The sequence below is a fragment of the Plutella xylostella genome, chromosome Z, assembly GCF_932276165.1.
Source record: "Plutella xylostella chromosome Z, ilPluXylo3.1, whole genome shotgun sequence".
Classification (NCBI taxonomy): domain Eukaryota; kingdom Metazoa; phylum Arthropoda; class Insecta; order Lepidoptera; family Plutellidae; genus Plutella; species Plutella xylostella.
In genome coordinates, this window is record NC_064012.1 from 11257049 (window position 1) to 11357988 (window position 100940).

General features: G+C 38.1%; 4 protein-coding genes across 11 annotated transcripts; 3 read left to right on the plus strand and 1 right to left on the minus strand.

Moving 5' to 3' along the window:
• Nucleotides 1–832: 832 nt before the first annotated feature.
• LOC105381604 (polypeptide N-acetylgalactosaminyltransferase 35A) lies at nucleotides 833–12657 on the minus strand. The gene is made up of 11 exons (XM_038122281.2): nucleotides 12251–12657; nucleotides 10547–10819; nucleotides 10196–10331; nucleotides 9676–10102; nucleotides 9186–9423; nucleotides 8104–8249; nucleotides 7514–7666; nucleotides 6940–7157; nucleotides 6266–6395; nucleotides 3128–3262; nucleotides 833–2433 (listed from the first exon to the last, which is right to left on the minus strand). The coding sequence occupies exons 1-11, from the start codon at nucleotides 12345–12347 to the stop codon at nucleotides 2302–2304; spliced, it is 2085 nt and encodes a 694-aa protein (XP_037978209.2). The 5' UTR covers nucleotides 12348–12657; the 3' UTR covers nucleotides 833–2301.
• Nucleotides 12658–16005: 3348 nt separating this feature from the next.
• On the plus strand, nucleotides 16006–27290 carry LOC105381602 (probable medium-chain specific acyl-CoA dehydrogenase, mitochondrial). Of its 5 annotated transcripts, none has more exons than XM_011551374.3 (10): nucleotides 16006–16160; nucleotides 16898–16994; nucleotides 17325–17492; nucleotides 18329–18429; nucleotides 23432–23512; nucleotides 23880–24010; nucleotides 24489–24597; nucleotides 25282–25422; nucleotides 25690–25879; nucleotides 26436–27290. In XM_011551374.3, exons 1-10 carry the CDS (start codon nucleotides 16143–16145, stop codon nucleotides 26666–26668), a joined length of 1269 nt encoding a protein of 422 aa, XP_011549676.3. In that variant the 5' UTR covers nucleotides 16006–16142; the 3' UTR covers nucleotides 26669–27290. The 5 variants fall into 5 exon arrangements, with proteins under 5 accessions (XP_011549676.3, XP_011549672.3, XP_011549674.3 ...); XM_011551370.3 differs by lacking the exon at nucleotides 18329–18429 and adding an exon at nucleotides 19032–19138; XM_011551372.3 differs by lacking the exon at nucleotides 18329–18429 and adding an exon at nucleotides 19639–19742.
• A 1931-nt stretch (nucleotides 27291–29221) lies between these two features.
• LOC105381630 (nuclear hormone receptor FTZ-F1) lies at nucleotides 29222–95335 on the plus strand. Of its 4 annotated transcripts, XM_038122297.2 has the most exons (8): nucleotides 29223–29610; nucleotides 72970–73263; nucleotides 81490–82112; nucleotides 85825–86083; nucleotides 86245–86345; nucleotides 86708–86850; nucleotides 88374–88433; nucleotides 90204–95335. In XM_038122297.2, the coding sequence occupies exons 1-8, from the start codon at nucleotides 29424–29426 to the stop codon at nucleotides 90259–90261; spliced, it is 1725 nt and encodes a 574-aa protein (XP_037978225.2). In that variant the 5' UTR covers nucleotides 29223–29423; the 3' UTR covers nucleotides 90262–95335. The 4 variants fall into 4 exon arrangements, with proteins under 4 accessions (XP_048488785.1, XP_037978225.2, XP_048488783.1 ...); XM_048632828.1 differs by lacking the exon at nucleotides 72970–73263 and having other exon boundaries at nucleotides 29222–29610; XM_048632826.1 differs by lacking the exon at nucleotides 29223–29610 and having other exon boundaries at nucleotides 72255–73263.
• An 883-nt stretch (nucleotides 95336–96218) lies between these two features.
• Nucleotides 96219–100595, plus strand: LOC125491296. Its single transcript, XM_048632889.1, has 3 exons — nucleotides 96219–96891; nucleotides 99964–100230; nucleotides 100531–100595. Exons 1-3 carry the CDS (start codon nucleotides 96219–96221, stop codon nucleotides 100593–100595), a joined length of 1005 nt encoding a protein of 334 aa, XP_048488846.1.
• The last annotated feature ends 345 nt before the right edge of the window (nucleotides 100596–100940 follow it).

Below are 100940 nucleotides of genomic sequence, written 5' to 3' on the forward strand. Positions count from 1 at the left end.
ACATTACTCGCCGCACATGCCACAATGTCCCAACATACTGAAACTCGGAGCCACGTGCTTCCTGTAAAAAATCCTATGACGGTCCTGGAAAGCTCCTCTTTGTAAAGCCTTACATAAGCTATAATCAAGTGCATTATTGTAATAGCAAAGTTTTTATCAACTGTTTTCTAAAAATATTAGAAATTGAGGGTAGAAAAATATATTTTTAATATTTTTTCCTGTATAAAATTAACATATGCTTTACTTAAAGCGGTCATTAATGTAAGTATCTAGCTCAAGCGCCACTAGTAGGACCGGAATATGTGATCAATCATCACCACGACTATTGAATCGGACCCTACTGCGTGGGATAAAAACCCCAAGCGCCGGAGCATTATGACCAGTGGCTGAGCTTTTAAAAGCAGTAAATAATAGCATTTTACTCACGGCTTATCAACTCAAACCTTCGTTGCGAAATCCTCAGCAATGGCTGCGTGCGCAGCAGCCGGCAGGCCGCGCGCCGCCTGGTCCGCATCACGCTACAGCTCCCGGCAGCGAGGACTCCGCAAATTCAATATTATATTTTTCCCCGTCGGAGCGAAGCCGACGAGAACCGTGGCTACATAGAGCCATTTTGCCGAAGTGTTCACTTCAAAAATCAAAAACCAACTGAGGCGCGCGGGCGACTCACTCTATTTATATAGGCACCCGCACCTTGCAAACTAAAGGTGGAGAGAAAAATTGAGTTTATTTAACTGTCACTGTGACCCTTATGATGCCGAACACGGAGAAAGTCGAAACGCCATATCTCACAATGTTTAACTAGGTTTCAGATAGGCTCAGACTACATAATAATGCATTTTTTATGGAGATTCTATATATAGTATAGTATAATTTCTCATTATTATTATTGTTATTCGATGTAGGTAGTTAGCCAACATATATAAACAATTAAAAATAACACTGAGATGAATAGAAAATGAGAAATTGATAATAACTTTAACAATATCTGGCACTGGCAGGTAATTTAAGCGATGCTCCCTTGCTCGTATATCATCGTATATCGTAAGCATCGCTTAAATTATATGAGCAAGGGAAAATTAAGTTAAATGAATATGAACTTATGCATCGGATTTTACATTATTTGGGAAGACTTGGGGTTAAAAACTGATATCCAAGTTGTAATTATTTAGGAATCATTGTTAAAATCTCTGTGTCCACACGCAACCTGGGATAGATCTAGGTATGTGCATTGTCCAGCAGAGTGGACAAACTGATTTAATTTTAAGTGTTACTATAATTTATGTTAAATCTTTATTACTTCGTTATTAAACTGTCTGATATGTGAAAAGTTTTCTTTAAATTAAATGTTTATATCTTGATTAGTTCAAACTTAATTATTGTTCATGATGTAAAATATAAAAGGGGCAGCACACATAATATGGATCTTGTAAAAACTCTTTCATAGACCTATAACGGCTTAGCTGCGTTATGCTTTCCTATACACCTACATAATATTTCTTACGTTAATATTTCCTAAATAATACGATAAAAATTTAGAATTTCCATTTAGATTGGTCGGTAACTGGTTAAAAATGGATTTTGAACTATCTTTTTTATATTTTGAATTTCGATTAAATTTCTTTTACAGTTACCGCCAGAGGTGCGAGGATATTTTTTTTCATCACCTGATATTATTACGAATTTTGTTTATAAAAGATATTCAAAAACTAATGTAAAAGAATTATTTATATTGTATGCAGTATAAATTGTACAAAATATCCAAAGGACTAGACGTAATATTCACAAAATATAATAAAATACGTGCCTGTTTCACCATACCAGCATAGAAGTTAACTGTGTGATAGAAATCAGGTCGTTACTTCCTATAGAATCATATTAGAGATTACAGTCATGACTTATTGACAACAGAAAATCTTTATACAGACATTGTGAAACACACCGTAAGACTGTTATAAAAACTGTAAACCTATAAAAGTTATAAAAAAATTTTATTATTATAACATTAATAACTTAATATTAAATTCGAGGGGGAAGGACGGCGACAACATTGTCTATTTATATGAGTATTGTTAACATTTTCAGGCTTAACTCACTTAGCAACATCTTAGTAACGCAACATAAAAATTACCAAACACTTTTGTTTCAAAACTCAATCACTAACTTAACAGTCTTGTATTTTCCCAACTGTGTTACAATAACAATCAAAACAGCGAAAAAGCACCATACGTTACACCATTTACACCTTAAAACATTTAAAAGGATGTTAAAGAGGAGGTTATCGTATAAGCTTACTGTCGTTTAGGTCCTGACGAAGTCCCATTGGTTGTTCGGTTGGTTGTCACAGATGACCATGAGAATGGGTTCAGAGCGGTACGCGCGTTCCACCCCGAGACACATGCCCGCTGCCGTGTTGTATATAGGACTGGCCGCCTGAAAATGTAATGGAAGTTTTACTTTAGTTGCTGTCTAGTTTGATTTAACCACACTCTGTACCCGTATCATGAAAATTCGAGCTAACGAATAGAATCGAATGCGAGTGCGACTATTGTCAACTTGACAGCACTTTCGAACACTTTTTACCTTTCGAATGAGTTTCGAAAAGAATGACCACAGAGTACATAATATTATTCTGACAATGACCTATGGAATGATAGCTGTCAAACTTTCGCAAATCTGTACACCGCAATACACCGCCATTTTGTTGTTGACAGGTTGACAGCATTTTCGAATAGACTATCGAATAGAATGTGCTCCGTTTTTTCCGGATCGCTCTACTGGTAGAAAAAAGTATTTTATTTTCTATATAGATATCGTTTCAAATTTTCCAAAGCCCTGGAATATTTTACTCCACCTCACTTCTTGGTTTACTAAACCATTTCTGCAACACCATATCCTAACTACACATAAACCATACCTGTAGTAACTGTTCATCACAACCCACCACATCCCCACTTCTGGGGCTCCGGTCTCCTTCCAATGAAAGAAGGGTTTTTAAGCCTAGTCCACCACGCGGGCCTAGTGCTAGTGGACCTCAACTCAAGCAAGGATTTGCTGAGAGAGTGGTCGAGATGTGTCTCTCTCAAGAGTTGTCGAGTACGTATTCAAGCCGACTGTAGCAACTCACCCCACTCTTATGCTTCCACTCCTGCGAGCCGCCCAGCTCGTGGCACTTCCCTAACAGCGGCGTCATCGTGTTGACTGCGTCCAGGCAGAGAGTGCGGCCCAGAACCAACTCGTCGCGACTCGTCTGGAACCATATCTGGAAGGAGAATAGCGACATTTAGAACAGTGTTTTATATAAGATGTCCCATGAGGGACCATAGGCATTACACACGTTTTTTATGGGTGTTGTTGAAAAGAATATAACTACAGTATATGTTCATCACAAAATTTTATATTTGTGAGATGAATTAAAGCATTTGACTGACTGAATGTTTTTGCAGTTTGTTACATTGCAAATGTGTTATATTTGAGTCTACAAATTCTAGAGCTCAGAAATTTATTTATTCTTACAATTGACGTGCTGGGATAGAGCAGTAATTTTGTTTGGAAACGATATAAAAATGATATGCTATCTTGGGGACATAAAAGACATTGCAAGCAGTATGTATATGTATAAAGTAGTGTTGCCACGAATAGTGAATTGGCCGAATACCGAATACCGAATATTCGGCGACGCTGCCGGCCGAAGCGCCGAATATTCGGCCGCCGAATATTCGGCGCTACAACCTGTTTTTTTTTTTGTTCCTGGAACTGCTTTGAAGAAGTCGCTACACATTATATGAGAAATGCTAATTATTAGGAGGCAGAATGCTGTGACAAACGAGTTGAATTTTTATTTGATAATAGTTCGCCTAGATCGGATGGCCGATCCTTACAAGTGGTGGTCAGCAAACAAAAAACAATAAACTTTTGAAATTTGCAAAAACTTATCTTTCTTCACCTGGAAGTAGCGTTTATAGTGAGAGGTTATTTTCTGAGGATGGTTACAATGAAAAGCGCAATCGTGGGCTACCAAAAAATGCTGAAATGCTCGTTTTTATCCAGCACAACTTACTACTGATTAATTTTAAGTAGGTACTAAAATGTTGTGATTTGGAAATAAATAGGTACACAATTTTGATTAAAATAACAAGTCATTTTTTACATGATTTACTATTCGGTATTCGGCCCGAATAGTACGCACTATTCGGCCGAATACCGAATACTGAAAAAACTGGCCGAATAGGCCGAATACCGAATAGTTGCCGAATATTCGTGGCATCTCTAGTATAAAGTAAACGCAGTATTTTTTATTCATTCATAATAATTCCATTGAAATTCGCAAAAAATAGACATTATATTATAGCAATCAATACAGAGGATATAAGCAAGCAAGCATTTCAGACCATAAGGATTACAATTGCCTTTTTTGTGAAATTCAAAGTTAAAACTACCATAGCAAAAGATTTAAACAATTCGCAATCTCTACAAGCTTTTCCCGCGAGCATCGCTTCGCCTTAAAAAGTATTAGCGTGGGAATGCCTCGATAAAAAGTACCCTATGTGTTAATCCAGGGTGTCAGATAACTTCCAAATATCGTTAAAATCGGTTTAGCCGTTTTCACGTGAAGAAGTAACTAACATACACACAGAACTTCCCTCACAAACTTTCGCATTTATTATATTTATATTAGTAGGATTACATGTTCTCATGCGCTTTGCTTTGACTTAAAAAGTTTTCCCGTGGGAATTTCGGGATAAAAAGTATCCTATATATGTATATAGACCGTATGTATACCAAATTTCATTCAAATCCGTTCATTAGTTTTGGTGTGAAAGAGTTGTTACTCTTTCACACCAAAACTAATGAACGGATAACTAATCAACAGACAGACATACACAGTTACTTTCGCATTTATAATATTAGTTAGGATTACACCCTATCCATCGTGTGGCTTTAATTTAACCATAGGCACTGTATGAGAAACGGCTGGTATAATTTTTACAGAGCGGAAAAAGCAAATATGCTTAGCAAATGAAAACTTCAGTTACAAAGGTGAAATGCAGAAATGACCATCATATCGAAGCATTTATTTATTTTATACTTATTTACTATCTTTCGCACGCCAGCTTCGCTTCGCCATTAAGGGTACTAAATAGCACTTATAAATGATTAGTAGTAACGGCGAGCTTCGCTTCGCATTAAAACGTTTTCCCGTGGGAATACCGGGATAAAAAGTAGCTTATGTGTTCAGCTGTTTTGACGTGAAGAAGTAACAAACATACACAATACACATATATACATACATACATACTCACAAACTTTCGCATTCATAATATTAGTAGGACAAGGCTTTTGAATCGGTTCGCTAGATTTAGAGTTTTGCACACAGATATTCATTTAAAATTGTACATGTAACAAAATATAAAGGCGTTCGCTTGGCAACTGATTTTACAAATACGAGTTAGGTACAGGCAGTGCAACGCTAGCTCTCGCATATTTGTTGAGATCTCCGCGCAATCAAATCACAGATATGGCTGGAAAGGAAGTAAGAAAACTAAAAAGTGAAACATAATGTACATAATGTAGCAGAGCGGTGGTAGCTCAGTCGGGTAAGCGCCCGCTTCTCACGCAAGAGATGCAGGTTCGAATCCCGGCGCTGACATGTACCAATGAGTTCTTTGAATTTAAGGACAATGTATACCATCGCTCTTACGGTGAAGGAAAACATCGTGAGGAAACCTGCATATCTAGATTTAGCACATCTAGATATGTGAACCCACCAATCCGTTTTAGTGTTATATATTTATGTGTATGTATATGTAGTATAAGTATATATAAATGTATTATTATATATTATTAGAATGTTAGGTATAGGTTTATATATTTTTTTTTTTATATATATGTAGGTATAATTATGGTAGATTTTGTGTAGGTTTTTTTTTGTGAGATTCATTGATTGATTTAGATTTTTGTTATTTTTTTTGCACTTCCCTACTTTCTGCTCCTGAACCTCCTGCAGGTTGACTGGTAGAGAATGCTCTTAGCATTAAGTCCACCTCATTGTACATCTACTTTTGTAAATTGTGCAATAAAAGTATAAATAAATAAATAAATAAATCCGCAGTGGACCAGCGTGGTGGGAAATGGTCCAAGCTTAGGAAGGCAGTTTAGACCTTGGGGATATGCACAAAGGTTCCATTCGAGAGAGCCAGGTGCAGGTACTGTCACCCCCAACACAGAATAGAATAGAATAGAATAGTACATAATGTAAAATCACCTGGTTCAAAGTCCGGATGCAGTTAGCCAGTATAAGTCCGCTGTTCTTGGTCTTGATGTCCTTAGCGCTCTGGATGCACAGGGAGGTCTTCTTCAGACGAATCTGGAACGAGTCTGTGTAGTTGCGCTTCCTGAAAATTCAGCACAAAGAATTATTATAATTCAAAAGATTAGTCAAGACACATGATAGCTGAAGACACGAAGGTGTGTCAGAAGACGTTGCTTTTCGCATTACATTGTTATCAGTCAGGAGCCGTATCATCGTTTTTGGAATAAGTATAATGACTTAGGGCATTCATCTAGTCTAGATCTAAAGGTTTTCTCACGATATTTTCTGGAATCGAGGGCGTGTGGTATTTTAATTGTACTTTAGATTCCTTAATTGATAAGAAATTCATTGGTACATGTCAGGATTGGAACTCAGTCTCTACAAAAAATTGAGAGGATAAGGTCTTATCTATTACTCCAAGAGGGCATCGTATGTAAACCAAGCCCTATACCCTATGGTTGACATAGGTTGAAGAAGAAGGTATTTATAAAATACAGGATGTTGCAAAAAGGGTATACTAAGCTGAAACCTACGTGTGCATCATGTTATATCTAAGCCTGAAACCTCCATAGATTCCCTTTTTGCAACATCCTGTATATCGTGATACGTATATCTACTGATCTTACCTAGAATGCCACGGCTGAAACTTATTCTTATCCGGGTCATTCAGAGCCGCCACCCGCTTGGACATGGCCTTGTCTTCACTCTTCTCCAACTCCGGGTAAACACTCTCTAGGAACCACTTGAAGGACTTGCATTGCAGACGCTTCCGTAACTCGCGCCTCTCAGTTAGGTCACCTAGGTCCACCTGGGCGGCTAGCGGGTTCTGCTGGATCACTTTTTGCTGTTGGAGTGGAGAAGTGGTGTGAATTTTGGTGTGAAGGTAAGTTGAGTAAGTTGGCGGCCATCTTGAATTTATGGACGAATGATGAAGGAGGATTCGAAGATTAGGCATAGCAAGCACCAATGGCGTAAGGCTATTTTGACACATTCCCCTCACGCCTTCAAGGGAACCTAAACAGTGTCTTCTGTATATTTATTAGTCAGTAATTTACGTAATTTATAGTGTATCTGTAACTTTGGAGCAGTGGATGATTACGGGCTGATGATAATGATGTCTGTGCCTGATTATGTTTTAAACTATGTGCGAAAAAATGAATGCCACCCGTGTGGCATAATCAATGATCATAAAGTACTTACCACATATTCATCCATCCATACGTGAGCCATTCGCATGGAGTTCTTCAGCATATAATCCTCCTTCTCTCCAAAGCCGTAAGGTCGACGTTTGCGGAACACGTGGCCGACCCGAGAACACGGAATCATTTCTAAGCTGCCTCCGCACATCCAGAGCTGGAATTTATTAAAACAATAGTTAAAAGTAACTATTATATGTAAAACTAATCCATGGTGTGTGTATCCATATCATCTACTATTAACTAAGTATATTTTTCATAGTCTGTTAACGGTCACAGACAAAGAAACAATATGATAATGGCGTATAGGCGCATAGTATCTCCCTTTAATTATAGAGTTGTCCATACTCCTTCCTACTCGTACTAATGTAATGGTCGCCATTTTTATTTGATAACAGTACGTTCAACGATATTTTCACATCTTTCATGTATGTAGAAGAAGGGAAATAAACAAAGATGACTCACAAACTACCCACTTTTACCGCACATTTGTAGTCACATGATAAGTCGCGGACTGTATCGCATTTTTTGAAAGTGTAATTTAAAAAAATAAAACCTATTAGGTTAAAACCAATATCCTAGTTTAATTCTCACCCTGAATGAGATCTCGAGGTTCTCTCCGCCCCACACGTCCATGTCGCGGTCGTACTTGCCGATGTGTTCGAAGTACTTGCGGTAGATCGCGAACAGACCGCCCGCCATTGTTGGAGACTTGATCGGTTTCACATAATCCTCATCCGCTGGAATAGGGATGGAAATGTTATTAGATAGTCTCGCTCTGCTTAATATTTATTGTGCCTGTAACTATACTTATTAATTTATGGACTTTTAGTCTGAAATAAATGATTTGAATTTGAATTAGCTTGTGACATGGATGGATGAGGAAGGGTAAAAGGATAGTAACGTAATATGTCCAACTAAATTTTTAATGCCTTGATTGGTGACCCAAGACCGCTCAAACTTTATTGTGTCGTAATTGATCGGTCGTTTACATTTTTAGGGTTCCGTAGCCAAAATGGCAAAAACGGAACCCTTATAGTTTCGTCATGTCCGTCTGTCCGTCTGTCCGTCTGTCACAGCCGATTTACTCGGAAACTATAAGTACTACAGTGATGAAATTTGATGGGAATATGTGTTGTATGAACCGCTACAAAAATATGACACTAAATAGTAAAAAAAAGAATTGGGGGTGGGGCCCCCCATACATGTAACTGAGGGATGAAATTTTTTTTTTCGATGTACATACCCGTGTGGGGTATCAATGGAAAGGTCTTTTAAAATGATATAAAGTTTTCTAAAAAACATTTTTCTTAAAGTGAACGGTTTTTGAGATATCAGCTCTCAAAGTCGTAAAAAGTATGTCCCCCCCCCTCTATTTTTATAACTACGGGGTATAAAATTCTAAAAAAAATAGAGGTGATGCATGCTAATTAACTCTTTCAACGATTTTTGGTTTGATCAAAGTATCTCTTATAGTTTTTGAGATAGGTTGATTTAACTGTAATTTTGATTTGCTGCTACGGAACCCTTTGTGCGCGAGCCCGACTCGCACTTGGCCAGTTTTTAAATAATAATGGGATCCCTTAAAAAATCTTAATTTCAGAGCAGAGGCTCATGTAATGGCCAGAAGATAATTAGATGATGATGAAAGAGTTCTAATAGTTATCTTAACTTACACACAATTGTCCCTTTCGGCAGATTATCCCACTTGAAGTGGAGGCCCCAGTTAAACCCGCCTCTGACCAATGGGCTGGCGGTGTACTCGAAAGTGTCAGCGTTGATCACGTCAATGATTGGTAGAACAGCTCTCGTGGAGTATTCCATGCTGCCGTCGACGCCTTCTGATAGGCGGGCGAGAAGTGGCCGCAGCCAATCAGCGTTCACCTCGATGTGGGAATCTAGGAACACCAGCACCTAGGATTGGGGAATAGTTGAAATTAAATATGATGTGCTTAGATAGAGAAGTAAGTGAGATATTATATTTTGAGTATTTATACTGTACTGATACTACTGATTAAAGGGACACAAAGTGTTATTACATGATTAACTATAACTTGTTTTTATTTTGTTATATAAATATCTATACACTTCTGTGAATAAACAAAACTTTTACTGGAGCAGAAGTGTGAACACATTTTAAGAATAAAAGTGTACATTCAAACTTACATCCCCCAGGCTGTTCTCAGCTCCAAACAGCCTCGCCCTAATAAGTCCCTCCCTCTTGCTAGTTCTGAACAGCTTCACATTAAACCCGTCTTGAGACAAATGCTGGGTTTTACCGGCATCCCTCGGCAATGCATTATCATCATTTATATAATCAACAATCCCTTCAAAATCAACATTATTTGTTTCAATCATCTCCTCGTACTGACGCATTTTCTGATTGATTCCATTGATAGCTTTTAAAACATTATCGTGAAGGTTGTCTAGATCGCTATAGTCATCAACAAGTATAATTTCCCTCAGGTACTGCAGTTCTGTTCGGTCGATGATTGAGTGGATTGACCGCATCAGCGTCTCAAAGTGCTCATTGTAAAAACAGATTATGATGGATGCTTTTGGTAATATCATTGGATATTTTTGAGCTGTACATCTGAAAAGAGACAGTGATGATGAGAAACTGGGCCTCCATAACAGCAATCCAAAAGATTAAATAGCCAAATAAACAAATCTAAATGTATCTTACAATTTATTTCTGGTATCAGGTAGATCTCTGTGGTTGCCAATCCTCTGAGATATAAGTGTGTTGAAGGCATGGTGGTTGTAGCCTATAGTTCTTATTTGGACATCTTCAGCATTCCTTATTATACCAAACTCTTTATCTACAAAAATCATTTTACTTCATTAATCTTTTTTTATTATGAGATTGTAAAAGCATAAGATGAGCATATGGAAAGCAATATTGACAGATATTTATAGCAGCAGATGCAGATATCGCATCTATGCAATATGTAGACACTTAATAATCAAGTCACCATCATGTCTTTCATCTATCTGCAATATGGCAGCACACTATTTAAATTTTACTTTCACTTACCCAGAGCAGGATCTGGACTAGGTTTCTTTATGCCAAGTACCCTTGCGAATTTCTCTTTCAGCATCATCTTCTTCTGATATTCCTCCCTGTTTCTTTGTACTTTCCAATTACTTCCATCAAATCTGTCAAGGCTGTTATGCCTGGGACCATCATCAAGAAGATCTTTGCCTTCTAAGAAAGCAATTGATTTGTCATTGTTCTTTATTTTGTCCTTTTCATCCGTGTTGATGTAGCGGTAATGAAGCCGGCCTTCAGTTGTGGGGGATGTTTGATCTACACAAGGAAACTTAAATTAATTCTTCTCCTTTATTATAACATGAAGGCACAGTGGTTACTAGTTAGTGACTGGCTCCTGTGCATTATCTTAAACATGTCAATCTTACAAACACAATACATCTTCAAAATACGGTGTAAACTCCATGTAACATCACTCGATTTAACAACAAACTCTCTAAAGCCGTCGAAATAAATTGGATTTGGTTGGTTTAGCTTGTCTCCCATACAATGATACACTCTACATAGCATTACACCCACTCTCAATAACGAGTTTTTTTGGTGCTTTATTATCCTAGCCTGCAATAAACTCGACTGTAGGCATCCCGCATACCGAACTTTCTAAGAAATAATCGTTCTAATGTTTACAAATTGGGATTGCTTGCACGTGTAGACTGATCTTGCTTGACCATGACTAATAAGTAGGGATTATGAATTGTCTATACGTTATCATATTCTTAGTTGCTCACAAACTTTCAAACTGTGAACATGGCTAGTAAAATAAAATCACTGTCTATTGACGAAAAAGTTTTACTGATACCCGGAATAGAAACGGGAGAGAAGATAAGTGATGTTGGCAAAAGCTTTGAATTTTTCTAATTCAGATTTTTGTTCTCTCCATTTAACAACAACTCTCTATAACGCCATAAAATGCACAGTCCCTTCAGTGTCGTTAAATAGAGTTTACACTAGGGCATGCAATACCGCAATACCGGTATTCGTAATACCGGTATTAGGAGCAAAATTCACGCTTTTTTCAATACCGGTATTGAAAGTTAATACCGGTATTGAAGTAATACCGGAATCAGACGTTTTTAGGCTATAATAAAGCGATTAAGATATAGTATTCCTATGTACTGTGAAAGCGCACTTGTTTCCAACCGTTTGATGCAGTTTTCGGCCGTTTGATATCTACTGTTGTCCATGCGTAAACGGACACTGGATGTAAAAAAAAAATTATTGTAAAATTTAAACTAATACTCAATTCTCGTAAAAATCTATTACAAAAAACTGAATTTCATTGCTTTTTCTCGTTTTATTTTGACCTATACGACCTTTAATCACAATATATGCCATTTATTACAAGGAACTCTAATACCGGTATTAATACCGGGATCCCGGTATTGAGTTGCAATACCGGAACTCAATACCGGTATTGAAAATAGTTCCGGTATTGCATGCCCTAGTTTACACTGTATAATGAATACTGGCAATAAAATAAAATGTGAAGTCTCATCCCATAAACAAATTTTATGCTAGTAGCACTGATACTGCTAGATACTAGCGACTAATTTACTATATTATTACATCCAATTAATTTGTGACTAATAAGTACTAATAACCTTCGTGCGCCAAGCAAATTAGAAAAATGGTTTCGACCATTTCAGTGGGATTGTATAATACACATTGATGATAGCAAAAAATACTTACTGGTACTATTGAGGAGCCAATACAAATACAATGAAACTGTCCATGTAGCAGATGCGAAAATTATACCCCACAGAAAGTTATTATTACGTTTTCCCATTTTTATTGTTATTTTTTGTTATTTTAATAAGTTATTTCCAAATGCTCTTGAGACATATTCACCCAGGTTCGAGATTGACCCATACAATATTGAAGATATTAGGAAAACTTTGCAAAAATTTACGATTCGAATGTAGAGCAATATCGAATATTTTGAATCAAGCTAGTATAGTGGCAGCCGAAGCTGGAGATTTGGGGATCGTGTAAATCTTGAAATGAAAAGTGATGAAAGTATTACAATCACAACACAATAAAATCAATTTTGTTTTAAAATTTCGATTTCGACGCGGCGCTGTTTGCGCTTTAGTGAAGTGACAGGACAGGAAGACTGACATTTGACATGACTACCACAGAATAAATGTTTAAAAGCGAACGCGCCATCAATGATTCTAATGTTTTGTTATTATTCCAAAGTATAATGAAGGGTACCATGAACACTGAGTAGCATGGAAGTAATAAGTTCATAATATAAATACATAGGTAGGTACATTGTAATGCAATTTGTACCTATATCCATTACTTCCATGCTGAGTAGTTATAATTAGTCTATGCACTGAGTTCAGTTCCTACCTACTATATTTTTATCCAGCACATGATATTTTTTCCCTAGCACGGCCGTACCGTACCTACCATCTTTTCATGAATGACAAAATATGCTAATTTCTTCTTCTAATATTATGCGCATATCAATAACAAAAAGATTCCCTCACCTTCATTACACGGTAATTATCATCAGAAGAAGGTGCTTGGTTTAAGAAAGGCTTTTACTTGAACATCATTCATAGCATTTTAGAACCAAGAAATACGTCTTCCGCGGGCGGGCGTGAAAAAAGCTATTTTCAGTCCTTTTTTCATAACTAAGTACTTATATAAGTACCTACTTTCGGAGTATGAGTGACGAAAAACATAAAACAAGCGTAGGTACTTAGTACTTACTTACTTATATTCAAATTTTTGGGTTTATCAGTTATATTATTAGTTATTAAGTAGGTACCTAGGAAGATTATAGTTAAGTACTTAAGTACTTTGTTAATAAAAAAATATTCACATTTGTGCATGGAAGTTTTGTGTTTTTTTTTTTTATATTCCTACAATGTAAATTTGTTGTACAGTGCCACAAACTTATCTGTTCCGGTGAGAGCTCATGTAAATGTCTAATATTTCTTAATTCTTTAAGATGTTAAGTTTTCCCGTAATGGTAATTTACCCTTGCGGTTTTAATAAACCCATTTAATCTATATCAATTTATAATTTATTAGTAAATAATGAGATATGGACCAATTTAGTGAACTGTCACCGGAACAGATAAGTTTGTCGCACTCTAATTTTATTGCACAAAAAAATTTAAGAGTCTTACAAGCGAGTCTTGTTACAATGAATCAATGAATTACTTACGGTTTACTTTGCAAATGACAAGAATAAAAGGATAAATCCCGAGATTCCCGAGCATAGACCTACATCCCGAGGGACTTCATGCAAGGTAGGTAGTTACTCAATTTTGTTAACTAGTAAGTAGTAGTTAACTATCTAGGTAGTTTGCGTTGAAGCGTCCGTAGTCGAGCTATATAGCTTTAGTGATCGGTGAAACTCAGCAACACATGGCACGGTCATCATCGGTTACCCATTCACCCGGATGGGTGGCGGCTCGGTGGCGAGTAACAATCCGATTTCAAGTGTTTTTTTTTTATGAGCGCTACCGTGTGATTTCGATGGCACGTTAAAGGAGCCGACACACTAGCGGACGCAGCTTACGGACGCGGCTATCAGCCTTGACTTAAGGTCTTGGCACATTATAAAGGTCTTCGCTCATTATAACAACTCACCGGCGACTCGACTCTATGCTAGACATTGATATTTAAGCCCTGTGTCATATGTTCAAGGTTTAATTTCAAAAAAATATTATAGAGTAGTGTACACTAAAGGTCAACCCCGACACGTTTGTCACGCAATGACCACACGCCGTCCACGCAACGACCGCACGTTGTCCACGCTACGAATATGCGTTTGCGACTGACGCGTGACGTCGTCTTCTTAATATCTGTTCAAACTATTGGACGTAAGTCGCGGACGTAACCTTGGGCTGACCCCTTCAGCTTTCAGACGTCTGAGAGCAATCTGGCACGAATTATCCCAAAAGACCGTGCACACTTATCAGTCGCCTAATGTGTCGGCGCCTTAACCCGTGGGTCCCGGACTCATTGGGTCCCGGTTGCTGTTTCAGTAGCAGTCGTCGCCGCCTAGTCGAGAGGCCTTCGATGTGTGTAGTTAGTCTGTGCCTTTGGGCATCTTGAAAACATCTGACAATGGGGTTGCCAAGGTCTACGACTTTATACTCAGCAAAAGTTGGCAAAAGCTTACTTGTGTTAGAATATACTAACCCAAACGAGGCCAGCGTGGTGGACTAAAACTCTTTCTTCATTGGAAGGAGACCAATGAGAGGAGAGGGACGTGATGAGATTGATGATGAAACCTCAAATAAAAAATATATTTTCCCTAAATATTTGGTTTGGTTTGAATAATAATATTATGCTAGCACCACAGGTTGGCTATTCGTATTTTTTATTGCATGTTTGCTGTATTTCCCATTGCCAAATACCAAAAAAAAATGTTAGGCAGATTCGGTAATGTTTTGCGAATATACTGACCACACATAGGAGTTTTGGGAAATACGCAAATACGAATAGCCAAGATATATACTGCCGATATCGCCAGAACCGCCGTCAACCGCCGTGCACCCTAGATTGCCTGTGCGGCAGGTGTGTGAGTAGGGCCCTTTACATTTTTGAAACATTTTTTGCAAGGATATAGTACCAAGCAAACAAGCAAATGACGGAATAATCTGTGGCAATGGTAAGGGCTCCCACACATAAACACGACACGATGTCGCATCGTGCCACGACGCGGCGTCGTTTCACGATACGACGTCGCGTCGCGGAAATTTACGACTACCATCGTAAAAAAACACGACATCGTAACGTAAAGTTCCGCGGCACGATGCCGTCGATACAACATTCATTCCCTAAAAATGGACCGCAGTAGACGCGTACTGCTTCTGCTGTTAATAAGAAGACGAAGAAAGAAAAGACAGATACTCAGAAGATACTGGATCCACCCATTTCTTTCAACAATGAATAATGGGAGTCACTTTTTAAAGAAGTACAATGCCTTGAAAATAGACCACAACAAGTTCGTGTATCGACACGTAACGACGTCGCGTCGTGAATTTACGCGACGCGACGTCGTATCGTGAAACGACGCCGCGTCGTGGCACGATGCGACATCGTGTCGTGTTTATGTGTGGGAGCCCTAATGGCAGTGCGGTGGCAAACTTAGATTAATAATATACCTACATTGATAAATCTGCGATACTAAAATAATGGAATGTCAGTGTAAATAAAAACGCGTCTCGACAAAATACACCCCACTTCTACCAATGAGCTATTTAAAGCGTATTGAGAATTATAGTTCGCATAGAAGATTTGTGACTTTATTCGTTGGTGGTACAATGGTTGAATGGTTGAAATCAAAACGGTTTGACAGTATCACAGTAAACAGAATGTACACAGATTTTTGCTTTGTTTTTAGATGTGAAACACACACCATCTGGTTCCTATATTGTTAATCTATGGCAGACATAACACAGAGTAGGTACCTGCCAACAACACAAGAGACACACAGAGTAGTTGATTCAGTTGTTTGTCATTGATCAACGGAAGGGGGTTATCGACACTACAAAGTCCAAAGTAGAGTGAAATTATTTTAAAATAAAACCCCGTGTGCTGTTGAAGACACGAAAATGAATCCTCTTACACAAGTGAGTTAGTTTTAATTATGCATATAGTTAAATTTTGCGGCTATTCTTTATTCCAGATTACTTTATAATTATTATTATGTTACTCGTTTGATAGGGCTTACGAAAAACGGACTTTGTACTTTCCTTTTTATACATTGCTTGTGAATTAATGTACATATAATGCACATTTTCTTAATATCTAATGAAGAAATTCCGCATAAGATGCAGATATAACTTTAGCACAAGTTTTCCAGAATTGACATTAACTTTTACTACCTACGGGAAAAGTAAAAAGTGTCCCAGAACTTGCTAGCAGGTTCATGGAAGATACTCTATTCTATTACACAATGTCACGAAATAAATAAATGTATTAAACATAATTTGGTTTGCCCAGATGAATTTGACTTAGCAAATAATGCTATAATGCTGAAGGTTCTATTTATATGTTGTTCATAATGTCCAAGCAAGGTGGTCCTGAAATTTCCCATTTCCCCTTATACACAATTTTTATTTAATAACCTTGAGCAGTATAAAATTAGCAAGAAGTGTAGAACTCATAACTCATATGCTCCATTCTGTCCTAGGAATAGGCTGCATAATCAGAATCAATCTATTCAATTAGTATTCAGTTCGAGTTATGACACAAATTAACATAAAATAACAACCACAGGACTCAAGTTTTTATTTAATAACCTTGAGCAGTATAAAATAAGCAGGAAGTGTAGAACTCATAACTCATATGCTCCATTCTGCTCCAGATTGCCCGTGCCTCGCGCCCTCTCTACAGGAAGCTGTCCACCTCGACTCCGGCTTCTGCTGCAGTGAAGCCTATCCTCACTACTGGGGTCAACTTTGGTATGTATTTTTAAGATTTATGCGCTTTTTGGACCCATTTTTACCTAATAATGATTATTATTTATACACTCCACCTGCCGTTCTAAGTCACTGGAACTTTTTCATTGCTTGTGAGTGCATTATTATTAGTATTATAAAACTTTTATGGAATGTTAAACAATACAGTCATGATTCTAGTACACAAAGGGACCCATCCGTGTTCCCAGTTATACCTTAATGTATGGCATTGAGCATAGTAGATTTTCATAAAATTCAAATCAATCATCCATAATCTCATTGCTCCTACATTTAAAATTGGAACTGGTAATTTTAATTTGTATTAATTTCCAGAACTGAGCGATGAGCAGCAAGCCCTTCAGGACTTGGCCCGCAAGTTCACGAAGGAGGAGATCATCCCGGTGGCGGCGCAGTACGACAAGACCGGCGAGTACCCCTGGCCCGTGGTCAAGAAGGCATGGAGCGTCGGCCTCATGAATGGTCACATCCCTGAACACTGCGGTAATGTATTCATTATTTATAAAGGTATAAAGTATAAATGAGAGAATCCTTAGATAGGGAAACCTCTTATTTTGGAATTCCTGAATGAATTTTAATATCACTGATTCTGAAACAGACTAGTATAATCTGTATAATGCATAGTCTAGAAAGTTATCTGTTTTTTTTTGTTGCAAGATACCTCTATTAATGAACACCAATTAACTAAATAGTTAAGTTCATTAATGACCTAAAACAAATTGAAAATGTGCCCCTTTATTTTTCTCTGCCATTCAAATGTATTTATGCCATCTATAAAATGGTAAATTAATTATCTATACTGTGTAAGGTTATGTTAAATTTTGAAGAATATTACTTTAACTTGATTTTTTTACCTAAATTTTTACTGTTTAACATAAAACATTGTATTGTACCTATAATAATATTGAGTCCAAAGTCCCTATGTCGTAAACAGATTAGATCAGCACAAACAAATTACTTATCTAAATTGCTACAATTTAGGGGATAATTTTCGTAATGTTGATCTTATCATGTGTAAAAAAACGATGGTAGTGTCTTATAAAAGTTACGTAACACATTGTATGTCACAATTATAGAATATAGATTTAGTTGTGTGATTTAGGAGATAACAAAAGCTAACTAGCGCTAATAAAAGACGTAGCTTATGTTCAAATGCGTTTTTCCTAAAACTGCAAGGTAACTTTGGGTCGTCATGCCAAAACCTATAGGTACTGGCCATAGAACAACGCGGACTCGGGTGTACCCTGGGTTGACAGAAGTTTAAGTTTTTTTTTTTCAATTTGGCTATTTAACTTTTATTATCCCAATGACGCTTCCAGGGGGGCTGGGCCTAGGCGTGTTAGAGTCCAGTCTCGTATCTGAAGAGATCGCTTTTGGCTGTTCAGGAATGATGGCGGCCATAATGATCACAGACGTGGCAGTAAGATAGATCTAGTTTAAATTTGAATGTGTTTTCTCGGTGCCGGCTGGGTTAAAGATCATAACAAACCTATTCCTCCAATAACTTAACCACAAGGCGAAAAATGTAAAAGTATTTTGGCATGCTCTGTTGATGGTTTCGCGTAGCTAGGCCTTGAAAATATGAAACCTTTCCTTTATTATTTTATCATTCATTACATAGTCAATACTCAATAAATTTGCGTTTCAATAGAAAATCTTTATGCCTTACATGTAGTAGTTGGTCATGACTTAGTTCCTAGGTCTCTATAATAAATATATATTTTTGGGTCAAAAAAGAAGAGAGTAGTTAAATAATTATTTCCTAAAAAGACTGATTACGTACGTGAGATAGAGTAGTGGAACCAAAAATGAAAGATTATAATTAGTAAAAAAACATGGAATATTATTAGCACGCGGGAAAGGTTAGTATACAATACAATAATTATCAATAAAGTGCATTTAATAGTTATACATAAATGTATTTAATTAACCTAAATTACGATTCAGTCCCGTAGTTAAAGTCCATACAAGATGAATTAATGCTTCGCCACTATGTGGTGCTGAATAATAAGTAATTTACAGGTGGTACTGGTGGTCTTGGAGTGTTTGAGGAATGTCTGGTGGGCGAGGCGATGGCATTCGGCTGCTCGGGCATTTCCACAGCTGTCAGTACAGCCACTAACTTAGCCGTGAGTGCAACCAGAATAGCTGAACTATGGTTCTACTTGTCTTTCTTGAAAGTCCATTGGCCTCTAAGTGCATTACTATGCATTTCCATAAGAAAACTTGTGATGTCGCTTTAGCCATCGCTCAAAGAGCTTACGCTTACATGTAAACATGCATAGTATTTATCAGACCTTGCTCAGTTCGTCTGAGGCTGTTTCATGATGAGCATTTAACATTAAAATTCATTAAGTAAACCGAAGAACAGTCATAGAAAAGTTAAACTTTCATTTATTGGTTCCTCTACAATAGATACTACTACCAAAATCATAAAATCCAATCCTTGATTAGTAAATCTTGAACAAAAATGTGACGATGACTGCAAATTTTACCTTAAAAAAAATCTAGACTAGTGGGTACTACTGGTCGGTAAATTAGTATCTTCAGTTATGTTAGTTTAGTAATTTAGTCGGAAGTTTAGTATTTTAGTCGGATTATTAGTAGTGAAGATCCCGGTAAATTCCAGGTGGAACCGGAGGGCTGGGTGTGTTTGAGGAATGTCTGATCGGGGAGGAAATGGCATTTGGGTGCTCTGGTATGGGCACCGCTATCGGAGGAAGCAACTTAGGCGTGAGTGCAAACGATACTGTCGGCTATGGATTTATTTATCAACGATATATTTGTCTATATATACGTGAAAAATATCGTTAGTAACTGCACCGTTTCCATGTTTGTGATGTTTCTTTGTGCACACAATATTTTCATGTATATGTTCGTACTTAGGCCTGCCTGAAAGTATTTTCGGTTACGTTAGTTAGGTTTAAGTAAATCAGTCGAAAGTTTAGCATTGTAGTCAGAAGTTCAGTATTTTAGTCGGACGTTTAGAATTTTAGTTGTAAGTTTAGAATTTAGTCGGCAATTTATCAGTTTAGTCGTAAATTAGTAGTGAAGAACCCGGTAAATTCCAGGTGGGACCGGGGGGCTGGGTGTGTTTGAGGAATGTCTGGTCGGAGAGGAAATGGCCTTTGGGTGCACCGGAATATGCACCGCCATCGGTGGAACCAACTTAGGCGTGAGTGCACTGGACTGTCGCAGTACTATGGATTTATTTATCTACGACAAAAAACTATCGTCGTGTGAAAAATATAGCTAATTACGTAATCACTGTCGTCATCATTGTGATGTCGCTTTGTGGACACAAACATTTTGTCTGAATGTACCAAAATTATAATTTCCGGAGGGTTGCCTGCAAGAGATCGCTCTTAGCGATGACGTTGACTATAATTGGGATTGATCTGAGTGTAATTCATAATTGATGCTGCGATTATGTGTTGTGTCGCTTTTATTGAGTTCTTATGTGTTAGGCCTACCGCGCACTAGGCAGCCAGTGACGATCAGTCAGTAGTAATGTGTTATTTTCTGTATCATCCGAGATGTGTGAAGCGAAGACTGCCTCTTCGCTTCACGCATCATCAATTTTCTTGTCTCTTTCTGGCTGAGCTCATTCATCTTGCTGACGAAGAACGGGCGAACGAGAGCTGTCGATGTCGTGCAATCGGCACGGCATTTAATCCAAAGACATTGAGTCGTGGCTCGCGCAGCAGCTCTTCGAACTCTTTTTGTCATATAGAGTAACCCCCAGGAGCGTTTTGTATTGGCTGCCTTGGTCGGGAGTTCGTGGCTGCCTAGTGCTCGGGAACTCTCACATGCACTTTACAAACTCGCTAGATAACCTCATAATGACTGATAAGAAGGTACACACCCTAGGTGTTCAACTAAGTTCATATTATTATCATACATACTGTTTCACATAAAACGAATATGCGTATACAAAGGAAAGTAGTAAGAAATTTTCCATTCAAGTACTTCTAGAAGGAACATGATACCTACATGTTCTTTAAGTATATTACCTACGTAATTGTATTAAAAATTGTAATGGATTTCATAGTGTTTAAACCGTGTTATGGAAATTCAATAGACGTATCTAATGTTAACTTACGTTTATGACAAATAAACATTTGTTCTATTTAAACGGTTTTTGTCGCTCGTCTCGCTTTCTTTCAAAAAGCTATGGGTATGCTAAATCAAATTACCATTTCGTTTTAAATAGTAATCTTGAATAAAACATAATAAGTCCGGAACGCGCATAAAAGCCGTAACGAATAGGTAATATAAGTTTACTATAGAAAGAAAATACAATTCCAAAAACCACCAACAAACTTTTGCGTCCTTGTAAAGTACTTGACGTCATATTTCGGCGTGATACCTACAAATTCAGGTTAACCTAGCCACTGTGATAGCCAAAGATACCAATATAATTATCATGTTAGATACGAATCAATCAAAAGCGTAACACCTACTGTATTAATTACCCATTATATGTATCCGTTATGTCGTCTTGTGGTCCCTTTACCTTACATTGCAACATTACAGGTGGCATGGAGATGGGCGTTTTTGATGCCTGCCTTGTCGCTGAAGAATTGGCTTACGGGTGTACTGGTATCATGACGGCTATGGAGGCTAGTGGGCTGGGAGTAAGTCGCACTCAGTACACAGGGGTCGATATAGAAAGCGAAAAACAAATGAACGAGAGCTGTCTTGTAATCGGAGAGAGAGTCCTGTGGGGTTACCACTACCAAACAAGCTAATTAACAATCCTTAAGCATCGCTGGCTCGTCAAATCTGACGTAACTTGTATGTATCTGACAGCGAGCGACGCTGCTTATGGATTGTTAACTGCTAATGTGGTACGGTACCTAGCTGGTTAGAACAGCGCTCCGATTAAAAAAAAACAAAATTGTGGACAGCTGGGTCTGCGACCGAGACTCTTTTATTTATTTTTTTATTGAATTATAGGTATGAATTAATACATAAAAAACACACTTATCTCGTTGTATTAATTAAACTAACTGATTGAAAGACAACTTTACTCTCGATCGTTCTATTTTCAATTTCTATAGTGACCCTTCAGGTTTGGTCGAATGATGGCGGTCATACTGGGTTAGCACTGTTGAGACCTGATGAAACTCAAATTTTTAGAGAATACAAATGGAACTGCATAATTATCTCGATTGAATAATGGAGTTACCGCACGTTGCTTATAGGGAATTACATCCTAAAGGCACCCATTTTAAATCTAAAAATACCAGAACGTAAAACTTTTTGTTCAAAATTTATTATTTATGCTTGCCTGCATTAATCTTATTTTCCACATTAAGAATTTTTACATTGCTAAAATTAAACCATGTTTCCATTGTGTGGCGATCAGTTGGCTGCCCTCATTTGACCGAACCAAAGGACTACTTGCAACAACATTATTCAAACCAAGCTTAAAAACATCTCTGTATTTGCCTCTTTCTAGACAGTTAAGGCCATTTCGAACTATACCCAAAATCATTCTTATTTAATGGCCGAACATAAATAATGTTGGTGCAATGAGACCTTTGTTTTTTCGGTCTTTTCCAAATTATTTAAAAGATTAATTTCGGTTCCTTGTAATAAGATCTTGTAAGGTGTAAATAAGTAGAACGTGTACAGAGTATTTGAATATTTTGTTTATTAATAATATGATAATGATTCTGAGGAAGTAATCCCAATGTTAGTAGTGATAAATTGCATGAAATTGATGCATTTTTGGAAAATCACAAATCAAGCGGCAGTAGTAATTAAAAGTACCTACATTTCATGGCTAGTATAATCGAACAAATTGCTTGTGTAAAACGCATTACCCCACCACCCCAATGTTCCTACATAAAATTGCATTGTGCATGTTACTTTGCCGTGTACATTGTTTTGTTTTAAATTTCACATTCATCAAGATATACATTTATACATACTTTCTATGACGTCCACTATACATACACATACATCATTAATTCTGTTTGTGTTTACTAACGTGTTTGTTGATTTTTGATTTATCATCGTGTTCTGACAAATAAATCCATAGTAGATATTTAGTTTTAGTTATTCTGGTACATTTGAGGTGGTTCAAGGTTTGTTTTTCTAAAACTCTTGTCCATCTCGAAGGTACTAATTCATTTAGTTAATTAGAATTATATTACATAAGTATATCCTTTGTTTTATAACAATAGCAGTCATAGTAGTTAGAACTCATTATCCTTATCAAATTTTACGTACCAACTTAGTATATTATAGTTCATTTTGATTTGATTTTTTCTAACCTGCTATATAGTATGTTTTCTTAAAATAATGAAAACCCCTTTGAAAGTAATAGTAAATAGATAGTTTTAATACTATATAACTTTATGTGGCACAAAACTACTTATTTCCAAACTACAGGGTGTTGTTTCATGTTTCAGCAAACCCCGGTCATTCTTGCTGGAACCAAGGAACAGCAGAAGAAATACTTGGGCAGGCTTATCGATGAGCCATTGGTTGCCGTGAGTATTTAGAGCTTGTATAAATTTGACACCTATCCACCTATAGTAAGCAGCGCCATCTATGTTTGATATTTTGGTATGGACTGGACTCCCATAAAACTGCCTTTGGAATCGGCATACAGTTGGACAGATACGGCATAGCCCTAAGTTGAGACATGCAATAAAATTACTACTAGATATACATATGCAGAAAAAAATGGATGCATCTTTTAGTCATTTTGAGAGCATAAATGGCCATATCGCGAATTTTAAAAAGTCGTACTTAGTACAAAAGTTGTTCAGCATGACCTGAAGTCCTGAATCACCCTCTTACGAACCTATACTACTTTTCAAACACCCTGTATAATACCCTACCACTGGTCCACAGGCCTACGGTGTGACTGAGCCGGGCGCAGGGTCCGATGTGGCTGGCATCAAGACCAGAGCCGAGAAGAAGGGAGACGAATGGATCCTCAACGGACAGAAGATGTGGATCACCAACGGTGGAGTCGCCAACTGGTATGTTTTATAGTGGCTATTGTAGGCGTATTACCAAATTGGACCGATGGTATTTATTGGCCTTTAGGGATTAGGGTACACACATACAATACATCATCATAATCGTGTCATAATCTATTGCTGCATGTATGCCTCGACTGATATGTTCATTGGTACCTAGAGATTTAAGTTCTCTGTTACAAAAGTGTTTGATGGCACACTTTGCTGACTTGTACCGTATTCTTTTTAAAATCCATGAATGCTGTTCAGAATAATTTTACAAAACATCGATAGTCTCCCCTAGTTCTCCTTTACCTACAAAGGTTTATTTATTTACCGTTACTGTATAGTTAATCTGACTAGCCAATCGCTAAATGAATCGACACGCTTAGTTGAAGAAGACCGCTATGTAGCTAGTTGTTACTATGTCTACCAGTGTTCTAGGTAGACTATTACGGGCTTATGATGATGATGACGACAGCTAATAACCCCTTCACAGGTACTTCGTGCTAGCTCGCACCAACCCCGACCCGAAGGCGCCGGCCAGCAAGGCCTTCACCGGCTTCATCGTCGAGCGCGAGTGGGCCGGAGTCACGCCCGGACGCAAGGTAACCCCAGTTTCATCATACTCGGTTAGATCATAACCAGGGATTAGTTGTTGACTTTTGACACTTCTGTTAAGAATTTAATATGAAGAACTAATCCCTTGTTATGATCTAATCCAGTTTAGAGAGCGGTGGTAGCTCAGTCGGGTAAGCGCCCGCTTCTCACGACAGAGATGCTGGTTCGATTCCCGGCGCTGACATGTACCAATGAGTTCTTTGAATTTAAATACAATGTATACCATCGCCCTTACAGTGAAGGAAAACAACGTAAGGAAACCTGCAAATCTAGATTTAGCAGTGGACCAGCGTGGTGGGAAATGGTCCAAGCTTAGGAAGGCAGTTTAGACCTTGGGGATATGCACAAAGGTTCCATTCGAGAGAGCCAGGTGCAGGTACCTACACCCCCACAGAATAGCCTCCACGAAATGGTCCAAGAATATAGGGAGTTCGTATTAGGCGGTTCCCGGATATGGTAGTGGTATCGTATCTAAATCAGGAATAGGTTCGCTTATCCCTTTTAGCAACAGTAATGGAAAACTGTAATTCAGTCATTTATTTTTTTGTTTTAAAATGATCATGAGAACTACTAATTAATCAGCATGATTCGTAGCTATTTGTGTTCAAATAAGAGCAAAAATAAACTGTCTATCATGTAAACTAATCTCCCTCTACTATCCACGATTCCAGGAGCAAAACATGGGCCAGCGTGCTTCAGACACTCGCGGGATCACCTTCGAGGATGTCCGCATTCCCAAGGAGAACGTGCTGATCGGTGAAGGAGCCGGCTTCAAGATCGCCATGGGAGCCTTCGACAAGACTAGGCCTCCGGTTAGTAGTGTTTAGTTTGTAAATTTTATGTAGCCTCTATAGTGTCCCACTAATGGGTAATAAATGACGGTGTTGAGTACACACATCCCATAAAATAGTAGTAGTTGCTTGCGAGCTCCACGTCGTCTTAAAATGTTTTGCCGCGGGAATTCCAGGATAGTGGCTATAGTATATAGCTATAGTGGTAATACTACCTAATTACGAGCAAAAATTCTGATATATGTGACTGTATTATTGTTATTACCAACCCCCTAACCTTCTTTACAGGTAGCAGCCGGCGCGACCGGCCTCGCCAACCGTTGCCTCTACGAAGCGTCCAAGTACGCGCTCGAACGCAAGACTTTCGGCGTGCCCATCGCCACGCACCAGGCCGTGGCGTTCATGCTGGCCGACATGGCCATGGGCGTGGAGACCTCGCGCATGGCGTGGCGCCAGGCCGCCTGGATGGTCGACCACGGTAGGCTACCCTTATTTGTAGGATATATAAAAAAGGCGGTGTTTTATACTTAGTTACTAATTAGTCAGCCGCACCTATAAATTCAATTGCTATTCTCCCATCCTGACGACAGGCCGCCTGGATGGTGGGCCATGATAAACCTTGGCTATTTTCTGCGCAACTAGTGTCGTCTTACGGCAAAAGAAGGAACTAAAATGAAAAAGGCCTATGGAGCAAAATTTATTTTGCAGCGTCTTGCGTACTTTGCGCGGTCTATAGCAGACTTGTTATGATTCTAAGATGATTTTTTGTGATAATGATCCATTTCTAAGAGAAGTGAGAGTGTTAGATTAAGTAACAATATGAAAATGGTCACCATTTCATTAATTAATTAAAGTAATAAAGCAGGCTTACGTATAGTATACGACGACATAGAGATAGAGCATAAATCCGGCCGTAATTTTCACAACATTATTATTTCTTATTTTTTTTCTTTTAAGACGTAGCGAGCTTCCTCACAACCGTACCTAAAAACCAGCAGCACCTAATTTCCTAACACCAAACTTTTCACCCACAGGTCGCAACAACACCATGATGGCATCAGTGGCCAAGTGCCACGCTTCAGAGGTCGCCAACCGCTCCGCTTCCGACGCCGTCCAAGTGTTTGGAGGCAACGGCTTCAACACCGATTACCCCGTGGAGAAACTGATGCGAGACGCCAAGATCTATCAGATCTACGAGGGAACCTCCCAGATCCAGAGACTCATCATTTCTAGGGAGCTCCTTAGGGAGGCTAAGAACAGCGCTTAAGGGCGGTTTAAGATCGGCGGAAGATTGAGGGCTTATGCTTGTGCTTGAGATTGATACAGTCGACTCCGTAAATGTATTTGTATAAGTACTGTTGGCTAAACCTAACTGTACAGTTATACACAGGGAATTTTTATAAACTTCATGACTGTACTATATTTCGACAATGACCTGTTTGAGCGTTCCAGACAGCGTTTTAAATTATGTTAATACTCATACGGTTCTACATAATACCTACATACAATCCAAGATACTTCAAGCATAAGAAATGTGTGTATTTGATTCGTAATCCTCAAAGCCCTCAACTTTCATGCACAATAAATGTACGTATGTAAGCATGTTCAAAAAGATTTCTTTAGATAAGCAAATATTATACCTATACACCCTTTTTATAATCAAGATACCTGTATTAAAAACTTAGATAAGATTAATTCAATTTTGAAAGCGCTTTACAATTTTACAAAGCTATACACATACAGTAACTCATTAAAATTATTGTATTTCATAAGAATATTGTAGTTTTTGAAAAATTTTTACCAATGGTGGTGTGGTTGTAATATGTATTGTTTATAACTATTTTATTTTATTGCCAAGTTAAATAAAAATTATATACTTCACTGAAAAACTTGTCTTATTTTCCCATGTATGAGCATGTATTAATTTATTTCAGGGACACTATAACGTCCCTCCAGCTATAATCCTCAAAAAATAAAACCTAATAAAATCGATTTTTGAAAATGCCAAAAAATTGTATCAAGGGTGCAGGACTAAGGCCACGTTCAAATGACAAGCGCTCAACGCGCGTTTTGATGACGCGCGTTTACAACTACATACATTTTATTCAGGCTGTACACATGCTAACGCGCGTCACGCGGATTAAAATGTATGTAGTTGTAAACGTGCGTCATCAAAACGCGCGTTGAGCGCTTGTCATCTGAACGTGGCCTAAAAGAGGATGGGCAAAAATATATGGGAGCTGGGACCACCCTCCAATAGCAATAAGACTAACATCGTTGGATAGGTCTTGTCAATAGGAATAACTTTTGCTTTGACAGCTTTGTTGTCACAGTTGTCTGTTCAGAGATATTTGACTTATAAGTTCCGATACTCGTCAGTTCATCTTACTGCTATTGGAGGCTGGACCACCCTCCAATAGCAGTAAGACTATGTCGTTGGATAGGTCTTGTCAATAGGAATAACTTTTGCTTTGAAAGCTTTGTTGTCACAGTTGTCCGTTCAGAGATATTTGACTTATAAGTTCCGATACTGAAACTAAGGGCCACTTGCACCAACATATCAAATCTAGATTTAGTGTTAAATCTCGATTTAGTGTAAAATTTTATATGGACTGACGTTTCTTAAATCGAGATTTGACATTAAATCTTGATTTAATATGTTTCTGCAAGTGGCACTAAAATGCAGTAAGTACTTTTCAGTAACTTTCTCTGTAAATCGAGGGTCACACTGGACATAAAATTACAGGCGTTGGCTTGTAAAGGGTGTATAATAGGTGTGGAAAGTATAATTCTGCAAGATGTCCATTTTTATTTGTAGAGTACGATTTTTTTAAATAGTGATTTGCATGAAAGTAATTGTTGTACGTAAGAACGTATTACTTTACTTCCATTGAGATTTGACATCGACAGTGGCGAAGGCGGGAGCTGTGTCAAAAGCATAATCACATAGTTGGCAGTTCCCAATATGACAAATAGATGTCACTAGTCTTCAGTTTGTAGTTTGTACTCTTGCTTTGTCCATAAAACGTTTTAATTTTTTAGAACTATTTCAATAAAAATATATTTTTGTATTGAATCACAATATATAAAGGTAAGTATAATTAAAATAGCTAGGTAGATATAATTATAAGACAGTTCCAAATAGTTCCAATACATGATACAAAAAAATAGCATCTACTGTACCTAAAATTCTTTCCACAATTCCACAAATACTGCCATCTATTAAAATTATATTGTAACTGATGAAATGGTACGCACGTATGTAGTAAAGCACGTTCAAATAACTAGATGGCGCTATTGATCACCGGATGTTCCGTGACATTTCAAGATCTTTTTATTCTAAATTTAAACATATTTAAGTTTATTCTCTATTTAAATTATTTATAAATAAAAACAAATAATTTATATCGTATTTGTTTCGTAGACAGCAGATCAAATCATGTGGAGTTAAAATTACCTTGCAATCGTACTCATAAAGATTGACCTAGATTGGGAGCCCTTGTGAAAGGATTGTGTAATAGAAACGGTCATTTGTTACACAACACAGTGTATTCATATGCAGACTTAGTAATTTTGCAACATTTACATGATTTTAAACCAGGTCATTATAATTTTATTAAAGTCAATATAGAACAAAAACATTTAATTCTTACCTCTAATGGCTTAATTTTGGCTGCCAATTAGCAATCTAAAAATATCTTATCAAATATTTTAGTAATTTAAGACTTTTTCATGAAATAGGTCATGACATACTTTTATTTAGAATTAGGTTAATTCCTTGCTGCCCTTTACCGACATAATTTCAATGTCAGTCATGAGTACGGTAGCTTCATTGAACCAGAGTTATGTCGGAATATCAAAGTACTAGTGAAGTGGCCTAGAGACCTACATTTTGATTTATAAGGAATACCGCTGAAAGTAGCGATTGTTGAATTACAATAACGAATATTATAAGGTGGTGAACTTATTGCGTATCTGACTGTGTTCTAATTGAAGCGCCTCGTTTGAACAATCGTGTAAAAATGCACGAGGAGGCCCCACTAATGAGTGTAGCGCACACGTTGGTCGCCTCCACAAGCGAGCCAAAGAGCGAAATGCGAGAGGAAATCACAACAGAATTTGCTATGAGCACCACCGGTCCCAAAATGACCAAGAGTGTCGAAATGGACCTTCAGGTCGCCTATGTAGACCCATCCACAGGCTCCACAGGTATGTGTAAACATAGCATGATTACCAATCATTTGTAATTACGTATTTATAGTTCTCCCAAATCTCATTCGTTTAGAGCGGATGTGTATGCTCTCCCTTGTTATTGCAGCAGAGATCTTAGGTTTTAAATTTAGCTCCTGTGCACTCTCTACATTCACAGTTGTGCAGCTCTATAACCCAGTGTTCCAACTACAGTAATAACATGGGGGAGAATATTCAAATTAGGACCTGTTGCTTACATCAGGTGCCATAATAGTTTCAAATTAGATTCTATTAACCTATAACTCCGAGGGACTGAGGCCTGTTTACTTATTAATGATTTCGTTGAATATCTTCATTTAAAATCGTTTATAGCGGACTGACACACTGATTGACAGTGTACGACTTTACGATGTTGTGCATAAAGCGTTGTTTGTGGCTAGTGGTGGCGTAGTGCCTACCTGCTTCTCGTTCTGGCGGCGACGGCGGCTCGGCACGATCTGGCAACGCCGCATATGCCGCATTGTTGTTTTTTTTTTCGCGCTAGCTGTAGTCAAGAGTGGCTCAGCTCAATTTTAAAGTTGTCTCTTAGTTTTTCTTCTGGTTCTGTTCAGAATGCTAGACACCAAGCAATGCAACTAGCAGGTGCCGTGCGGTGCAATGCAATTGGTTTTGTATTCACGCTGCAAGGCGGCTCACGTTTGATTTCATTTGGTGTCAATAGGGCATGTTGGCTCGGCTGTGCGGGCTGTAGCGACATACAATACAGCATAGTTCATTACAAGGTATGAAGTAACCGATTGACGTAAGAGGCACTGCTACCGTGGACTTTATGCGTTTCACGATCAGACATGAGTGCCGATGATGTTTCGCAGACTGCCTCGGCAATTGTGAGTCGGTGCAAATGTTAGTAATTCGGAAATAGGACGCGACTCTTGATTCCTCTAAGCTCGAACCTGGCCAATTAATTGATGAATCAGGATAGATAGATTAGTCACAATTGGAAATCATGAGAGAATCAGCAGCATCATAACCCTTGTTGCCAGAAATGTGAGAGTATACACTATTATAGTCCATAGTCTTTCGTGCAATTTAATTATGCCAAATTTTGTAGCCATGGAGGCTTAAAAATTAACAGAGAATGACATTTGACGATCCATGACAAATGTATAATGATGACAAGAGGTGTGTTATTGTTAAAATCTGTTACATACAATAGACATGTGCAGGCAAAACCGAAGAAAGAAGCTAATAAACTAAATGCCAGACTCAGGCGCAATAGACAAGAAACAGACCGAATCCTAGTAACAATAAATAAAATATCAAAGAATCGATTTCGATGTAAACCCCATTCCTGGCGGAGGAAGACGTACTAATTTTAATAATAAAAATCTGAGTCGGTGACAAATACTAGCTATAGCATAGCTTAGGGATTGTCACCGTACCGTCACGTGAGTCCGCGATGTTCTATGCCGTTCCGCAGATTTACTTATGTCTGACTCTCACTGTCCACACGGGGATTTTCCTTAAGCACATGGTACCATAAACAGATTCTAAACAGAAGACAGAATTCTCCCTTATAATCAAAACTTCTAATACCCTTGCATCATGCTCGAAACATAATAGTCGGTTAAAGAAACACCGATGTAAGAGACCATATATATTTCAATCCAACGTAAAAGTAAGTATCCGAAAATCATATTTAAAATACATCAGATGATAAAGGTAAAAGTGATAGGAGATAGAAGACTCGTACCACTTTTAGAAGAGCTTTTAATTTGGAGTAGGAGAGGCTTGAGGAGAAAGACTGTTGGAAACCACATACCAGGTGTTTTGGGAAAGTAAAGGATTATTAGATTTACATCATGAATAAAAGAGTTGGCTACATCATGTAGAAACTGTGATAAAACTATATTTATAATCTACAAAGGCAAAGAGCCTAACCATAATAATAGTAAAAAACTATTCAGTTCCCCAACGATATAAGTCATGTCGATATTGATGCTCAGACACGTCTTACAAAAAACCAGAAGACTCATTAGTGTAACATGACTATTCAATGCAAAATGGAATACATTCTCCACTTCATTCTACGTTCATCTATTTGGTTTCCGTATCGAGTATTGTTGGTTTTGGTACGTAGCATGAATCCACATACCCACGTCAAAATTCGAAATATTCTCGTTTCATTTCGGTGAATATGCGTCCAGGTCCAGATAATGCGCGGCATCAACATTAGGCATGCCCAGATTAACCAGTCAGGAAACAATTCTGCTGCGCTCTTTAGGAATTTCCACTAAATGTGCGACTACAGTACAGTACGACTCACTCTCATAACAACACAAACTCAAAAATACATACAGTATACATACATACATACACGCTCACGCCTGTCTCCCAGAGGGGTAGGCAGAGATTACGGATTTCCACTGGGCACGATTCTGACACACCTCTTATTTCCTCAAAACCAGGAAAGGACCTCTGTAAACTACATGAGCCAAGCTTTGAAAGCCAGGGAGGAGTCTTGTTAAAAAGATAGACGACAGATAGGAAAATTCTACGTACTTACTGAAAAAAATACTGTGGAGCGGTGGTAGCTCAGTTGTTGAATAATGAAAACATCGTGAGGAAACCTGCACATCTAGATGTGTGAACCCACCAAAAGCCAATTACTTACTCGCAGTGGACCAGCGTGGTGAGAAATGGTCCAAGCTTAGAAAGAGAGTTTACACCTTGGGGACATGAACAGATCCATTCGATAGATCCACGTGCGTACTTACACTCCTACAGAGAATAGAATATTTTGATTTCTGTACCCCAAGAAACAATTGACAACATTTCAAAATTTTATACAGTTGAAATTCGAAAACCATTTAGAGATATGGCTCTAATATTCACAAAAAAAATGTTTCCGATTTTTCTATTGATTTATTTCAGAGAAAAACATAAAAATCTAAATTATCATTCGTGACATCACGATGTGGCATAATAATTAAACGCGCTTTTACTTCAAAAACATGAACAAAAAAAAACATGTTATGTCACTTTGACAATGACAATGACAAACATCACTCAAATGTCTGTCACTTTTATGTGTCGTTGTCAATGACGGAAGTTCCTGATTGGTCCTTGCCACAAAATAAAGTTGAAGTTGAAGTTGATTGGTCCTTGTTCATGTCAAGTTTATGCATAGTTAATGTCATCCAACTTTTTTTTTTAGGTTAGGCAGGCAACGAAAATATTTTTATCCATAGCCTCGACGTGACGTCACTCATACTAAAAATATTTTGAACTTTGAAATTAAAAAAATATATTAAAACATAGAAATATTAAGAAATAAAAAAATACGGGTCATCTAAATTTGTGATATCTCGTCGAAAATAAAATAAAATCGGTGAGCATTTTATTTGAAATGTTGTCAATTGTATTGTTTGGGGTGTTATGAAATGTATATGTTTTGTTTCAAAATGAATAAAAGTTTGTTTTTTTATTTACAGTACACAATGGAATAGAATAACTTCAGCCTTTATGAAATTTTACTAAAATACCTCTACTTCGGTCTCATTACAAAGATAAACGGTAACACGTTCCCAGCAAAGATCTACCAATTATTTTAACTTGTAAAAGAAACTAAATAACAAATTTAAAAATAAATTACATGCTCTTGTTGTTGAGTCATTCCGAGCGGAATTGCCATTAGGATTAATAAGTGAGTATTAAATGTATTTAATCTATTCAAGAGCCCTACATACTCAATCTGGCTCAGAATACCCAGGACCTAACTAAATCTGTATAACATCTAAAATCAGGGATATCATTCATTTGGGAGTGCTACGCAAAGCTTCACAACACTGTAACACCGGTGTATTACCAGGCAGTAAAAGCCAGGTTTAGTGAGACTTCAACACGGTATGTTATAAATTTAAAATGAACCAGTTTAGACCATGGTGGCATAGCTCTAGAGACAGGCCGATTCCGAATATCCCATTCAAAAGAAACAGAGAAGACCTAGCTCGGTACCAAACGTGCGTGACCAGGTGAATAAGGAGCGTTTGACACCTTCTCATGTTTAGTTCATGCTTAGCAGATCCACTGCATACAGATGATAATATGAAAAAAACTCATATAATATGCAGGTCATGAATATTATCTACATAGATCTGATATTCATTGGTCGTCAAAAAAACGTTTACTACCATTCATTGTTATGCCATGTTATGTTACCGGTATTCTGAATATCTACCCAGTAGTTACCATTACGTATGTATTAGTAATTTCATTCATAAAGTGAGGTTAAGCACATCTCAATCTAGTGTAAAGATTTATAGTGCACCTGTAAGTGTATTTAATAGTAATCTCGAATGTAGAGCAAGGTCGGCGTGTTCGACTAATATTAAAATAGAGCAAATAACTTGAAACACGCACTTTAACTGGCTTTACCGAGTACTTGAGCTAAGAATTGCTGCTCAATACTTCATTGTTCAAAATTCATTTTGCAATCGACCTATTTTTTTCCTTTACCTACTTATTTTCTTTAGTCGTATCACTACAACTTTAAAGAGGTGGTAGGTTATCTTCTGTTTATTAGATCAGGTAGTGTTAGTGTAATAGTAAGTAGTCCCTGACATGCTGGTTTAATACCTACCTTGCCCTGTTTTTGTAAACCACTTTGTTGCCGTTTCTAGTAATCATGAAATGTTTAATTAATTGAACTTCCATCGAGTTAAATGCTGGCTATTACGAAGTGCTACAGTAGTCATGCAGCCAGAGGGTCCCTTTAAACTTTTATCAGTCTACGTTTCTGGGCTACTGCAACAGTCTTAATAAATATTAAAAGCGCTTCACCTTAGCCGGGTTATGCCGCCTCTATTAACTATCAATGACAGTTTCATAGCGATACTTGACTGCTTAGTAGCTTTCTGTGACATTAACTGCACGAGTTGAGGGAATCTTGGGTTAATTATCTGTAAATAACTACCTTGTTGGTTGTAAATGATGTGCCTTTGTACCTACAACACAATAAGTGTACGCTATCGGAGGACCTCGCATTTAACCCAGTAACCTAGTTAAGCGGAGTACCAAGCTATCGTTCATATCGCGTACGGTCGAATTGGTACATGCACACACACATGCTCACGCTCACCCACTCATGTAAACTTTAATACTGCACAAACATTTAAGAGCCTGTAGTTGTAGTATAGAGATAGATAAAATCAGATCTTGTATAATAGTAAATTCGGCTAAAGTATAATTTTTGGAGTTAAAGCTAGGTAGGTACACTGGTACATGCCATAATTTCGACATAGACATTAATTTTGTAGACAGTGGATAATGGAAAGTACTTATATCTACCAATCCAACTAAGTTACTTTTCACAGTGTACTCATTTAAAATTTACATTGGAAACTTCAACGTTCAGACTATAAGGGCGTCTTGCACAGCAAAGTTAAATAAAATTAAATCTAAGACCTCTTGCTCTGACAGTATAATGTCAGAGCAAGAGACAAACTATTTAATTTTATTTAACTCTGTTGTGCAAGACGCCCTAAGACAAAAATCTTGACGCTTGTTTCTACATTAAAAATCTTATGATAGTCACAGATTGATGACTCATATTTAACTTACCGCCGGCAGTTAACTATGATTGTTAACTATGACCAGTGGAAAACTACGTGAATAACCAACAAAATATCAAAAGTTACCAACTTGTATTGTAATTTTAATTCGCTTTAAGAATGTAACTAATCCTTATCTACATAAAAGCGTCAGAATCTCCCGAACTTTCTTTGTTTATATGGCCATAGTTTGGTCAAAACACGTCATAATGATCTAATATTGAATACCTGGTGGAGTGAAGGTACCTGAATTTATAGTGTGGCTATTAATCGTCCACTGCAGGCCGAGTACCGCCCATTCAGCTTGTTTTATTCAGCTGTAACTAGTTTCTAATAACCCTGTGTCCCTGTGCCACGTACTGGATAATTACTGCACCCCGATCAATGTTTGATGAATAAGTCAACGGGTGGAAAATGTATAAATCTGGGCTGTTAATTACAGTGCATTTTGTATACAGTTGTTTGTTTAAAAATTAATACAAGGACGCAATTTAAAACAGTTTTTCTATATTTTCGGCTCTCCAGTTAAACAGGCAGTTGGTGATTAAAGAAGTTTAGCCTCGCTTCGCTCGGCTTCTCTCTAGATCTCGGAATGATTCTGATGAAAAAGGATATATATGTCTATATATATATATATATATCCTTTTTTTTTGAAGAAAAGAACAGAAAGATTGTTCTTTCTGTATACTTTAATATTTTTGCAACATTCACTATCACTAACAATTAAATGATGAGATCAGAAAAAATATGCAGCAGGAATGGAAGTTCAGATTCTTTAAAGTCAGAACCTTAGAACCTGATATAACTCTACAAGTCTACGACTTGAAGCTTTACCACTAAGATATTATAGGCACCTACATAGTTAATTCTCCTTAGCTTTCATCCAGTTACGATTTCCTTCTCGAAGTTTCAAAGTTTTTCCAGCACCGCAAGGAAAACAGTCGCAATAAGATTCTTTTGTTATCTTTATTCGTTTGAGTTGAGACCGAGTGAACACAGTATGTTTTGGTTAACTAGTAGGTAGCTTTTAAATGGCTTCCCACAGTAATTGCGAGCTCTTGTACTCTTGTCCTTGTTATTTCGTAATGAGAGACCTCTGAATGCTGGTCCGGTTTTCTTGCGGTTTCATATTGCGCGTTGATTTTAAAAATGAGAAAAAGTTTTATAGTCCCTCTTTTTATAATAAATCAAAGATTAAGTAACAAACATACAGTATGTTTTTAAAAAAATGAGGCCTTTCTTATTTTATATATTTCCCTTTGAGTATTTATATGTACATTGCACATGCATTGAGGTTTTGTTTCCCAATGTCGTGATAAAGCACTGATATTTTGGTTAAAACACTGCCTTGAAAATAATTTGATTGGTCTCTTTATATACATAGATATAAACTTGTATAATACTGTCTAACAATATTATACTAAGGGCTGATTTTTCAATAGTCAGATTAGAGTTATCTTAGGAATAATTCCGATGCTGTCGCATCTGACTGTTTGTATAGACAGAGTCGGCAATAATTTTATTCGTCAGATAACATTTTATCTGACCACATCACGCATTTTACTTTTGCGCTAAGCACAAAAAACAGAGAACATTATGTGTTAAAGGTATAACAAGTCCCGTAATAAAATGCTATTGCGCCTGGCAGTCAATGTAAAGCAATCAAATAAAAGATTTGTATCGACAACTTCTTGATGGAGAAATTCGCAAATCGTTTGACAAACTTCATGCGCAGTACAGCAAGCAAATATAACCACTATTGGCTCGTGTACAGTGAGACAAACTTATCTGTTCCGGTGAGAGCGAACTAAATTGATCCATATCTCATTACTTACAAATGAATTGTATATTGTAAAAGATTAGATGGGTTTATTAACACCGCAAGTGCGATTAACAATACTAGCAAACTTAAAATCTTATAGAATTAAGAAATATTACACATGTATGTGAGCTGTCACCGGAACAGATAAGTTTGTGGCACTGTACACAATCGTGATGTCTTTCATTGCATGTAACATTGACTAGGCGTAGGCTCCCGTTCAAATTCACTTCAAATTAATGTTCCCTAAAAACTTCAAAAATACTTTTATTAAGACACACACAGAGACAGAACAAGGATTAAATAAAAGCCACACAAAGTACTGTTAGGTATTTCAAAACAAAAGTTTAAAATTTGTTACGTACCGTTTATATTTGGAAGGACTTTTTAAGTTTCTAGGAATGACAAAGTTTGAAATGAAAACTTTTTACGAAATGTGGTAATGGAGGTGGAGTAGGTATTGCGTAATTTGCGTAGTATTTTGTTTCAGAACTTATTCGCCCGCCAAGTTCCTCCTGAAAAAAATATAGGTACCTATATAAAATAAACTGCGGCGAAATCAGCGAAGTTGTAATTTATATTTTAAAGCTCTTTTGAAGTGAATTATTTGAGTGATTCAGTTTTAGAAACGCGACACTCTAAATTCAAATTATTTATTTGTTCTCCCCTTGATTTTGACATCAGATCAATATTTATAATATGCACGTGATCTAATAAAAAAGGGATTTTAACGACGCCGACGATTTAAATCATTGAAATAAGTACCTACTAATGATTAATTTTATCTATCCATGATGCAATTCATACAAATTCGAATTGATGTGTGAAAATCCCGAGCGTATAAGGCTGGGGGGGCGCACTAGGGGCCTAAGGATGTAGGTGGCTTTTTCTATGGATTATCAACGCTGGTCCGTGAAATTTATTTATTTATTTTATTTATTTCCAATACTTATATTATGAAATGTATGAAACTTACAGATCGGCGCTGATAACAAGCTTTATTTTTTGTGTACGAACTAAGGCCGCAGAAGCATCTAGTAACTGCAAAATGCTCATACTTTTTTTTAAATCTTCTAATAAGAGGCTGGATTGATTTTACAATATAAACTTTAGTAAACTCCTAGTTTATTTACAGTTTAAAGTATAATCTACTGAACAGAATAAAGAAACTAATATTTTTTATTGTGAGCGCGTTTTCCCACTCTCCTAGGCCAGTGATCACGTTACACCAAGGCCGTGGAGCCCCAAATTTTGGGTGCAACCGCAGCGCAGCCTGCGGGCCCAGCACGAACCACTCCGAGCGGTTAAGGCAGCGTCCGGTTTTGTGTATTCAAAACGACAGTTTGTGCCGTATCTGTGTCAAGGTGCAGATCGACTATTGCGCAAAACGTTTTTTTAATACCTCACTCGGTTGCGAGGTAATTAATTCGTTTTGGTGTGTCGTAACCGGCGAGCCGTTGCCGAATTCACGTTTTCGAGAAGCCGTTTTGTATGGCGATGTGGTGCTGTGGTACTGCCGCCCGCGCCGCAGCGCTGGGGTGGATGGTGCCATATGGTGCTCAGATTCCACTCTTTTGTATGTTGGTGGTGCGGCACGACTAGTAGACTAGACTGTTTTGTTGAAGGTATCGAAGCAAAAGATTAGTGACGCAAAAAATACAATTAGTACATTGCTGTAAAATTTAGATGCACTACCGTTCTTATTCCGTGCACTTTAAATAAAATGTTAATACAGGACATATTTACAACTTGGTATCTTCCATAACCAACAGAAAATTTCAAATTTGAAAATTCACGTACATTTTTACCCCCCTATACATTTTTACTAAGAAATACAATTCAATTTCAAATTTCTTTACTACACTTGCTTGCTGCGCTACCGTCCCCAGTGATATTAAATTCCATACAAGAATCCTGAGTACCTGAGTATTCCTAACAAAATCTTCGCTTGAAATACACTACAACAGTCTTGTCAAAGATACGGCCCGCCATCAGATAGCAATATCAGAGAAAGAAGAATGTATTGATTTTCAGAGAATTTTGACAGCTATCGATGGGTATACGGTATGTTTTTTTTATTAACCTGGCCCACCTACAGCTTTTCAAAATTGATTTTAGACCTCTGCACGAAGCAATAGGTAAATAAGTAGGTACCTACTTCCACTCCACAACGATCAAGTTTATAAATTTTAAACTTTATTTGATAAGGCCAGTTATTATTTTATTTAAGGCTTTATTTCTTTAATCACACTCGCAATACATATAATAATAGGCTTAGGTATTTCTTAACAGAGTGTGATAAAATTTATAAATGTTAATAATTTTAATTAAAACCATTGCACATAGTATTTTTGTGGAATTTTTTCGATATTTCCAGGTCATGGTCTTCTAACGCGATTCAAATCGACACCGAACCGCCCCAGCGACGCAGCCGCGCTGCTGGCTTTCACAAAGATACCAATTGGCAGAGTGTAGTTTAAAAATAAATGGTGACAAACAATGTCTCCTTAAGCTGTATGGCCCTGCTCTCGATCGCTCTCCGTAGATGGCACACCTCCAGAGTAGGTCGAGGAGAGCCACTACACCTTTGCTGTCATTAAGTCTCTGCCTTCGCGCTATACTGCGTCGACGTCTTCCATCGCTGCTCCGATCGCTCCACATCTCGCCAGCCTACCAACTACACCAGCACTGTAAATGGAAACTGCTACATTATCGCCAATTCCAACTGTTGCTTGCAGTTCCGAGGAACGCGATGTGTGGTCAACAGTGCACGTAGGTCTGTGTGTAGTACATACGAATAATGCAAGTCGTTTAGATGAATTCAACAACTACAGATCCGCTGGTTTAAATTTATTAAGAGGCTCTCAATCGCGCGTGTTTATTGGTTAATGCCGACACTTTGTTGCATGGGTATGTGATCAAACGTTCAGCACGACCTGTCATGTACCTGCGATGTTGTTAGTAGGGGGAATAAAAATATGCATATTATTATAATGTGTGTCACTAGAGGCACAGGATTAAAAATGAGGCCTTTGCTCAGTGGTGGGACACCACACCACAGGATACTTTAAAAAAACATGTATATCTACATATTTAAGAGTATTTGTCGAAGTGCTAAACGTTAAAATTTCATTATCTCTCCTTTTAATGCACTAACAGAACGATAAAGATTTAATTCGTGTTTTACTTTTGCAGTGCATTTATATTTGATTAGGTAGAGCTAAGCCAGCACAGACTAAAGTAGAAACAAAATGAGGTGTTTTCTGAGAAGCAAACATTGTAAAGATAACTGAACTGACCCAAATACAATAATTACTAATTCTTTGTCTGCTCACAATAGGCTTCATTTCATTACAAACTTTACTCAGTTGAAGTTCAGTATATGGTGGCAGGCAGATAAAACGCAATTTATTATTCGTTGATGCCATTTTGCCCAATTATTTTTTTTTATAGTTAACGTCCCGTATCCGATTCTATTACGTAGCGATGGCTTCTAGGATAGGTACCCATTATAAACCAATTATTTTCTCACCGGTTTATGATATCGGTCTATGTTTTTCGACTAAAAACTATTCAAAACAGTAGTATAAGTAGGTAGCGCTTATTGTTAAAAATAAGTACTATCTTTAAATGCCCCATTGTTTTATTTTAAATGCGTACTTTAAACAAATAATGCGCCTGAACAACTATACTGAGACAAAACCCATACGATGAAGAACACTAGCGGCGGCGATGGTAGGCGGCGCAATTATCAAATCAATTGAATTAATAAATAAGCATGCGAGAAATGCGCAAGCGCATGGCACATTGTAGCATTTTCTGCCGTCCTTCGTCGGCCCATTAGGCTGCCATAGTCGGCTCAGACTTGGCTGAAGAGCTGGCATTTTGTATGCGGAAGTTTGAGCTTCATGCTAATATGCATTATGTGCAATGCTCCTCGACTGCATTACGAAGTGAATGTCTAGATGGGTGGCCGATTTTGACACACAGATAGGTCGCCGTTTAAACACGAGACAAATTTGAACTGAGATGAAACTGAGGGACTACGCATACAGGCTATCTTAAAGATATTAGCATTTTAGTTGTAGCTACGAAGACTTTTGATGAAAAACGGATCGGATCGCATTCAAAACGGTCCATCCATTCTAGCGTACGCCCAACTACATCCGTTTATTAGTCGGGTTTAAAAAATGCATTTTACACTGCAAAGCTACAGTTACTGTTTGTGTCTTAACAAGAATCATAACATCACAATCGCCCCGCGTCCTCGCTGTGACGAGCATCATGTATGATTATGATTGCATCCTGCGGGTCCCTTTATACGGCCCAATCATCGCCTGTACTCACGCAATTTAAACGTACTATTTTAGCCGCACCCTAACACAAATACCTCCCTTTTAAAGCTGTCAATTTCCCCACTGTGCATCTATTTTATTACTCTGTGGTTGTAACGTCGGCACTTAACAGCCTTAGCGTCCACAATGGAGCTCGACCTTCGCCTACATAGGCGTCGAGTACTAGCCGGTGCTGCTAAGCGAATCTTTTTAAACAATTCCATCAGTATTGCTTGTAGATGTATAGACACAGGCATCCCACACCTTAATGATAAATTTCCTTTCGGATTTTCAACATACCTGCAATACCTGCATAGATTTTTAGGTCGTACGTTTTTTGATCAACAGTTTTAGTTTTATAGTTTTATTCACCAGGTATAATTCCGGTCGGGGCAAATATTGTTTTAGATAGGTAAATATTGTGGTAGATAGTCCAGGGTTGTTTATTCAATACGAATTATTTGATGATATCAAGCCTTCATATCGTAATACTTTTTAGGGTTCCGTAGCCAAAATGGCAAAAACGGAACCCTTATAGTTTCGTCATGTCCGTCTGTCCGTCTGTCCGTCTGTCCGTCTGTCACAGCCGATTTACTCGGAAACTATAAGTACTACAGTGATGAAATTTGATGGGAATATGTGTTGTATGAACCGCTACAAAAATATGACACTAAATAGTAAAAAAAAGAATTTGGGGTGGGGCCCCCCATACATGTAACTGAGGGATGAATTTTTTTTTTTCGATGTACATACCCGTGTGGGGTATCAATGGAAAGGTCTTTTAAAATGATATAAAGTTTTCTAAAAAACATTTTTCTTAAAGTGAACGGTTTTTGAGATATCAGCTCTCAAAGTCGTAAAAAGTATGTCCCCCCCCCTCTATTTTTATAACTACGGGGTATAAAATTCTAAAAAAAATAGAGGTGATGCATGCTAATTAACTCTTTCAACGATTTTTGGTTTGATCAAAGTATCTCTTATAGTTTTTGAGATAGGTTGATTTAACTGTAATTTTGATTTGCTGCTACGGAACCCTTTGTGCGCGAGCCCGACTCGCACTTGGCCGGTTTTTATTATTTAATCACGAAAAAGAGGGGTGTTTAAGTTTAACGTGTATGTGTAGGTACTGTAGCTCCCAAACTGCTGCACCAATTTTCGATTTGTTTTTTTGGGTCATAGGACTTCTAGGTAATGTTACCCCGAGTTCTTAGCCATATTATATCAAAATTGGCTTAGCCGTTCAAAAGTTTTGCGACTTGGTGTTGAATGTCTTTAACGTTAGGTAGGTATTAGGTAGGCTGTCACGGGCTGTGCTGTGCTGTAAGTTTATATTGGTTCAAGCATTTCGTCACCTTCATTTTTGTGTGGTACTAGTTAGTACGCCGTGCCACCCGCCCCACAGACGCAGCGCTGCCTCTTGAAAAATAACTTGTTTTTTTTTTCCATCTCTACGGTGCACGTGAATCTTATGAGATGTTCTACATTCTACCTAGGTTTAATCATGTAACGTAACAACACGACTCGCGCGCAAAGAAAAAGTTCCACCCAACAAATTTACTCAATAAAAAAAACATTTAATTTGAACACAATATTTGTTTCCGTTTTCAGTAGGTAATATTCTGATTAGCTGTTAAATGCTATACTTTAATATTGCAGGCGGGGTGTCGTTAAGCTAGTTTTATTCCGAGTAATTTGGTGCTATATCACTGAAACTTTTTCATTTCTTGGACGTAAGTGTGATTACATTATTTATGATATTGCCTGAAAAGTTACTTTTCCTGTTTTCCCTCTTGCAAGTCACTCCTGACAACCCCATCGAGAAAGAATTCAACTATCTACTTAGTTCTATATGTATAAATCTTCTCTACTTCGCAGCTGCTGGCAAACCTTGCAAATATTAAATTGCTCCATTTCCAAGTTAAATAGTTTAGTCAGACTGAGGCACTTATTTTCAAACTTTATTTATTATTTATTTCCTTTTCAGAGCACAATTTGACCGAGTTTCAGTCTCCATCCAGCTCCAATGTAGGGCATCCCCAAATTAGGGCAGATTCAATGATTTTACCAAGAGAGTTCTAACAACCGATGTTTTATTATGTAATGAACTAATGAGCCTAATGAGTACAGCTGAAAAACGAAACATCCATTTCAATAACATTAAATATTTATTACTAATTACCCAATTTAAAGAAAAAAATACCCGTAAAATAGGAGTAAAATACTCAAGTACTCCGAATGTAATAAAATAACATCCGATCCAGGTCACTTAATGAATTCACTTGCTCATTATACTTTACTGTTTATTTACTCAAAGTAAATACCTTCTATGTTGGAATGGAAACAGCTCTTTCTATATACTTACCTATACTTCTATACATGGAGTGACCTAGTTATAGCAGCTTCGTTATCCTCTGTCCCACTTACGGCTACACTTGACCTACATCATTTATATATAAACAACTTCTTATGTATTACATGCTCGTGTGCATATGTGCAGAAGTGTTCTCCGACCCGTTGCATGACTATTAAATGAATCAACAAGTAGGTTGAAAGTTCCAGAAAATGCATTAAATACACAGTAAGATCAACAGCAGTTCTTTTTTTATTGTCTTCCAAAAATTAAGTTCAATTAGCATAAAAAACCTTTCATCACAATCGCAATTCAAATGTTGTAGTTGCACCTATTTGTGCACTATTAATAGAAAAGTAGGGCATGGTATTTCACGTTGTAAATTCATACACACCGAACTTACTTCTGCTATCCGGCCGTATCTTGATAATTTGCCTGGAATTTCCTAACATCTCTAACCACAAATAGTAGATAAATGCAGTATCGCATTCGAAAGCAGTACAATCAGTGTGAAAAGTTTTTGCATCTGACCTTCTTGCGTTATGAGCGTGTAGGTACCGGCTGGGAGAGCCGGGGGTGGGAGTCGACGGGGTGAGGTGGGATGGGATGGGTTATTGCGTCCGCTCTGACCTATTTTCCTACTGATCTTGACCGTTCTTTACAGCGAGTGATGCTGTAGCTATAACACATAGTATTTTCTAGGTTCAGTTTAACCTGATCTAGTTTCCTGTGCAACGGTGCTAGAAACTACGTTTTAAAGTCTAAAATGACACCACACATTATTATTAGTTGTGTAAACACAGCGGCGGATATGAGCCGCGCGGGCTGTTTCATCATAGGTGGTTACTTATGCCAAGAATAGCTGTTTATATGACTTCACGGCTCGTTCTCAGTTGTTCACATCCCCTGACCCAGTTTCTAATGAACTTGGCCTATATTTGAGGCGGCCCCAGACACGGTGCATACTCGTAGCGTATAGGCATACCTCTCCACCTCTCCCTACTCTCTAGTTTATATGTACATCGTAGCATCGTAGCGTGCTTCAAAACCCATTGTTTATCTTTTCAGATTTGTACATTTCAGAATTATCTATTTCTTCATATTCATCTACCATCCTATATTGTTATGTACTTATACTATTTATTTCCAGCTATTTCTGCTGAAGTCGTTAGGTACCTACTGCTTGTGAAAACTATATTTTTATATAAGAAAAATCTACACAGGAAAGGTCGTTGGAGAAACAATAGTCATATTTAATTATTGAGATCGATTTTATTTAATTAAACTCTTCATTAAGCCACCTTGACACCGTTGGAGTGTTGAATTCGAAGGAAGCAGGGAAATGCTACCTGCATCACAATGGAAAACTTAGATAACGAGACAACCTTGCCGTTAGCAGAGTGCACTGGAACCTTGGTTTAAATGACTTGTTTGTGCGCAGGACAATTATCCACCAGCCTCTACTTACTACTCTCCCCCTGTAATACCTTCTAATGTTAAGGTTTCCAGCACAGGGTTTGTTTAATTACTTTAATTAAGCTAGTCAACATTAAATCTATACCTGCCTCTGTCTGTCCGTTCACTGTCAAAGCAAGACAGCAATACAATTATTGCCAACATTAGCTTAAATTCTTAAACTCAGCCTTACTAAATTTTCAACAAAAGTAAAAATGGTTCGTACGTATGTTGTTAATCAAAGAAATGGGCAACCAGCGATCAGACCGGTATAATAATTTCGCTTTTTCATAGATATTTACTACGTAGGTTCTATAAGTAATCTGTGAGTTAAACTTTATTTACAGTACGTAATGCTTATGCCATGCATACTCAATTTCAGCACCCAATTAGGAGTGTTAAAACTTTGAATTTTTTAACTTATGTTAGCTTATTGTTAAATTAAGTAGCTAACTATGTTTGTTACGCCTTACTAGACTATTTTATTCCATAACGTTTCGATTTTTAATCAAAGATAATAAAAATATTTTAATTTGCGTAAAATAGGTATGCCGTTCACATGAAATAGGAGACGACTTTGTATAAATATTTGCAGGCAAAGAAAATTGGAAACTCGGTACATATCTAATGACGGATACACTAGCCCTTTTTAAATAAATTCATACTATTGTTTTCGGTATCACCATTGAAATTAATGAGCACGTCATTTTCTTTATTTAGGTCAAAAACAATGTACGTGTTGCAATATACACACAATTTGCGATCATCTATCAATAGAACAAAATGAAAAAAAATTAGATTTGATTTACCTACTAGAAATTACATTTGTTATAAACCAAATAAGGAATTTGATCGATTTTTCGCGAAAATTTATGAGATATTACAATAACACGGATAATTCAATAATGGTGACAAATGCTTAATTTTATGTAGGCACAAGTTTACGTCGTTACACCTATCTTCAGTTTGAAAATTATCACCATTGTCGATTTATCTGAGTTTTCGCAGAATCCCTAGAAAGTTCGCGAAAATTCGAATTATAAAATCATCTTACGACACATTGGTTTAGATATTGCGTGGTAAGTAATCCCTGTCAAATATTGGTTAACAGTTGCAAACCGCCAGATAATCTATTATAGTAGGGACCACAACATTCAATACCTACATATAAATTTTCCACCGTCGTGCACCACGTATGCAAATGTTCACTCCCTTATTATTCTGTAGGTTGAGCTAAGTGACATTAAAGGTTACTGCTATTTGTTATGATTTTCTGCACCTCATCATGGACTTCAACCATGGAATTTCAAAGTAAATCAATAATAGTTTCCCTCCCTCATCTGCAAACTTAATCTATAAAAACTTTGATAATAGTGATAATACCTTGAGGCCCCCAAAAGAGCTTTAAATTTAGATTTACTTGGTAAAAAATAAACACACATGAAAAATCTTTACAAAAATTAGGTAAGTATATTAGGTATACTCGTCAATTAGGTACATTAGTAGAAACAATAAAATAATACAAAATTGACTTCTACGGTCAACTTAAGTGAACGGAACTATACTCATGTTGCTTTAATTTACCTCACTGCGTTTGGCTGCGTTTCACAGTCACAATACGTATCTCTTCCTCACACCTCACGTGACACATCTGAGGGTGATGTCTGCCGACGTCCTTATGAATATTTCAGCTTCCTTCAGTGTTTATTTATTATGTATGAGCGAGAAATTCTAAGAAATTATCATACCCCTTGAACTTGAACGCGAGCAAGGTGTGTGACATATTGTTGTGACAGGGTGGTCGGTGACATTCACAGTATTATGCATCATTATGCAGTAGAAAGACAATGTTTATGTAACAAATAAAGGATCTGATAAAATAAACGGCTCTGTAGACAATATGTAGTAAATTCAGGATTTACATTACTATCCACTGGAATTTATTAAAAACCAAATTATTTATTAAAATATATCAACAACATAATGTGATAATATTTTTTTTACTTATTTTTTTATTGCACAGTATACAATATTCCCATTGGACTACTGTAAGTGGGGCTATACCGTTGGTACCAACCTATGCGACTGTGGTACCGCCCCCCAGACTATGGAGCATTTACTCTCCTGTCCCCTGTGCCCTTCCACCTGCACACGGGAAGACTTACTCCAGGCCAACCAGAATGCTATAAAAGTTGCTTCTTTTTGGTCTGGACAAATATAAAAAATCGCATTTCACTGACACGAAAGAAGAAGAAGATTGGACTATCCCTATTATGCAGGGTTGGTCATTTAGGTGACTAAGTGCCAATTTCTCCATTCTCGGTTAGAGCATAACCAGCAGGTATTAGTGGTTGACTTTTGACACATCTGTCAATAATTTTATATGGAGATGACGTATAATTCATAATCAATCCATGGTCGGTTAGATAACCGACTATGGAGAAATTGGCACTAAGAAAAATGGTACAAATTATAACACATTCGAAACTGTTATGTTATACCTAGGTGCTTATAAGTATATATCGTTTCATTAATTAAAATTTCATTCATAGATTAACGATTGTTGTCACTAACACTAACAAAAATTAAGATTTTTTCTATTTAGCAAAAAAATTTTTTTTTACTCTAACGATAATTTTTTTTTAAATTCCATAATAACCATAACAACCCATTTTAAAAGACCATAATTTGACTTCTGTACGCCAAGTACGCGTTTAGCTATTTTTGTCTATGAAAGAAGTGTACCTACATTTGCTTCTGTAAAAAGCTCTGCCACTTCTTATTAGAGAAAATGAAAACTTTCATACTTTTATGCAGAATATGAAACCGATAATTTTTGACTCACATTGTTCACAAATATAAGGCTGTCTGTCCTCCAGAGCGAAGCGAGGAAGCGAGTAGGTTTGCAGGTAAAAATCCTCCTTTGAAACGGCATGGTATAAAAACTCCGTTCACACAATTTTATTGAACTTGGAGTAGTTCTCTGGTGGACAGGCAGCCTATCATCATCAGCCAATAATCATCCACTGCTGGACATAGGCCTCTCCCAAGGAGCGCCACAACACTCGGTCCTCGGCCTTCCTCATCCAACCACTACCCGCCACCCGCCTAAGGTCGTCAGTCCAGCGGGCAGGAGGGCGTCCCACGCTGCGTTTGTCTGGTCGTGGTCTCCACTCGAGAACTCGTCTACCCCAACGGTTATCGGTTCTTCGGCAGATATGACCAGCCCACTGCCACTTCAGCTTGCATATTTTGACAGGCAGCCTAAATGCAACGATATTTTAATACGAACTAGATTGAGTGTCAGTGCAAAAGAAACGTCTCGACCAATAACAACTCACTTCTACCACTGAGCTTTTATCCTAACTAATATTATAAATGCGAAAGTAACTGTGTCTGTCTGTCTGTCTGTTACTCTTTCACGCCAAAACTACTGAACAGATTTGAATGAAATTTTGGTGTATATGGTCTAGACCCTGAGAAACAACATAGGCTACTTTTTATCCCGGAAAACTTTCTAAGGCGAAGCGAAGCTCGCGGGAACAGCTAGTTATGACTAAGTTCGATTAGGGCTGATTTTTCAATAAGTAGTCAAATAAGTGTTATCTGAGGAATAAAATTGTTGCTGTCACATCTGAATGTTTGTATTAGACAATGGCAGCAAAAATTTCATTCTTCAGTTAACACTTATCTGACCATTAAAAAATCAGACCTTAGAAGATTCGTGACTTTACGTAAAATGAAAACGGTTTGACAGTACCTACTTAAACAAAACGCGGGCCGTCTTGTTCGAATGTGGTTGAGCTAAGCCTATATGCGCTACCCGCTATAACTTAATTTACGCTTATAAGAACCCACTGTATTGAGTTATAGACTGAAGGTTATAAGAACCCACTGTATTGAGTTATAGACTGAAGGTCGTGAGGAAGTACACTCAAGTCCCTGGAGATATTACACTTCATTTCGTTAATCTATGTCCTGGATGCCCTCCCCTAAGGAAACTTGGTAGAGTGATAAATTACACACTAGATTGATTTACGATGCGATTGGCCATCCTATTTACTCTCTAATAAGAAACACCTCAGGTCTATCAAGTTAGGGACAACTAGTTTAACTATACAATACATTACAACAAAATTTACTTTCAATATTGATGTCGATTCTGAAGGCAGAAATTGTAATTTTAACGCTGTCAAACTAAAAAAATTGCTAGCATAAAATGACATTTACGGAAACAATCATAGAGTCGAATTTCAAACAAAGAAATTAAGGTCTAAATTTAGAATTTCCGCCTTCAGAATCGACATCATTGTGATGCGAAATGATTTTCCTAATTAAAGAAACAGTAGGTTTTCACTGTCATGCAAGAAGAATAAGTACGAGTATTCCGTTCTAGAACGATTTTTAAAAAATCGTTCTCATGTAAACTCTGTCTAGATTGATATGAGAATAACTAGATATCGAATTATAATAATAACTCTTAATATTAAACTATTTTATTTTTCTTCCCTACCAAATAATGTGTTGTTATAGATTTAAAAAACGAGGGATTTCGTTGGTAATAAAAAAACTAAGTATAAGAATTTTATTATGGTCAATAATTTTCATCGTACGTTGCAAAGTTATGGACGTTTTTGAAATGGTTTTTTACATTATTAAGGATACTTTGGCTTCAATACCAGCTAAGCCAACTCATCATCGATGTAAATTCTTATTATTTTCAGCGATGTTTACCTTGGTTGTGTTAGTTGACTCCTGTTAGGTAACAAGTACATGGACATTGGAGAAACAATATATTGTACAACATTGCATTATTGCATCTTCATTAAAGCAGCTCCTCTAGCTACGGGCTTCAATCTTCAATACATTGTTGCCCACATATTGCTTTAATTGCAATCTTGTGACAATATTGCGGTCCAATATGTCACAGTTCCCGGCAGCCGATGTTCTTGATGGAACTGCCTTTATTGGATATTGAACGCAATATCTTCAACGTCTCTCCGATATTAATAAACCACATGCTAACGCCGCCGCCAAATGCAAACTGCATATCAATAGGTTATATTGCTTCAGAGTCAGTAAATGCTTGAATGAGTCGGCAACAAACGGAAGAAAGGATGACGGTGCGCGAGTGAAATTAGCTATTATCTCATAGAATGCAACAGTAGGCTAGGCAGAAACGACGCATCAGCGACCTCGACGGACCAAAAGTAGTACCACTGTCAGTAGGTAACTGTGTTAGTGTGTCAGTAGGGCGCGCGTCACCGCCGACCCTGCCCCCCCTCGTCTCCCCGCCCCCGCCACCCTCCCGGTACAAGGTCCCGGCAAAATGCAACGAGAAAGGACATCTACATTCTAGAACATACGATCCGTGTTTGTGTCCTCTCTAGGCGATGCTGCGTTTATTGGGTTAAGTGTTTAGTGTCCCTTTAAGTTGAGATGGGATTGTGCGTAGGATAAACTCGTAGAAGAAAATGGGTGAACCAAACCACTTTTCTTCTTAGTGCAAAAAAACTGCAATTCCGTCTTAAGTAAAAAAAAAGTTCTCATAACGACATCGTCATCATGATTTACTTATAATTTATGAAGAAATATTTTCTATATACATATAATACCTATACGGGAACACACCTCTATTTTTAACCCTCAAAATGTTCACACGTTCAATCTGAAGTCGAGATTTTACATGCTATTATGGAGTCAATGTTACTAATTAATTTCTTTATACACATTTTCATAATTTTCTTCAGCAAGATGAATCGAGAAGTCTTAATTGATTTATTTTCTTGTAGGTAACTGTGCCCATTTCCAAGTTTCCAACGGCCCTGGCCTGTTTATCAAAGGATGCTTGTTGCTTATTATTTTTTTTCAACTAATTGATGTTTTCCTTTGAGCCTTAAAATTACTGGACTTAGAACCAATTTTTCTTTTCAGTTAATATTATTATATCGCAGCCGTGTCAGTGAAAATCAGCTAATTACAGCGCTGTTTGGCAGTTAAATTCTGCTTTAATGTCGTTTGCATTTGTGAAACCGGCATATTAGAATCATCAATGTAATTCTTAATCTTATCTGACTGTTTTGTTTGTTCTACTCTGTAAACTCTCCGTGTAAGGTACTTAACTATATGCTGGATGTGATGTATCAACATTAGCCATCTCCCAAAATGATTTTTATGACGTACTTACCTATGTACGGTATGTTACCTATACTACCACGATGATTCTATGACAGGTAAATTAGCAACACTCGTAAAAAGGGGTAAAGTAAAAAAAAACATGAATAGTTTGATGAACATTTATTTATTCTTATTGTGAAAGAATAAATGAAACTCTCGGTAACACTAGACTATCAGCGTAGTTCGTATTTAAAAAATTCGGTTTTTCTAAATTTATTTAGTTTTACTAAAATTTCAACAATCGATACTAGGAGAGGTTAGCTTGAAACTTTCACTATTGGTTAGTCTTAGGAAGCCAAAAGTTTCAATTATACTGAGAACTAGGTTCGAATTATAATATACTAATACGAATTATAACTTGATTTTGTGGACAATTGATGTGAAATGGCTTCCACATGGATGTGTTTCACATAACAGCCTATTAAAGTAACTACCTACCTACGAGACCCTATTTAAATACGTACCTACCTACCTATAATAGGCACAGGGTCAGCACTCACGAGTAATGCGGGGCGAAACTTTTAACACTGCCATGTGCTTCATTATTCATAGTTTATACACCTATAGAAATACCTCATAAACTGTTTGTAACTAAAACTAACATGTGATTTCAGGCCATAAATTTCCGAGTCCGTACCTATTAGCTTTCCATGACCTAATAACTTGGGGCACATTTGCCAAACATACATACACAAATCTATGATCGTAGCTTATCAAGTAGCTTTATTTTACGGATCTAGAATGTACTTACTGAAACTTATTTTCTCCTTGCAAGTAATTTTATAAAAAAATATAATTTAAATAAGTGCTTGATTGAACTTCCGCCAGCCAGTGCGCTTCCCGACTTAGTTGACCCAATTTAGTTAAATAAACTGTCGATTCGTTTACAGTTATTTTCCAGATGGTTTTCTATGTTACCCTGTAAAAGACTTGCAATCTTGCTGTAGAGATACTCGGCGGTCGCCTACAAAACCTGTCGACAAATGAGTCTTGAAGAGTCGTGTCAATCGTGTCGAATATGGCGACGCGGGCGGGTTGCGTATGCGAGTATTTCTTTTCCATTTCGAAGGTTATGTCGGTTGTGCAATCGCAGCCGTCTCGTTGCGAGAAAACAACGTATTGTACCGACTTTTGTAGTGGGTATCATGCGTTATTTTATTATATTCCACAAATGGTTTCACAAAGACTGCAATTCTTAAGAGATTTTTGTAAACGATATGAATATTTTCTTGCTATTATGTTGGACCGGCTGTGGTTTGCCCTTTGGCGAAATTGAATTTCAATTTGTGTTGGTAAATAGGACGCTCAGGCTGTGCGTACCGTGCGTTGCGACACACAGGAGGGTCACTTTATGCTAAAGAAAAACGAACGAACGAGAGCTGTCGTACAATCGGCACGTTCAATACAACGAGGATAGAGCCGTGGCTCCGAAACTTAGTTTTTCATCATGTAGAGTAACCCCCCAAGCACACCGCGTCCCGCGTACCAATGAGTCGTTCTGGAACGACCACGTCACTCACCAATCTGGTATTTTCCACTTGCATAAGATCGCTTTTTTACCAACTTCTTCAGAAATCTCTTTCATTACCAATCGATGAGTAATCTAAAACGAAATAAATGCTAAATTTAATTGCACCTCACCTCACTGATGTTGCGCAAACCGTTTACTATCAATTTCTGCCGAAAACTGTTTTTTGGCAGCCTTGAACTAGTAGATGTAAATAAATAAATGTCTACAATTAAAGTGGCTGTATTGTATTAATTAAGTTAGAGTATATTGAGGCAGACACGTATTTGGTTGACCTTGTCATATTGGGCAACGCTTGCACAAACAAATTTCTGCTGCCTAATGGGTATACCTTCTCTGATATGTGTAGATGTAGGTAAATAAATAAAACTAATATTTTTGACTACAAATCCCTTTCCAATTCGGTGTAAAGATTTGACAAACTAGTCATCCCCTTTCCAGAATTTTCGGATAAGTTTAAAATAGGCAACATTGTCCGAACGGTTAATAAGTAAGTAGGCAGTTGAGAGCGCCGAGAAATCACATTTTCCGATGCGCAAGCGCCGCTGTTTCTACATATAACCTTGTGCCACATTAGCGCGTGTGCGCTTGTTTGTGCATTACACTCGTTAAAATATGGGTCTGTACTGTGCTGCACACTCATTGGTTCTTGTCTTTTTATTTTGACAGATCTCTCATTGGTACATGTCAGATTTTCATTTCGGGTGAACTCGCTTGCTCAATTCAAAGCATGCTTGTTAAACATCGTTTTTAGCCAACTCCTAATTTACTTATTATTTTAATATTAAGTCATGTCTAAAATCACATGGACTGTCGCTTTCCCACATAACCGCAAAAAGAATCATATTTTACTAGTAATTTTAAAGACAATACAGCTGCATACATAATGGCTACAATGGGAGGTACGTACCACGTTATGTTAGGTATTGCCCCCACCACCCCCCTCCACTTGCCTCCCAAAAACCTCGGCGTGCGCAGGCGCCTCCTCCGTATCGCTCCGAGTGTTTTGTAATACCACAAAAATCGTGGCAAGTGGGTCAAGGCATCACTTATTTACATATGAACGTGAGAAATGTATTCTCACTGCGCACAATGCCTAGGTATGTGTGTTTGTATGTGCGTCGGCTTACCTCTTGATTGGGAAATATTGGAGTATATTTTTAACCCCCGACGGAAAACTATAGTTTTCCCTATAGGGGTGTTATGTTATGTTGTAACATGGTGATTTAACTTGTCTGTGGTAGTGTAGCTCTCAAACGGTTAATCCGATTTTCGTTATTTATGTTCTGTTAGGGTGATAGATAATGTTACTCAGAGTGTTCTCAGCCATGCTTCATGAAAAACGATTTAGCCGTTTGAAGATTATTATTTAATAATTTATATTTATTAAGTAATAATAACTTGAATATAACCAAATTTATTATGATTTGAATTCTTCAATCAATATCTACATCTTTACTTGGTCTCCGAGATAAACATGAGTCTTGACTCTTGACACTCTTGTCAGACGGACAGCAAAATTAATAATCCAACTGTAGGTCTGTGTAATGCAATGAGTGTGATTTTTTTATTTTTTGAAGTACAGAACACAAAAAATTTAAGGAGTTATCCATAAAAATAAATAAAAGCTTTATTTATCAATCTCCGAAAACCCTACAAAAATAAACTATAACTGAAACCGGGAAAATAAACTTTGATTTTTTTTTAAACAAGGATATCAGACATTTTGAGAAAGCGCAACGAAATGGATGTTGCGAAACTAGAACGAGAAATAAATTCAGAAACCGTACATAGGTAGGTAGTTACGCTAATTTTGGTCCGAATACAAAAGATCTCGAGCTGTCTGTTTCATCGATGCCTACATTTAGTTTTGATGGATTTATGTTAATATCGCTCCAATATTGGTGTTTGAATACGCAAATTCGTTGACATGTCGTATGCAATTTCCATCCATTTGAGTTTTGATCGAGTTTCTTAACCAAAAATAAACATTACTCAATTTGTTCTGTTTGCATCAAAATTCTACTGATTAAATCGATGAAATAAGGTTAACTGGTAAGGATTGTTTTAAAATTATAAAGATCGCGTGAAAAAACAGCTTTAAGTCGTCGTGAATCATTAATATCGCAACGGAAAGTTTTTTGTTGCTTTGGAAAATGCTCAGACTAAAAGAAAATAATTCGTTATGTAAGTATAGGTACAGTCTACACGGTACAGGGTAGTTTTTTTACATTATTTATTTATTACTGGATGAATCATACCTAACATGTAAATTAGAAAATAACTATACTTATTCGAATACGGTTTTGTACTTACAATTAATACGGGTATTCTTATAGGATCACTTTGTTGTCCTCCCATATAACAAGACTCTTCATCAAGGGGAATTGTGCAGTTATCAAGTTGAATTTTAAACAATATAGTCAATAGTTAGCTTCTGTAAATTCAGTGATCGCAACTGATCATTGAAGTTAAGCAACACATGGCACGGGGGCTCATGGGATGGGTGACCAATATCAAAACTACCAAAAGTAGTAAAGTCGGAAGATATTTAAGAGTGTTATAGTAAGCCGAAAGTTGGTGACTCAGTGCGTCATCCTAACTAATATTATAAATGCGAAAGTAACTGCGTCTGTCTGTCTGTCTGTCTGTCTGTCTGTCTGTCTGTTACTCTTTCACGCCAAAACTACTGAACGGATTTGAATGAAATTTGGTATACATATGGTCTAGACCCTGAGAAAGAACCTAGGCTACTTTTTATCCCGGAATTCCCACGGGAAAACTTTTTAAGGCAAAGCGAAGCTCGCGGGAACAGCTATTCTAAATAACTAAAAACCGGCCAAGTGCGAGTCGGGCTCGCGCACAAAGGGTTCCGTAGCAGCAAATATAATAAACTTATTGAAATTACAGTTAAATCAACCTCAAAAACTATAAGAGATACTTTGATCAAACCAAAAATCGTTGAAAGAGTTAATTAGCATGCATCACCTCTATTTTTTTTAGAATTTTATACCCCGTAGTTATAAAAATAGAGGGGGGGGACATACTTTTTACGACTTTGAGAGCTGATATCTCAAAAACCGTTCACTTTAAGAAAAATGTTTTTTAGAAAACTTTATATCATTTTAAAAGACCTTTCCATTGATACCCCACACGAGTATGTACATCGAAAAAAAAAATTTCATCCCTCAGTTACATGTATGGGGGGCCCCACCCCCAATTCTTTTTTTTACTATTTAGTGTCATAATTTTGTAGCGGTTCATACAACACATATTCCCATCAAATTTCATCACTGTAGTACTTATAGTTTCCGAGTAAATCGGCTGTGACAGACGGACAGACGGACAGACGGACATGACGAAACTATAAGGGTTCCGTTTTTGCCATTTTGGCTACGGAACCCTAAAAAAGGAAAAAGTCTACCCCCAATAGTAAAAAAACCGGCCAAGTGCGAGTCGGGCTCGCGCACAAAGGGTTCCGTAGCAGCAAATATAATAAACTTATTATGTCAATTTATTTTTTGATCTATCTTATAAGGTTCAGCCATCGTTTTCAGTGTAAGCACAATAACTTAACCAAAATTACAGTTAAATCAACCTATCTCAAAAACTATAAGAGATACTTTGATCAAACCAAAAATCGTTGAAAGAGTTAATTAGCATGCATCACCTCTATTTTTTTTAGAATTTTATACCCCGTAGTTATAAAAATAGAGGGGGGGGGACATACTTTTTACGACTTTGAGAGCTGATATCTCAAAAACCGTTCACTTTAAGAAAAATGTTTTTTAAAAAACTTTATATCATTTTAAAAGACCTTTCCATTGATACCCCACACGGGTATGTACATCGAAAAAAAAAATTTCATCCCTCAGTTACATGTATGGGGGGCTCCACCCCCAATTCTTTTTTTTACTATTTAGTGTCATATTTTTGTAGCGGTTCATACAACACATATTCCCTTCAAATTTCATCACTGTAGTACTTATAGTTTCCGAGTAAATCGGCTGTGACAGACGGACAGACGGACAGACGGACATGACGAAACTATAAGGGTTCCGTTTTTGCCATTTTGGCTACGGAACCCTAAAAATCACGTAACCAACAATGATAAATTTTAATCTCTAGGTATACTACTGAAAGTTTCAAAAACTTATGTAGGTACCGAAGTGACAAGATGATTCCAGTCATAAAATCAACGGCGGCATAATTGGTATTGGTATTGCTCTTACCTCATAAATCCAATAATACACAATCTAAATATAAGTAGGTACTATAAAAAACAGCTCTAACAATAACAAAGGAAAATAGAAGTTTCTTAAGTCTGAGCCGCTTAAAATGTATCGTCTTCAACCCACCTACGCACTGGAAAGAATGGAAAATATATGAAATACTGCTTCTTATTCCTATTTTCTAAGAAAGAATACCTACAGATATTGCACATTATTTGTTCTCAAGATTTTCCAAACCTACGCAACGTCTGAGACAGGTCCTTTGCTTGCTATAGGATATTAGATGTAACGAGTTAAGTATGTACACTAATATAGTATAATACACTCACGGGCAATGAAATAGTTCCAGTGAGAAAAACATCTAATTATACGAAATATTAACGAAAAAAAAACTAACTTAATGGCGCCTTTTGCTATTTTTTTATACATTTAACGTTGCATCAGAATATTACCAGCTAAAAACGTACATATTTTCAAATATCCTATTAATTATTTTTTAAAAATTGGGTTCATTTCGAAAGTGGAACTGTTTCTTCGAACGTGAGTGTAATACAATTTCCTCGAAACATAAGAGACATCTTAGTCGATCATAATAATGTGTATAACTTTTTTTATACAGGGTGTTGTAAAAAGGGTATACTAAGCCGAGACCTACATGTGCAGCATGTTAGCTTACCCCGAAAATTAAATCAAAATTAGCGAAAAAAGATATTCATTCTACATAGTAAAAAGTCACGTTCAAGTGAAGTTGTCTTGCCCTTTCAAGACTTTTCTATCCGAAGACGCCTTTGGTTCTTAGCCCGGCGCTGAACCTGTTATATTCACATTTTAAAGGCTTTAACTGTCTATGTCTTAAGATATTGGTTTTTAACATACACATTAGTCGTATTACTTGTGCATTTTAACTTCTATCAGAAGGCACATATCCAGATATATTTTTATGGAGTATAATAAATTAAAGGACGCGTTTTCACGGGGTAGGCATAGCAGTTTCATTCTTGAATAAAAATTTTGCCAGTTGTTAGGGTGCTTACACAGAAAAACGGGTTCCCTGTATCTACCTGTATACCGGTAACCTGATTATGCGAAAGCGCTCATGACATTTAACAATCCGGGAAATGCTCCGTGAGTGAGCGCTTTCGCATAATCAGGTTACCGGTACAGGTAGATACAGGGAACCCGATTCTCTATGTAAGCACCCTTATTAAAGAATAGTATGTAAAACCTGTAGGCTTAGCGCGTGTAATGAAAGTACGTGTATGTAGATTGTAAACTGGCGTGGGTAACCCATTCTGAAGCGGTTGGTTTCCGCGTGCATGCAGTTGGCCTTGAGTCGCGGCAGGGCACCCGGCAGCACCCAACAAAAATATGTTTCACTAACGTGAACGCCATTTTAATAAAAAAAACGGCCAAGTCCGAATCCCATTCGCGCACGGAGGCGCAAGGATACCATTACCATTATCTATAGATTATTTTTGGTTGCCCAACATATCACTAATTTTATTTAGTTAACTTTATTGTTCATGTACTCGTATACAAACATTAATTATGAAAACAAAGTTAAAGGAGAGTGGCCATTTCTCTATGGCGCCACGACCACCATAGAGCAGCCATTGATGATGTGTAGCCCATGAATACAGTATATCCTGGTGTAAACTATATTATTATGAGGCATGGGTGCTGAAAGACCTAGCCTGTTTACTGTACTAGATAGCTATTTCCCTCAAAATAAGTATTTTTTTTAAAGTGGTTTAGATTTTCTTAAATATTTTTCCCTCATTTAGAACACCTTTATCTCTGAATAAAAATAGGCTTGGTTAGAGTCTGCAAAGCGCGTCAGATTTGGCCATTCTCATTTGCAGGTTTGTTACATAGCAGTTATTATTACGTATTTAATTTAAAGTAGGTACTTACAAACAAATCTTCACGGCTTCCCGATATAAACTGTCGCTACTGATGTATGGGCTAAAAAGAGTTTTTAATTCTTTTTGAAGTACGGGCCCCTAAAATCTAGGTACCTATATTAACACCTTCTAGCTTGTATAAGAGCTTTTTTGTGGATGGTAAGTTGTTTTTAAAATACATAAATAAGTTAATGAAGTTAACAGGCAAAATTTCAAGTATATAGGGTTGCTACATGAAAGATAGCAGTGCCCTCATTTAATTTCAGGACTTTATAGTTTCACTGTACTTATTCTTGAAATACTATACCTACCTAGTAGTTCTGAAGTAATAAGATTCCCACAACCAATCCCTGTGGTAATTTGAAAAGCTTAAATCAAGTCATTTTAGTCATAACTAGCTACTTAAGTTAACTCGTAGGTAATGTAATGTAACACGTTTTTCCTTAGAATCCAAGTATATCCACTATATAATTAAATATTTCTTCTAATAATTTTTGCATAAACGTTTCGTTTTAATTTCATGAGCTTTCATTTAACTCATTAGGGCGTGGAAATCTTGCTCGGTTGCATGTTTTAATCACATTTTTAAAAACATTTTCTATTGTTTTCGTAACATTGTTGCAAATTAATATCCCGCGTACATTATTTATAAATAACAAATGAAAATGGAAAACTATATGTAATTAAATTAAATGTGTCCAGCTTGACAATTACAGGACCCAAAAATTATACGTTGTCCAGCGATGAAATCTGTCGGTCCCTCCTTTGTCCCTGGACAGTAGTTTATTAATTTTCTTCTTCGATGCGCATCGTTTGTTATTGTGAGACCTTTTTGTAACACTAATTTAAGGAAATCGGTTTTCTGCAAACCCTCTTCTAAGAAACTACCCGTGTCGCTCAAAGGAAATTAAAAAATCTTTCCGCTAAAAATAATCAAAATTTGGCAAATAATAAAAATAATATTGTCTACTATCATTACGAGTACAAAATAATTGTCGTACATCTCCAATCACTGCCTACTTACGACTAGCGCTTTTTCTCTGGAATCAATGAGGATAATTGTACTTCCATCACAGCTTCCATGCGAAGCTGTCGGCCCTCAAGTAAATAGTTTCTTTAAACAAGTTAGTATCCAAGGGCACATGGTACATGGGTGTTCTAGATAGGGGATAAAATAGGTTACAGCACCTTTGGGACTTCACATTTCTAGGCCGTTCCAGTAGTGTATAATAACTAATAAACTAAGTTCTTGGGAGCCAGCCTTGGGGATTCCCATAAATACACAAAGACATGTTGAAAAGTTTCTAAACTTTCGAAACTTAATTTAACATCTAAGCTAAAATATTGCAGTCTTTTTTATTCAAACCTGCAAAATTCATAGTTCTTTATAAAACTTTTCCCTAGCTTAATTTATTTAGGTCACAGGTTTAGAGATTTAACATTTAGATCGGTCAGCACAGGAAATTGTGAAACTATAACTGCATTCATATTCATACAGAAAATTACGTGATACGAGTACCTAAATCAACAATGTAATAACATACGATGCATAGCGATAGCAAGAAAATTAGACAATTTGCCACTTGTATGTTGTTACATAGTTGAGGCGATAAAGCAACACCTAGGTAGCCCATCGAGGGTCGAAACTGACGTCAACAGGTCTGCTATACGCACCAAGTGGGTCAAGGAATATGCACCGATGTATTTGACCCGGGACTTTATCAAATTCCGATTGGACCGGACATTTTAGCAAAATTTAATTTCCCATTTTGGGTCGGCGCTGCAGCAGTGGCAGTGTTCATGTGAATTGGGTCAGTTAGTTTACTTGACGTGCTGGATTTTCACTTTAAAAATTTTCTTTATTTCGTTTTGATGCTAGGAAATTTAGGTACCACCTAAATTTAGATCTTGTAATTGCTTTGCAGAGCTTTGTAGATTTCCAAGCTCTATAAGCGCCACGCAACGCTATAGTTCAGAATATGAAGAATCATAGGCTTTCTTTGGACATCGCAGGTCTTGAAAAGAAAATAAGACAGATATTACAAGGAAATAGTTGGGAACGTGTGACAGAGGATGGCCTAACATTCCTAAATAAAGAGATGGCTAGGGAAAAGAAGCAAAGAATACCTGTATATAAGGGTACCGTGTCATGTCATATTAGTTAGGTAAGTATTATATTCTATGCAACATGTACTTATTTCCGTGTTAATTTGTTGCATCTAAGTGTATATTTATAACAACAAATTAAAACAATGTAGGTCATGGACTGAATGGCAATAATAAACAAACAATTAGGTCGCGGAAGATATTCAGGCCGAGGGCTGTATTCCCAACTGATAACGTCCAATCATATCCCTTATTTATTTTAAGATATGTACCTCGGTTCTTTGATGGATGGTTTTGTCTTTGACCAATGACATTTTGTTATATTTTCATGAGAATTTAGAGAAATGTAAATAGCTACCGCGTTACAGATATGTGAGGGTTTGAGGATAGGATTTTAATTAGAGGTGGTAGGTTTGGGTGTAACGATGTTAATGCCGGGTCCTCTCTTTTTTCTTTTGTCATTGGTTTGGGTAGGTGCAAATGAAGCTTTAGCAGAAAATCATCGTGAAGGTGTCACATTTATGTCAACGTATGAGATAATTTATACTATAATTATTATGTGCACGCGCTCCGCAGCATTTACTCTTGGGACAAGCTGTGCACTAAATATTTCATAGGTACTTTTGACGTTTGTCCACGTTACTTACATTACATTCATAGATGATTCGGCGTGACCAGTCACTATAATCACTATGTACCCTCTCCGCAACTCATTGTATAAATCTCTGAGTAAATAATGAAAGTCCTTCGATATTGTATTCTTTGTTAATATAAATCCTTGATAACATAAAGGAAAACTTAGAAGATACACATGATATTCTTTTAAAAACCCTCGGTCTCAAGGCTGAAAAACAATGCACCATCAGACGAGTGACAAGCGGATATCGGGTTCCCGATGCTGACCTATTAGCGCCATACTACAATCTGTTGTTCCCTACCTGAACCTTTCCTAAGAAAAGTCATGTTGAGAGTGTTGAGACATAGAACAAAAGACACACCCCTTTCTGCAAACACAATGCACAGTTTCAGGTTTCACGTAGCTTTAATGAAAAGGAAAACTTTTCACTTGGCTACTGTTTGTTTTTAGTCCGTGGAAAAAAAAAACTTATTTGACACGCCGACAACAACAAAAACTAAAAAAATATACAATAAAAAACAAAAAAAGGGTTGCTGTCTAGAGAGCGTCAACTTAGCATGTGCTGTGGACAATAAGGCCACAGCGCTGGTTTTTAGGTGGCCCTTAGGCTTGCATAAGCATACAGAGAAAATATTAATAGGCCTTCGATTTTACCTGCCTCTGCACCGTCGTGGCAACGATATAATTCAGGAACAGTTGACCCAACATGAAACATACATAGCATGATCTCAGTTCTCAGTCCACCTAGCTCATACCCTTTTCCGATGTAGGTCAATTGGGTATAACGAAATTATGAAAAAGTAGGGTTAATATATTATAAAGTATATTATTTCCTGAATGTGTACAATAGTTTATGATAATAATGGCTTGCGAATGCACTACTGACACTATGTTCCCACGAACGCTGTAATTTGGCAACCGTGCTATGAATTGTTTATGTGTGTGAATCCTACATATGGCATGGAGCTGCATGTTATAAATTTATAATAAACAAAAATACATACAACCCATGATGTTGAAAATAAACCGCGATGCATTATTTATTCAATTTAAGTTATCAAATCAATATACTTAATTGTTTTAACGTTCTATTCAGCAAGGAAGTTGAAGCAGCTAGTGTAGGTAACTACACTCACGGGCAATGAAAAAGTTCCACTCTCAAAATGCCGACATCAAACGACCCAATTTTTTCACAACATTTCATTTAACACGTTCTCTGCGTTCCGGGGACTTTACCGCCCCGTACGATGACCATCATTCGGCGCGGTAGTGAAAATGTAGTGTATATTGGCTGGTGCGGAGGTAGTATTTTTACGGTTTTTGGTTGTACGAATGAGATGACTAGATATTTGTGTTAAATTTAATCAGTTGATATAGTATTCACTCAGCGGGTATTATAAACCCCGTTTCGCACCAGGAAGCAAAAGTTATTGTCAAGTGCGTTACGGGGTCTATGAACCCCGTACACAGGATTACTTGCCCGTACGAGGTTCTGAGCTCGGTTGCGTAAGTGCGTTTATAAGTGCAAGACGGGATATCGATAAAAAATAAATGTATAAGTTTCTATGAAATCTTGAGAAAATCTATGAGCAGTCGGGAAGCTGATAATAAAATGAAAACACTGTGTCGTAAGTGCAACAAAGCATACTGTTTGAAGTGCTATAATTTAAAACATTAAACTAATATACTTACGTTATTCCTACATCCTATCTAAGTCACCTATTATGCCAATAAGATATGTTTTTGTGTGTTGATTAAAAATAAATATTTTCTAAAATTTGTCGATAGTTTTATTCCCACCACCATAATTTTATCGATAAATAAATGATCTGTGCGTAACAGGGCTCTAAGAACCTCGTTTCCAGTGCGTTACGGGGACAAAGGCATCCCGTACTTTAATTTTATTTATAAGTTGATAAGTTTTCCTCCTGTCAACGTACCTACTGGAAAAGCGTAATGTAGCAATTTTAATACTGTTGTCGTTGGTATAAAAAAAACAACAACAAAAGATTTTTGACAATTTTACAGGTGTTTGAAGTGAATCGGGTATGCAGGGCGTTTTTATCCCCGTAACGCACTGTAAATAATTTTATTACGGGCATGCTCGACCCCGTAACGCACCGTGGTTTAGATTGAGAGTTTGAGCTGCCGCAGTGAACGTGTTAAAATTTGAAAAAAATATTACTCTTTTTAGTTGGTAATATCCTGCTGATGCTCTGTTAAATGTACTCCAATGTTGCAGAAGACGACATTAAGCTAGCCTTTCCCGTTAAGTAATTTGGTGTTTTTCTCAGTGGAACCTTTTCATTGCCCGTGAGTGTATATTATTATTTTCATTATGAAAATCATGACGAAGACTTTTTATTATAAATGACATATTTTTTTAATTTTCCGTAGATATAATTCTGTAAGCTAGTCAATATCCTATCCTAACCGAGATGTGCTGTCGGAAACCCTTTCAAAGTTGCTTCTTCTAATAAGAATTGTAATGATTAAAAAAAAAACTGGGCAGGGCAGCATTGTTTGGCCCCTTCATTACAAGAAGATTCTAATATTGCCTATAACCCTGTCGCGATAAAAAATCGGATCCGGTAAAACTATATGCAGATATCCAGCCATAACAAAACAAAAATATAAAAATAATACCTACATGAGTGAAATGAATTTATATTTTTAACGTACAAATACAAAAGTAGGCAAAGAGGAGCTTCCACGATAAGTATACGAGCCTCTTTGTAACATCCTACGCGTGTATAGAAGTGGAAATCAAGATGGAAAAATAGAACATCTGAAATATTTCAAGTATGTATCTACTTAGAAACGATTGTTCGATTCTCCGTTTTACATGTAGGTAAAGATGGAACAGAAACAGTCAGTAAAATAATTTTGTTTTTGCAGCTAATAGGCAGTTATATTTTTTACAGCTGCAACAGCCTGTACTTCTGAAGAGCTCTTGTGTCACCACCTTTCTTTGATCCATATTCACGCGCACCCTGTGCGTAGAATTCTATATTTTTATATATAGGTATTATTAATATTAAATTCCATTTATTCCATGTCACAAAGAGCCTTCAATCGAGTCATTTAAAAAAACAGTAGGTTTTTTTACCTATATATTTTTTGTACCATTGCTTGTATTTATTAAATTGTCCTACATTTTACTGGCTATTAGATACAAGGCCTCCAGGTATAATAAACACCCTTTCAAAGAAAATAGAACGGAAAGTAATCACCATTACCTGGAAGCTCGAAGCTGTCAGTGAAGCAGGTGTCATTAGCACTATGGTGGATGGCATGGCTCCATTACTAGTGTGTATTAAATTACCTTTCCTCCATGACCTATTTTAGAAAGACGTTGTTGCAGCTCATAAAGTAACAATGTTTATCAGTTTTATCACACCTTGGACCGCAACAATACCGTAAAGTAGTAACTCCTGTGCTCAGGTACTTGGTTACTTTATTGGTTGACCGATGGTGAACGTTTTTAGTAATCGTAAATGGTTGTCCCTGTTCTTCTTTTTTTAATAGGTATGTACTTGCCAAGGCAAGCATAAATGCACATATCGACGGTCATTTTGGTTCATATAAGAATATTATTGTTAAAAATTACATAGGTATTGCTATTTCGTTTAGAGGTAAGTATGTACGTACAAAATAGTTTAGCTACGTATGTACTAATGGAGTTGAAACTGACTTTTTGGCATGAGTACTTAATACATGTTCAGTATAGAATGGGCTAGATAGGTCGACGATTCTGACGAGGCTTTCAAATCAGAGGAAGCGTCTGTTCAACTATAGTGATGAGATGAAGGATTATTACTATTAAAGTTAATTCTCTAAACAAACTTAATATCCAATCAGAAATTTAAATGATTTCTGCATTTCCAGCGCTGTGCAGAAATCTTTCATCAACTCCTGAAAACATTTTTCCAATAATTTATTTTACTTGTTGGTATAACACAATTTTCTCCACGGGTGGTGGTAAATATCCTGCAATATCTAGAAACGCAATTCCGAGTCGTTTATCAAAGGGCTTCTTCTTATTAAATGGCAATTGGCAACAGCCAACCTTCGGTGAACCTGCCACAACGGTATCAGCCCCCCTACTCTTGAAAGGCAATGTATTGCGTTTGGCTTGCGTTCTCAACATTAAAAAAAATCATAAATTCTCTTCAGAATCGATTTTACAAAAAGTAAAAATACATAAATGTTCATCTAGATAACGTCTTTTTTTAGAACCTAGCACTAAGAACCAAGTACCCAAAATATAGAATTTGTTTTAGATTTTGACCGAAAAAGCCTTTTTGCAAAGTAACTTCTAAATTGTAGGCATTACATTATTGTTTCTAGGTTCAATAAATCGGCATTACCTAGCTGATCATATTAGTATTTTTACTTTTTAGAAAAACGCCTCTGGAAAAAAGTTATGATTTATGTAATGTTGAGAACGCAAGCCAAACGCAATACATTGCCTTTCAAGAGTAGGGGTACATGACTGCTTTGAAAATGTCCTCGATTTGTTGGAAATTGCAGACATCCCGAAGAGAGGTTCCTTGAAAACTAGTCCTTTGAATTTCAAAGATGCTCTAATGATGTATTATGAAAACTTCTTGTAAACTACACGTGCATATTTCAAGGATATTCATCTCAAGGGAATAAAAATATAAGATACTGATAATGAAACTTTTTTCTTTGGTTTGTATTGGTTTTATCTTTTCATCATCAGCCCTCTATCAGCTACTGTTAGGTATATGTAAGCATTTTTTGTGTGCCTACGCCAATTTTTTGGCTATGTGCCGCCTTATCTACTGTTTTCCTGCAATCTTGCTGATATCATCTGGCTTTTCTAACCAGAGGGACTCAAAAATTTAAGGTAATTTTGCGGCATTTTAGATATTTACTTACTCATATATGTACTTATACGAATTAGGATTCCTACAGAAATCCATACAATGCCTTTACTTACCTACCTAGTCTTTAAATCAAACCTATTCAGCAACAAGGTTTGTTTACCAACAATTGTTAGTGACAGACACACGATTTCTTTGAACTTAACCGTGATAGCTAATGCTTATCAAGTACCAAGTACACCATAGGAAAAGGTCATGACATGTCCTCAAAAACATTATCTGCGTGACCTACTGACCCAATGCACTTGGCTTAGAAACCCCTCATTTTGCCGTACCTACCTAATACCCCAAATGTTGCCCTCCCCACCGCCACCGCCGCCGCCACTGCCGTCGTCTATACCCTCCCCTCCCCCCGCTACCTCAGCCCCTCTGCTTACCCCTATTCGCCCAGTCGAGCTAGCACTTTCAAGTCTTCGCAACCATGTCAACTTTTATTATCAGAATCTGTTTATCGTTAAATTCAAATTTTTCATTGTTCCCCAATCCCCACTGACCCATATTTTTTCTCATTGCATATCACCCGTCATGTATTCCATCACCGAAAATCACCATATTGGCGCCATAAAAAGAACTCGTTATTCATACAAAACGCACAGATATATGGGTTAAATGTATTCATTTATTTTGTTATTCTGATCAAAATTTATGTTATTCGTATTACAACAGGTCGATGTTTCCATCATGTCATGTTTCTTCATAGGAGTTGATACAAAAAGTTTGAGTTTACTGCCTTTTAACCCACTGTTTGCAATAGAATTGATTTCTGCATTTTTTTTTTAATTCCATTATTTTTATGCCACGTTGTTTTGTTGTAGCTACACTACCTACCTAGGACAAACAAGATTGTTAAGGTGTAGTTATTTTATGCTAATCGTCATCTAAATCTTGTCTTTCACAACCCCAAGTTATCGGAGTTAGCCTCATGAAACTCGGACCAATTTCGCTTATAATAATCTAAGAGCTCATTCACACGAAGACGAATCGTGATTTTTCACGAATCGTGTTTTTTCACGATTCGTTATTTTTTTTGACGGGAGCAATGCTTTTTATATACCCATGTTCACACGCTTCACGAATCGTGAAAAGAGACGTAGACGGATACGTCGGTCACTACGGTCATTAGAATGACCGAATTTTATACCGAATCGTCAAAGACGTATCCCATGTGAATGCGCCCTTAGAGCTCATTCACACGAAGACGAATCGTGATTTTTCACGAATCGTGTTTTTTCATGATTCGTTATTTTTTTTGACGGGAGCAATGCTTTTTATATACCCATGTTCACACGCTTCACGAATCGTGAAAAAAGACGTAGACGGATACGTCGGTCACTACGGTCATTAGAATGACGATTCGTTGAAAATCTATTTCTATTCGATAAAAATTCGTTGAAAAAACACGATTCCGTATTCAATGTGAACATCTATCCGTCAAGGCGAATCGTGTTTTATACCGAATCGTCAAAGACGTATCCCGTGTGATTGCGCCCTTAGGTGGATGCCTAATACGATTTTTTGTTTCCTGACGATCCCTATGCCTGTAAATGAGAATGGCCAAATCTGACCCGTTTTGCAGCCACTAACCAAACCTATTTTTATTCAATGATTAGGTGTTCTAAATGAAGGAAAAATAATAAAAAAAATCTAAACCACGTTTAAAAAAAAACTTAGTATGGGACTAGATCTAGTCAGCACCTATATCTTCGTTCTCCCATGCCTCATAATAATAAAATTTACAGCACTATATACTGTAGTCATGAGCTACACATCAGTGTTTCATCAATGGCTGCTCTGGCGGGTCATGGCGCCATATAGAAATGGCCATTCTCCTTTGCTTTTACAACTTCCACTTGAACAAATTTCTCCTAAATTTTGCCCAATTGTATGATAAAATTTTAATTATTGAGAACAACAGCCTCAGGTGTCTTACAAGATTAAATTTTATCAGTGATATTCCTCTTGGCAGGTGAATCTTATGTAACTGTCCTGGATCCTGTTTATAAATTTATTATTAAATATAAATTAACAGTGCAAAAAAATGCCCGATGTAACGTGTCCTATATATAATTTCAGCTAGCATGATTTCTAAAATAAGTACATCACAGGTGACCTGTATTTTGTACAGGGTGTTGCAAAAAGGAAGCCGCAGGGGGTGACTCGGAGGGTCATTCTGAACAACTTTTGATCTACGAGTTTTGGAAATTTGCAAAAAAAAATGTTCGTCCTCCATAGTAAAAAAGTCACGTGACTAACAAAGTTTCTATAGATTTTTTTATTTTTATTTTCATGAATTTTCAAAACTCGTAGAACAAAAGTTGTTCAGAATGACCCCCTGAGTCACCTCCTTTTGGCTTATCATGTCGGCAGTTACATACTTACATCGTACACTCGCGATTCTCGCGAGCAATGAAAAACTCTATAATTAGCTCCAAAATTTATTCTAAACGGAAAATATTGAAGTAAGTACATTTAACAGCGCATCAGAATAAGAATATTACCAACAAAAAACGTAAATATTGTGTTCTTTAAAATTTTATGTAAAAAAATCGTGTCGACATTTTGTTGGATGAACTTTTTCATTGTTCGAGAGTATACCATGTATGTAACTGGCCCCATTACATTGACTCGTCCCCCCCCTATTCTCAAAACCTCTGTACACAACATGATATGACCAGATCAATGAATAAATAATCAGCAGATAGTTATTATGGCCATCTAAACGCCACTTTATGAAATTAGTGATCATATCATGTGTAAAACACACACCAAAAATTTAGGCCCCTCAATTGTTCTTTTTCAAACCTATCCATTATGTCAGATAATTTAAAAAATAGTGTCATGAAAAAATATAAGTAATATTTTTTTTGTGTCTGAATATTTTTAGTTTTGCCAAAACGGCGATATACGGGCAGACAGACATGACGAACCTATAAAGATTCTTATTTTTGCCATCTGGCAAACGGACCCTTAAAAACCGACCCTAAAAACTTATAGAAGTACATACTGCAGTGTTATTTTTTAATCTCTTAGCGTTATGTATTTTAACTATTTTACTTATAATTGTTATTATTGTATTGTTTTATTATAATGTTCATCATCAGAAAAAAAATCGTCTACTGCTAGCGGCAGCTGCAGACAAACCGCATAATGTTAAAGCAAACAAAAACCAGTAAAATTTCAAATTGAAAACACAACCAAACCAAACCCCTAAACCATGATCATACGACACCAGCTGCAGCAGAATCCGCAGCACGCAACGCGCTAGATGTAACAGTGACATAGTAGACACATAATCAAACCGGTAACGTCTATTACGATTCATTACAAGCGCCCGCGTCACCTCGGTGGGAAAGTGTGACGTCAGCGGCGCACGCGCAAAGAAAGTCGTGCCCGCGCATGCAACTCTTGCTTTCATTTGAGGCCAACGCGTCTGCGCGATAGCGAAAACGGCATACTTATCAACTGTCGCTTTTAACCGGTATTCAGCCCGGCTGGAAAACCGATTGAGTCATAACGAGGTAACTTTGCGCAAGTTAACGAAAGTTTTATTTTTGGGTTATTTTTTAAGCCTACATGTTTTTTTGTTCGTATGAGACCCTGCGTTATATCGATTTATAGATGATTTAACGAAACATTTTGGTGTATCTTGCTGAAATATACCTCTTCCTCTATTTTATCGTCATATTTGGCATGTTGATGACTTACTTCTCTGCTTCGTTTTGGCGGCACTCTGATGTCGATTCTGAAGGAAAATTAAAAGTTAAATCACAACTTTTTCCAATAAACAAATACAGAGCTTAATTTTCATTTTTAAGAACCTCTTGGTTAGTTCGTTTTCCGAGTTGCCGACGTTCAGAGTTTAGACCCATGAGTCCCATGACCAACCCTCAATTTTTTACAGCCAGTTTAAATTTCTATACATGTATCGTTAACTGCCAGTAACTTTTATTTAAAAAACTGGTATAAAGTACATTTACGAAAATCATGAAGAATGATGTAGAAAATGTTAGTAACAAATGACATACGCACACAACAACAACAAAAAATCCAATGATTGATTAAATCTTTACAGGCCAGTGACCACTTCTTACAAATCCTGTAAATAGTAGATTTTTTGAGATTTTTTGACATACCTACACATGGAACTGCACTGGATAACAACTACTCATAAAATATACATACAAAATTGCAACAATTGACAGTATCAGTATTTTTACATTAAAAGCGAGTATTTTTTTATTGTTAGTCTGTCAGTCAAAAGAGTATTGTATGAGTTGCAAGGCTGTGACAGAATCACAATCGCTTGGTTTGGTCGTGACCCGTTGACTGATTTTAGTTTAATTCAGGTCAAGAACATTAATTCATTTTGATGTGAAACTTTGCATGAACCTGATGTAATTTTTTAAACTCGGTGACCAAATATAATTATTGTAGATTTATATTTTTTATCCTGAAAAGATCTTGGATGTTTATAAAAAATAAATTGTTGGTCTAAATATCAGAATTTTTTAAAATTAACACCCTTATTCTATATGTTTAGGGAGAACCTCTCTGTACAATCTGTACATGTCGATAGTTTGAAAAGTTGAAATTAGAATTTCTTCCACTGTGTTATTATAAAAAAAACCTTGTTAAATGGGGTGTTAATGAAAAAAAAAATTCGCAAATATGTAATATGTAAAGTCTTAGAAAAAAAGTTGTTTGTCGAATTGTGTCCCTATGATTAAGAGGGACACTTTTTTGAATCTGAGTTTAATATCTGGGCAGTGAAACTAGTGAGGGCCTTAAAAAGTTAAGTAAAACTTTTGAGTAAATACCACATTTCCCATCTGTGGTGATCGGACCTAGTATCACCTAGTATCAAGTCACCCCCTTTGATTCCTAAGTTAAATTGTAGAGCGATTGCTATCACCCCGCCGTTATCTGTGAAGTTGTAAAGAAATTATGATCATCTTTGATCCGCCGCCGACGCGACCCATTTCTTTCTGAGCTCCTAACGGGACTCCTTCAGAAACGGGTCATTTATGGTCGCTTTACGACATCCATTGGCTGGAGAAAGCGGGCTTTGTGCTGGCGGCAAGCTTTTTAAGTCCCTATTTTCTTCTTATTGTATGAGACCAGCTTGGCTTGCTCGGTCCAGCAATGCTCATTGTCTTTACCTTTTTATATTGAAATAACGAAATTGTAAATAATACAAGTCAGCGTTAACTTAGTCGTTAATTAAGGTGCAACCGTTGCCATTAAATCCTCTCGTTGGTATGAGGAGAAAAGTATGTCAGTAGCAGCATGGTAGAGACAGATGAGGGTACCGACGACGGCGGAGATGCAATGTCGCTCGGAGGCCGTGATCGTGTCCGGCGCGGCCGCGTGTTGAGCTAGGTCGGACCACGGACACAGGGCCTGCAGAGCTGCCATTGCGCACCGCTTACGTAAAGCAGCTCGCGAACGCATCGCAAACATAAACACCGCGCGGCGGCGGCGGCGCGGCAACCCTGCCCTGCTGCGGGGCACCGCGCGCATCTAGGTTAGTAGGCCGCCCCCCCGCGCCTCGCCCCCTCCCTCCGCGTGGTGGCGCAACCGCGCGAACGCGCACTAACATAGACCTGGATCGCGGGAAAGTGGGTCACCGATTCACTTTCACTTATTACATGGGCTCCTAATCGTTTTCCATTGTGCGCGCGGGCGGGGGCTCTCGGGCCGCGGCGGGGCGCATGCGGGAACCGCCGGCACGCGCGCCGCCGCCGCCGCCCGCCAGTCGATCGCAGAACGTCCACCGAGTGGTACGCGTGCTGCCGCCTCTCCCGTTTAACTCGATCGTACTACACCGCTAGCGCAAGGATCGCGGCAGTCTGTCAACACCACTCGTCGTACTCTCGCGTCCCCGCTGCACCCAGCAACCGCGAGACTTGGCGCCCGGCGCCTTTTCGACTATTCGCACAATATGTACTGGATCCACGTGCCTCCGCCGGTAGTGTTTGGACCTGTGCAGCCCGCCAGCAGCAGATAGTGTTGTGGTCTTTCCGCTAGTGAACTCGGTGACTGTGTTATAAAGTTTCGCGGCTTGTAGCCGCCGTAGGGTCAGTGTGAATCATTAGCCGCCTAGGGCGGCTTACTATGACGATGGATCAGCAAACTGGCCTCATGTCCCTCAACATGTCTCCCTTCGATCTGAGCCCCGGTCCCGAGGGCTCCGGCGCCGGTGCCTCGGGTGCTTCTCAACAATATGTCCCACAAGGAGCAGCTTACCAATGCGCTCCGGAACAACAGTCTTTCGGCTATGCCAATTTGGATGCATCATATCTGTTCCCGACAGGTACCGGTGCAGAACCTGGAGCATACATGCCTGCGACAGGCAACGTCTGTGACCAAACAGACACCAAGGATGTGATAGAAGAGCTTTGCCCGGTCTGCGGAGACAAAGTCAGCGGATACCACTACGGACTCCTCACATGCGAGTCCTGCAAAGGATTTTTCAAGCGTACAGTTCAGAACAAGAAGGTTTACACCTGCGTCGCTGAGAGAGCCTGCCACATTGACAAAACACAGCGGAAGCGATGCCCCTTCTGTCGCTTCCAGAAGTGCCTGGACGTCGGGATGAAGCTTGAAGGTTGGTGCATTTTTATTATATCTTAATTTTAAGTTATTTACGTTATATTTGGTCGAGTTGAGGGCGCGTATCGCCAGCACGCATGTAGGTCGAATGGCGAACGCGACCGAGTGTGTCCCAGATACGATTACGTCACCCGCCGCCAACAAACGCAGTTGAAATTGAAAGTTTGGGCAAGTCTGAAGCAGGTCCGACGGCGGCGGCGGCGGCGCGGGTTGCGACACCGCGCCTCCAGACCAAGACCTTTGCACATCATCATTACGTGTTCGGAGGATACAAGTCAACGAGCCAACAAAGTTCCGACATGATCATGATGTCAGAAATTTCAGTTTCAATGTTTTCAGGAGTCTAGGGGCAGTCTATCCTGGAATTTGCTAAACTTATCACTTATTACACTGTTACGCTAAGTTTTGTGTTTCTAGCTATACTTACTTACTTTTAAATACTTGAAAATTCTTTTCTCTTTCGACACAAACTTAAGGAACAATTCATAACATTTCTTAACTTCGCGTAATTGTCCAATTAGAAAAGTCCTCGACACTTTTTTGGCTACTTTGAAAAGTTACTTTGAACGAACTTTTAAAGGATTTGCTACCTCTGAAATGTTGCGATTGCGACCTATATTCTGAATGTACAATTACAACTTGATCAGCAGGATAGACCGGTTTTGTAAAATGTCGCTACAAGTCAATGAGCTTTCCTGTATCTTCCACTTCCATATGAATGAAATTTTTGCATTAAAAAGCTTACAGCGAAAAAAAAGTAACAAGAGATTATGGATTATTTTTTTATTATCAGAAATTCAGCCTTCTTAATAATACGCAAATGAGTATTTTAAGTCGACACGTTAATACAACTCCGTTTTTCACGTTTAATTATTTAACTAAGCTGAAAAAAAAACAATCAAGAACTTCAACATAATCATTACTTGTAAACTTAAATTAACATGGCTAATTAATGAAAAAAAATAAACGAAATACATTTTACTTTATTTTACTCATTTTAGATAAAAAGTAAAAAGCAGTGACGATGTTTTGAAAACAAAAGTCTACTGAAAAGGAAAATTATAGCTTTGTACGTTTTAATTGGTCGCCGTTAATTATTTCGTATACCCTTTGCGCATCCGTAAGCTTCTACAAATGAACTCGGGGTGGATTTTGTCAGTGATTGAGCATTAATTACTGGCCGTATCAGGGTGTGGTGGTGGTGTTTGAAAGAATTATGAATAATAATAATACGCTGATCTCCTTATTAATTTAATACCAGGCACTTCTGAAATCAAAATACAGAAAATATGTTTCTGGTTTTAATTGTAGGATTAAGAGAATGTGTGAGGATTGGATGAGGAAATCCGAGGATAGAGTATTGCAGCTGTGACGTTGCTTGGGCGGCCTACGTCCAGCATTAGACCACCATTGGCTGATGATGACAATGCCGCTTCGGAGGTGTATTTATTTGACGGCAACATTGTATATAGTACGAGTATGCGGGGCGGGGCTATAAGCGTTGATCGTTCTAAATTTAAATCGCGCGCGGCCGCAGAGCGCCCTGACCTACATGCGAGCGGCCGCGATGCGCATACGCAGGCGACGCGTGTGTGCGTGTGCGTGCGCATACCCGCGCCGCTGTGTGCGTGCACCACTCGCCATTCCGCGTTTCGCCAGATGCTGGGAGTTTGCAACATCTGCATACTCGTACAACCTACTTCCAGTAGCATATCCTGAGGTTTTAGCACCTAAATGCGGAAAAATATGCCGGTTTACCCGTTTATATCATGTTTGTATGATACAGGTGTAGCAGTAGCACAGACAAACTGAAAAGCTGTAGAAGGCTGTACATGTATAGTAAAGCTTCGTATACATAATTAAATTATGTTATCAGCGTTTGTCGCTCAGGCCGCCGCCGCCAGCGACACAATACGTAATGCTTTATTTACATTGAAAATTGTTTAACTGCGCCAAGTGGATGTGGATCTTTAAACGACAAATTATTTTTAAATTTAGCGTCGCCTATTTGAATCTAGTAAGGAAAAATGGGTTTAGATTTTACAACTCTTTTTAAGTTGTTCAGTAGTAGTAAGAATTTTCCTTCTACTAGGACTGGAAATAATTATAAGAATATTAACCTAACGCAGGCTCCTAAAATGATATTTAAATTATAATACGAAAGTTATTAAAAGGTAGATAAGATCTATCTGAATTTCACATTGACAGCCATCGCGATCCCGTAATAACTAATTTCTCAGAGTTGATCACCCACTGAATTAATAAAGCGTATTAATATTCATATTGCGTAGTCAATAGACGTTAATTGGCCGATGAATATCGTGTGGATGGAAAGAGATTAACTTCGATCGGCGCAGAAATACACAAACGTGAAATAGTTCATTTCTCCACTTCTGCAAGATCCTTGCATGATCAGCCTTGAGGATGGACTATTATAGGATGAAGATTAATTAGTCAAAGATTAAAGGCCTGACTAATTGTCCAAAATGTATGGTTACGTTACGATGGACGGTCAGGACATACGGATAGTTTCATTTCATAGCCAACAGGACCAAATCTTCAGGTCTCTTCAATTGTTAATTTAGGAATATCTATAAATGACCTTAACAGATATTTGCGAATAGCATCAGGATGACTACAATATAGACCTGAGGAAGAAAGACATGACGTCATTTACCTAATTAAATAAATAAAAAATCTTACTGAAGCTAAATTAACAGTTTTCAATTATTGTAAAGCCGAAACAATGGTTAAGTATAGAGGTATAAGTCATCGTCGGAATCCTGAACTTTTCGTTTACATTTGCGAGCGTGCCTCGAGCCGAACACTACGCAAAAAGAACGTGACGGAAAGCGTAAATAGCGCTGTATGATACGTCACCCGACACAATTCACACAAATGGTAGTTTGACCTGAATGTGGCTGCAGACTCGGTTGCGAGAGGCAGCGCCGACCTGCTTGGGCCTTGTGCAATGCCACCGCCATACACTCGGCAATACAAGTTGCCTGCCAAATGTTGCAGGAACATTTAAGGCCTCCGTTTGTTTGCCAACAGAAATTCCAAAAGTATTGAAAGTTTCGCACTTAGAAAGCTACTGCAGGAGAGAAAAATGTTATAGTGTATTTTTAACACAACTCAAAGAGGATATTGTGTAAATTTCATCTCACTATGCTAAGGCTTCTTTTACATAAAAATAGCAAATGCTGTGTATGAGTGGCTCATACACAGCTGAAGCCTAATGTATAAGAGCAGAGTATAAGTATAGATGTAGATAGTAGCGTGAGGACAATTTTCCAAGTTTGCGGCGCTCCTGAAGCGGAACCACGGTAATCATGCTTAGTTATTACCAAGCTATCTACAAAATTACTATGTGTTGCGTAACCAACCACACATTTAACATCGCAAGATGTCTCGCCTTGTTAACGCTCCAACAATTATATGTTGTAAATCACAGTAAACCGGCAAACCTTTGTGAACACATGGAAGTACCTAATGAGTTGCACTAAATCTGAAAATTAAATATTAGTGGTAAAGCGTGAAGCGGATGGTAAAGGCGGCTTGGAGTGGTATTTATGGCATTAGCGTGGCAGCGGCGAGCGGTTGCGAATCGACGCCGGTACAGTCGGCTCGGCGACGATCTCGTGCGTTTCGAAACAATTGCCAGTGCGCGGCGCTGCGCAACGGACAATGTTTCATAAGACGCGGCCGCAGCTGTCGCAATGGACTACCCAAATGTGACCCACACACGTATCGCGTTACGATCGCTCATACGCGACCTGAAGCCGAGATGATGACTCTCGCTTCTTGCTCGTTTAACCCAAATTCGTAATCCTTTCTTGCCACTTTTCCGGTGGTTTCTCTTCAGTTACGGCAAGTTTGTGAAATTGTCGGATACTTTTTGCTCTGGCTTAATGTTTTAAAATTTGAGTTTTTATAATGAATATAACTCGATACATCCGACAGTTGCATTTAAATAGTTCAGCAAAAGAACGGTGTTCATGACGCTCTCACAGTCACGATGCCGATGTTCCTAAATTGCGCACTATTGAATCTTGCACAAACAACTAAATTAGGATGTTCATGTTATATTGTTTGGAATTACACACAATAATAAAGGAAGTATTAAAATGAAATGTTTCAACTGCAGCTTTCTTTGAAACGAGTTTCATATCAAGTAGTCGAACAATGATTGTGTTGTTCAAAGGAACTACTTGAACTAGTCGTCCTAAATAAGGCTATTCAGTGAGTAGCATGTGTGTGAACATTACACGTGTCAAGAGTCAGAAGCCCGCAGTGGCCACAGTCCCATGCGGTGTTGGCCGCTCGTCGCCGGCTCATAATTATTGTTTTTACGTGCTCCGTTGACTACGGTGTGCACGCCAACTTACGTAACCTAACGCCATAGCCCCAGTGCCGCATACGGCATTACAATACAGCCTGTGTTCTCGGTCACACGTCAAACAAACCAATGAGCCGAACTCTGGTCTTCTGAACACGTGAACGCACTTTAGCAGTTGCTGGATTATGATGGATTCATGATTGCGTCTAGTCTAGTTATGAATACTCAACACTTGTATTTGGCCAAAAAGTTTACAGGTCTCACTCCTGCTTATTCATAATAGTCTAAATTTCCATAAAATTTTGATTACATTAAGTTAGCGAAGTTGCAAGCCATTGCGGAATGTTGACTTGTACTGTTGAGTCACGCGAAACTAACTTATAAGCGAACGGTTTCATACTGGGATTGATGAGCTGATTCCTATAGCTGATTGGAGGAGGTTTATGAAGTTCTAATTGGAAACACAGTTCGCTGGGTTTCAGCTTCAGTGTGAGTTTTCTCGACCGTATGGTTCATTAGTGGCTTCATAGGTAGAGTAGAGGTTCAGCGATGCAAGAGCGCAGGGGAGAGGCCGCGACAGATGTTATATCACAATAAAAACTCGCGCGCCAGCAGACTATTTCGGCGCACTGCCTTGACCTGAATTGAGTATTTCAACAGAGCGGCCTCGCAAACCGGGCCTTTCTATTTTTTAGGCATTACCTGTCATATCATTAGGTACTGCTAAAGTACTGAGAGCGAAACGCTACCAAAAAATATGTTGCTTATCACCCGCCCATCTTAATTTTGCCAGAATTGGGACACCCCTATTGAAACTTAATAAATTATGAATCAGCCTGGAAGCCGCAGCCGTCACAGACTCTGTTAGCGACGACAATCGTAGCAAAGGCAACTTGGATTCTAATAAGCATTAAAGTGTGTATGATTGTATATTGTATAGGTTGGTTAGATCTTGACACAGTTCGGTGGATCGTCGCGGGTGATGATTTATCTTGGTTGTGTAACTATTGAGTGGCTCCGTGCTAAGTAGCGCGCGATAGAGTGCGTGCGGTGTCGGGCACGCTCGGCGCGGCTCGTGGGACTTCGGCGCACTTCGGAGGGGGGGAGGGGGGCGCCGTCAGCCTTGACCAAGTTTCACCGGCTCGTCGGTACAAGGAGCGATCCCCACCCCACCTCTTCACGTCCTTTCAGTGCACACACACACACATTTTTATCTCGTTGAAGTAATTACTACACATAGCGGCTCCGCATCGAAAATTGGAGTTGTTGCGAGAGTTGGCATTGTTAAATTAGTTTACAGAACAGATTAGGTGAATTGTTAGGCAAGTTCGTTAGAATTGATAGATTTTCTATTAGAATCGGGTTGCGCGCGTCAGCGTGAGACTGCGCCGGGCATCCCCGTGACCTCCCGCGAGGATCGACCTTGACTCGTCTCTCGGAATTAGGTTACAGTCGCGACTAGTCTGAGGTAAACTCACATCACTCGCGTACATACTGAATTGTTTCCATCTATTTCTAGACGCTGCACGTTTTGTCACCTTAACGCGTGATTTTTATTTGTAAAAATGACCTTGACCTTGATCTGGTTTAGTTGTAGCAAACACGACTGACCTCGTTTTGCTGTATTATCGGCTGCTATCGCGTGTTCATTATAACAACATTAGATGCATTGGTCTTGTAACGATTGCAACGATGCAATAAATTCAATAAGCCCGAATCAAGATGGCATGAGTTCAAGACCGTAAAGCAACAAAAATTCACCGTCTGTGATCGTGAATCGAATGAAAATAAAATACTGCAATTTTTCTGATGACTGGGACTGTATCTCGGATACAACGAAACGGATTTCGCGTGTTAGTCAGTAGAAATCCCCTACTTATTATGATTTCCGGTTTGAAGGACCAACTTTTTATTCGCCAAACCACTGGGTACATTCACTAAAATAAAAATGCAAGAACGTTCGCAGTATTGTGGATAATTCGACAAAATGCTCGAACATGTTAACTGAGACTAAGCAACCGGTTTGAACACAAATGTGTGTCAAGGGGAGACTCTTTGAACCTTATTGACGTCATGTAGTCACATATGAAATCTTATAAGCGACAGTCTTCATTACACGAACTGAGTTGGCTATAAACAAATTAAATAAACAACCTGCTATCTCAAATAGTTTACCCAAATGCAAAGCAAATCATATTTATTCAGCAATAGTTTTTCAATCTTAAAAAGATGATAAATATGAGAATTCATAATCCGGACTCAGCACTATTGTCATATGTAAAATTCGCCTACTTATCATAACATAATAGAATTAATTGTTTTAAAATTACGAGAACATAAAAGATGTGTAAATTGTAGAATAAAGCCAAAGCTGACAAACAGCACACGACAGCGAGAAAGGCACTACACAGGCTTCTGACTATTTTTATGTTAGTAGGTTTTTCCCTCCATTCGAGAAACCTCACTAAGTTCGGATGGATAGAATTAATTTTGTTGGCGGGATTTTATTCTACTAAAGTTCTCAGCTAACAAGAACTGAAATCACACGACCACATTCGTAGAAGGAAATTTTTCCCAAAATATTAACTCAATCATGCATCCATAATTTTATCATTTATCAGTTAAAATTGAGTGATGCATTTCAATATGCAATGACGATCGCTGTCCGGAACACCAAACCAGTCTCAAAATTGTGTTCAATCACTTGGTAATGTTCGTGCCACACTGCAATACCTAGTACTTTATGGCGCTGCACACTGCAATGCTTAAATCCGTTACGCTTGCCGTCTCTCTTCAACCCTTCACTTAACCCTATAATGCTGTTCTTGTTATACAGAGGCGCATTAGCAAATGGGCACAATAAAAACTGGTTGTTATTTTTAACCCGTGGTGGGTAGGGCTTGCCGTCAGTGACTGGAAGACCCCTTCCGCTGTTCAGTTTTCGTAGACGGGTTCACAACGCTTTTGTCTATATTCATTTAATGAATTAAATTTGGCTTAGGCATGCTATTTCTGTTGAACTGGTGAATTGACCTTTCGAATCGCATGCGGATATAATTTGAGAAAGAAACTTGGAGTTACTGATTTTGCCGAATTGCCAGTAGTGGCAATTTGCCACTGCGCATGGAGAAATAAAGTTCTCACGATACGCCTCCATCCTGCAGCCCGCCAGTGCCAACATGAACAGACCCCAAACGCTCAGGTTTAAAGTCGACAATAGCGTGAAGTTCATATTACCGGTGAGTCCGGTGATGACGTGACGTTCCACCGGAGTGGTTTGCTGAGTGACACAGTGCGCACAGATTAGTCAACCACATCAGGATGTTTCAGTAGAACTTACGTTGCGAGTTAGGATTTTGCGCCTTTAAAGCGAACCAACTGCTGGATGGTAGAAATGCATCCGTCGATGACAAGTTAATAGCTTCCTAACCTAACACAGATAGGTTGAGATTTCACAAGCAATATTCTTCCGCCAGTGGCCTGCCGAGAATTCTCTTTGTAATAACAATTCGTTCTTATCGTAAGGAGTCAGTGCGTAGTACTTGGAAATTTGCCAAAAACATGAACACTGCTCGATTGGCCGCTTTATGGAACCAGTGTCCTGAATTCCAGGCTAACATGATAAAATATTGAATTGAGTGATTTAAATAAAGTTAATACTCGTAAATCGATTCCTCAGTTGACCCACATAACAGTAACATTAGGTGTACCTTAGTGCCAAAGTACTAAAATACCGACCGATTCCAGATACCGACCAAATATAACTTAAATGACTTTGTTACTACGAAGTTTCTTACATTTTTATCTTGATTTGCCTGGTTCAATTTGAGCCCAAGTTCCCCAATCATGATAGGTGATTCTAACGTGTGTTGCTTGTTTCAGCGGTGCGAGCCGACCGCATGCGAGGCGGCCGCAACAAGTTCGGGCCGATGTACAAGCGCGACCGCGCCCGCAAGCTGCAGATGATGCGGCAGCGGCAGATCGCCGTGCAGACCCTGCGCGGCACCCTCGGCGAGGGCGGGCTCGTGCTGGGCTTCGGCACCTCGCACTACGCCGCCGTGCCCGTCAAGCAGGAGATCCAGATCCCGCAGGTGTCCTCGCTGACCAGCTCGCCCGAGTCGTCGCCCGGGCCCGCGCTGCTCGCCCAGCAGCAGCCGCCGCAGCCGCCGCCGCCGCCCTCGCACGACAAGTGGGAGGCGCACTCGCCGCACTCCGCCTCGCCCGACGCCTTCGCCTTCGACGCGCCCGCCACCGCCGCCGCCACGCCCTCCAGCACCGCCGAGCCCACCAGCACCGAGACCCTGCGCGTGTCGCCCATGATCCGCGAGTTCGTGCAGACCATCGACGACCGCGAGTGGCAGAACTCGCTCTTCGGACTCTTGCAAAGCCAAACCTACAACCAGTGCGAGGTGGATCTCTTCGAGTTAATGTGCAAAGTGCTGGACCAAAATCTCTTCTCACAGGTCGATTGGGCGAGAAACACCGTGTTCTTTAAGTATTTAAAGGTGAATTTCCAGATAAGTATGAGATCCCATCCCGATCCTTGAACCCTTCCCCGGTGATCACCAATCTTCCGCTGATGCGAATGTAGCGCTGCGCTGCAAGCGAATGTACCTGGTTGTTTAGGTCATATTCAGTGCGAAGCGTACGCGAAGAAGTAATAGTGTCGAGGCGTCTGACGCAGCGGGTAGCACCGCGGCAATCGATACCCGCACCGCAAGTGGGTCAAGATCCCGCCACCACCATCGCCCACCAGTAAACACACTTCACGCGTAGAGGTACCACAGGATTCTAATGAATCTCAAGTAGTCCTATTGATGTTTAAATTACCCTTTGTGTTATTGTAGAATTCAAGATTATAATGCCAGGAACTTCTTTATTAGATTCCAGTTGTACACATTCAAGCAAATGCAGTTTTGTAGGACTCCGGGCTGGTTAATCGCTCAACCATCAGAGAGGATAATAGTCAGTGAAGGGTAGTGATCTAGCGCCGCCGTGGTCGTCGTACGCTTACGTAAGCCGGGTCACGTGGGCGGGCGACGTTGCCGCTCTGTGCACTCAGCGTATCCCGTTTCCGTAGACACTACACAGCCTTAGCCCCAAAAATTTTGGTTCCCGCTAAATCGTAATCTTGTTTATGTTTGTTTACTGGAGTATTATCGTCAGACATTGGCGACTTGTAGATAATGGCAACCGATTTAAAATGTAAGAACAACTTGATTTGGAACGTGAATTTATTGGTATTCTTAGGGAAATTGCGACTGGTGCTTATGACCACAGCTGATTAAACAAAACAGTTATAATCGTTATCGTGACACAATTCCACAATCCAGTTTTAATAACCTTATCACTACAATAGTACAATACCTAGAAGCTGTAACGAAAGATGATATAATAAATAAACGAGTAGTACGTCAGCAGCGGGGCGTCGTGTTGATGACCCTTGCTTTCTCCAGCAATCAGTATTTGATGTAATGGTTGGTGCGAGCGAGGCAGCAACAGTGCACTTTCGTCCGCACTTGACACAGTGCCCGTGGCCGACATAGCGCGAGAAAGCACTTTTTACCGGAGCGCGGTGCCCCCGCGAGCTCATCGCACGCCAGCCGAGTCATAGGATCGATGAATGTGCGCTAGCCACAGCACGTGCCCATCCTTACACGTGTGTGCCATTTCGAATCGATACCGTAAAATGCTGGCGAATCAAGTTTTTCTTGTTTCATTAAAACGTATTTCTTTCAAATACTATCTATTAAATTATGTTCAGAGACACAAAAAATGCATTTAAATAATTGAGGCATCCGACCTAACAAAATAGTCCGTCGCATCGCTGAATGTAGCGCGCGTGTGGAAGGTCTTTGCCGCGGTGAGGCCATCGCCTTTCTCTACTTTCTCTTACATAATACCGTTACCGGCTTGTTACATCAGTGGCGTAACTTCGCCGTGAACCTGAATAGTCGACTTTGAAACCTACTTTAACGACCTAGCTTTATTGCCGGCACAAATTGTTGTTACTTTAGTATGGTTTGGTCGCGTTTGCCGCAACGTCTTCCTAATGGAATGAGATGCTAGTCTGATTCTAACCAGTTGTGTTTTTGGCTGTTGTTTCTTTAGGAAGCTATTTCTTATGGGAATACTTTTGTGTTCAGACGGTAAATAGTTAGTGACCCAAATATGCAGACGCATAGACGCCGAGTTCGGGCACGATATAATACAAGCAACTGAATTCCTCCAGCTACATTGCCAAAAACTAGAGAAAGGGTTTGTCCGATGTCCATATATCATAAAGTCACAAGTTATAAGCATCGTCGTGTTGAATAACTTGACATTTCAGCTACGCTTACATCACGCCGCGGTGTAGAGTACCTATAGACACAACATTAATTTGTGAGTTTCAAAAGCAGTACCCAAGCGTTGCCTAAATTTAACGCTCTATATACTCGGAACGTATTCGGCGCTACTAATGGGACTAGTTTCTCGGAAAGGACATTGGGTTTTGATATTTAGATTGCTTGTTTGTATAGTTGAGCATAAGCGGTTGGCAAGTACTTAATTGAATTACGAAGAATTAGAGGCGTTCTTTTAGACTTGTTGTATTATGAGAGTGTTGTAGTGAAGTGCAGCAATAATAGGATCAGACGTAAGAAGCGCTAAGATTGGACACGTGCAGCGCAGCTCGCCCAGGGCAGCTATGTACTAGCCAATGTGAAACAGTGCTCGTTTCATAAATTGCTGAAGCTCAACTTTAGCTGGTTTTAGTACATTGTGTTTTGTTGTAATTTAACAATAACTTTTCAATGTAACCTTTCATGTTAGTACTAGGCACAACAATGTGACAAGCCCGTCCTGAAATGTCCTATGGCATATTATTTGCCAGCGAAGTTACAAAGTAGCCAGTTGATTTCCCTGACGTACAAATGAAATGAGTATTTGATCTGTAGCATTGTCTCCACTCAGTTAATTTGTTCAATATTCGAGGACCATGTTAGTACATTGTGCGACTCAATAAGAAGCAATCTACAAGAGTAATCGTAGTATCTAAAGTTTGGTCACGTAATTCGGACAAACGGCAATCCGTCGCGACTTTGACCCACTTCGCCGACGACTCGAGGCAAGATGGCGTCGCGAAGGGAATTCTACGCGGAGCCGTCGCCCAGAACGACTCAACTCGCCTCGTCAACATTCTATTGTGAGCCCTAATACTCGAGAACAACAACTCTTTTTAAACAAAAGCTGGGTCTAGATTTATTAGGGTTGATATTTCTCGAGCGTAACGCGCTGCTCCGGCCGCAGTGAATAGCCACTTCCTTCAAGGGAAATACGAGCGGAATATTCATATAACATCTTTCTTATTGCATTCATACTCGATCCACTTGTCTCCGGTTCGGATTTTAAAAGCGTACCATACGCATAATTTATACAGTCATGTCTTCGAAAGTTCATACAACGTGGCCACCCAATATGTTTTCAAATTATGATCTAACATCGATTGTTGAGATACGATCAGTATTCCGATTCCGTCGGCGCGATCTCGATTCTCAGAGTTGAGTAAGCGAACGGTGAAGCAACGGCTTCGAGCTCTAAAATTCAGTAAATAACATTTCGTAAAGTGCAAATTTAACGCGCCCGCGCGCCGCCCCGTGTTTTATAACGCAACTCAATAAAATGTAGGTCACAAACCGCAGAACGTTGTAGCTCCAACCACCTATCTGACAAGATAGCGAGTAGGTACGCGCCGACCGTATGTACCCGCCGCTTGTAGGTGCTTAAATTGATAACGGAAATTCAACATGCGACATGTTTTTTTAGTTAACTTCACGAAAACTAGATTACTGCGCAAAATATGAGACCAGACACTTGAAACCATCATTAGTAGCAGTTTGAATAGGAAAAACACAAGGTGGAAATAATGGTATTGGTTGGCCGTATCGACCGTTGCGTCACCAGCGTTTTGACACTATTACCTTTGACCCTTTCCAATCCTATTGCCGTCTTTAGCAAGTTTTTAATTAAAAAGGAGACGAGGCAGTTCTTACCCATTTAGTATTAATTTTACAATATGCTCGCGCCTACTTAATACCTTACTAACCTTACAACCACCATGCGTCCAGCTGCTACGCTGAAAACTGCTTCGTCTTTTATTGTTAAAGACGGCATCCTTCCTTTCCGAGTTCAACCTCGATGGACACATGTAGCAACGCGGATCTCGCTTGTTCTCAGGTTGATGATCAAATGAAGCTCCTGCAGCACTCGTGGTCTGACATGTTGGTTCTGGACCACCTTCACCAGCGCATGCACAACGGTCTGCCAGATGAGACCACGCTCCACAACGGACAGAAGTTCGACCTCCTGTGCCTAGGCCTCCTCGGCGTGCCCTCCCTGGCTGACCACTTCAACGAGCTGCAGAACAAACTCGCGGAGCTCAAGTTCGACGTCCCAGACTACATCTGCGTTAAGTTCTTGCTTCTGCTAAACCCAGGTTTGTATTCCAACCTCTCATTTTCCAAACTGCCCGAGCGAATGTTCTGTTTTTCTTTTTTTACTTTTTACTTTTAAGTGTGTTTTTTTACGGCTTTGTTGCAACTGTGTGGTGTGTTGTGGTGTACGCAGTGAGTGAAACGAAGAGTGGTGTGGTTTCAGACGTGCGGGGCATCGTGAACGTGAAGTGCGTCCGGGACGGCTACCAGACGGTGCAGGCGGCCCTGCTAGACTACACACTCACCTGCTACCCGACGATACAGGTAACTACTGTCACCAATTACTGACTAATTAACTCACAAAGTTATCGCCGTTGGGAGGCATGACTAAGCTCGATTAAAAGCCCTTCTCAGGACAAAGACATTGTTAGCTATTCTTCTACTATACTATACCCCCGGTACATCAGAATGAGGCACTTTTGGTAACTTCCCTTCTTAAAATCTTCTGACCATGACAAACACTACAATGGACTAGCATTTGTCACCCTGATAAAAAGACTAGTCAGACTAGTCAATCCCTGACTGCCCAGGGTGTGCCCAAGATTCATCAGTTGACACGTCACGCGTCTTCTTTCTTCCCCCCAAACTCTTCCAACACTAAATGACACACCACTGCCCCATTCCAGGACAAGTTCGGCAAGCTAGTGATGGTGGTGCCCGAGATCCACGCGCTGGCGTCGCGCGGGGAGGAGCACCTGTACCAGCGACACTGCGCGGGGCAGGCGCCCACGCAGACCCTGCTGATGGAGATGTTGCACGCCAAGCGCAAGTGAGTACCCGTATCCGTGAACGTGTTAATAGATGATCTGAGTAAACGTGGCGGTGAACGTGTTAAGTGGTGACCCCGACGGGATACGAAGGTTGAGAGGTGGAGTGGAGTGATGACGGTCCGTATAGGTGAATATGGAAAGTGGTGACTCCCAAAGGATTCGGGAGGTTGAAATTGGAGTGGAATGGTTGGCTGTTGGGGTGGGGTTATCTTGGTAGGAGATAAGGGTAAATTACAAAGGCTACCTTTGCTATCTGATGAGGTTGTTCGAAAAAATGAAAATTATGGATGCATACGACGATTAAATAGTTCAGGCAATCACAATTTGAAAAGTTTTATGTATTTTGGTTCATCTGTTTTTAAGGCTGACTGGATCAATGGTTAGCTAGAGAATTGTTATGATTTTCATAATATTCACACGATTTTTATATCAGTTTTAGTTAATCTGGATCTCTCAGCTGTCAAAATTCGAGTTGAGTATTTGATATAACTGAATTGTAGCATAGCATTTTTATGAGGAATGTTTTTAACAAATTATGTCTTTTTGGTCGCATGCTAAGTTGAAGGTGATTTTTTTCTTCTTCTACTTATGCTAGACCTTTTCTATCCAGAAAATTACCTACATTGAACTTTAACCTATTTATCTATAGGTAAATATCGAACTGGAGATTATTAAAATAAGTAAATAAATAAATTATGGCATACTTACATTCTAACATGTGTCAGAATTGAGCAAAGGCCTTTTTGAAATGTGTAGAAATGCAAATTGTCCGCATGTAGGAAAAACAATGTTACATGCGCCGACTATTATGCTAATTCACAATTTTTCTACGAATCAGAAAAGTCTCAAGTTTGCGCTTCGATATTTACTTTGAAAAAATCTTGGCTCTACTTCCTTTGTTTAAATTGGTAGACGATTATTATACTTCAGTTACTACACCCGTTTTCCAACTTTGTTCAAGTGAATGGTAGTATTATTATTAAGCGTTCTTTTTACTCTTTTGTGCATTTTATTACTATGCTATTATGTTAATATTATGTCTCGGAGTTTATCGGATAACCTTCTGTTGTTTCCCTCCCTGACACTGTGATTTCAGTCCAAAACTGCACCCTGTTTTATTATGTGGCCTTCTAAGAAAACGACATAAAGACTGCATAGGTTTACTGGTTTGCGAATCATAAAGATTGCAAAAGGTCGATTCAAATTGGTTAACAGTTCAAATAGGTCTTCCAAGCGAGGTAAATTTAAGTTTCCTTGAAAAGTACTTATAAAAGTCAGTTTACCTAGTTCATGGCATTTCCCCCCCACGACTAAGTGGTGGGATCTTTATCAGCTGTGCCTGTGACCGTGTCACACGACCAAGTTTTTTCAATTTAAGACTGAAAAGTTTCGAAGGACTTTTATAAACGGGGGCTGATTGATAGGTTTATTACTGAATTTCTTCGTCTATCGCTTACCACTTTACAAGTGACTGGAGCTGTAATGTGTAGCAGGAGAATTGCAACTGATTATTTCGTTTTAGGCCAACCGGTGGAGAAGTCGTCACCCGGGCACCTGAGCACACGTCCACACTTGACAGATTGTATGTTGCTATGAATATTATCAACTTAAATCATCCGCCATTTTGTTTTCATTCAAACGCCATTTCAAATATGCTTGATGGTGTTGCCAGCGTCAACTAATACATAGGTACATGCATATTTAATTAATTACATTTACCGTCTACCTACTATTGCATGTTTCTAGTAAATGAAACGTTTTATTACTTGCTAAGTGATTTTAAATGAACTTCGTATCATAAATATCAAAGTTTTTAGTGAGCATTTTAAAGTCCTAACAGTAACCTATATGTAAAGTGTCAAAATTATTCATTCGGTAAACTCTTTTGTGCTGAAGCGAAACCCATTTATTCTGACTCCTTCGACCCTGTTACATTCATAAATATTTTCTGAAAGTATAAATAATATTGACCGACATTCGGGGAAACTGATATACACTGGATTACGAAATAAACGGATGACAGATGAGGACAGAATCTCTTTAAAACAGCACTAGTGAAATGTTAATATTTTCTGGCAACTCCATTATCATATTTTCATTATAACACGCTCAATTACAGCTTTTCATTAATTACACCCACGTTCATTAGCACAGTGTACATTAATATTGAACTTCATGAAGCTTTCATCATTTTATATTATAAAAGTGAGGTATAGTTTGGATGCATGCGGAAACTCGCTGTGCAAATAAAGTAGACTTTCATTAATGTGCTGTGGTTATAATGAAATTATCTACGCAGTGTTCATTAAAGATATTTAACGCATAAAATAAATAGTCGAATATTTTATTGGCCTAAATCTGTGGTGCTATTATCGTCTACGCCACGTAAAGTTGACCTTGGCCTCCTTTAGTGTTTGATATCTCACGTGCAGCGTACCCTACCTACTTATCTATCAGCATATAGTGTTATCTTTGGACCGATGCTATCGACTTCAAAACTCGCTCGTAGGAATACCGCAGCACAAGAGTACTTATTTATTTTCGAGTCTATATTTTTATACATCTTTCGCCTTTTTCGTTAGGTATAACTTTGATTCATAACGATTTATTTCGGTAATAGGTACTAGCGAGTAATCCAATTTTAACAATCATTAGACTTTAAGCGGATAAGCGGATTACCAAAATTCTTAATTTTTATTTTAACTTATTGAAAATCTTTAATGCTTAAGTTCTATCTGGACGTCTTTTTTCAACTATGGCTGTTGCCAGTAAGGGCGTTATAATCAGGTCAAATATTTCGTCATGCATCTCATGCATGTTACAAACCGCATCAACCCATTCACGCTTTCATCCATTTAAGTTAATAATTACAAAGTAAATGCGATTATAAAACCAAAAGTGCACTGTAAATATTTGTACCTTAAATTATTAAAATGAATGTACATGGACTATGTTTATACTTAAAGCAGTTTTGTTTTTATGATCTCAAAAAATATTATTATTTTTTAACTTACAAGAATTCATTTATTAGTGAAATTACAATTTGATTTCAGGGACATTTCGGATTCCAAATGATGAGTGTCTTTGTGTGTTTTCTATTATGCATAATGTAATGAAAGAATTCGTTGCGTGAGTACCTACCCGCTCTACGAATCCCAAGATATTTAATTGTAAATTCACCAATATATTAAGATTCATCTCATATCCTTACAGACTTTAAAACATCAATTAGTTTTTTCGACCATTTTTTATATTTCTTTTGTCTGTATCGATTAAAGAGGAATGCAATTCGCTTAAATTGTTAGGAACAGCTTTTTGTTTCTTACCAAAATATCCATATTGATCAACGCAGTGTGTGGTCTCTGATTTCAGATGTTGAAGTGCCCGTGAAGAATGAGACGGGCGGTTAGGAGCGCCGCCAAGCGACGCATCGAGCCGCCGTCAGACAGATGACGATTCGTTTAAACTTTACTTTAGCCAGTAAGTTTTAGTTGGTGTGATTGAATAACTTATTGCTGAGCGCCGGCAATAGCCGCGCGTACCTAGTCCCATACAGATAAAAATATTTATCTACATACATAATCTCTGTAACATTTAATATAAAAATATTAAAACACCAGTTTTGTAGCTACCGTTAATTTATTTAGCATTCTATGTATATTGTATGTTATTTCAAAATTGCATAAGTACATTTGAAACTAAGTTTTTTTTAACTTTAACTTTAATAGAGAATGGAAATATTTTAGGAAAGCGTCTGTGATTATAAACGAAGAAAATTTGATGAAAACCGTTTTAAATGTTAGTTCAGATGTTATATTATGTGTATAATAATTGTTAGGGTTAATGTAACTGTATGTGTATTAGGTAAGGTGGTCGAGGTATGCCGACCCCCGCGCACCCCACTGTCGCCGCGACGCCTCTCGGGCTACTATGTATAAACTACACTTTGTCAAATCAAATACCCTATTGAATGTTATCATAGCATATTAAGAATCATGAGTGAATGATCAGTACGTGTTTACGAGAAGTAAAGTTTAAATAAAGTTAAATAATGTAAATGATTTATTGAGATAATTATAATATGTATTTTGAAATTTAAACAATCCGACGGAACCTATTTATCGGCCATACTAGTACAAATGTTTAACCTTGTGTAAATAGAAAGTGTAGATTATTTACAGTGAATTATTCTACTTAAATATATACAGTAAAGAAAACTATATATTCTCATACTGAGTGCAAGGAAGCCTTTAAAAGTTACGTCGTAGATTTTGTAAAGTGACACTGGGTACAAAAGGCTCCTAGAGGTGGCCAGATGAGATGATATGTATATTTTTATACAACATATTGTTCTTTATTAACATATATAATATGTTAACTAAAAGTACATGATTTCATATTTTTCTAACATTAGGTGTAGAAAAATATAATGATCAACTTTGAAAGTTTAAATCTTTATATTAAAAGTAACGTAATCGTTATGTGTACATACTTATTATGCGTTACGAATTTAATTTGAGAACGTATTATTTTTTATATTACACTAGGGAATATAATGTACACATGAGGTAATCTAAACTTCTTCAACTTAATCCAGCAATAGAACAAACTTACCAATTCACAAATTACAATATTAGTCATATTAAATAACTATCTAAAATAGATAAAAAATCTCTGGCAATTTTAACACATTGAAGATTGAAATAAATGTTAGTATACCTTGTATGTATGATGTTTTAATTAGCGAGAAGAGTAAACGTATATGTGATTGACACATTGTATTCTCGTATAAAATATAAAAATTGCACCAAGTGCGAATGTAACATATTATGGTTGATATTTGATTCTATTTCCATTTAATTTCGGCTTAGCGTACTGGAATGGGCTTATGTGTAATATAAATATATAGCACCGATTTATATATACCGTCCAGTTATATAAACCTACTAATATACTTCTAAAGCTTAAAAGCAACATTTGTAATACATAGTTTTCGGAGAATTCGATGCAAGGTTTTATAATTTTTTTAATGAAAACTTAAGTACCTGTTTAAAATTAAACGCAAATTAATGAGAGTTCCTTAAATTAGGTATGGATGTACACGTTTAAGGCGAGCACAAAACTGAGCGAATAGTGTCACTACTAACATAAAGCAAATATTCATTTCATTTTCTTAATATTTTTTGTGCTATGGACAGTGGACACATTAATTATATAAATGCTTAGTATCTGATTTTAAATATTACGTTATAGTGAACACATTAATTAAATAAAATAGGATGTAGAACCATGAAGCTGTGATATAGTAAACCTCTGGCTGAATCACCTCTGAACTTGTCGTTATTTTGGTATAACACTTTCTTCTAAATATAATAAAATACTAGATGCAAACCGGAGCGAACCATTTATAAAATTTTCGGCCGTGCGTGATAGATATGTGTTAAATATTTATTATATTTTAAATTTAATTTTGATTATTAATATTTAAATTTTTATTTACATATTTTTACTTATATATAAAATATATATTTAAATCTATAAAATATATTTTAAAGATTGGTCAGCTTCATGGTGTAAATGATTAACGGAGGCAAAGCTGATCTGTGATGCTATGACGTAGTTAGAAGTAATTGGGACTGTGTGTTCGTCATTGGGACACAGCGACCGAGTGACCAATATAGCATAAGTAGCGGATCCCGGTGTAGCCATTCACACACATATATTTCACATCTTAATAAATGTGTTTAAATAGCTGCATCATTTTATTAGAAAAATATGAAATCTTTTTTTATATATAATACTATTATATATCCCTTTCATTCACAACCCAATAACAGCGGTTATGCACATTTGGTAAAGTTTATTCTTAATACAAATATTACATAGCTTATGGCTTGTTCCTGTTAGGTAAACAGTACCATGATTTTAATATTTCGCCACACGATTTCTTGTATTAGGTTTGTGTTCTTCTTACCAATATCATGTTACCATTCAAATGCAGTATTTCACAAATTATGATAGTAGGCTTAGGTACAAAATAATTGTCTTTAGACATCTTAGACGTGTCCGGTACACAAATCTAATGGAAGGGATCTTATTACAATATTACCTAATAACTTTTAATTCATTGCAATTTATTTATAATTTAAATGAATTAAATATATTATTATTTGAATTATATTTTACACTGTGTGAATTGACGAATGAATTTTTAAAATAAGAATCTATCAAATCTTATAGAAAGCTTTACGATAGAGATATTACTGTGGAACGTGCTTTTCCTAACTATATAGTATTATTTTATAAAATGTATGTAGTATTTTTGTTGTATTATTAAAAGTAGTTAAGGAGTATGTATTTTATGTATATTATTTTTGAGTCACATCAGTCGCGGCCTCCGGGTAGTATAAAAGGCACAGTGAAGCACAGTGAGGATACTCGAGTATCCACTGTTTTGCTTACACTGTGAGAGGGATACAAAGTAGTGTGCCATTAGAAAATGCTGGTACAGAGATACAATAGTACTCGCAAACGGCGCGTCAAACAGTACAACTAATCTTTAGTTCATCTGACAGTATAAGGAGTGACAATGAGAAAGTGGCTATAATTAAAGTACAATTAATTTGAGTAATGTTTCCAAACACCAGTAATTCTTCGACGTTAGTGAATGGTTCAGCAATGATCGGTGCCAGTGTTCATATTAGTTAACTTTTGTTAAGTCTTTTTAATTTCTTCATCTTCATTCGCTGCTTTAGATCTTTTTACACTTAATTCACTAAATTTTAACCTATTACAATTTAATTGTATTAAATATATTAAAATTTTACCTATTAATAAAAACTTAGACGTAAGGTTAGGTTGTAAAATATGAATGTAAAATTTTTAATGTTTTTCTGTAAGTATAATATCTATATTTATGATTATAAATTGATAAGAATTTGAAAATGACGCGTAAGTTAGGGTGGTGAGTGTTGTATGTAAGTGTAAATGCAGGTGACGTATACATTTAGGCTGCAGTTGGTATTGCACCGAGCGGGTCGCCTCACTCGACGCCAGCTCCCGCCGCTCGACAACCCACTTATATTAATCTTCAAATTGTATGTAAAACAAAGTGTTCACTATTTAGTGTAGATAGGGTCACGGGGGCGGGCGGCGGCGGGACACGGCAGCGGTGCACACATTCCAAGCTAACGCTAGGCGCATAGTAACGCGTCCGGAAACGCTCTAAATGTTTGTAAGTTAACCACTTTGTTGTTCATTAACGATAAGTTTAGGTTAATCTCAGTTCATACACGTTGTTTAATAGTCTGTATATAGTATTCTCTCGGTTAAGTTTGTATGAGGACGCGAATTTGAGCGAAACGACAGGCCTAAAAGCTGATGGGTTCATAGTAGTGTAAGTCTTAAGTACCTAAGCGAATATTTCTGTTGCACCTAACTTTAATTTTTGCGAATCATGTTAGTTATAAAGGACGCTAATTGTAAATAAAAAAGTATAAATTCAATGTAAAAGGTTATTGTTGAATCAGTGTGTAGGGCCGACATTTACCATTGCGTCGGCTGCATTTGCTGTTGTTAATTATCTGATACCATAGAGTTATGGCTATTTATGTGTTAACTGTAGAGGTAATGTCGGGAGTGGGCGCCTGAGGGGAACCAACCTCGCACTCTATCTTATTATTATTCTAAGTGTGAACACACAGCCGCAAGTGGCCACCACGGCTGTCGAGGCTGCTCCTTGTAACTGAACGAACGAAACGTTCCGATGGACATTAGATAGCTATTATTGTAACGAAATCATATTATACATCACTGTTGACATCACTAATTGATAATAAATGTAATTAATTCTTAAGATGATTGGTTTATTATAAATGTGATTAAGGTTATAATCAGTAAATTGCGGTTAATTCGAGTCGTTATAATAGCACTTGGTTGAGGATACTTGTTATTATTTCAATAACGGTCAAAATCATGAATTTTGTATTTAGAAGCTTTTTTACTATTTATTTAATAACAATATACGTCAACCAAAGAACAGATTGACAATATTCTTTTATGTTATAACGATCAATGTTGCAAGTAATTGTTAAGTTACCTATGTACATACATATATGTATTAGAGGCAGGCTGGTATCGAGAGACGTCCGGGTCCTATCTCCTGTACATAGGGCGGGCGCCTCTCGACTGTTTCACAGTTCAGTTAGGCTGGAGCCATCGGCACTATACCACAAAGCGCAGCCACTTTAGTACCGTGTTATTACCTCACGTCTTTTTTACAATCATTGAATTACATAGTTATTGTTGTCCCTAAATCTTTAAACTTATTTTATTGTGGAATATTTAGAGGTGGTCGTTACGTTATCAACTGTGAACACTGATCTTAGCCGGCGACGTGGCTGGCGTGGCTTAGCGCCGCGCCTGTCTGCTATACTTTGTGTGCCGCCCGCTCTTATTGTAGAAATAAATGATATTTTCGTTTAATTGTGTGTTTGTTTTGTACGTCTTGGTGCGTACTCGGAACTTCGTTCATTGCAAGCTGATTTTTCATCGCGCAACGCAAGCAAAAGTGATTTTAGTAACACTGTTTTTTTGTGATTTACTCAGCTCGCTATGAAAACGGTTCTTCACCTTTAGATGTATGTTGTAGGATATATTTTTTATAACTTAATAAATAAATTAAAGTCATAGATAACAAATGTAACATATAAAATATAATTACTATGATTCAACTACATTTGAGGCACTACATTCTAATTACAACTGTCTACTGTTAGCGAATGCATCCCAGCAGTAGTCACTACGTCACTACCGGATGTACATTTAATATTAGTAGGGATTTGAATTATTGTTTATATGTTGATCAAATTATTGTTAAGGTTTATATAATATGATTTATATCTGAAATTATTAATATACAGTTATAAATAGCTTTATAATATTACATTATTTTGGCACTAGCGACAGTGGCGCCATTATACTACCGGAACAGTTAAATTAAGTACCAAGTTTTGTTATTTAATTAAAATAACCATTTTAAAAATATTATTAATATGTAGTAATTATAATCTAAATAATTAATGATTTTACGGGTTGTTTTGGATTATATAATTTTAATATTTAGAATATCCAGATACTGTTAGCGTTTCCATTTCCGCTTAGATTACGATACTTTTCAAATTGTTGGGAGTTCTTATAAAACTAGATGTAAGGGCCGAGAGAGCCTCACTCTTTACTGCACCGTCACCTAGACATTTAGTTAAGGGGAACCTCTGCCCGAAAATAAAATAAAGTGAATGTGCCTGCCGTCTATATTTTTCGCCATCCTTCGCCACCTGTTATACTTCAGAAGTGGGATGAGCCCAAGATGTCCGGCCCATATGCTGCTGGTTTGGGCATGAAGAAGAGGACAATCAGCCACGTGTCCACCACCGACGACGAAGAAAACGAAGAAAAATTTTTTTCTTCCAACGACGCCATGCCTGTTCCGACGAAAAGACGGCGAGTCACACATGCCGACGCAGAAGTAGTCCCAAAATTTCGACCAGAAGACAGCAACAGCAGCGTCAGTAGCTGGCTACACAAGATCGACCAGCTGGGAGACGTCTACGGATGGGACGCGACCGAGAAGCAGTTCGTGATGCAACTCCGCCTGCGAGGTTCAGCTCGACGTTGGTATGACGAGCTAGAAAACTATAATCTACGCTGGGAAGACTGGAAAAGTGCACTACGAACTGCATTTCCACGATCAACCGACTACGTGGATCGTCTTGAGGCCATGTTGTCCAGAACAAAAAGAGACACGGAAACCATGACAAACTATTTCCACGACAAAGTTTCACTCCTCAAAAAGTGTGAAATAGAAGGTGAAAGTGCAATCTCGTGCATTATTCGTGGTCTGCCTGTGGAACTGCGCGCTAATGCTAAAGCGTATCAATGCGAAACACCCGAGCTTCTCTATTACGGCTACCTGTCGTCACTAGAAAACTACCGAAAAGTCGAAGCGGCTGCATCAACCAGGCGGTCAACGTGGAGAAGAGGCGCGACTGACGTATATGTCGCAACATCACAGCCATCTGGAGTAAAGCGGTGCTACGCCTGCCGACGAGTGGGTCATGACGCACGGGACTGCCGGACTCAACAACGCTGCGACACCTGCCAGCGGGCCGGCCACACCTCTGCTACCTGCTGGTTTGCATCCGCCCCAAGTTCATCTCGGGCACCGGTGCAGCAGGCGACATCACGGGTGAGTCGTATTATGTTTACAACTATCAGTACCTGTCAGGACATCTATAAACGACTAGTTTACATTGGTGCGATTGTTCTATTAGCATTCATTGATACGGGCAGTAAATTGAATATCCTTACATCAAAGCGAGCCAAAATGCTAGATCTTAATGTCGTTCCATCGGATATAGTAATGAGAGGATTTGGGGGTGCTCATATAAAATCTTTAGGCAGAACGCGCATAGATGTATCAATAGATGATATTTGCTTAAGTGGAGAAGTTGAAATTACTGATTACGATTTATCAGATATAGATCTAATCATAGGACAGTCTATGATCAATCAACCCGGTATTAGTCTAGTCACTACCAAAAATACTGTAGAGTTCGTACAAACTAAGGAGGTAGAAAACTGTCTTATGAATTGTAAACTAGAGGACAATGATTTCAACTCAAAGTATTGCGTGTATCTCAAGTGTGATGTTAAAATACCAGCTCAAAGCGCCTGTTACATTAACGTATTCGTAGATATTGAATGTAATGACAATAGTTGTTGTTTTCTGACTAATTCGATATATGTTCATAACGGTCAGATGTGCTATGCTATACCTGGGCGAGTTATCTGCATCGAGGGATATTTAAAATTCATTAACTTAAGTGATGAGGTCATATCTTTACCAGCCCATAAATTAGTGGCCCGAGCCGAGCTTGTTTCCCTGGTTCCTGATAATTTTCGCGACGTCATGGCTGTTGAATTACAAACAAAGTCCACACGTAACGTACCATTATTAGATCCTAATGAAATTGACATAGGTGAACTTTCAGGAGAAGATAATGATAAATTATTGACCTTGCTTAGTAAATATAGTCATATGTTTGCCAAAGATACGAAAGACTTAGGCTGCACGGATCTAATTAAGATGCAAATTCAGACGACGACCGACAAACCAGTTCATTTTAAGCCATATCGATTGTCACATAAAGAAAACGAAATAGTTAATGAAAAGGTGCAGGATTTAATCGATTCGGAAATTGTTCGTGAGTCGATGTCTGAATATGCAAGTCCCGTTATACTTGTAAAAAAGAAAGATGGAGATTACCGGCTCTGCATTGATTATAGAGCACTAAATTCACAAACTATTAAAGATCGCTATCCGTTACCAAATATTGATGACCAAGTTACGAAATTGGCGGGAAAATGCTACTTTTCGACCTTGGACCTCGCCCAAGGTTATTACCAAGTCAAAATATCAGAGGAGTCAATACCTAAAACTGCGTTTGTTACACCGTCGGGACAGTATGAATTCCTTAAAATGCCGTTTGGTCTAGCTAATGCTCCCGCAGTTTTCTCTAGATTAATACGTCTAGCTCTACATGACGTCAGAAATGACGTAGCAACGTATCTTGATGACGTCATGCTACCAACCGTTACTGTAGAGTCAGGACTAGAATTATTAGAACGTGTCTTGGAACTTCTCGAAAGAGCCAATTTAAAATTGAACCTAAAAAAGTGTTCGTTTTTAAAAACTAGTGTCAACTATTTAGGTCACGAAATTACTGAAGGTACTATACGACCAGGTCAAAACAAAATTAATTGTGTTTCCGAGTATCGTCAACCTCGAAATGTCCACGAGATCAGACAATTTATTGGATTAACCTCGTACTTTCGCAAATTTATCCGCGGATTCGCTGAAATTGCTCTACCCTTGACGCGTTTGACAAAAAAAGACGTAGAGTGGCAGTGGGGTCCAGAACAGGAAAACGCATTTCAAACTCTAAAACAACGGCTGATAGAAAGACCGGTACTAGGTATCTACGATAGTAAATCCGAGACCCAACTGCATACCGATGCCAGCAAACTAGGATTAGGTGGTATACTTATGCAGATACAGACTGATGGATCCTTAAAACCAATTGCGTATTTTAGCAGGGTTACTACTAGGGAGGAGCAGTTCTATCATAGCTATGAGTTAGAAACTTTAGCGGTTGTAGAGTCGTTAAAACGTTTTCGAATTTATTTAACGGGAATACCAGTAAAAGTTGTTACCGACTGCGCAGCTTTACGTTCTACACTGGTTAAAAAGGACTTAATACCACGAATTGCCCGTTGGTGGCTTACTATACAGGATTTTGATTTGCAAATAGAGTACCGTCCGGGGGAACGAATGAAACACGTAGACGCGCTTAGTAGGAACCCTGTCACTGAAAACGTGTACCAAATAGATGAGTCTGATTGGCTTGTGACCCTTCAGTTACAGGATGATAATTTACAAAATATTATTACCCAATTACGAGAAAATACAACCAACCCAGATATAACCAACAATTATATTCTGAAAGAAAATCTTTTGTACCGAAAAACATTGTACGGAGAACGCTTTGTAATACCAAAATTAGCAAAATATGGCCTTTTACAGAAGTACCATGATCAAATAGGACATCCGGGGTTTGATAGGTGCGAGAAAACTATTAAGGAACAATTTTGGTTTCCGGGTATGACACGGTTTATCAGAAAATACTTGAATTCCTGTCTACAGTGCGCATATGGAAAGTCAGAGTATGGTAGAGCGCAGGGTGAGCTATACCCAATCGAAAAACAACCGATCCCCATGCATACTTTGCATGCCGATCACTTAGGCCCCTTTACAAAAACTCGAAAAGGAAATACGTACATCTTAGTGGTGATAGACTCTTTCACAAAGTTCGTGTTCGCAAGACCTGTCAGAAACTGCAGCTCTATAGAAACAGTAAAACACATGAAAGAAATTATTACAATGTTTGGAAATCCAAATAGAGTCATTACAGATCGAGGAAAGGCCTTTACGAGTCGTTATTTTAAGCAGTTCGCGGAAGAAACCCAATTTAAACACATACTCAATGCTATAGCTAGTCCGAGGTCAAATGGCCAAGTTGAGCGTGTCAACCGCACTATCATAGATGGTCTCAATACAATGTCGGAGAGCGAGAGTACTTGGGACGATAAACTTGCTGATATTGTGTGGGGAATCAACAATACGCCTAATGCTACTACCTCATTCCCCCCATTCAAACTTATGTTCGGACACGAAAACTCCCGTTTGCCGGCCTACCCTACTAATAGGCCTACTTCTCAAGAGGAAGCTTTAAAAGATAGGAGAGAGAACGCAAAGTTACGTATTGATAGGAATATGACACTAATGAAAAGTCGATTCGATCGTTCCCGTAAGAAGTGCAAAAAATACACAGTAGGTCAATTAGTTTTGTGGAAAGGCGGCGCTAGTAGAGTAACGACGGCAAAAGTTTCACAAAAACTGAAAAGTCCGTACAGCGGGCCGTACAGGGTATGCAAGGCAGAACCAAACATAGATCGTTATACAATATGTAGTGTAAAAGGCATGAAAGGATACAAGAAATTCAGTGCAGTTGTTCGGGGTGAAGTATTAAGACCATATAAATCATGTGTTTCCGATGCAGATAGCTGTTCATCTAGTGATAAAGATGTGGATAGAGATGATTTAATAGATTTGCTAGAGAGCTAATGATGTATAAATAAGTAGAAGTTAATCCTGTAAATAGACTGTTCATAATCAAAATGGAACTTTGCAAAATTATGTCGAATAATTATGATGTTATAGGCTTGATTCACTAACTATTAACTTATATCTTGTGTGCGAGTATGAAATTAAAAGCAGGCCAAATAGTATGTTTAATAGAAATAATGATTTACAGAGTCTTGGTATTTTGAACATATGGTAAACAGTACAAACAATATTATGGATATAAGTAGGTACATTATCTGGCTGAATACTTGCAACTCCACGAAGATCTTCTTATGCGGTAAACTCGGTAAACTGCAATTAAAAACAAATATAGCATTATTGATA

What these genes read in the sequence shown, in the direction of transcription:
- LOC105381604 (XM_038122281.2), bottom strand. Translation starts at nt 12,347, where the DNA reads ATGGGAAAACGTAATAATAACTTTCTGTGGGGTATAATTTTCGCATCT. An exon ending in TTGGCTCCTCAATAGTACCA is followed by an intron (nt 10,820 to 12,250) that starts GTAAGTATTTTT and finishes TTCCTTGTGTAG; the next exon opens with ATCAAACATCCCCCACAACT. An exon ending in TATGGATGGATGAATATGTG is followed by an intron (nt 7,158 to 7,513) that starts GTAAGTACTTTA and finishes CCACTCCAACAG; the next exon opens with CAAAAAGTGATCCAGCAGAA.
- LOC105381602 (XM_011551370.3), top strand. An exon ending in CACTACTGGGGTCAACTTTG is followed by an intron (nt 16,995 to 17,324) that starts GTATGTATTTTT and finishes ATTAATTTCCAG; the next exon opens with AACTGAGCGATGAGCAGCAA. An exon ending in CGCCTGGATGGTCGACCACG is followed by an intron (nt 25,880 to 26,435) that starts GTAGGCTACCCT and finishes TTTCACCCACAG; the next exon opens with GTCGCAACAACACCATGATG.
- LOC105381630 (XM_048632826.1), top strand. Translation starts at nt 72,771, where the DNA reads ATGACGATGGATCAGCAAACTGGCCTCATGTCCCTCAACATGTCTCCC. An exon ending in CGTCGGGATGAAGCTTGAAG is followed by an intron (nt 73,264 to 81,489) that starts GTTGGTGCATTT and finishes TGCTTGTTTCAG; the next exon opens with CGGTGCGAGCCGACCGCATG. An exon ending in TGTTCTTTAAGTATTTAAAG is followed by an intron (nt 82,113 to 85,824) that starts GTGAATTTCCAG and finishes GCTTGTTCTCAG; the next exon opens with GTTGATGATCAAATGAAGCT.
- LOC125491296 (XM_048632889.1), top strand. Translation starts at nt 96,219, where the DNA reads ATGTCCGGCCCATATGCTGCTGGTTTGGGCATGAAGAAGAGGACAATC. An exon ending in GCGGTCAACGTGGAGAAGAG is followed by an intron (nt 96,892 to 99,963) that starts GCGCGACTGACG and finishes TCAATGCTATAG; the next exon opens with CTAGTCCGAGGTCAAATGGC. An exon ending in GAGAGAGAACGCAAAGTTAC is followed by an intron (nt 100,231 to 100,530) that starts GTATTGATAGGA and finishes TTTCCGATGCAG; the next exon opens with ATAGCTGTTCATCTAGTGAT.